Source organism: Haemaphysalis longicornis, unplaced genomic scaffold (genome assembly GCF_048455015.1).
Source record: "Haemaphysalis longicornis isolate Haplotype H1 unplaced genomic scaffold, Haemaphysalis longicornis Haplotype H1 scaffold_4, whole genome shotgun sequence".
Taxonomy (NCBI): Eukaryota; Metazoa; Arthropoda; class Arachnida; order Ixodida; family Ixodidae; genus Haemaphysalis; species Haemaphysalis longicornis.
Window position 1 is genome coordinate 111640050 of NW_027526361.1, and position 144179 is coordinate 111784228.

Genomic DNA, 144179 nt, shown 5'->3' on the forward strand with positions numbered 1-144179 from the left:
CCATCGGCGCGGAGACTGGCTGGTACGCTGTGTCGATAGGAAAGGGGAATAGGAACTAGGGCCCCTGTTCCCCGCTCCGTTAGAGAGACATGCGTGATCGCTTCCGTTGGTGGCACAATTTTTCTCGCGGTCCCCGCGATTTGGCCGTTCGGCGCACCGTACGCTGACAAGGCGTTTTCCCGCACTGGTCTGGGGCGGCAATTTACGGCTCTCCGGTGGTCATTATTGGGGCCAACCTATTGTCGCTACTGATACACATAGTCGGCCCCGCAGTACGCCCCGCAAGTAGCAAACCGAGGGCAAGTAGAATAATGCAATAAAAGCGCGAGCGTGTGCGCAAAAGCTTGTCTGCTCGCTTTCTACATAGTATACGGAGAGTCGTAAACGACGGATGGTTGACGTTCACGTCTGGTATCGGTTAGAAAAAAAAGCGAGAGGTAAAAAAAAATTGGTCGAGGGTAGGGAAATATTTGGACATGCGAACAGATTATCCCAAGGTTAAGGCAGTCAAAACGTGAGCCTAAACCATTAAGCTTTACCACTGGTTTTACAAAGGTGCTGTTTTTAACCACCTCAACTCGCTTTGGCAGGGAAGCCAAACAGTTTCGAAAATTTTTCAAAGAAATAATCTCCAGAAAAATTTTTCTCGAACATACTGACCAAAAAAAAAAAAAAAACGGCCACCCTCGCAGTTCAGATACGAAGCTGCGTATCGCAGGCTTTTTGTCTGCCCTCGGACACCTGTACGAATTGCAGTTGTGACATAAAATTGATTGATTGATTGATTGATTGATTGATTGATTGATTGATTGATTGATTGATTGATTGATTGATTGATTGATTGATTGATTGATTGATTGATTGATTGATTGATTGATTGATTGATTGATTGATTTAAGACCGAGAAAACAGCTGAGCTGGTGGTGTTCACTAACTTTAACTTAGCTTTTCTTAGGTCTGCCCCTTCTTGCGAGAAAGATGATTAAAACACGAAGCTTTCTCTATGCAAGCTGAGTTAAGCCAAAATCCACAATCCACCCTCCCAAACTTCGCAATCAAAATTGCCAAAGTCCAAAGCCACAGTCCACTTCAACTCAGCCAAACTCCAAAGCCAGCGCCTACGCTAAGAACCCAAAGGAAACGCTTTGTGTCCCTAAAACGTGGTTACATTCGAAGGAATTTTTGTACCATCGTCTGTGAAGTGTGGGTTGTGCATTCAACCTGAAACTGAGATCATGGTTTTGTTTCTCTGGAGACGCAGTGTTCTTCTGAGGCATTCTACAACGGAAGCTGGACGACGACATATCTGATTTCTTCCTGTGTACAGAGACAGTACATTTCTAAAGGATCTTTTCCTACTTATGGGGCTGTCCAGTTTGTGGAAGTGCCGCATGATTGATCTACATGCGGACCCTCGTTGTTTAAACAAATCAACCTTTCAGGAGCAATGTGCGTGGGTACGAGGCGTCTATGCTGCCCAAAGTGAGCTCCCACAATGGCTTACCCTGTTGATGCGTGTGTGCGCCTTGCGGACTTCTAGCGAGAACTTTTGACTTGTTCCCCTTCTTAAAGAGGCCAGGAGGGCAAAGTACAAGTTTGCTTTATTCGAAAGATTTTGTTTTATAGTGCTCCTAACGCTTGTCCGGGAGCAAATGATACTGTATCCACTGAGGAGGAAGAGGAATAAACATTTATTCAACTGTATGAGTTCCTTTGTGGGAGGCCTCCTTAGTCCAGGAAGCCTTGGTCCTTGGCTGCCCGGCGGGCCCTGTCCACCAGTCGTTGCTGGTCTTGAGGGCGTGAGCTAGTCAGCTGGTCCTCCCACTGCTCCAGTGTTCTGTTTGGTAGGGGGGTTAATGATGGCAATTGTCGGCACTCCCAGACCATATGGTAGAGAGTGTTGGGTATGGGGCAGTGTTGACAAGTTGTGTATGTTGTTGGGTAGATGGCATGGAGTAGTGTTCCGTGGGGGTAGGTGTTAATTTGCAGCTGTCTGAGGGTAATGCGTCCTCTCTGGTCATGTTGGGTTGTGGTGGGGGGTAAATACCGCGCTGCATTCGGTAATGTGTGAGTACACCCGTGTATCTTCTTGGAATGTCATCGCTGGGGGTCATCGATCCATCTGCAGACGTGGGGAAGGCCCGGAAGGTATGCTCGCGGGCAGCGGCGCGGGCCACTTTATTCCCCTCGAGGGATACGTGGCCTGGGGTCCAGACTATGTGGAGTTCGGGTTGGCTTTGTAGAGTAATCAGGATGCGGATGGCTTGACCAGAAACACGACCTAGTTGGTAGTTACGGCAGGTGGTTTTGGAGTCTGTGATGACAGTGATGTAGCCTGAGCCCGTGGTAGCAGCGAGGGCGATGACGATTTACTCTTCAGACTCTGTGTCCGGGATTGGGATTGTGGCCGACGTGAGTTAAATGCCATGGTTGTTGACAAGGCTGATGGCATGCGCAGACTTTCGAGGGTACCGGGCAGCATCTGTATAGCGGACCGCTGGTTTGTTGTCTCGGATAAGGCATTACATCAGGGGGGTATAGGCAAATACATGAATATAATTCATCACATGGGGAAAAAAAGACATGAGGATAAGTGACACAAATGAGCACAATAGCGCAATTTAGGTTAAAATTTTGATTCTCCCGCCAAATCGTGCGCTTCCAGGACGTCAGCAATGAAGTCACAAGCGCGCGTATACAAACGAACTTGCACCGAGTGATTCGGCTGCAGCGCTGCTTGCCGTCAGTCTTTCCAGATGGCGCTACCACACTAAAGCACGGACCGTTGACTGCCGTTGCTTTGTTTTTTGACCGTATTTGCAACTGGCTTGTGTTTGTTACTGTAGAAAGTAACGGAATGTCCTCGACAAAGGGTCACGTAAGACAACGTCACTTACGCCAAACGGCCAGTCTGTGTAGGGCAACTCGGAAGCGGCGAACTGCTGTGCAGCTAAAACAAGCATGGTGCGCGCAGTACCAGAGTCCTTCAATGCTTTAGCTTTCGTAACTTCCACTGTTTATCCCCCCTTCTTACTGCTATAAAAAGAATGTGCCCTAAATTTAAGCGCGAATACCCCATTCAGCAAGCTTATAAGCTCTGCCTAATTTTCGTTTGCTTTCGCCGGCCTGCGCCAATCGCAGAGCTGGCTGGTATGCCATCATAGGTTCTGTTGCGCGAAATGAGCTAGTGGGTCGCATGGCCATTGCCTTTTTTCCTAATTATATAGCTTATTTGAGTGAAGTGTGCGTTAAAAGTGGGGTTACTATGATTCAAACGACGCAGTTTTTCGAATAAACCAAGCTTGTCTTTTGTCTTCATGGCCCCTTTAATCTGCCAGTATTTTGGACTGCTTATAGAGTGCGCCTTTAGGCCCAGAAAATTTGGAATTATTACCATGTGCTAAAAAAAGAGAGAAAATATTGCGATTATAGCGCAATCGGATAGACGCTGGTTTTATAACTCGAAAGATTCAGGTTCCATTCCGACCACGGGGAGCGTTTTTTTTTTCTTGAAGTGCGTACTCGAAACACCTGCTCGTGGGCTCCTTACCTCCTGGCCACTTTCCCTCACGCTTATTGATTTAGTATTTCCCGCCTCTCCATTTCGCCGAGCAGAGTATTCAGTTAACGATCCACACGGATAGAGCACAAGCCTAAACAGATCCGCTAAGTTTTTAGCCGTATAATTTTGCCGTATAATTTAGCCGTATAAACTTCAAGAAGAAATGCGAACGGTGAGGTAGAAGACTTTCCCGCATAATTTATATTTGATTTAATTACCGAAAATGTGATCTAAGCTGAAACTGCAGAAGAAAAAAAACGAGAAACGTTCCCCGTTAGAGAGAGAGAGCAAGCAAAAGGAATAGCCCTGCGAATTTATTTGTCGTTTCTATGGGTTCCGGTTAGGGAGAATGGTTAGGAGAGGTCAGGCATACAACTGCCCGGAGACTGTTCTAGCTGCCTAAGAAACCATGTGACAGATTTTTACAGGGAACGGGACAAAAAATGGATGGGTACCAGAAGCGGTGCCAGGGCAGGGGAAAGGGCAATCGCACCGCTCCCGGAGGTTCTCAGCTCGTTAGTTTATTGCATATATACGAAGTGCAGTGTTTCAGCTTCGTGGCTTCACAAATTCACTCACTAACTCACTTACTCACTCAATCAATTACTCACGGCATTATTTTTCAACCTAACATTCACGTTTATCGGAAGAAAAGCCGTTACATTCTGCTTGAGTGAGTGAGTGAATGAGTGAATGAGTGAATGAGTGAGTGAGTGAGTGAGTGAGTGAGTGAGTGAGTGAGTGAGTGAGTGAGTGAGTGAGTGAGTGAGTGAGTGAGTGAGTGAGTGAGTGAGTGAGTGAGTGAGTGAGTGAGTGAGTGAGTGAGTGAGTGAGTGAGTGAGTGAGTGAGTGAGTGAGTGAGTGTTAGTAATTCTTGAGACACCCTGGCTGGCGGAATTCGTGGATAGTTTGTTCAGAAAGGTCTCTGCACTAATATATAACTTCAGAGGGCCGTTCTGTATGATCTTCAAATTAATTCCACGAAATCAACAGCTGCCCTTCCCTTGCTTCCTTTCTCCTTAATGACAAACCATGCCTTCGTTACCTATGATTCGTTGCCATTCCCAGTGGCGTGTCTCATAGCCTACGGGCAACGTTCGACAGCTAAAGGCCGACGTGAGATTTAAATATCCTTCGTGATAAAAAGAGCCCATATTAGCACGCGATAGGCATTTGATGAATATTTTTCGTGTGGGAGCGAACAATTACGTATAGAAAAATTAACGACATATAAAACAACGCCGTGTCATTCAGAGCAGCTATTGTTAGAGTCCCGACTACAAACCCTCTTCGAAGCCCAAAGTCGTTAAACACAGGCCCGCACGACTCTTCCCATACATTAGATGAGTAAGAAAATCCTAATCTCATCGGTGTCAGCGGGCTTCAGCAGAAAAAAAAAAGGCATACCAGAGGCGAAAAGAAAGCGTCACTGTAATCGAACTTCAAAGTTTGAAAAACGTTGTGACTATCGCATTTTTTTTTCTTTAGGGAATGAAAAGAAAGAAAAGCGCGAGCAGAGTTTCACTGTGATCTGAAGCCTAGCGATGAGCAACGGTGAGGAGGCATAAGTAAAAAAAAGAAGCAGCATACAGAAATCATATTGTCATCCGGAGGGGGGCCTTCCCGTCAGTTTCTAGTATCGTGGATGGTGCTCGTCAAAACTCGATGCCGTCTCTTGGCCCGCACCCATGCCGCGTGAGGAGGGTAGCAGAATTGCGATGAAGGCTTTCGGGCGCGTAATGGCGTCTAGCGTTCGGCAGGCGTCGTCAGGCGGGTCGTTGTCTGAATCAATCCAATACACTTAGCGTACACTCGGCCTTTCCTCCCTCTTCCCGTTTCTGTTTTCGTCTCGCCTGCAGCCTACTGGGTCCGCGTGTCTCAATGCGAACGTCACCCCATACTGAGCATAGCTTCTCCTTTTTCTGACTCCGCTCTCTCTATTCCTTTCTTTCCATTGCTCAGTGCATTATGGTAAGCGGAAGGGGAAGGCAAAAGGGAGGACGGGAGTGTTGAAGGAGACCAGGGAGGACGCGTTGACTGGTATGGAGAGGAAGCCATTCATCTGCGAAAAAGAACGGCGGGTCCGCTAGCTCCATTACGCGCTGGCCACCAGAACGGAAGAACGTGATTCTGCATGGCCGTCTCGTTGCCTCGCGGTGTCGCTGGAGAGTCCGAATAAAACAGCCTATGTGCAACATTGGCGCTGAGCCTGCATCGATAAAAACGGCGCCAGTTCTTATTCATTCTCCCGTTTCTCGGGAAAACGTTGCTTACCACGTGAACCTCTCCGCCAAACAAATGCCTCAATGCGACCAGAAACACCAGCCACTTCACTGAACTGTCAACAGTAACCTGACGACAACGTCATCCCCGCTCGTTGCACTTCTGTTGATAGCGCGGTCACTCCTTTTCATACTTTCACTGGGCATTATTCCAAGAGGCACCCTAATAGAATGTGATATCTGCTGAAGACAACGTAAATGACAGTTAGCGAATCCTAAAACAACCAATACAAGGTCGCGGAACAGACGGCCAGTTTTCATGGCTTGAGCGTCATGGCACTGAGCTCAAGGTCGCTGGCTGAATTCCCATTCCCGGCAACGTACAGGGCAAGACCAATGTGTTAACGGATTAGAAGCAAGCCTACAGAAGCTTCAAGTCTGGCTGGCTGTCCAACTTTACCCTTCGAGTGCTCAAAGACAAAAAGGCTCTGAAAGAAAAAAATACAACTAGTGTGGGTCCTGGCCTTTTCTGCGGTGGGAGGCGAAGAGTTGTCCCACCAGCAAGCCCCAGCGCTGACATACAGGGCCACGGCTGTTGAAGAGGCGAAAAGCCAACCGTCGCTCACCCACAGGGACATAACTATAATCTATTTACTACAGGGATGACAGGAGGTAGCTCCCAGCACCACACGCACAACTCACGAAGGAACAGCACACTCTATACCGGCAAATCAAGACAGAGTCCTTTCCCCACCACGGACTACTCAAATGCACGTTCCCAAAACAATTTGAAGAAGCCTGCCTACTCTGCAAAAAATCAGGCGCTCTCCAGCACACGAGAAGAGAGTGTAGGTTGCACCCGCCTTCCTTACCAATGCCTCACCGCCTCCATCACCCCCTCCCCCCGCCTTAACCTGTGACGAGCGATGAAGGATCTTGCTGTTCAGCCCCGCCCAGGAGGGTGTGCTACGGCTGGGCACCATGGGCCAGGCGTCGAGAGCACCATATGGATTCCCGTGAGGAGGAAACCACCTCTGTCCGGTGTGGATTTCGCCCTAAATTCCTCTTGAGTAGGGATTATTCTCTGGCCCGCCTTTTTTTCCTAGAGGCGAAATACGCAGGCGCGCCTGTGGTGGCTTATTTTGGCACACGTTAAAGATCTCGAGGATGTGAGGGCTTATGTCCACACACAGCACCGAGTGTTCGTCATGGCCTCGGTGTTACCTATGGCACGCAGTTCTGCACTTGTAGAAATGACGAAAAAAAAAATAACTATCGATTCCAACTAGAAGGCTGTTCTATTTATTTATTTTTTTTGGGGGGGAGGGGGGGGAGGAGGGAGGGTGTCTACTTCTTTAACGCACCTGGCATGCGGGCGTAGAACGGATTGCGAGAAAGGTGTTCGCACTCCAGTGCACGGTCCCTAAGATAACAAATGACGACAAAGAGCCAGACAGTACAAGAGTTTTATTATAAGGTATGACGTAACTATGACGATGCTTACTGCGCATTGTGCGCGCAGCGAGACAAAAACCAGTAGTCATTACTAGTTGACAAGCTTACCAGCTCCTAAACTGGCAAGCCTGTGTCTCCCTCATCCGATGACCTGTGTTGTAAAGATACCTGCAATAAGTGAGGTCGATACTACTTCCCAGTACTCCAGGACAAAAACGAAATCTAATTAGGGAACGTATTCTGTACGAGACTTGGTGTCACTTCGACCCTCTGGATATTTGCTGCGATGGTGAGCGATTACTTGAAATACTTATGCAGACTGAATATGCACAACTAGACCAGCTAGTAAAGATTGCGCATAAATACGGATGACGGGTAGAAGAATGAATTAGTAGTTGATATAGTTTTCCACGTAAAAGTTTTAATAAACAGAAGCACTTTTTTGGTCGCAGATGACTTAAATTTTATCGCCATCAGTGAATCACGCAGAACGGTAAAGAAGTAATGAGAGCAACGGAAGAGCCGAACCGTACGAAACTATATGTCATCCCAATCAACCTCCTTCTGCACGCTGACTTGCTTGCGCAAACCAAAAACACTGTTCTTCTCGTTTCGTTTCTTTTTAGCCGTTCGTGCAATGTGTTTTGCGTTTGTGCGCGGGGTATTACTTTTGTAGGTGTTTATAGGCTGCATTTTTTGTTTCTTTATTCACTCTTTAAGCACTTTCTCCGAAAGTTTCGGAGGAACTCGCGGATTGGCTCTTCCGGCTTTCGGAAGTGCGGTACTGGACAGTCCTGGGGATGGTTCCTTCAGCGGTAGTTCATTCGGCGCTAAAATAAAATGAAAAAGTAAACAGGCGACATGTGTTTCAATTTAAAGAAAAAAACAAGACTCAAAATCAATGGTCGTCCAGCATGCATGATGCAAACAGAAGGATACCCTGGTGTCGGCATTTCTGTGGCACGCTGCTGACCGGCGCCTTAAAGTGCGAAATAAATTCGATCTCGGGATTGAATTTATTCAACTGCATGATAGGATTTCGTGTCCTATGGTGATTTAAAACCTGAAGAAAAGAGGTTCAGAATTCAAATTTTAAGCCCACATTCGAGGTGTGTTCAGGTCCCGAGGTCCGAGGTTGACGCAGGAATAGCAGAAAAATGCACCTAAAGTAGCTTCGAATTTGTGGATTGATTTACGGACTCAGAAAGCGGCAACACACTTGACTTTTCTGTGGACCGCACATTCCTGGCACACTCATATAATCGCTCCAGTGCAAACTACACGTATTTCAATCATTTTAGTGGCCGCATTTCCTCGCAGCAGGAATCCATTCCCTCTGTTCTGCCCTCGGTCCAGCTTTCATCGGTGTTTCGCTTTACCTCCCATTTTGAGTTCTCGCCATTGTATTACTTCGCACGATGCAGATACACATGGTGTTAAAAATATCATGCCCCACATTTCAAAAACCAGCAGTGGCGCGATTGGAAGAAAACCTAGTGCATAATGTTTCCAGTACAGTGGCGTAGTCGCCAAAAAAAATTTCTTCCCGCTACTCCACTGTACTTTTGGAAACATAACACTACGTCTTCTTCGAGTAGCGTTGTTGCTCTTTTTTATTATCTTGGCCGATGATAGTTGCGACATCCTGTATATCGCGGTGGACAATTCACATTCTCGCCACGGCGTCGTTGTCGCGAGCGCCCGCAAAAAGAGAGAGGCCTGATGATTGTGCTATGTATAAGGGTCAAAGGACAAGCGCAGTGGTGGGATTGCTTATGACGCAACAATGGGAACTTTGGCCCGGAATGGGCTATAGAAGGCGCGATGGACACGGTGCAGTAAAGTTGCGTCAGCGTTAACTGAAGGGGGCTGAATAATTTACGGCGTTCTCGGAACTCACCATGCCCTCCCCGATGTTAGCCGGCCATTTTTTCCAGAGCATTGTTGGGCTTCCCGCATGCTTTTATCGCTGCGAGGAAAAAAAAAAGTGCAATTTCCTTTCTGTGTAAGGTCCTGTCGTTGTCATGACAATGCTTTTAAAATAATTATTTTGTTTCTTTCAGAATTTCTTTTTTTTTTCAGATATGACTCTTCGCTGCTATAGCACTTTTTTTTCAATTATTTTTCATAAAATTTCACTAACCGCTGCTTTTCAGAATACCCTGGGAGTGATCCGGGCCCGAGGTGACGCAGCGCTATGGGCCGGCATCTTGTAGTTAGACACTCAGGCAGAATGTGCTCGAACCACGAAACGGTGTTCGAAAAGTTGCTCAGCGTCTTCGGGCCGCTTGTTAAGCGGAGACGAAAAGGCCACTCGGAACTGAACAAGCCCTTGCGGTGTAAAAAATTGGCAGCCATACCGCTCTGCGAAAGTGGATGTTCAGCGAAGTTGTTGTAAACTACTTCACATGCTGAAACCTGACGCATGCGCTGGCCATTTCGGACGAGAGCTGCTCGGTTCTGCCTTCGACGCTGTTGAGCAAGGCGATTTCGCTCCCTTCGGCACTCATTGTACTCGCGCTACTCGGGGAGCCTTTCCTTTACGGGGTCTACCCGTCGCGGTGTTGGAATGACCTGAAATGAGTTGCTAGTTGCGCTTCACACGAGGGCTTCGAATGACGTCAACTGCCCTTTTCGAGAGCAGCCGCCAACCTAATCGTCACCAGGATCACATGTGGGGAAGAGCTGGTTCCGATTGTTCTAAAACGCCTCATCATCCATCGTGCGGTTTAGATGCTTGTTTTGTGATGTTTTGAACGAATTCTGGTCTCTATGGTGTATGCTTGATTACAAAAGTTTTCCTTGAAAGGTTTTTTGCTTACTACAGAGACACGAAATTTTCCTACCGACAACAGCCTAACAGCTTCGCAATAAAAGAGGGTAGGACAGGCTACCAATTTGTAAAAGAAGTAGGGATGCATCCCTAAAGGAAGTGTCTGCGATAAAAGATAAACGTGGGCGATGAAATATACACCAGCAAAGCGTACACGCAAACCCGGGAGTATGAGGAACGCGCATGCAGGCTTTTATAAACATAGACGCATTGACTGCCTGAACGCTGAGACAAGCTTTGAGGCGACGGAAGCAGTTCACACGCCACGACTACCCCGCATGCATCCATTCCACCCATCGCATCAGTATGCTCCGTTTCTTGTCGCGTCACGTACGCACGCAGACACACAGATATACGTGTAGATGAACGTCAACACGATGTCCAGGACAAATGCAGCAGGGGAGTGTTGCGTACGTGTGTCATTGCGAAATTCCGCCAAAGCCGCAAGAGCAGCAGAAAGAAGACGAACAAAATTATAAAAGAACAAAAAATCGCCAGCGCATTCCACTGATCTCCGTGACAGGCGTAATCTTTGGCCAGCCTGCACATTTACTGATGGGGCGATCCACGTAAGGAAAACTAGCGGAGACACGTGGTTAATACATTCAAGTCGGCTGTATTCTTATTCACATTCCCCTTACTCTATTTGGTTCCGGGCTCTTTACTACTGTCCGTGCCGTGCCTTCAGGTCTTGTTTTTACGTCCAGCTTTCCCGAGGGATGAAGACGTGACAAGCGCTCCTGGATGGCGCCAACGCGTCCACTTTCTGGCGTTGTCGCGTCGACGACACCCGGTAATTTGGTTTCGCCTGAAGCCGCTGTCAAGGATAGCGCAGTGGCCGCCAAGACGGCGGCCACTGAGCCTTTTTCTTTACCAATATTACATTTCTCCTCTTCTCACGCTATTTGTGCTGTCAGTTGTATGACCAATTCGCGGTTCTAGGATCGTCCATCCAAAGTTAACAAATACAAACAGGGTAAGACGAAGCTGGCGACTGTGCGCATAGTGAGGTATCTCTGAATGAGCAATGCTGGGTAAACCAATACTGACGAATATGCTGTTAGCACTTGAAGGTGTAACCCGCAGTGTCCATGTTAACGTGTCTCGGGGAATAGACAGCGATGCAAGGGAGGATCGGTAATTCTACTCTAGAAGTGATGTTGCAGAAGGAAATAATAGGTAGCAGCAAGTGGCAAAAAAAAAAAAAACGAACACAGCGCTTAAAATGGACCATCGCTCTTTTTGCCGTGCGCCGCTGTCAGACAGTGGAGTGCTCGTTTTTCCGAAAAGCTCTAGTTTCCCGCTGCCCAATTTACGTGCTCTGACGGAGGAATACGCTACCAATAGTTTCGCTGGCAATTCCCAGGGACGAGCCCCTACATCGCTCCTTGAATATGAAACCACCCGTCATGGACGCGCTAGAGAAGAAAAAAAAATTCACCGTGATGAGCAAACCACTGTTTCAGTCGGCCAGGCGGCAAATGGATATGAGGCGTGGTGTCAGTCGAGAGAGATAAATAGAGAGAGGGCCCGCAACGCCTCAAAGGAGAGCCTCGTGGTTCCGGAAGCACTAGGCCGTCCTTTCAGGCGTTGTAGGCACGTGCATTGCTAAGCTACGCCGCCCATATAACTCCCCTTCCTTCACATTTCGCTTCAGCACCGGAGAAACTCAAACAATAGTCAGCCCTATTCCAAAGTACCCCTCAGATCTACAACGCATCCAACCGATATCTGATACTCCCATCCTACGAAAGTTTATTGAACAAGTTATGAACAAAAGGATGCAACATCAAGGAGTAAATCGATTTAGCAATATAATCATCAATTATTAATTTTATTATTCGTATTAAACTGGTTATTAGTAAACAGCGTAAAAATAATTATTAGTTTAACTCATTAATGAACTAAATAATTTCTAAATCATATATATAACTCTAGTTACACAATAATAATATAAGTTTATTGATAGATTTTCACCTGGTTCCGAAACATATATTTTTATTGATGTGGAAAGGAAATAATGTTAATCAACCCGTATTACTCGTTTCCCACCGAAGTACATATGAAGGGTCGGAACCACAGAAGGAAGCACTTGTAGACGCAATCTGTAACGTTCTAATTATTGCTTCCCCCCTCTCAATCGGCTTTGGTACGAAATGGAGCACTAGTGACTGCTTCCGGCTGATTTCCGTGTCGACAGAAAGAAGCGCATCCTATTGCCACCGGACTACCTTATAACAGCTTATGTATGTAATGTCTTAGTAACGTCGACCAATTCGTTATCTTCGAAGAATCAGCGCGCAACATCCCTAGCGGGCCAGCGGAGAAGGGGCTTCCCTAATTTGACTTATGTACGTACCGGGAACGGCACAGCAGTACCTAATATACAACTAGAGGTGTACCCAAGGGCTTCATTCTTGGACGCGTGTGCTGATAAACATTATTGTGGTCAATACAGCCAGACAACTGCAGAAGGACTCACCCACGTGATTCCCCATTTATGCCGATGACGTCAAACTGTGACCTGAAACCGCCGACTACCACACTGCTTAAAAAAGGATCACTGAGCTCCAGGCAACATTTGCAGTCTTGGAACCAGTCATACTGTGCTAGGTCTCGCGCTGGCACCAACAAATCAATGTTTCAGGGCCTGCGCGATGACAACCATTTGCCCTTTACCTGTAACATCCCCCCCCCCCCCAACCCCCCGCACATAGAACTCCCATATTGTCGCAAAATGCCCACATCACGTTGAACACACAATACAAGGCGCCCCAAATTGTCATGGCGTAGCGGTGACCCGAGAACCCCAGCTTGCATGTCGGTCATACCTGTTACCGCGATCACTCCATAATACAGCGCGACGAACGCCTCAGTATTCTTGTAACACCCGAAAGCATCGCATAAGCCGATAACGCTGACGCATTATCTTCCGCTCACGGGTGGAGACAGTGTTGTACTAACAGCGGAGCTGTTTACCCAGCCGTAAGTTGTCCAATGCGAACAGGAAACCTACAATGGACCCTTTTCCAGTAGCGTAGCCCTCTTGCGGCGTCCTCGCAACCCGAACCACACTTGGGGGATTATAGACGAACACGGCCTCTTTTCTTCCGCCTGCTCTGCGCAGTTGAGGAAGCCGTCCCTAGGCACCACGAATGATTTTGGTGGCTGAGAAATGTTTAGGTGGCAGCCGTAACGCCAATCTGTTGGCCGTTTTCAGGGCAAAGATGCCGAAGAACCACTTAGCTGGCTCGGCGTTCGCAACTGGCTAATCCAACGTGGCGTCATTTTTTTTTACATTTTGCCCCCAGAGAATGGCGGGTCGGTCGCTGTTAGCGAGGGCAGCGCATGCGCAGAGCGCTACTCGAAAAAGGTTCATCGGAAAGGAAAACACGCGTTCCTCAGAGGGAATCGCAGCTGGGCCTCTCGCATTCTAATACCACCGTCTATCCTATTGAGTTATCATCGATTTTTTTGTTCTTATTATCTGTTTGTGATATTTCATTCAACATCACACAATGAAACAGCATTTACGGATAAAACATGTTAGTATGCCACTAAATTATATTTACTGATGACACGTAATGCGCCATTAGCCCCTTAGTGGGCCGGCTTTGTCACCGAAATTCCGAAAGTGTGGTCAGGAGTTCAACCCTTGGGAGGCACTCCGGAACGGGGTCTTTTGCTATCTGCACTTCAACAAACTTAGATTCGCTCTCTCCGAAGCAATGTCACGGCGGCCTCGCCCGCAATATAGTGGAGCCAGGCCATACGCGAACTCCAAATTCTATGGCGGCCAATCAACATTTGCACATCAAAGGTTACACTTTCATCATTTTCTAGAAACAACAACCTTATGCCATGTTGGTGTAGTAGCAGCATTTTACCGGATCGTTGTCAGGAGGACGCCCCAAAGAAAACCAGCGTCCAGCAAAGAAGAAATACGCGCTTGATGGTCTCAGGCTGTTTAAAAATAGAGCACTCTAACCTCCTCTAACCCTCTCTACAAATAGAGCACTCTAACGGGCAGCCTTCTTTCATGCATCCGTGTACTAACAGACAGTTTGCCTGTGTGCAACATACAAAAATGACATAATTCCAAGAGGTACTTCCACATGCTTCCCCAGCTTGCAGACATTATCGCCTCGGCCATTAGAATTTAATGATGGATACAAAGGTACTGGAAAGATAACATCGAAGACATCTTTATATGATTTTTTTATTGTCACAGTGGTCAAACCATCTGCAGAAAATCGCGCAGTTGAAAACTAGGTGGGTATAACAATATCCTTACGTATGCGCAAATGCCACCTGTCATGTTACTAGACGATACTACTAGTAAGGGCAATGCCCGAGCACGCAGCACCTGGAGCACAGTGCGTAGAAAAGGGTCACATTGCTCACGTAAAAACAGAAATCCGTTTACGAGCTGCCTCACGTTACAATGGGCAAGCCCTAAACCACCATCGCGAATTCTTCTAAAGAAATTTGTACAACTTCACCTTTCCCAGTTAAATGCGCAGACAAATACCAGGAATACTCCGTGAAATTTCTGTACTTTGGGTCTAGAACAATGTGGTACATGCATTACGTACCAGAGTTTTGCAAAGAAAAATAGATTACACGCTAGGGCCCTTAAAAAGACTGACACAATTGTCCCTTTCCTCTTATCCACCCTCTCCGTCATATTTTGCACTTGGCTTCGCCAGTAGGGTTTACTTTTCCGGTAGTACTCGAGTGGGGCACCCGAATGTTTCACCGGCGTGGTGACCCAGCTGACGTTCGCGAAAGTCGCAGGACTTGACGCCCATTCGCAACGCCACAATCCGTGGTATTTTGTCCAAAACACCACCCACACTGAAGCGTTTTGCGGTGTCAACTACCAATGCGATGCTTCCCTTGTTCGAAAGAATAAAAACAGCAGCGGCGTCGGCAAAAGTAAGCAATTGGGCTTCATGTAGTTTAATTCCTTCCACGACGTCATTCCAGATTATATTATGGCATAAAGCTGGAATATATGTACAAAGCAATGGGAGGCTGCGGGGGCAGCCCTACCGTACAGAACGATGCACATCGATGAGTGCTCCCAACAACTTATTTACGATCAGACGAGTAGTTCTATTCTGTGTGCACGCGCCACGCCCTGTTTTATAACATTACCTGCGTTTACATGTTCGAGCGCCCAAAACAGAACCTGGGGGACACACAGTCAACCACCTCTTCCAGGTCAAGCTGGATAACCGCCACTTCGGTGTTCACGGCGTCAGTACACTCCAGCAAACATCTTGGCGTGTGTACGATTGTCGCCTCTCATTACGCATGTTTGGTGCGGGCCGACTATTCGATCAATAACTCCTTGAAGACTGCTTGCAAGAACGTTCATACATATGTTGCGCTCTACATTGGTTAAAGAAATTGCCCGGCAGGACTTCAGATTCGTTAGCGTTTTCATTTCGTGCGTTTTGGGGATTAGAACTGCGTGCGAATCAGCGTATGACGGAGGCAGAGTTTTGATGTACATTTTTTTTATGTTTCGTTGTACATTCTGTAAAGAACTAAGGTTAGCTCGTATCTAAATATTTGTAAAAGGCTGTGCTCAATCAATCTGGTCCCGGTGACTTGCCTGTGTTTAATTTATCGCTTGCATCTTTCACTTCTTCTGCCGATATAGGCCTTTCTAGGTGTTCTTTCGTTTCATCATCCAGGCGAGGCAAAACGCAGACAAAGTTGCGTTTAAATCCCTCAGAGTGAACTGGTTTTAAATTAAAAAGTGCCTGATAGTATTCCCTACATGCGTTTACTATTTCGTCCCTGTTTGTGTTACCTTAAACCATTCCGTTATCTCTCTGATCAGGTTGCGCCGTGCCTGCTCCTTTTTGATTCCATTGATTTGATTGATTGCTATGTTTAACGCGCCGACTGAACGCAGGCAATGAGGCACGCCGTAGTGGAGGGCTCCGGATTAATTTTGAATACCTGGGGATGTTTAACGTTTGCCGAAATCTCGTACACACGGGCGTTTTTGCTTTTCGCCTCCGTCAGAAAAGCGGCCACCGTGGCCGGGAATTTTTTTGGATTCCAAGCGCCCCCTTTGTACGCCTTTCTCCTACAGCCCAGTGCTCGGTTCTCGCGCGAATGAGGGTACCTCAATCGCGCTCTTCAACGATAACTTCTAGTTTCTGCTTTATATTATTTAGGTCGGCTTTAAGACACCCGGGGCTTTGTTTTGTTGGCCTATTAGAATTACCAGGGTGCCTCTCAAACACTTTTTATTATTTATTTCTTGGCGCCTAATTGACCACAAGCATTAAGTGGTGTTGATTTTAATTTTTTGCTTAAATATATCGCAATTTTCTCAAATTTTGCTGCTTTCTATTTCATAGAGCCCTTGCATTTTACCCTCACCAAAATTCATAAACCATTCATATTTTAAAATATTGCAATTAAATTTCCACAAGTCCCACTAGAACTTTGACTTTCGCCGCCTTTTCACTAGGCACACTTTAACCAAAAAGTGGTCTTTAAAAATGGCTTTATGTAATACTCTTGGCACGGGTGTAGTAGATCTAAGGAAATATATATCCTGCCAAGTCGCGCATGACTACGTCGTTGGTAGTACGTGCCCGTAACCGACATTTCTATCTGCCTCAAAGCACTCCCTCACGCCCTCCATGTCAGGTCTGCCTGATGTTTCACCCAGCACATGTGTGCTTGAATCTCTGTACGTCTTGCGAGTTGACTTATCTCGGAATTGCAAAACGCAGGTAAAGGGGGCCTATAATAAAAGAAGTCTTTTTGTTTCAAAACATTGCTCGATGTTCTCGAAAAATAAAGTGCGTTCATTTACCGCATTGGGGTTGTACAAAAAGATAATGCAAGATTCAGTGTTCCAAATGTACAATCACACACTATCATACAAGCCATCATCTCATTACGGGCGCACTGCATTATTTCCTTTGGGGTTTTCGTAGCCTACGTTAGGAGTTCGCGTCAGCGTTCGTTCGCTCGTTCGTTCGTCCTCTAGTTCGCTCTTTCGTTCGTTCGTTCGAACGACGCAGGTGGTTAAAGGGGTACGGACACGAAATATTTGTGTTACGTTTTTTGTAGCGTAAACTACACTGGCCGAGGTTGAGCAGTTTCGCGTGTGCAGTGAAGGGCCGTTCTGCGCAAGCGCGAGGAACATTGGATTGGATTGGCTTGGCTTTGCTTGGATTGTATTGTATTGGATTGGATTTGGATTTGATTGGATTAAAGTGGATTGTGTTGGATTGTGTTGCGTCATAGCCACGGCAGACGCACTGGCACCGGCGCGTGCCCAGGTGTGTGCCTGAATTGCGCAGTAGCCAAGTCTGACGCTGCCCCGGAGCCGCTTGATAGCCGTTTCGCGTGGCTCGTGAAGAGCCGTGCTGAGCATGCGCGAGGAGCAGTGACTGGACAGGACTGGACTGAACTGGAATGGACTGTATTGGACTGGATTGCTGCTACGTATATCCTGGCATAGGAGAGCTAAGCCACTACTAATTTTTTTTTCGTGGCTATAGGTGCCCACGAGCCCACTAATCATAGAATGGCACGTTAGATTGTCGAACGCAGCATTGATAATTACTCATAGCTTCGCTTATTCGTGTCAGCTTCATTTGCGCTGAAGCGAACACCGAGGCAGCCGCCATGATGTAAGGCGCATTTGACGTCACTGTTCTTATCGTACCACAGCCGATGCCGGTCTGGGTGCCCCCGCGCACGCCAGAGTGGCCGACCGGCCGTAGTACCACGTGACGTCATTCCCCAAACCTGTGACGTGAAGCGCAAGGAGAAAAAGCGAGCGCCAACAGCACCGCGGCCGCCTTCGATACGTCACGGGAACCATGGTGTCAGCCGTTTTTGGTCGAAACGCAGAGGATGTCATGGGCTAGCTCGATGGCGCGGATGATCCCTCTTGTGAGCGCAAGGATTAAAATAGATTTAAAATATTTTCTGCTGAACGGTTACGGTTTAAACTTCCGATGGGGTATCTCCATTTACAAAGGAAGCTTTTTCCATTGTTATCTGAGCTTTGAAATTTTGTGTCAGTAGTACTCCTTAAACTTGAGCTTCGTGCGGTGATGTGGTGTCGTCCAAGCGTGCGCGTGGGCTTGTCTCTCGTGAGGAGCTAAAAAAAAAAGCCAAGAAAGCAGTCCACGTGTGTCCGCGCCTCAAATGGGGCGCACAGGACAGCTCGCGCTACAGATGCCGAGATGCCTCACTGGCAAAGCCGGTTGCTTCGGGCTGTAGCCTGTGCTAACGCGGTCCACTTCATGAGATACCCGCAGGGAAAACGATCCGGGCCTGCCAGTTATGGAGACGTTTCAGCGGCAACTTCGGAAATGCACGTAAGCTGCAACATATTGGTCTCGAACGAAGGGAGAGGGGCCCACAGTTCTGCTGTTTCTCCAGCCTTCTGCTACTAGTGGAAGTTTGCGCAATGTTCATTTTGATTAGAACCGCTGCCAACAGTTTAGCCATTAATAGTATCCCAATACGCAGGGCACGTACTCCGGACCTCTCAATGCAGCCAGGGAGTTTCTCCTTTCTGCACAGCTTCGGCTGATTGATGATGGTCCCACTAAATGAGCGCAGTGTAACCCTAATCCATAATTACATAATTAAACCACAAAATTAAGAGAGGAAACAACGTCCTGCCACTGTAACGTCCCGCCACTGTAACGTCCCCCTCCTCCCCTACCCCCCCCCCCCCTCCAGAAATTGCGTTACTGGGTGATCCACGAGAGGACGAACATGGTTGTGCATGCGCATTTTTCGTTTTGTGTCAACTTTTTGAGTTATGCGGAAGGCATAGAATAGGTCAGAAGTGCAATCCTTTTTCTTCCAGCGTAAGGTGGCGTGGGTGACCCGCGATTGCCGGCGGCTAAAGTTTTTTTCCAATTTCGGAGCTTTGCGCACGGAAGTGCCTGATCGTTCGGACTAAAATTTGTTTGAGTACAAAACTACACAAAAATGACGAATAGGTGCATAGAAATTTTAGGTGTTGCCGCCAACAAAAAATGAGAAAAGAAATGTGAAATCGGGCCACACTCTCGCTCACTTTTACGCACGCTATCGGCATGTCTACAAAATGTGAGCGCTTACTTGTGCACCTGTCAACTGCCCCACACCGTGCCCGTCCACCGGTGTGGTCAACCACTCACCTGTCCATAACCATTATAATCATCATTTGTACATAATCATCATCACAAGTCGCTTGGTTGTGGAATCGCGATCTGGAAAGTAAAGGACGCAGCCGTTCGCCCTGCTGCCTCCCTGAGAGAAACGTCCTGTCTCTTTACAATATATGAAAAAAAAGAATGACTGCTGTGCTTTTTCTAAAAATAAGTAACTTTAAAAATCAAAATAAAAAAAAATTGGCCGCGTATCTGCTCGTTTAGTTGCAATGTCGTCGAAAGACGAGAGTCGAATGGCGCCCCTGGCAAGTAAATGCCTGCGATCTCTTTCTCGCTCACCTGTCATGCTGTTCCTCTCCCGTCTCGTTTATCCCAAGATAACACGCTCGAAGTTTGCTCAAGTCAATTTAAATTTACCGCGTTCCACTATTCCAAGTCGGGTGCCTCGATGCCAGCGCTCCCGTACGGCGGAGACGCGCGTGAATCGAGGCACCCTACTACAGCGTCTATACAGCCACCCTGCCCTACTCCACGAGCGTTCCAAGCGGAATGTGACACCTATCAAGTGGAGCCTTTCGTTGCTGTTGCCGTTTGATTTTTTAATGCCTCCTGGTAGCGCCGGCAACAGCAGGCGACGGTTTTGTGCAGTTAACGAAGTATTTTCTTTGGTATCGCAAAAACCAAGCATCCGTCGATTTTTTTAATAAAGGAACAATGCGAATATCTTAGCAGAGTTTGGGTTTGGGCTAGTTGGTAGCGGTAATCCATGACTTCCTGCAGCGCAAAAAAACGACAGAGGACACAGGGAGGCGACGGGCACAAGCGCTACACGAAATCATGGAATGCAAATATCACTGATATATTAATTTTTTGCCTTATATTTGCGTAATGTCTCGTTCCTGTTGAACCATGTTGCCAAGTAGGAACATTAACACCGGACTTAGACGTTTAGATTTATTTGTGAGTATATAAGACAATTGCGCCGCATCTGTTTCACTTTGGCTGGCTGGCTGATTCGAGTCACAGGTAGACAAACAAACAGACGCACAGACAGACACGCAGACGTACAGACAGACCAAAAATTTCTGCTTTGAAGTCGCTCAAGAAAGACTATCATCTTTAAAAAAACCCGCTCTCGATTTTCTTCAAACCTGGGGAAACGACACTCCTCAAGAGGACCAACAATACTGCTGAAAAACATAGTGCATCATATTTTTGCCGTGTTTTGGGCTTAATGATCTGTATTTCGGACTTGATTGATTGATTGTGGGATTTAACGCGCCGACGCAACGCAGGCGATGAGGCGCGCCGTAGTGGAGGGCTCCGGATTAATTTTGACCACCTGGGGATCTTTATCGTGCGCCGAAATCTCGTACACACGGGCGTTTTTGCTTTTCGCCGTCATCAGAAAAGCGGCCGCCGCGGCCGGGAATCGAACCCGCGACCTCGTGCTCAGCAGCGCAACGCCTTAGCCACTGAGCCACCGCGGCGGGTATTTCGGACTTCGACTTTCGACTCTAAAGACATTGGCTTGCGAAGGGAGAATGGTTCTCGCTTCAACCATATTTCACTTCACACACGATCATCATCATCGTCAGAGAAACTTCGCTTTTCTGCAGTGCGTTCTCGCTTACGGTTGCCATGAGTGAGGCAATAAAATCTTCGCTTTAATAAAATTTGTATGCATGTTGCCACCATCGTCCATTTACCACGTCGCTTCTGTAGAAGTGTTAACACCCGTCAACACGGCAGGCAATCTTGACGGGCGTTGACATCCGCGTTCCCTTGCGCAGACACTTTCCCTCCGAATATGTAATCGCTACGTGGGATGCCTATGTATACACAGCAAGTTATGAAGGCAAAGAAATAGACGTGCCAGGCTGTCCCATAATACGGACGTCTTTTGGTTTCCGGCGTTGCGATAAGCTTACGTCCCGAAATGATTGATGAAGTGCCTTATGTACTGCTGCGTACACTTCGGAATCGGGTGATATCGCAAAGCTCCAGAGGTTGCCGGTAGTACTCTGACTGGTTTCCAGACGTAGGTGACATGTTGCTGCGCTGAACTAGAACCAGGGAAAAAAAGGAAACAGAGAGTGCGTAAATGAAGGCCCGCTCGCCAAGTATTTGCCCCAGCTAACACTATCACGCGATCGTGTGTGCTCGTTGGTGCTCCTAAGATGCTTTCTCACAAGAGTCGTAAAGAATGCACAGCTAAGCATTTGTTTTAATGTGCATGACACTGGGACGAAGGCTTTTTAACTGGGCGGCGTTGCAGTGGGTCACAGGTACTCTAAGCACTTCTTTCTGCGTTTGCTTTCGACGACAGAGAGATGGCTCACAGTGCTCAGCTCACATGCTGCGGTAGGGACGCTGCCCAAATATTTACGCTCTTTTGTGTTTTCTCCAACGCCTTCCGAGAATCCGCAGCATGATACGACCGCCCTGCCCAAGTTTTCTTCCCTAGCTCAGACGATGGCGAGGCTGGGGTTGAGATGTAACGGTTGTTTCTACCGCTACCCCTCTCTTGTACGTTTCGCGCTTCTACACCGAAGGCGAGTAAAAGAACTCGCGCAGTTTTTTTCCCAGAGGAAATTCTGAGAGGGTACGCGTGATGTGTAATTTTACACGAGGCATAGCTGGTAGCGTGGTCGGAGCGCAATTCTCGTACAGCAAAATGTTTTGACTTTGATTCTAAACAGATGGCGGTCCCGACACGTTAAAGAAGGCTCGAGCTTTGTGAGTGTGTTATTGGCGTCATGACCACCAATAAAATGGGACTTGCAAATTTTACGCAGTTAGAGCAGAGCTCACGGAGGAACCCCGTAGAACAAATGTAGAATAAAACAGACACTTCACAGGGCCCGCAGCGCGTGCACAGTTTACTGGCTTTCAAAAAGCGTGAAACATGATGGTAAGGATGGAAACGTTTAGAGCGCCACGTATCCGTTTAAAATCCCTTCCAAAACAAGTAGGACGACCCAGAAGAAAAACTGGCGGAAGAAAGGCAGTGCTCCCTTTTATAGCGAAGCTTTTAGTGATACGTCGGTCAGAGGTTCAAAGCGAACCTCTCTTTGGCTCTTCTCCCGCTTTTCCGGGGTGCCGCAGCTGCTTTTCTGGCACGGTATGCCGCTGGATTTTATGTTACACACCAGATAACGCTGGCCTCCACGTATCGCGCCTGCGGGGCCGGGAAAGCCGCTCTCGTGGGGCCCCCGGGGATGTTAAATCGCGTAACACTGGCCTCTCGATACCGAAAGTACGGCCATGGAAGTGACCGGCGGCACAGCGCCCGGGGTAACCCCAAATCCTGCGTGCATCAAGATCTCTGCGCTTGGCGCTGGTGGCCTCTTCGCCAGGCAGGGAAATTTAGGCATTGAACGTTTGCCGTTACGTCTCGTATTTCACGACGTACTCGCCACTGTTCGCCCTTCTGAAAAATCAGCAACAATGCCAAGTACAATAACACTGTAAAATGTTTTGAGTCCTGCACATTGCATGGAATTTACGTGACGCGAAGTTGTTATTATGTCGTATCTACGCTAAAATGAACTGGTGTGGTATTTCTTAGAAAATTATTCTGCTTGGTGTAATCACGGGTTTTTCGAAACGTCGAGCAGTGGTGAGCGTGTCTAGAAATACCAGACGTAAAAAGAAACATTGAACGCCTTAATTTCCCTGGCGAAGACACCACCTGTTGCAACACAGAGAACGGGATACACGCAGGGTCTGAGGATTGCTCATACGCTGTGCCGCCTATCGCTTTTCAGGCTAGACCATTTGGTGGTGTAAAGGGGCGCCGGCATTAGGGAGTTTTCGCTGACCATTTTTACCGCGTTACCGTTTTACCATGTGCAAAATAATCGGGGAAGGGGGCTTAGTTCCACTGATGGGCGGCCTCCGCTTCGCCGTGCCTAGCCGTGCCCGCTCATTTGTTCAGGTGAGGGTTGACCCTCTATGCCGTGCCCACCCGCGCATGCGCAGTCGGTTCCCGGTACCCACAGTACACACGGTAACACGGTACACACGGCACGCTAAAGCTATCTATTATCCCATGTAGTTTATCAAACTTCCACTGACCGTGAGCCGTTTTTTGCGGCCACACGGGTGTAACACGCGGAGGCCAGTATTATCTGGCGTAGGATAAAATTCTACGGCGCACCAGCGAAGAATGGCAGCAGCAGCTGCAGTCCCCCAGAATACCCGAAGAAGAGCCAAAGAAAGCTGCGCTTTAAAAATGACAGAAAACCTTCCTGACACTGCGTCTGTTCATTTCGCGTACTCGGTACAGGCAAACGCTCGGGAATTGGACGCTTTCCAAATGAACCCAAGCGGAAGCGGTTCCCGAGAGAGCGCACCGACGAGTGCACGATGTGACAAGAGAATGCGACGGGGACGAAAAGGCACAGAGAAGGCGGCCGCGTCGTTATACGGCGCTGCCAGCTCTAATAACGAAACACGCGCTGGTTTCATTTGCCAGAGATTTCAAACGTCAAGCGCTGCGTGGCAAGTGGAAGTAATATTGCAAACAACTTTGTCGTCGTCCTCTTGAATAACAACAAAAGCATTTGCCGTGCTGTTATAGACGGCACCTAAGGCATGTGGGAAAAAGTGAGCAATCTTGGCCAGAATTTTCAGCTTAATAAAATAAAGAAGCTGTATTCTTGAGAAACGTAAAGCTACCTAAAGCGCCGATAAAGATAATGAACAAAGCTGGACATCAGAACAGGAATGATAGTAGTGCGATTTTAGACTCTTCGCATGCTCATGCAATTTGATTTAACAAGCGCAGGGGTAGAACTCGTTGGAATGTCGCGATGTAACGGCCGTAATGAAGAAAGCAACGGCGTCGACAGTGACGATATTTTCATCGCAATCCCGTTTTCTGAACGTATTTTGATGGCACGTGACAAGTCATCGTCGTCGGAGAGCAATATTTTGACGCTTCCGCACCTACGCTTCAAGTTCCCACAGGGCGCCGTCACGGCAATACTTCAGAATGACAAATCGAAGTGGTCTAGCGTGCGGATTCGGTGAATGACGATGTCCAACAAATAATTTGACTAACAAATGCATGTGCGCAGGGACAACATGCAAGGGGAGCAAGGCGTTTTGCGTTGCGCAATGCCCCAACGCAGGTGCCCTTTTTCACTAAAATTGAATGCTCGGCCACGATATTCGCCGAATTTGCCCATTAGACCACTTCGGTTGATCATCCTGGTGCAGCGTGGTGAATTAGTCCTACGGGGACTTCTTCAAGTGTACTGCTGCCTTCCTTCGCGGACATGCTACCAGCGCGATGCGGGTAGTAAATAGGCCCAAGGTGTTCCCTAAATTGTAAACTTCGTGACAGAACCACAAAAGCTGACACCAACACAGGCAGTGGTGGAAGGTTTTTTTGTGCGTCCCCCGTGGAAAGCACTATTAAACAGCTTGTCCTCGTTGTCGTCTTAAGGGACCAGCGCTTCACGATACGACAACGGCGTATTTGCTGCGTCACCACTGTCAAACCATCTTACGGGTGGTAATATTTTCACGCGGGGGCCTGGTCACAGCTGTTACATGGGCGAAGGCATGAGTACGGGCCTCCGTCATGCCGAGGTAGCGTGGTGAGCGAGCGGCTCGCAGGGGAGTTGCCTTCATTTAAGCGATCAAGAGTCAGAAGCTAAACTTAACTGGTTTAGTGCATGGCGAGTACAGAACAGTGATGATACAGGCTACAGCACATTGGCGTGCTCACAACAACACAACTCGAACCGGCAGAGAAACATCCTCAGCGGAGGCCCAGGACGCACTACCACCTAAACTGAGAGAGGGCCTATTTATAGCCACCAATTCAACGGTAAAAATAAGCTTAGACACGTTGGGAGCAAGAAGAACATTCAAGTACAAAAGCTCTCGCAGGGTCGGAGAGGCGCTGACTGAGGCGCCGCGACCGTCAACAGCCGCTGCGGCAAGCCCGCGCAGTTTCAAGAGGGTTCTGGCCGCACCACATTCTCGAAGTCACATAAGCGCTGCAGCGTGTGCCTACCTGCATGGTTTAGTCCTACAAGTGGTACTCTTCTCCCATCACCGCTGTTAAGCGAAAAAGTACTGCGGTGCGTCGTCGAGTTGTAGCTGTAGATGCCTGCTCGCTGCGTCAACACACCACACTAGACTCGAAACACAGCGTGTCTAGCAACATACAAGCCACCATTTCACCCCTTTTATTGCGAGTTGCATGGAATCATTGTAAACCAAACTCACCAGAGTAAAATTTGTTTTCTTGCTGTGCCTGGCCCTCCTGATAAGTCTAATATGAACGCAGAACTGTTCTACACGTACGCAATTCCTTTTTTCATGCTTGCCTTGCAGCAATATATATGTGTGTACGTGAAAATTGAAAGCTGCTGTAAGCAAAATTTTTCCGGTCTATAATGCAACTCGGCCTCAGTTAATCGTCTGGCAAGCTTTGGCGCCGCGGTTATTAAAATGCGTCAACAACTAAGCTTTCCGTCCGCGCATTCTAAAAGCACAAAACTCGAAGCTGCATTCAGCGTCTTTCAACTGGACATTCACACTTTTTCGTTCGCAAGTGATAAAAAGTGCGGAGGTATTCTCGGAATACTTTCTGCGGAAATCAAAGCGCATCGACCGGAGGAACTCAGGGGATTATATTGAAATTCTAGAATTTATAGCGATGAAGAAATTAAAGCGACACTGAAGTGAATTTGTCAAGCTCCCGTTTTTGCTTGCACTGCGCAGACTGCCTCAAATTAGCACACTTTTCATCGTTTATCCGGTTGACAAATCGGTAATTATTTTACAAAACACGAAAGAAGAAAAACTACCATGCGCGGTTTGCGGCGGCCGCACCAACTAAGGCTGTGACGTTGGGAGGAGGGGCGCCGTGATTGGACGATGCCCAAGGTTAGCAATCACAGAAGTTTCGGTTTCGGTTTCGGTTCTATAAAACATAACCAATGGCGTTGTTGGATGGGCATTCTCAATATCTCAGTAATCATCGTACCGCGCTTCTACCATGTTGTCGGCTGTAAAATGCACAAGATAAGCCTCCCAGGACGGCTTGTAGTCGTAGCATTCACTAGCCGAGACCTACGCAGTGCATGAACGCCCTCCGCGTACCCGCAGACGCCCAAATGTCATGCGCTTTTCCCCCATATTTGGAGCTTGCCTCCCTCATGCCTGTATCGTAAAAAGCGTGTTCGCACCAGGCCAAGGGTCTGTTGATTCTGGCCTGTGCCCACTGCCTGCAAGCAGTCGGTGCTTATGGCTACACGCCAACGATAACTCGCTAGCGCGCCAGTGCCAGCCTGCGCGCGTTTTGTGAACTAGTTCGTGTAGCCATGAACGTTGCGGCCCAAAAAAAGGTGAACTCAATATAGAAAACATCGGCGGAAAACAAAAAAGTTAACTTACAAAAAAAAAAAAAAAAGCACGTACCCGCGGGGATTCGAACTCGTGACTTGCAAAACATTTGCGGTGACATACCCAGCGCCCCAGACCACCGAGCCACGGAGCGGGACGCAAAGACCTTCCTAATATAGGGTATATATTGTATAACCGGTTTACACTTTTATTTAGTTTTGGCATTTCAAGCAGCTTAGGTGACTATTTGTTGTACTGCGATCGTGCAGTAAGCGTCGCCCGAGTTTCCACAGTAGCTCACGTCTAGCAATTGCATTTCGTAGACGGAAAAGCGTTCGCAGATGCGTAGTCGTGCTGCTGACCGCTGTGCTTGTTCGCCCAGCGCAAAAAAAGTGCTTCCCGCGCCCTAGTTTTACGCTGTATGGTAAAAATATCAGTTGATTTTATTTCCTTAGTACCTATATTGACTTCGCTGACTCTTCTCCCGCCTTCAAGAGGCCTTATATTTTCCTACTGGCGTACCAGTCAGCGAAGCGTCGCATGTGCGCTTGTGCAGCGCTTGTGTGAAGCGACCTTGACTTGGAGCTAGATACAGTGTACAAACAAACCAAGTAAAGAAAGGCACATTCGTCCATTCACAAACGTGTCCTGGCTTCGTTTCAGCAAAGCGAACGAATTGCGACCAAGCAATTTTTTTTAACCTCCTTGATTGCGACGACCCGCCGGCGGCGGGCGGACGAAACTATGGGCCGACTGACTCTGTCGGCCGGGGAGCCGTGCAGTAGCGCAGCCGTGGCGCAGCCAATTGCCAGCTCATCCCCTCCTGACGTCACACGAAAACGCCACAGAAAATGGGCGAGCGTAAAGACAGGAGGACAGCATTTTCGAATTATTTTTTCTACCAAATAAAATCGCGTAAACGGGCCTAGAGTGGTCGAAACATGGCCTGGGGACTCCGGACTACAATTTGCGCTAGTAATCCCGCAATGTTTACATATCACTTCAGTGTCCCTTTAAGCAATGCTTAAAACTCACTTCAGTGCCTCATATATATATATATATATATGCAGCTTCAAGCCGAATTGGTAAGTCATTCGAGATCTAATCGAAAGGCGTGGGTTCGGTCCCCACTCTGGGCGCCTGTTTTTCTTTTTTTCTTTCTTTCTTTCTTCCGTATATATAAAAAAAATGTTAACGTCATTAACCGTAGTAAAAAAATGAGCCTAACCACACCCCTATGCCTCCTTTGGCGTTGTAGACTGCCGACCTATCTTTCTGTATATATATATATATATATATATATATATATATATTCTTTCACTACTGGCTGTTGTGTGTTCGGAAGCCCAGGAAGCTCTCTATTATTCCGAGTCGTGCCGAAAAATGCAGGTAAAGTGTTTACCTAAACTGAAACGTCCCGAAAGTGACCAGTCCGATTGCCAGCTTAGACGATAGGAGAGATTTTTACGGCCGGTGTGATAAAAAATGGATGCAGTTCCACTCAACGTGACAGTTGTCGGAGGTGCGGAGCAGTAACTGACAGAACTTGCTTCAGCTTTCTGGAGTTTAGCCGCAGGATTAGCCTTCCTTCGAGGTTGTTGAGCCTTGACTGCTGCCTGACGAAGATGGTGACCTCGGCGTCCTCGTCGACGCTTGGCTTCTGCTTCACCTTGCAGCACAGACGAATCGCGCGTCCGGCGTCGCTGTCTTCGACGCTGTCTTCCCCCGCTGCCGCTCGAACCATACCAACTGTTTGGCGTCCATGACGGGAAAGGCCAGCTCTTTGATCGCCGGGTCTATTCCGAGAGGCTGTGGCCCCCTCTCGTGACTAGTCTTGGTATCAGCCTGGGTGCGTGACGCCCAACGACATTCAACGGACGACATCCCGGGCCCTTAAAGTGCTCTACACTTAAAATGAGTGGTGGGGTGACAGTGGACGAAGGCAACGCTGCCCGAAAGGAAGTACAAAACAATTGCTACAGCGCAGAGGAAAACTGCGAAGGCACAACTGGCAACCACACGTCCAATCGCGTCTGCAGGAAAAGTGACATGGGCAGAGCATACGAGGTAAAAAAAGAAGCCGGCTCGACATTTCCTCAAAGTGAAACGGCGCCAACAGGCTAAAAGAACTGACTGCGTGGATGGAGCCGGAAAAAAGATGAAACTAATGTCTGTCGTAACGGCCTTTGTTGATGGTTCCCTTGAAACAAACGATGTTCATTTTTAGTGACACATGGGCCATCCCTGCTGGGCAGGTTGTCCACAGGCGTCAATTTTCCTCCCAGAAGGTTACGCCAGAATGAAAGGTCGGGGTAGCGGCGCTTCACTGCTTTACAAGAATTGAAACTTAACGTCGCTAATAAACCTTGGTTTATTCGCATTCGTATTAACGGAGACTGGGGTAGAGTTTGTCGCTTTTGAAAATAGAAACGCTCGTGCGTTCCTACGGTCGCCCAGGTCGTTTATGCATATACGTATTAGAATACGCTGCTTTGCAAGTTTGTTTTTAGGTAGTGGGAGTGAAATACAGTAGTAAATGGTGCGACGAAAGCAAAGAGCGCTGGGTAACACCTGATCTGCATATTTTTGTAAGTTCTGTAAAGGGTATAAGTGCTACGACTTCAGCTGCTATATATGTTCAGATGCTTGGGGTTTTTTAATAACAAGAGCGCTAGATGTGTCACTTATGAAAAACCGTCCAGTCTGTTAAACCAACCTAAGCTAAGGGGTGCTAAACCAGATAGAAGAAACAACGCGCGCATCCGTTGCTAAGTAACGCCTGAGTAAGGGCAGAGTGGCTCACTGGCTGACTAAAAGGAAACTGAGTTATGCAGGAGGGGCATTGTACGGCCAGGGAATCATATAGTAATTATACAAGTTACGTAGTACACATAACATGCATGGTATTGGTGTACAGGAGACAGCGTAACAGAACGGACCCAGATGGGTGCGGCGGCCTCCTGCGAAACTCGCTTGTCGGCAGTGCATGAATGATTTGACTGGTACGTTTTTTTGTGCCCAAATTTGGCTGGGACGCAACCCAGAGCGTGGCCACTTGCACGACACAAGCCATGCGCTCACGCAATAGTAAACAGAAACAGAAATAAGCGGCTTAACAGTACATCAGCTTATTTAGGTTACTGAGTGCTCTCGGAGCAGTGGTTTGATTTTATTTCGCTATTTAGCTGCCCAGTTGCCTTGGCTTCGATACTTCGGGGCGTTTTGACTGTGTAGAATGCAGTGCAAGCGAAACAAATTAGAAGTCGTAATAAGGCACAGCTGGTTTTCATGCACAAGCGAGACACAGCGCACTAAACCCATATAACGACTTAAGTAGAGCGAATCGAAAATAAACATTCCCAGATAGTAACAACACGTAACGACACAGAGGCGGCAAAAACATTCTGAAGGGAAACTATTTACCCTCGTCTGGTAGTGTTGTATCTAACATGCGTGCGCGTTCCGGCCCACAGGCAGAACATGCATACGCGCCGTAGCGGAAAAGAGCTCGAGCTCGGATAGATGGCGGGAGTGGTTCCAGCGCGAGCTCCGAGTTCTTCACTCTCCCCACGGTGCTCCTGACGTCATCTCCCGCCCTCTCTCTCTTCTGAACGGCTCGGCGGTCGCCTAGTGGCACCCGCGGCGTGAACGGCCGGCCGAGTGTATCCGATTCGGGGCGCGGCGCGCTCCTTCACTAGGCCGGAACGCAACGGACAGAGAGGAGCGCGCGTCGCCCTCGAAGTTCACGCTCATGACTTCAGCGCCTCGGAAGGCGTTGCTCTCGCTGCTCTTCGAGCTGCCTCCGCTGAAGCTCGATCGGTGCGCAAAGTAGCGTGCGCTATGCCGGCGGTGGTGGGATTGTAGTAGCTGTTGCGTAGCTTTCACCTAAGTTATCCGCCGGACTTATTTGGAGCCCGCACGCGGATTAACGACAAGCTCGCGAGGTAGAAAAAGCAGGTTAAGACCACTTTCAAGCAATATCTGAAGGACTTTCAAGACTCCAGGGCTAAGCTGTGAAAGTACTGCACTGTCGCAAAAGGAACATTATTCTTACTTTTCATTTTGGCTGAAGTCTCCTTTTGTACACCCGTGTGTCGCCTCTTACTTCACCAGATAATATTTTTATGCCCTTTCAGTTTGCTTTTTCGGCATTTTTCGGACTAAGGAAGTTGCGTGTGGATAACAAGGGAAGTGCATCAATGCTTCGACAGGATACCTTTGGAACTGTGTTGGTGCGTCGACGACTTGCCTGCTGGTAGGCGCCGCAGTTATCCAGGTGCCTTCATTGGCATGGGGCTTACAGGTTCTTAAAAGAGTGACGCCCGTACGCTAAAGCGTGTACAGACTCTACGGAGGACCGCCGCTGAACCCGAAGGATTATGTCGGTCTCAAGGACGATGTGGTGGCTACTCTTCTGGTACGTCGGCTGTCTCTCGCTCCAAGGTAAGCATTTGAGCATTTTTCAGTCAGGGAACGCATTCTGCGTTAAGAGGTGCCATGGGTTATGGATCTTCCCATTGAGAACTTCCAGCTGGTTAGTGGTTCAGGTGACTAAACCGTGCGAAAATTGTCAAGAATCTTAGTGAGTAAACAAAGTGGTTTCCCCACCACGAAAGACGTGTAGTTACAGACTCGGTCAAAATGGCATGATACAGTCATAAGTATTTAGGAAATAATGTGGACGAAACAATGGTTTTGTTATATAAGGTAGTGTAAGGTTTGGTGCATTAGGACATGATGTTTCTATGTGCGCTTCTTTTTGAGCGCCGGGCACGAGACGTAGGTCGTGTAACGCCACGAATACTAATCTGCGTTCTTGGTCATACTGAGCTAGAATGCATATTCTACAGAAAATCAGTAAGCCAACAAACCAAGCACCATTGGATACCGACATTTTTCCACCCCAGAAAGTCTAAATAATCGGTGGTTGTCGCGCTCTGTATTGCACTAAGAGTCAATGTTTTTTTTTTTTTCTTAAGCCGCTGCGGCGGAAGCCGCGTGAAGGGAACCTGTGTCTTATGTATATTTTGTACGTATAGCACTTAACACGTAAGGCATCACATGAACTCACGCTTCCGCTACGCTTTCTGTAAAACGCAGTCAGGGTTTTGAAAAAATAATAATAACGAAAGCATAATGAGCTTGGACTTAAATGGAACGTCCCAGCGTCAGTGCAGAGGTTGGACAGCGCTTGCTGTTCCGAGGGGACAAAGCGTTCGTTAAGATTTTTTTTTTCTCCTTGAATATTTGGACGGAATTAGGGAGACCCAATCGATGGAGGCTCCTATTCGTTTTCCCGGAATACTGATGAGCGCGCTCCAAATCCTTATTGAAACGCGGCTTGTAAGTCAGCCGCCGGACGGCGGCGAATATGCTGGCTCGGGCTTGCGCTAATGAGCTCCGAGTCCCACATTAATTACTGCGGGATGTGGACGGCCATTTCAATGAATTATCCCCAGTGGCCGCTAATAACCGCACAGACCGGCCGTTACATTCTGGAGGGTACAGTTGCAGTTTAGAGAGCCCGCACGCCACGCTTTCTTTTATGCCTGAGAAATTTGAGGGCAATATTGATTCCATGAAGGTCAGAAGTCCTTAATACAGCAATACAATCGTGGGCAATAAATCTTCACGAATGTTGAGCTCTGAAATAAAGCTTTTTGTTTATGGCGATTGTTTGCAGTTCAGCATAAGGGAAAAGTAAATGTACAGGTATACACTCGGGATTCCCGAAGGATTGGGAGCAGGGGGGCATTATGTGGACCTTGTAGCCACGCCATGAATTCTGTCGGACGTCCGGAGCGCGGACCATGTGCACAACGCGTAGGGTTTGCAGGGCAGGGCGACTCCACACCAGGTGCTCTGCTGTAGCCTGGTCAAAAGGAGCGGGGCCAAAGAAAACGCGGAGTCAAACGGGGCATGGTACTGAGGTGGCCAGGACCTCGTCACAGCCGGCGTAAGGACGACCCCCAGGCGAAGACGTTGGAGCAGGACCTCACCTTAGCGCGGCAACCCGCGGGGGTTATTAGAGCGCGCGCGGTGCGCCGTAGACGTTCTTTTGCATTGGCAAGGCGACCAGCGTATGATGAAGGTGCAAGAGAAGCTGAATACTGCACACGTACGGGGTGTGTGCTGGCATCTGCAGCCTGCATTGGGGGGTGGGTGTTGCGTTGCGTTGCCGCTATGACACGCGAACACGATTTTCTTCAACTTCTTTATTCGTTTGAGTAAAAGTGCGGTAATATTAGCTTGAAGTCAAAACCAAAAGAACGAGTTTACTTTTCGCCCGCAGGGGTGGCCTAACTGGCTGGGATGAGGAATTAGATATATAAGCAACAAATAAACCTGCTGAGTTAAAGCAGCTAGAAAACGGAAGAATATCTTTCTGAACGCGTGCTTTCATATGCATCAACTTGGTTATTCCATAAAGAGCCTTCTGGCTTATACTGAGGCGCAAAAAATGTTGAGCCCCAAGAACCTTACGTGGGCTTTTGGTATTTAGATGCATATTAAATTTATTATAAATTTACTTGTATGTTATTTGTATGGTATTTGTATGGTTTGTGCGGTAATTTTAAGCGTTCTTATGCAACGCCGATATTCACTTGCCATGCCGTGCACTCGACCACCGACCTCTACATGCCCTTAATGTCACTTTCGCCGGTCGCGTTCGCACTTTCCACAAGATTTGAGACCTTAAAATTTTAACAGCGATTGCCTGATGACCTCAACACTGATTGGTCAGTGATTTTAATACCAGACACGGATAAACGCTGAAAGAGAGAAAATTTAACCGCCACACCCATGACTGCCGAAACTTAAACTCACGGGAATTTGTCTGTATTTTGGCACGAAGAAATGTCAGGAAAGTGTTAAGGGAATTTGCTTGCGTGCTGTGAGTGTTGCACGCATGCGCCAACAGTCATCAGCAAATTATCATATTTTGTTGTCCATTGTTTCAGCAGCGTCATCCCGATTGTTTTGTTTATCAATTACTACATTCCTTGGCGCCCTTCGCCCTCTTGAGTTGATTTTTTAAAATAAATAAAGTCATGTAATTGAAAGCATGTTAACACTAAAACACACACCAACGGCTTGCTTTTGGAAATGATTGTGGAATGTTTTCAAGCTGAATTGACGTACATTCTTGTAAGGGCGCATCCGCTCTTACGGGAACGCCTTCTTTGTGCGCGTCATTTCTAATAATTAATATTCATCAAGAAGTGGAGACGTACGTTACATTAAAATGAATTTAAACATTTTGCTTGTTATCCGATCAGTTTTTCTGCAATGGGGCATATACGAAGCAGTCATGCGGTACAAAATTCAAAAGGGAAATCAAGAATCAACTTACAGAACATGACGTATGACTTGGACATTGTTTGAACACGGAATAAAAGCGATGCGCTGTACATGAAACTGGTTCCACAAATTTTATTGGCCGATATATACGGTGATGAATTTCGAACCATGTATACAAAAACGAGGCGCAAGATTGGGCGGCTAACATTCACAATACCGCATATTCGTTCCACAAGTCAACCCCAGTAAATCCGCATTCACAACACCACAAGGAGGTTTAGGTGTCTAAATTTTTTAACTAAAAATCTCATCGTATGAAGGACGAAACAAAGCCAGAGAAAGAAAGAAAAACCAAGAGAGAGAGAAAGCGATAAAGTGTGTTTTTATGCAGTCGGTACGTTACCTGCCAGCGAATGAAACGCAGCAAGAAAGCCATGACACACACACACTAGCGAGTTAAGCGAGAACTTTGGCCTTCTTCCTAGCCCGACATTAAAGCGGCCACGGGCGTTGCGTCTTCGCGGCGTCTCTCCACAAAGGAGGAGCTCTTTCGTTGCAGCTCCATCAGACCCACAGTTTTGAGCCGCTTCTCCAAGCAGGAAGCTCGATTCTTCGTAGCTGGGGGAATTCGAGCGACCAAAACACAGCAAGGCGCTTCCGCACCATCCCGCGTTCGCATAATTGCATTTTATTTTTCGGCGAGCGCGTGTGATTGGAGAAGCGTTAAAGATGAGTCGCTAGGTCGCGCGAGCACTTGGAAAGGGCGAAGAGCCTTTCACTTAGAAGTTAAGCGCTGAAGCGCGGTGCATCTTCGCTTCATCGTTTCCCTCAACTTCCCCCTCCTCGTGTTGCTTCCGTGCTCCGCGTTTTCCAATTATTCACCCGTCTCTAACAAAGAGCGCTCTCTCGGGTCGGCTCCTGCGAAGCGAGTGGCCGCATTCCGGGCGAGGAAGTTGAGCACCGGCTACGTCAACGTTTTTTTTTCTCTTGCACTCTGGTTCGGGTTATTTGGAGGTGTCTTTTCGCTTAGCGTTTTTTTTTATTATCCTGTGGACAATGGTGCACGTCCTCACACAACTGTTGTTTCAGTTTTTTAAATTATTCTGAAAGGGATTCTTCTGCTCATAACCCGTAAATTCAAGCGAAAATTGGGAGCAGAAGATAGTGTTGGGCTTCATTTGGAAAAGAATCCTAAGTTCCGGCAGCCGCTATATCTGACAGCTGACGCCAAAAAGTGAGCGATTCAGCAGGGGAAAACGGCCTGATTTTTGAGGAGACACAACCACGGGAGCGAAGTCTACGCCGGCTGTAGAAAGCGGGACCTGGTGCGATTGTTTTACCGGAATTAAAGTTGCAAAAACTTAAAGAAACTTCATCAAGAAATCTGGTAGTTCATATGTCTCAGGTAGGTTTCATTCTTTTTTTTTTTTGGCTGAACAAACCGGGGATTTGCTTTTCCAGGAGTACGGGTGTTGTCTGATCTTGCGGCAACGGTCTCGCGAACACCCACATGCTAAGGAGGTTCCTCCAAACTTCGAATAAGGCTGCGTTTTTAATGGATATTTGTACAGAAATTTGGCAGTTTCTATATATACAAAAGAATGTAGATGATGCAACGTTAGACCTAACGTTCTGCGAGGAACAGCCTCGCGGCATGTAGTGAAGCGACATACTCACCGTACGTCGCGCTGTGGGTAACAGCTGTCGTCGTTCACTTGAGACTGAGAGCATGACGTTAGGCCCATATTTGTAGCGCCGTCTCACCCCCGCCTTCCTCCCTTCCCTCCTCCCTCTGCTGCACATAAACCGTCAGCGGAGGAGGCCTAACGAAGCTGTCTGCAAGGTTCACAGGGAAGCGTTTTAATATTTCAACACTTCACCCACGATCACCATGATCATCTGAGAAAGTTGGCTTTCCTGAAGTGCGTTTGTCCTTACGCACAGCATTAGTGAGAGACTGAAAGGTTCGCTTTAAAAAACCGCCATCCTCTCGTGTTTTGCTGTCTAATAATAATAATAAAAAGATAAAAACGTCTTTCAAGGAGTGCACATTTGTTAAGTAAAAAAGAAAACCTTCCTTGGGGTGGGTGGTTTGGTGTGTCGCGCTTTTAAGAGCTGAATTGGGTTATGTATATATTTATTTATTATAAAGACCGCAGTCCTTAAAACTGTAATCTGAGAAAAGCATTTGTGTTGAGTTGCAAAGCTGACTTCAAAGGATTCGTTCATAGCGCTTATTCTCGATGGACGGGGTCGTACGGGGTACTCATCAAACGGCCGTAAGGCCTTTATACTTTGATATCAGACTGCTCGTACGGCTCCTATGCTCGTATGTGAGTATGACACCTTCCCACTAATACATGCGTGTTGTATTGACGACAACTTTAAAGTGGCTTGGTGTAAAGCACGACGGCCTAAGCACTCCCTGAACATTCTGCCATTCGGAGGTTTCTGAAACGTTGTTTTAGCAATAAGGTCATGTGGAAGAACGTCCAGGGATGCAAGGGAGGGGTCAATGGTGGATAAAAAGTCACTATATTTACACTATATAGGGAGAACTGTGTCCTAAGCAGCCATCTTTTCGCCTCGCCTAGTCGGCTTCTGTATATCCATGTACGCGTCTACCGGGTGTGTGCTTGTTTCGTGCTCGTCTCATCGAAAGTTGCATCATTGTTTTTATTATGGGTATGAATGAGCTGATGGGTATGAATGAGTATGAGTAATATGGGTATGAATGAGTGGATGGGTATGAATGAGCTGGCGACACGTAGCGTGCGAGTGTGTGAAGAATATTATGCAGTCTTCGATGTCGGTGGCTCCCTTTCGTTTCTGTCGCAGCCCCTACCGAAAACAAGCTGTTAAAGGTACGTTTTATGAGAGTGGGGGGGGGAGGGGGTGGAGCAGAAGGTTGGAGGCAGACATTGAAGAGAGTATGGAGGGGAAAGGGTCACCTAGCCTTCGAAATAAGTACGGTGGAGGGAGAGAAGGGCTGGTGGGAGAGACTACGAAAGAGGATACGGGAAAGATGTATAGAAGAAGGGGGGGGAGGAAATGGGGTAGATGAGGGATGAGATGTAGGCGAGGGGTGGAAGGGCGGGGGTGAAATGAGTTCAGATCCTAAACACAAAGCGGTCACAAACGTTCCTCTAGGAGCCTCATCCCTTCCAAAATTCTCCTCCCAACTACTATGTTCACCAGGCCCAGTTGGATGAGCTCCGAGTAGTCTGCTGGACGCCCTTATGTTCCCGACAGGCGTGAGGCTCGCGCCCACATACCGGAGCGACCGCGTAACACCATGCTCTCAGGAAGAGCCGCCCAGTTACCTTATAAGGGGGCGACATTTTTGGAGCAGAGTTCAGGAGATGAGCGAACAGCAGCGTACGGCTGAAGTGGCCCCGAATGGGGCAGTCCATTGGCGGTGGACCATTAGGGACCTTGTGCAGCGTCTGATTGATTGATTGATTGATTGATTGATTGATTGATTGATTGATTGATTGATTGATTGATTGATTGATTGATTGATTGATTGATCGATTGATTGATTGATTGATTGATTGATTGATTGATTGATTGATTGATTGATTGATTGATTGATTGATTGATTGATTGATTGATTGCGGGGTTTAATGGGCCTAAGCTAAGCTATGAGGCGCTCCATAGAGCAGGGCTCCGGAGTAAGTTTGACCACGTGAGGATCCTTAACGTGCGCCTAAATCCCGACACACAGGCGTTTTCGCTTTTCGCCTCCATCAGAAACGCAGCCACAGCGGCCGGATACGTGGGGCCTGCGACGGGCTTCAGTTATCTTGCGACGCCTCCTCTGATCCATGACTCCTGGCGTTAGGCTAGCGCGAGACCAAGAATTCTTCACGTAGCGTGCTCTCAAACGGAATTGCGGCTACCTTCATTTGTTTTTAAGTTGTTCTTTCCTACGGGCGCATGCATGCTGGCAGCGGCGAACAAAGATTCTGAGAGGTTCCACTAAAAGCAGGAAAAACAAGCATTTTGCGAACGCATCCAACAAGAGCATATTACAGTTAAAACATGTTTGGCACCTGCCCTCCGGAAGAAAAAATAATCCCGAGCCACCTCCGCTAACTTGAAACCTGGAGAAGGGCGATGCATACAGTGTGTAAGTGTATCCTGGGCGCCTTGGCGTTTTTGCCCAGGGAGATGAAACCGGCGGGGGTTGAGGTATACAGCTCTCCTGTCAGTCTCGTGTCTCTGCATGAAGCGTTCTAGCGTGACGAATTAGAAAATGAGTGTTACCGTGTGTTCTTTAATACAGCCGGTAAAAGGCTTGTCTATAACACAGCGTTCGTACTCTCAGCCCTATTCTGCCCCGCCGGAGCGGGATTTGAATAAAACTACCGCGGAATTCTGAAGTCTTAGCCCTTCGCTTTTGCCTCCGATATGTTTGGAACGAGTATGTTTCGGCAGTTTTCGGATGTAGCTGGTTGAAGTTGAAATCGCTGTTATAGACAAGCGTTTTACTGGCTGTACGTGTTTTTCCCACGGAGATGAAGCGTTGTAGTGCGAGGCATTGGAAACCGAGCGTCCCGATTTGTTAGTACCATGACTACATGATACTACGACGGCATGAGAGCACGACGACATAAGACGTCGACAGCCCGAGCCCCTAGGGGGCATGGCTCCTAAAAAACGGAAGGAGCAAACACGACAAATCTAGGAACACGGTGGAGTTCAATACAGGCGGCGCTAAGACACTTTTTTCTTGGAAGTTTTTTGTTCCTCCAGCAAACAATGTGGTCTCGTGCACTGAGCGCAAGGCCAGAGCTTTAGAGTAGGAACAAATGAAGTACAAGGATTGACGAAATCCATACCACATTTTCAAACGTGCTTTGTTATTCTTGTTTTGCAAAACATCTTGGCCTGCGTGATTTTCAATAATAACGCTGTAATATTCCGACTTATTTTGTTCCGATTCACCACGTTTTATCCTATTTGCTTGGAAACATCAGAAAGAAACGGGTGGGGAGCGGTTCATTTTTTTTTTCTTCAAGAGGGCAAATTTTCCCACTGCTTTACATACCCGAAGTGAAAAGATGCCTGCCTCAACTTTCTGGAGGAGGTGCAGTTGGATACATTGTGACGTCATGTGCTGACACAAATGCGAAATTTGTTTTAACACACAGTGTTGTTCTTCCCAATGCACATGAAACAAAGTTTAAGCTATAGAGATGACAGGTCGTTATATTTTCGTCGAACTGCTCCGCAAAGCTTAAATGATAGTCGTGCTTGCCAATCCTTTCTAAGAACGGTGAGAGCAACCACAACGTGAACAATCAAAGGCACATTTCTGACTTCTTTTCTCCCTTTCTCCGGTTCTTCGACAGGCCGCTTAAAAAACATCAGAGAAAGAATTATCACGCTTACCACATGTCACCCTTGTGCGGACTGCGGGCCCACGTAAAGGAGGAGGAGTAAGAGGAAAAAAAAGATCTAAAAGAAAATTAATGGGGCTACGCAAGAAGAGACACACGCAGAGGAATAGTGTGTTCTCAAATGGCGCGGCAAGGAGGAAGCCGGCAGAGAAAGAGTTAAAAATCGACAAGCAGGACGGGAAAACTGCAAAAACACTTAATTCTTCTCAGGGTTCAGCGACAAACGGCTCGCTGTGTTCTGAGCAAATTGCCCCGATTCTCGAGCTTGACAAGCCTGAGTGCGACTGCTGTCCGGTAGGCAGTGATTTTTTTTTTTTCAACCGGTTCCAAAAAATTATTGCAAACCCCACGAAAAAAGGATTGTAAAGACGGAGCTAAGCTAGGCAAAACTCATTGAAAGGATGGCAAAGATGGGATTAAAAAGGACGTAGAAGGAAGGAATTAAAGACGACATTAGTTTTTGGGCTTTCTTACCGGATAGGCAGCGAAACAAAACTGGTAGGGGCATAAACAACCTATACGAGCATTTTCCAGTTCGTTCCATAATCCCTGCATAAACACTCAGTCGCCCGACCAGAGAACCTTTTATTGAAGCCCTACCACGTAATCGTAGCTGCAGAAGAGTTGAAAACTTCACGCAGCTCCCAGTCCCCTTGCGTGCGAATACAGAATACACGGGTCGGCATGGTCGGCGCGCTGAAAGTCGCGCCGACCCTGAATGACTTTTTTCAACTTTTTTTCAAAACCATAGATGGTTTCAGAAGGTAGTCAACAAACACATCCAGTACTTAGAATAGGGGGTCTAACGATCATCATCATCACCAGGCTATCTACGCCCACTGCAGGGCGGAGGCCTCTCCCATTAATCTCCAATTACGCCGGTACTGCGCCAACTGCGACCGATTTATCCCCGGTCACAAAGATACCGCAGCCCAAACTTACTTCTCTATGCCTGCCACCCGCCGCGGTGGCTCAGTGGCTATGGCGTTGCGCTGCTGAGCGCGAGGACGCGGGTTCGATTCCCGGCCGCGGCGGCCGCTTTTCTGATGGAGGCGAAAAACGAAAACGCCCGTGTGTACGAGATTTCGGCGCACGTTAAAAATGCCCAGGTGGTCAAGATTAATCTGGAGCCCTCCAGTACGGCGCGCCTCATCTCCTGCGTTGCGTCGGCGCATTAAACCCTACAATCAATCAGTCATCAATCAGATAACTTAGCAAATGGATCAAAATATTTTCCTCTCTTTTTCCATCGACGTTCTCCGAGCGCTCCAATTACGCCCTTAACCATCGTGGTGGGTAAATGGCCAAGGGGTTGTGCTGCTGAGCACGAGGACACGGGTTCGATTCCCGGCCGCGGCGGCCGCTTTTCTGATGGAGGCGATAAGCAAGAACGCCCGTGTGTTCGAGATTTTGGCGCACGTAAATATCCCCAGGTGGTCAAAATATCTCCAGGTGGTCATCAAATATATCGGTCATCGAAAGACGCCTCCAAACCATCCGAAATACCTTTTCTGCATTCCTGTAGGGCGCTCTACCAATCTGTATATTTGGAAGGTATCGCTGGCGGTGCAACTAGAGTTTCCATAGTTTCGAGTCAAGGAACCACGCAGTAGGTAGAAACTATACCAAATAAACATGTTCTCCAAAGGCAGCTCACTCAAACTGTGAACGTACTTTGTGAGGACTAATTTACTTGTACAACTAGAAACACACAAAATGTAAACGGATGATTAATCCGTTAATACTGATGCTTTATTAAAGGAGCCACAAAATGCAAGTTGGATTTATTAGAAGGACTGCTTAGTCCCATTAATAATGATACCAATATCATCGCAATCTTCGAACAAATAACGGAGATATTAAAGAAAACGTTTGAAGCAGTCGCGACCCCCTAGTCAATTTCCCGCAACTTTTCGATGACGTCACTGAACCTTGTTTGTGCGATTGGCGGCCGCCTAACTGACCTGTCGCGACGACACATGACTGAACGTCTGTAATAGGGCCTCTAGTTCAGTTTGACCGCATCACTTGAAAGCTAACGTGCAGTTAACTCACTGAAAATTATGTTTTATTGTTGGCCCTTATGACGTCATTCTTGTTCATACACGTCACTGTGGCGCAAAATGTGAAAACTTTTAAATATTTCTTGGTTTTTTTCGTTAAAAATCATATTTTGTGGCTTTAATGGAGCTGAGTGAGATACTGAATCCTAGTTCTTTCAAATTAAAAGAAGTTGTCTTTTCCCTTCATGGCTCCTTTAAGCGAACAGTTCATTAGGGTCGTCCGAAATAAATGACAGGAATAAAAAAGACCGAAGAAACAAAATGGTAATGGAGGCGAGAGGCGGGAAGATTTGGTTCCTTGACTTTTTTATGAGCCTTGTGAGGAGCTGTTTTAAGCCGATTGCGTGAAGTGGGCTAAAACCATATTATGGATCTCGGTGTCAGTCTGTTCCTGATGACTGCCTCCAGCTTGGGTCGTTCTTTTAGGCTGACTTGGGTTTGCAACGTAACTTCGCAAAAGCTTAGTTTTTTTTTTTCGTTTCGTTTTCTTTCCGTACACTTCATATCCGAGATAAGAAAACTCTGCCATTCGTTTTTACGTGTGTCTTGCAATTTACGAACGCGGGAATAATTAGGTCCTCTAGGGCGAGGGAGAAGAGGAAAAGAGTGTTCCGAAAGCAGACAACTCTAATCGACAGTGTCTTGCGTTTTCAATTTTGTGCGCGTTGCTGCGGCCTCGAGACGTGACAGCTCATATTTCAACCACTCTGTTCGTGATCAAACTGAAAATGAAAAACCAAGCTCGGCTTTAATACCAACAACGTATAGAAGACATCTGAGCTGGCCGTTATAAGAAATTTATCCTCACAGTGATTTAGAACGGGAAAAGCTGAGTTGATGAGAAAGCTTTGCCGTCGTTTTCTCTCGCAGTGTTTATTTTTAACTTTTATTGTCGTTCTTCTTGGCCATATCTGTTGTGTCGCAACGTGCCTGCCAATAAGAAAGGTGCTATCTTCCCTCGGCGCTTGTCACCTTAATTGCGAGGCACCGCAGCTATAGTATTTAAAAAAAAGGCGGGTACGGGTGGTGGTGGTAGCAACTTCATTGTGCGCGCATAGGGAATTAGGAGGAAAAGGGCCAAGGAGAAGGTGGTCTTTTCATATCGTCTTCTTTCAACTTTCCTCAGTAGTTGGCCAGAGGTCCCTGAATTCAGAGGCGGAGCCAGTAATATCGCTGCTAGGGAGGCTGGGATTGCAGCTCCACCTCCTAGCGAAATCGCTATCACTGCTTGCAATTTTCGGTATTGTCTATTAAAAAAAAGAAATAGCGCTTAAAGAAATTTGGAAATGTCGAACGAATTTAAACGATTTTGCTTCACAAACATGGAAGTAAAAAGGATGGGACTAACGAACTAATTCATCTAAATCTTACGAAGCACGCAGCGGACGTTATAAACGTGAAAAGTACAGAGAAAGGAACAGCTTATGTTTGGATGTTTTATTTTATTGTCGCTCTGTCATCCAATATTTTTTTTTCCTTTTTGCACACATGCGACGGTTAAGCAAAAATCTTACCACCTCTGTCGTTTATACCAATACATGGCATAGGAGCAGCTTCTGAACCGTCGCGTACTGACGATAATTGCGCCAAAAGTAGTCACACACAAACAAATTAAAGTCATTCCACACAATGGGAAAGCTGTCGGAACTGCAGAGCAGTGATTCGCTGTAATAGGCTGTAGCGCCGTTATCCTCTCAGTGCTGCCACCCAATGCATTTCAAATTTCCCGCCACGGCAGTGCTCGCGCGCCCAGTACGTGAAACTGAGCCAGCGTGAGTTCTGTTCTTTTTGTGCACGGTTTTCCTCCCGCATGTGCGTGCCGGCGTTGCACTTCCACTTTTCTTGCTTACTGTCGTAATAACCAACCCGACGTGCGTTCCTAACTAAACGACCTCGGGCGCTGCCGGTTAATTACGTATATTTTGCTTCAAATGTACCTACAGTTTTCTTTGCGCTGAACAACGGGGAAATGTGTGACAAGCGCCAGTCGTTTACGAGTTTCGAACGCTTATGACTATATAAACCGCTTGACTTTCGAAGCCTCCGGGTTACACCGTGACGACGGAACGCCGTGTGGTTCTACTTGGGTCCACCGAGCAAGCTACGACGACAAGGCGAGCCCCTAAAGTGCTATGCACCGAAAAGGGCGCGTACGCGTGGTGGTGGTAGCAACTTTATTGTGCGTGAATAGGGAATTAGAAAGAAAAGGACCAAGGAGAAGGTGATACCTTCTACTCGTCTCCTTCCAACTTACCTCAGTCATTGGCTAGAGTTCCCTGGATTCAGGGGCGCAGCCAGACATTTTGCTGCGGGGAAGGGGGGAGGGGGGGGGGGGGGCTGGGATTGCACCTCGACGTTTTTCATATGATTTTTCAAGGTATTAAAAATATATGTAATAAATATGCAACTCTTAGGTAACAATGTAAATAACTATTACCTAAAACTAGGAACAGAAATTTATATCTAAAAAAATCATAACATAACTTTCAAGAAAAAGGAAAACAAAAGATTTACCAATAATATTACTCAGGTGTTCTGATACTTGTAGCACAATCGCTATCACTGCTTGCAATTTTCTGTTTTGTTTATGTAAACAGAAATTGCACTTAAAGAAACATGGAAATGCCTAACAGATAAACATGTATGCTTAGCAAACACGGAAGCAACAAGCATGGGAGTAAAGTATTCGTTCATCTAAAACTAACAAAGCACGGAGCAGACGTTAAAAGCGTGAATAATACAAAACAAACAACTTGTAGATGGATTTCGTATTTTATTGTCGTCTTGTCATGCAAGAATACTTTTCTTTTCATTTTTGCACACACATGACCATTAGGCAAAAATCTAACCATCTTTGTCGTTTATGCCCACACATTGCGTAGGGGCAGCTTTTCAACCGTCGCGTACTGAGGACAATGGCACCAAAATTAGCCACACAAAAAAATACGTCAAAACGTACAGTTGTGGTGGAAAAAGCGAGAATATATTTCGGTCAGGGCAACAAAGCGTCACTGGCAACAATGTTTACATTTATGCGTAAAGCCCGTTCGGCATGGTTGGAATTCCTGCTAATTCGCTGCTGCGGAGCCGGCAAAGCGATCTAGTTTTGTAGCTGTGGCAATAGGTCGTTTTGTCCCAAGAACGGCGTAGCAGCAGCAGTGAATTCACAGGGAAATTCACACCATGGAAAAGAGGGGGGCGGGGGGGGGGGGGAGGCGTTGAGTCGAACTTAGGAGTCGTTAGCTCACTGTGTTCCGGCGGCGGCCCCGGTTGCATGGAGGTACTACAGCAGCAGGCCTGCGGCTTCGCCCGCGAATCTTCCGTCGTTTGATCTGAGCAGCGGCCCTCCGCCGCGTCACGGTGCCCGAGTTGGCACAACACACCCGTAAATGAAGGCCTTGCATAGGAGTTAGGCGAGGCCGGAGGGAAACGGGCAACAAAGAGATAGTAAGTGCGCTTTCCGGACAGGATTCCTGGGGTTCGAGAGAGAATCATATGATGGTTCCTGGTGCAGGTGGCTGCCTTGCGTGACAGCGCGACAAAATTTCGAGGGAAGGTGTGGAAGGTGTGGAAGATTTCATGCAATATTCGCGGATTAGCGCCGCCGAACTGTGTTTCGTCCTTTTTTTCTCCATGGGGGAAGAAAGGTTGCAAACCTTACGTTTGACGGCTTTTCCCGGCTAAAGAAGTAGCTTCGCCGCAAGCAGAGTGAGGTTGAGGGAAAGGCAGCTTGCCGTTTCTGTAATGCCTCGTGGCGGCGTGAGAGGCTAAAGGCATCACCGTACTCATCACTTTTATTTAGTTTAAAGCCAAAACTGGCCACGCAGACAACGCACAAATTTGGTTCATTCGAAAGATCGCCTCGTTAGAATCATACGGACACCCCTTTTGACGTAGATTTTGCTAAGTTATCTATACAATCAGAAAAAAAGGGGTATGGCCATGCGACTCATCAGCTTAATTCCCGCCCTAGAACGTATTACGTAATATACACAGCTGTTTGATTGGCTGAGGCCTGAAAAAGAAAATGCAAGGTAGGCGGCGCTTATAACTATGAAGAACGAGATATTTTCGCTTTAATGTGATGTATGTTCATTTTATAGCATTAAGAATGGTGGGGTAAACGATGGAAGTTAGGAAAACGCACGAAAACATACGAGTCCCAGTGCGTACTGCCGTTGGAACTGCGCTACGGTGCTTTTTATAGCTGCACAGCAGTCCGGCGCTATGGGGTTGTCTTACATGACAGTGGCCGATTGACGTTAGCGACATTGTCACACGTGACCCTGTTTGTCGAGCGTACGTACTCTGTGTTTCACGAAACGATTGCTTTCTACCGTAACAAAAATAAGCAGAGTGAAAATACGATCAAAAACAAAGCAAAGGCGGTCAGCGGTCCGGCGCCGCATTGTAGCGCCATCTAGGCGGACTGACTGTAAACAAGCCCCCGAAGTTGATTGATTGATTGTGGGGTTTAACGCGCCGACGCAACGCAGGCGATGAGGCGCGCCGTAGTGGAGGGCTCCGGATTAATTTTGACCACCTGGGGATCTTTATCGTGTGCCGAAATCTCGTACACACGGGCGTTTTTGCTTTTCGCCTCCATCAGAAAAGTGGCCGCTGCGGCCGGGAATCGAACCCGCGACCTCGTGCTCAGCAGCGCAACGCCTTAGCCACTGAGCCACCGCGGCGGGTCAAGCCCCCGAAGTCCGCGAACCCTAACAGAGCACTAACTTTCCCTTGAAGACCTGCTCTGGTTACTTTATCGCTGACGTCATGACGCATGCAATTTGGCGGGAAAAGTCAAAACGTTAACATAGATTGATTAATTCCTCAGTGATTAAAGCATCGTTTACTGCCGGACAAGCGCTGAGGGCACTATAAAACTCCAAATATTACGAAAACACAGACTTGCCTCTTGTCTGTATGGCTCCTTTAAAGCCAACAGTGATCTAAATCTGATTTTGCCTCAAGTTCACTATTAAATTAAGCGGTCGTGCTCAAAAAATTAGGTTTTAATCACTCTTGTGCACTGATTAGATCCCCCCGAAATCTGAGCACACACACGCACATATGCACAGACGAACGCTCCCTCCCTCCCTCACTCACTCACTCACTCACTCACTCACTCACTCACTCACTCACTCACTCACTCACTCACTCACTCACTCACTCACTCACTCACTCACTCACTCACTCACTCACTCACTCACTCACTCACTCACTCACTCACTCACATGTTATCCCCGAATGCGCCGGGCTGCTACAATAAGCACACGACTGAGTATCCACATAAAATAAGAGCACGTTTTGAAAGTCTGTTTATAGTCACGCCAAACTTCATAAAAAAGCCCTGTCAGTAGTTGATGGACAACACCCCAACACCTTCATATATTGTGTAAAGCCACTAACGGCCGAAAGCCTACCTTCAGTTATCGTGCACAGCATTCGAGGCTCATCTTGCAGGCATGTAGCGGCTTTTAGTGGTCAAGAGCGACGAATCATTTTTCCGTGGAGCCAAGCCTGCCTTCTAGTTTTCGGTGGGATGTTGTCAGTGGACATGTGTTTAGCACTGGCTGCTACATGAAGAGTGACTTATGGCGAATTCCATTGGGCGAACAGGAGCAAGTGCAGCGAGCAGCCAGAGCAGCACACGGGAGTAACGGGTACGTGTGCTTTCGTTCCGCGAATGAAACATTCGCGCTGCTCCAGAAGCAGAGAAAAGAGAGTGAGGGCGTGATGTCAAGGGTCATGTGACCAAACTTTTCCCGCGCTTGCTTACCGAAGCATTTCGCGCGCTCGCGTTGTCCGCACGCAGTTATTCCGTCCGCGCCAGTTTTGTCAGATACGTGCCGGTGGTTTTGAGTCTGCCTTCCTCACGGCGACGAATGATAAAGTAGGCGACGAGTGTTAAAGTAGTAGCGATTCCTCGTCCAGACGGCGGCGCTTAGCTGCTGCCGTACGCACTGAACGACTATCGTGGCTGCTAGAGTCCGCCATTTTTCCTCCGCCACCCCGGGGATAAAACCAGAAGAATTGTAAAAGAGGTCGTGTGACTTCCTCGGCGTTCCCTGTTACTCCGCCATTGGCGACGGAGTACCGAGAACTGCTCTCGGCTGTTCTCGGCGCCAAAAAAGTGCTCCTCCTCGACCAATGAAACACAACGCCCCTGCTCCTGCCCGACCACTGGAAGACGCCAGACCTCGAGAGAGCACTTTGAGTGCAGTTAGTGGTGCTCTTGTTCGCCCAATGAAAAGCGCTATTAGAGCATCCGCGAGACGCCTGGCGTAAATTTTACTGCTCAGCACTTAAGCGCCCGCTCCTGTGTTTTCACGGCAGCGGCGTCCCTCGTTGTAACTGGACGTACGAAGGCGACACCGAAGACAAACGAGATAGAACGATGAGAAAATGGGAGAAGGAAAGAATGACGAAAGTGTGAAGGGGAGGGTGGTATGCCGAGACAGCTCGAGAAGTTCTTTCCAGCGGCGACGCGATACGTGATAACCAAGAGAACGAAGAGGCCACCCACCAAGGATAGAGCGAGAAGGAAAGCGGAAGAGGAAATTACGGCGAAAGGCGCGAGACATGGTGCCCCGCGGCGACGCGCTACGATTCCAGGCCAGATCATATCGCTCGCCTTCGTACTTTGGGCGATGCGGCGATCACATGGTGAGACGCAGAAGGTATGCGCTGTCATCCAAAAGAGGGCCGTTCGCCCTTGGCGAAATTTTGCATTAGGGGACATCGTAATTGTCAGACAAATTTTTGTCGTACGCCCATATCTGTCACGTTTTTCCTCGGCCGAATAAAATTACAAATTCGCACGCCGGAGAAAGAAATGAGCCTGGCAGTCTTATGGTATTGTGGCAGCACCCACAGCTCGCTGTACAAGACTCTCTCGCAGATGCCAAAGACGGAATTTCTCTTTCTTAAATTGCACCCACTTTTCAAGACGCGTGTCTGGTAGTTTGCTTGACGTTTTATTGAAATAGACAAATGTAATACGAAGGGAGCACAATGTATTTATTACTTCACCTTAATGGTTATTATTAATTGACAAGTAATGACAATACATGTCAAAAGTAAATACCATCACGCCACCACGATGTCTCAATATCAGCAATCTGTAACGCAATAAAAATAACCTTGATGGGTTTCAACAACGCCAATTAGTGGTGATTGAAATACTTCCTCAAAAGTAGACACAAGATTGGATGTTCGCGTAGATTTATTTTCCAGCGTGCGTGAAACATCGCTTGCACCAGGAGTGCTGCTAATAACCCGCGTTATTTCAGGTACTTTATACGGCAGCAGACATTGGTGACATGACTTTAAGCCGCTATGCCTTTGATAAGAGAGAGAGAGAGAGAGAGAGAAAGAGAGAGAGAGAGAGAGAGAGAGAGAGAGAGAGAGAGAGAGAGAGAGAGAGAGAGAGAGAGATCTCTTTAATGTGGGCTGGAGAGGTCAGCTCTGCTAGCGGACGTGCTTGATATGTAATATTGGCAAGATTACACCGCAGTAAGGTGTTTGTGAGAGATTTGGAACACAACAATGAGAGAAAAACAAATATGAATAATAAAGGACACACAATGAAATGCATGAAACAGCTCTTATAACAATGCGTAAAAAATTAGTGCCCTTCCTTTGCGTGAAGAGGGACGACCTGCGATGCCGGACGCAGAACATGGAGTGCACGAAACAAAACGCATTTGTTTATAGATTGCGATTGAGCATACTTCCTAGCCAAGTAGCTGAATGAAACTTGGATGGACCGGAGCTTTAGTCTCGCGGAAAACATGGAGTAGTCTGTTTTACTTCCACGTCGTAGGAATCTTACTGTTTGTGTAACACACCAACGCAATCCGCTCGACCACTGAAGGGACACCGGACCGGTCGCATTTGGCCGTTTGACGTCCACGTCTCAACCTTTCTCCAGCACGACGGACATCTAATCAGTAAGCGTATGAAACGTGTAACTTCGCCTGCACGCCCACCCTGCCCCCCAAGCCGTGCAAGCCGGCAACTGGTTATGTGCGCGTGCTAGAAGTGAATAAAACCGTCTAAAATGTCGCCCTGAAAGCCTGTTCAGCTGTTAAGTAATATTGGCCCACGTCGGCGTTCCAAGCGGGCTAGTTCCCGTTCATCCGGGAGGGATTCGCACCTACCCGTAGAGCTGGAACCTAAGGCGGCAACAGCGGCGGCAGTGGCTTTCGTTGTTTTCACGCCTGTTCGCACTTATGTTCGGGCGGACGCTTCTTGAATTCCCGCTCTTCCTCCAAGCGAACGACATGCGTCCGTCCCATAGCGAGTTACACGTGGAATGCCTCGAGCTTTATTCTAGCAGACGAACATGTGATTCTAGCAGACCAACAAACAGACGAACGCGGACCCGAACCACTCGATTACTGAAGACAGCTGACAGGTCGCATTAAGCCATAAGACTTCCACGTTTAAATATCCCACCAGCAAAACGTTCATGTCACCCGTAGGGGCATGAAGCCCAGCTGTGTGTTCACACTGCAGTCTTCCAGCCCCAGCCCTTCCACGCATAAACCGGCAACCAGTGATGGGCGCATACTTAGGCCTTAGATACACCGGCGAAAATGTCGCCGTGGAAGCCTTTCATGTTGAACCGAATCAGGGCGCACACCGGCGTTCCAACCGGACAAGTGGCTCTTCGACCGGGAGAGATTCGGACGAAGTGGACGAGATGGGATTTGAGGCTGCAGCGGCGGGGACGGATTCTGGTCGTTTTTGCGCCTGTTAGCGCTTCTGTGCATTCTTCGCAATCATCTCACAACGGCTCTACCGGCGTTGTAAGCCGATTATGCATGTTGTGAAAGAGGTATGGGCGGTGGCGAGCGGAATATTAACGGCGATCAGGGTTGCGAGGTCTGGCGATTTGCCGCAAAACTCGCGACTTTGCGAGAGTCGTGACGACAAAAATGTCGGTTGTGGCGACTTGGCTAGCTGTTGGCTCCTTGAGCGTTGGCAATTTTATATATTTTCGGGACCCTCTGACGCTCCACTTTCCACAAAAAGGGCCTTATAAGACCTTTAAGTGCAGTTCAGCCCTTTAGAAAAACTTAACAAATTGAACAGAACCAACTTTAAGGCAGATGACGACGATCTGGCAAAGTCTAGACAAATCGGTCCCTCAAACACGCCCTCGTACAGCGCTACTTAGCGGAACAAACCGAAATTTGCCTTTCTCTTTTCGATATCCGGCCCCTGTTGTGGTATGAATAGCGTCAAAGCCTTCAAGCAATGCCGTCGGGTAAAGTATAATGCTTCAGTAGCTTACGAGAGCTTGAGATTTCATGCAGAATGGTGGGAAGTGTGTATGACAATTTATAATAGGCACGGGAATGTAAACAGGCAGCTAAAGTGGAAAAACATGATGTGCAGAAAACGTCCGTTTTAAAAGTCCTGCTAACTCTTTGAAGGCCTATTTGCGCATTTTAGCTTTTTTTTCAGGCAGTAGTCAGCCACTGTCAGTTTCGCGCACCACAGCAAAAAAATAAAATTTTTATACGATTTCATACTACTCGTAATTTCTACATTTTCCCGCGAATGTGAATCAAAAGTATTTACTGGCATTGCTTGCTGAAAATGGCGACTTTTCTGGCTCCTTTTCAAACATCCACTTTATGGCGGCGGCCTTTCCGGCTACTTCCCGCAAATTCCCGGCGACTTTTTTTAAGTGCGAATGCACTTCTTAAGCGAGCCTGAAGCGTCCGACGCCGTCCGCATAGCAACAGCTGCGGGTGCGCGCGCTCCTCGTCTTCCTTGGCAACGGGGGGAGATGGGCGCGCGCTGCCTGGCCGCTGGCATGGCACATACCCACGTGGGGGATTGGCCAGGAATCTCCTCGTCTTCCTTGGCAACGGGGGGAGATGGGCGCGCGCTGCCTGGCCGCTGACATGGCACATACCCACGTGGGGGATTGGCCAGGAATCGGGCGTGAGAAGGGCTAATGCACCCGCTTAAAGGAGTACTGACACGAAATTTCAAAGCTGAGATCCGCTCTAGCAATCAAGTACAACGACAACACAAATAGGTGTCTGTGAATAAATGCATCTTTCTTTCTTTGTAGTTGTGTGTGTGTGTGTGTGTGATCTCTCTTTCGCGAACATTACCGAACCGCGCAAATTCAACTCGTGTATTCGCACTTTCACATTCTTCCTCTCGGGGAAATGCGGGGAATTTTTTCTGAGTACCTGGCAATTGCGATTGTTATAGGGGGCCAGCGGTGCACGGTGAGGAGGAGCTCCGGAGCGGCGCCGAGTAAGGCGTCTTCACCGGAATCAAAACTGGATAGGGGGGGGGGGGGGGGGGGGCGAGGTGTTGAACATATCCTGCATCGCAGTAAAATGTTGAGCAACTGGTGCCGAGGAAGCACAGAACGCCAAACAACAGAAGGGCGAAAAAACGCGTACACAACGACAAAAAACGCGTACGGATGTATTCATGCCCACAGTTCAAGAATTACAAACTTTTCTCTCGTCAAGAGTCCCGCAAAAACGCAGCAAAATGTTTGCTCGTGAAGATGAGTCTTTATTGTTTTTCCAAGGCCCAAGACAGCGACACAACTAAAACCTTGCCCCACGTCGTACGCGAAAGAGGCAGCTAGACGCTGTTACTCGCGCAGCGACAAATCGCGGGAATATACACAAAAAGTGCTCGGTAACTCCATCCGGCGGGAAGCATTCCGGCTCCTCCTGGCCTTCCTGGAGCAGACGAACCTCATACAACAGCTGTAGTCCTGTGCCTGCCGACCAGTCTTAAGCCCTCCTTATCTCTTTCTTTCTCTCTCTCCCTCTTTCTCTGTCCTGATTGGTTCTCACCTATCCCCGTTCATTCCCCTTCTCCCCTTCCCCCGGACTGGCTTGTATGCTGGTGAACTCCCAAATGAGTTCAAAATATCCCCAGTCCACTTCTTTGCCACTTTCTGTATCAACAAAGCACTCATTCACGTGCTCGTTATTTTCGCGCACAGCGCACGTGGGGCGCTGTGCGCGAGACTACCCTTTTTGGAACTTCAGTCTTCGGGTGTGCGCCACGTTGAAGCGCAGACGACGCAGTTATCCTTCAGACCGACATCGTTTCTTAATGGCTGGGAGAATATGAAGCAGCCCTTGAAAAGCCTTGTGGGGTACTAAAAGAAGAACATCCGGCAATAAGCATAATATGGCTGAGCAAAAAAATGTCACGAGTTATCGAACCCCCGTTTCTTTTATGGACTTGTCCAGTCGCGGTTTTCAAATCAACCAAAAAATGAAGGCTAGCAAAATTATGTGCAGCAAGGAAAATGGCAATGGTCTGTTGGGCGTATCTGCGGGGCATGGTTTTGCGGCGTGCGAAGGGAGGTCGCTCCGGCCTTTCGGGCCCCGAGCGGCAGAGACGAAAAGACAGAGGCGAAGCAGCGAGCTTCCCTTCCCGGAGCCAATATCTGAGCGCTCGCGTGGCCAGCCTCGTCATTCCAAGGCCCCGCAAAACAAAATATACCAAAGTCGATAGCCTCGATGGTGCGGGGTCGAGCTCGCGAGCTTCCGCCCAGTCGTCGCTTAGCGCGGAGGGCAGAGTGCTCCGCGCGAGGTTCCCGCCTCGAACAAAGGCCCGTCATCCCGGAGGCTGCGGCTTGGCACAAAAACAGCCGGGAGAGCCGGAGCACCGCGCGAAATGCCCAGAGGGATTTTCGGGATTCTGCGTCAGCAGAGAACAGAGGAGGGCAAGCGCCGGAGCGTGTAGTAGGGCGGCGAGGCCACCACGGTGGACAGGACGTCGACAAAGGAGAACAAATTGAGTTAATTCTGAAGCGGGCTGAACAAAGCCGTTCGAGAAGCTTTCGAGCATTGGGCACTGCGTTAGCATAAAGATGTCGTGCGCGCTAAAGCAAAAAAAAAAAAAACAATAATAAAATTCCGGGAAGAAAGACATCTTGAAAGAAGATATGCAAGGAGGCCACATATGCAGCCGTGTGAGGAGAGCCAGAGTTCCTTAAAAGTCACTCTCAGTTTTTCTGGTAGCAAGCGATGCCTACAATCATTCTTTGCAAAAAAAAAAAAAAAAAATAGGCCGCGTATCTGCTCCTTTTGTTGTAAATGTCGACAAAAGACGATAGTCTTTCTCGACATTTGCCAAGTAAGTGCCACCTTAACTTTGATGATGGTTTGATTTTATTGGCGCAAGGCCGACATGGGCAAAGAGCGCCAAACACAAAGTGATTTGATGAGGAGAGAACAAGAAATAAAATCAGTTAAAAGCCACCTTAACTTTCCCGCTCACCTCTCATGTTCCTCTTGCATCGCGCTCCTCCCAAGGTAAACACACCAAACGTTTGCTCAAGTCAATTTAAATCTACCGCGTTCCACCGCTCCAGGCCGGGGGCCTCGATGCTAGCGCTGCCGTACGGCGGAGACGCGCGTGAATCTGGGCGCCCTACTTCAACGTTTATACAACCGCGTTTCCCTAGTCCGCGTGCGTTCCAAGCAGAACGTGGAACCTATTTAGTGGAACCTTTCGTAACTGTTGCCGCTTGATTTCTTAAAATGCCTCCAGAAGCTATAGTGGCGCGGGCTACAGGAGGCGACAGTGTTAATTTTTTTCTGCAGCCGTTTTATAGTATTTCATTTCGTAAAAATCAAGCATCCATGAATGATTTTTTAAAGGAACTCTGTAAATATCCCTTGTGTATTAATTTTCTGTTTTATATTTGCTTAATGTCTGGTTCTTGCTCAACAATATTGACAAGTATGAACATATAATCCAGACTTATACGTTTAGATTTCGCTGTGAGTATATAAGACTTGCGCAGAATTTATTTCACTTTGGCCGGGTGGCTGAATCGAGTCACAGACAGACAGACAGACAGACATACAGACAGACCAAAATTTCTGGGTTTAAGTAGCCAAAGAAAGACTATCGTCTTTTTGAAAAAAAGGTTATCGACCATGGCCGCTCATTTGCTAAAGCACTGCGCTGCTGTGTCCAAGGGGGCGGGTAACACCGCTTCTGTGGCGGCCGTTCTCTTGAAGCAGAAGGAAACCGCATGTCAACGATGCCGAATCGGCCTAAATTCACCCGGAGCCATCCGTTACGGCATGCCTCCTGTTTTGGTCGTAAAATCTCCACTCTAAAAAAATAACCATCACGGTGTACTTACACGATTTCTTTGCTAAAACATGGCCGCCCTTGGGGATCAAATGCTGTTTTTCAGGTAAGTCTACAGTTTGTGTTCAAGACAGAAAATGCCGCGCAGATGAAACGAACATCAAAATAGAGAGGCCGGGCCAGCTGGTACCGCGATCTGGTATCGCGTGATAAGGAAAGATGCAAGGAATCGAGCTTATACGTCAGTTAGCAGTGAAATGCGAGAATCGTTTAATATCAGCTTAGGGCGTGTTCTCTGGAAATAGGTCCGCTCTAGGGCGTCTGCTTATTGAAACGCGAAATAGTAAGCAACGCAATGTGGCACAGCAATAAGCTGGCAGCACAGGCCGTCCTACAGAGGTTTGTCAATTTCTGTCAGGTTCACCAGCCACCGGTTGAAGGTAGGGTCAGGCGTGTGATGGCGGTGGGCGAAGCAGCAGGCAAGAAATTACGGAGCCTTGGACCTTTCTCTTAACATGTGAAAATGCGTGAACATAGCCGTCGTTGAGAGGGGGAACAGTATGTACGGGTGGGCGGAAGGGGGGGGGGGGTACGTTGACCGCGCCATTAAGGGGGATTAGTAAATCGTCCATGAACCTCGACGAGCTGCTGTCATCGTCACTGTCTGATCCCCCTGAGCGGGTGAGGGAGAATTTTTTATAGCGTTGGTTGGTTGGTTGGTACCAAAAATCAATGGTGCGTACCCACTCTGGGGGATTGTCCAAGTAATATTTCGCAAAAAGGTTAAGAAATCAAACTAAGGCTAAAATAGAGATGTAAAGAATGTGAGGGTGGTGATGCTAACAATTTTGAGAACCCAAGAAAATCAAAATAACTATAACATACTGAAGCAAAAACCGATACTACAAGTACCAGAAAAAAAAAGTATGAGATATGTTTTAACAGGGTAGACGACCTGAATGTGAAATAAAAGCGTAAAGCGCGCGACAAACATCCCCGTGGCAGAAACCTAAACCCGATGCCCCAAATGACAGTAAATGCGAAGCAGACAAGGAAAGACCCAGGCGCCGGAGGGGAACCTCCAGAAATCGATTTCGGAGTAAGGTATTTTGCCACAGGACATAGATAAGGAAGTATGAGGAGCTGATGATGACAGTTGATTAAATGAACATGAAAATGTTCGCTACGTGGATGAAGTATAGGAGGGAATGATGACGGGGCCCATGTATCCACGCAGTGTATGCGGTCGCGTCGTCTGCGCGGAGGCCCATTGCCGCGAGATGTCGCGTCCTCGTCAGACGCAAACAGGCAGGACCACACCAAGTGGTGGATGTCGGCTATTACATGGCTGCGGTGGCAAACTGGGTGACCTGGGTTTTCAAAAGAATCTCGAAAGTGGGGCCATTGTCGGGTCACGGGGCAGTTAGGCCATCCCCATCCCAATCCTCCTGCGTGCAACCTCCTCGGCATGGGTGAGACCCGGGGGGAGGGTGGCCGCACACCGTGGAATGAGAGCACGTGTGCGGCGCCGGGGGTGTTCTTTTAAATGGAGAGCATCTCAGTAACTCACGATGTCACCCGCGTTGACGTCTGTAGTCCGCACCGCACCCCTCCCTACTATATAAAAAAAATACTATCCGGCGCCCGGTTTCGATCCCTCGACCCAGCGGGCGGAACGCAATGTACATGACGCTCAGGAGCCTCGAGAAGTGCCTACAACTACAGCCCGGCTACCAGCCTACGTTCCATCTCCGACTTCCCAGTTAGAGCCTACGTCATGTACTGCGTCATGTACTGCGCCACAAAGCCGACACAGATTGGGACGCTACGAACGCGCCTTATAACGTTGACTCATTCAAATTACTGCTGATGAGCGCTCTCTCGTCAGCAGTTGCCACAAGTGCAACAGCATTAACGTAACGCAAACTGCATAACATCGTGCGCCCCCGGAAATGCTCTGCATTTGATCGTGCCCCTCGCGAGGGGGATGTTTCACTGCGTCTTCTCTCGGTCGCGGGACCCGTGGCGCCATCTGGCGGAGGCGCGGCACAACTCGTAGCACTTTCTTTGAAAAAGCGCCACGAAAGCGCGGCAAATATGAAATAGGGATGACGCGCTTTCGAGGCTATCCGCCGAAGCGTCTGCTTTGTGTACAGACTCGGCGGCGAGCGTCCCGGGATTCTGGTGGCGACCGAACCCCATTTGTAGGTCGATCCCGTTTTTTTCCTCCACCTCAGCCATCTCTATCCCGATCCTTGGCGGTCATATATCGGCAGCTCCAGACCGGCTCCTTCCCCACCCCTGCCATCATGTCAGCGATCTTTCCCGACACCTACATAGACGAATGTCCATATTCTCGTCAGAAGGAGAATGGCATCACCCAGCTCTAACTGGGAAGTCGGAGATGGAACGTAGGCTGGTAGCCGGGCTGTAGTTGTAGGCACTTCTCGAGGCTCCTCTTCGTCATGATCAGCTGCATCGTCTACAGCTCTCTCAACTATGTAGGCGTCAGACAGCATTCCAGTAGCGGGAACCTTGCCGTTAGCGACCGTGTTCGGCGCGTAGTGGGAGCTCAGGGTTAAAACGGAGACCGTATCAGCTGTCTGTAGCAGACCTTGCCTTGTGTCCTCTATGCCAGTTTTTCAAGATATCCCGGGTTTCCAAAAAAAAATGGATCGAGATAAAGTGCGGCAAAACATGGCGCTCACGGTAGGACACTGCACGGCGAAAAAAATTTCCAGCTTAACCAATAGTTTGAGATACCCGATTTTGAATTAACAAATATTACTCTACCATCAGGTAATATTGCGTGAAATTTTTTTACCGACTTCCCCAAAGCGGAAAGTGGAATGCCTTGTAGACAAATAGAAGGCATTCAATCGTTATGATAGTGCAAATAGAAAAGCCAAGAGGAACGAAACACAAATCTCCTGATTTGATGTTGATAGTGAAATAAGGCAACCCTCGCCGGTCTATAGGAACAGAAAAAGAAAAAGAAAAGAAACGATAAAACTAAAGAAACTAAAAAATGCACTAATGAATTTGCAAAATTCACGCAAAGTACCGCCCTTACGCGATTAAGTAAACAACAAAAATATGTGCTGACAATAGGCTGGAAATTCAGCAACCAAATCACAAAGGTGTAATTATTCAGTCGCCCTCGTCTGATTAAATCAGTTTTAAATATATAATAAAGTGAAAATTAGCCATGAAATCACAAAGGTTAATCTAGCAGCGTGCTAACGCGGTCAGTTGAGACAAAAGAAAAAGAGAACTAAGAAGACACTCTGTCTCAGCTGACGTACTTCTACAAGGCCACCAATAAAACGTAATCTTGGCGTAATGCAGAAACGGCGTAAGCACAATTGCGCATTAGAAGGCTGTGCTAAGGATTTTTGTACTTTTTGACCTCGAATTGCCCACGCATGATCGATGAACAAGCTAAGCATTGACAAAATGGACAAGTGTCCAGTAGCCCTACGTTTGGAGTTCCCCTCTTGTGGCGAGTTCACCTAGACCCAGCAGAGAAGCGGGCACCTTAAAGGTGCGCTCTAAAAGATGTGTTAAAATTGGAGATGCGTGCTTGTTTCGTATTACCGAGGTCCCTCTGTTCGGATCTTTTTCGGATCCACAGTTTCCCAATTTTTTTCAACTCTATTCAGTGAATTAGTTTACACGATCTGCTCTGAGAAATTTTGTGCCGCTGTGAGCATTGATGGATCTTTTTTCCTTTGATCCATGGGCTATTCTGTGTGCTGTCTGTGTGCGAGGACAGGAAATTTTTGACCAAGCGGATTACGATATCGCGTCATCAATAACAATAGTACTCCTCAATTCCAATCCTTATGCAGCACATAAAAACTCAATTATAGTTGACACTTGTATAGTTTCACGTTACGAGTTAATGTGGGAAACTACGCAATGCACACTACTAGATATCTTGCTTGGACGAAGTCCAAGTCTGATGTTTTGGTCTATGAATGAATAAGCCTAAACATTGGCTACGAAAAATGGAAATACAATTGCGACCTTCACACAGACAGTAATGAAGTAATGTTTAAATACAAATCATGTTACGATGCATCGTTACGTGCATTAAGATGTTGCACATTTGTACACCGTCGTAACCCGAAGTTGTAATGTTTTGATGCTGGTAATATTGTGATGCTGGCGGGTGCTTAATAAGCACCTCGCTATAGCCTTTTCCGCTGCAGTTAGACTGTCCGATAGACACAAACTGATGTACTTGAAATTTGTTATTTTTTGTATCTTATGTGTGTTCCACGGTATTAGTTGAGATGGAGTCGTCTGGAATCAGCCAAAAACGAAACCACGTCACAAGTGCCCGCCTAAAAAAGTTAATCTTACAAGCAAAAGCGCCACATCGACTCCGCAGTAACTTGGAATTCTTATCAAAAACTGTAAATGACATCGCATATGACGGGCTCACCAGCATGACAGCTTAATTACTCCAGTCACCTTTTCAGCGTTTTGTATGGTGGCTAAACCACAGTCTCGCCCGCACGCACTCATAAGCACAAGGACGCACACGTGAGCACTCACACAGACACAGCCACGCACTCACGTGCGCGCGCACACATACATACGGACACGCAAGTGTTTTTCCTTCAATGCTTATAAGTAAACATTTAAAAACATAGCGCCAGTAAATTTCAGGAGTCCTCCTCATCCAGGAGCGCGCCGCCGTGTCTCGTGGCAAACAGGACGAGGCAAACCGACGTCCAAACTACACTTAATGTACAGGAATCTCTGCGGGTTATATACAGGGTAACGCAACTAGCTCGCAATGGGGCTTAGAAAGTGAGTGCCGGGGTCTAGCCGGTCCCGCGTTTTATCTTAGTTAAAGACTCCCTTCCACTCGGAGAGTGCAACATAAATACCCTCGGTGAGGGAAGGGGAAACGTTAAAGAAAAACAGAAAACGGCGCGGAATGCATTGCGCACTAGCTGAGTTCAGTGACATATACTTGCGGGGGCTACGTCACCCAATGTGGTGAAAGCAAGCCGCATCCCTTTGTCCCCGACAGGGCGCAGTCCTGATCGCTTCCGCGGGCCCTCTGCATCCAGGTAGCCAAATTTTCAGCGGCCCCTTTTGGGGTATAACCAGGTCCCCGATCGCTGCCGCGGGGGGCGCAGGCAGTGCGGCGGCGTCCACGCCAGGACCTTACAGCGCGCTTACCAATAATGGAGCTCTGAACAAATAAAACCTACTGATAGTGGAATTTATTTTATTCAACTTCACCTTTATTTGGTAAAAACTCCACAAATTTTGCCCATTTTGGCGATCGTTGCTTGGCGCTCGTCCTTGTCCCGTCTCTTCTGCCCTTGCTTTCGTATCGGCTACGTGTGGCCAACACGCCGGAATTGCCACCGTAGTTATTGTCTGTGCTTGCAAAGAAACCTGCAGCACATAAGTTACCCACAAGCAGCAGTCGTTTGACTGCCTACCCCATTATTTATTGCCACAGTTGCGTCAAGGCCGTTGTTTATCCGGTCAGATTACAGGCCGCCTTTATGTTTCGGGACCCCAGAAGAGTGGTCCGCCCACGATGGGGGTGATCCCTTGAGCCGCCGACACAGTGCCGATATCTCCGATCAGGTTCTATCGACGTTAGGGTGGGGGTGGACAGTGGTTTACAAACTGTACGGCTAAGATGTTTACTAAGGAAGCACAGAAGAAGATAAGGATCGACGGGATAAAATGACGGGACATGGACAGGGGATGCATTGGGCGATTGAAAGAAAAATGTGCGGAATCGCTTTCTGTTCGCAACGCTGCCGGACAGCGATCAATCGTGGCCGCGAGTAAGCTATTCGGCCGCGGTGCGCTTCACTCTTTTCGCTTGATTTTACGCTTTTGTGACTTCGGTGCCCGCAGTCCCGTTATTCTCGCTTCGATTCTCCGGGGTTAAATTTAGCGGTGAAGAGGAAGACGACGAGGATAAAAAGAAAGGAACGGCGATGAGGAAAAGGGGGTTAAAAAGTGGGGTGCGCTTTTATAGTTTCCGGATCAGCGCGGGGTTTGGCGGCGTGGATCGACTACGGGGCAGTAAGCTTCGAATGGTAGGCGTGAGGGTGCGTTTATCAGGGGTTCTTATCTGTACTCCTGGGCAACGTCGACTGACAGGAACAACGAGTGAAAGTTCAGGAAGCGGAACTCAGCAATCAGCACGGTGGAAACCGAAGAGTTGGCGCCCCTCAAGCTTGTAGCTTTGAGTTACTAGCATCCTTTTTTGGAACAGGCGAAGAGCTCGAAGAAAACTCCTCCGCTTGCCTACCTCATTTTTCCTTGCTATCCCGTTCCGGGTGATGTCCGCCGCTCCTCTCTTTCTTATCGCCAAAAAAAAAAAAAAAAAGAGAGAGAGAGCAAGAGTGGGGAAAGGCGGGCTGTTGGTTCGACGCGGCTGAAGCGGGCGGAGCGATCGACGCGGGCTCCAACGTGCTTGACGTGCCGATTTTTGCGAAAAAATTATTTCTCTTCTCTGGCTCGCTGTTCCGGGTGTGTGTTCTTGAGATAAACCTTTCACGCACATATTGTTCCCCAGAACAACGACAGAGCGCGCGGAATACGTTAAGACGTGGGCGTGCATCGATGCCAGCAAGCAGAGAAACCAAGAGGCCTTCTTCGGTATGTCTTCGTCTGACTTCCAGCACATTCATCTGGCGTTGTCGCAAATGTTCGCCCCACACCAACTTATGAAGCCCATTTTCGCTTTCGTTCCAAAAAGCTTTGCTGTGGATCGGCTTTTCAGTGTACGACTTGTTTTGAGGGAGCAAAGCTGAGGAGATTTTCTTTCGACAAGTGTTAGCATCAGCGTAGCGTTGAAATCTCAGTCAGTGCTTTAAGCTGAACACTCGGAGTGATTAACGGCCACGAGAAAGAAGTCGGAGCCAGGGGCGTATAGGAGAGCTTCGCATGCAAGTATTATTATTGCGCAGTGGCCAATAACAGTGCATTTACGGCCTGTATCACGTGTAGAATTGTTTAGGGATGTCCGATTTTCAGCTGGCGTGTACCACATCAAAAGATTTAATGATAGCTGCACCGCATTTCGATCGAGATAAGCGAACAGATTTCAGCCGGCATTTCTTGGTGGTCCGCCGTACCTTGTCAGTGCGGCGGCGTGCAAAGACTACGTCATACAACACATGGCCGTCCAGCAAGTGTCGGACGCCCTCGAGCTTCAACGCCCGAAAGTGTCACCCCCACCCGGGGGTAGGCATGAGTAGGTGACGGAAGCCGAGTGGCCGGATGACACGACGTGAGGCCGCGTCGCGTTTGCAGGACAAATAAAGATGTTTTCTCTCTCTCTCTCTCTTGGTGGTCTAAGTCGCCTAAAACGCAGAAGAAAAAGAGATGTAAACTACCGACTGTGTTTGGTTCAGTGGTGCCGTGCCGATATCGTAAGGTCCCCTTTTATGATCATCCTGGTCCGCCTTTGCTCGTTTCTGGCGCGAGGGTGAAGTGGCGCGACGGTCTAGCGGTGTAATGACCTTCACACACATACACGCAAAGTTGATGAGTAATTATACTCAAACGGAAAGTGTACAACTTTACTTGACAATTCCTACTTTTCGCGTGTCCCCGTTCCAGTGGCAATGTCCGAAGGTAGTCTTTTCTATATAAACTATACGTGGAACATTATTGCGCCACCACAAACCTGAATATTTGCTTTCTTGCATTCCGGTTGATATTTTCACGTCCGCCTTCCACTAGTTCACGGTTTTACGTATTCCTACATACACCATCTCGCCGAGAGACAGAAAAACGCAACAAAAAAGTAATACGGCACCTAAGACGGTGGCTACGCTTAACGTTCTGCCTCTTTGAACAGTTAAGTTCACATATCTCCATTAAGACACCATCGGCACAGCACAGGTGCTGCGCCAATAGTGTCCACCCCACTTTACGCGCGATGTTTGAATTCGGGGCAACTGTGGTGAAGGCTGTCTGTTTAAAGTTAAGTGCTTCCGTAGGCTTCTGATCGCATTGACGCCTTTAAAGTCACTCACTTTCGGCAGCGGACGGAGTATTGGGCCAGTGTATGATGTCCCCACTTGTTCGCTGTCTCGTCGCCGCATATTTACATAATTAATTGCGGCTGCGTTTAACGATCCGAATGGACTGTGGTACGTGTGTGAACGAGGGTCTTCGGAAACTCCGCCAATACGCGCTGCACTCTCGGACCGTCTTCTATCATTGATTTGTATACAAAGAAGTTCGGCGAGCCTCGCTGATGAGCGTAATCGTTTGTTTATAAAAGCGCAGACGCACATAAAGGCCGTGCCGCAGTGAAAGACTGGCGACGCTGAGTCTCGTGATGTGCGACGGTGAACCACTCACGCTAACGCTGGTTGCGATTGCATTGGAACTTCACCCCCGCACATTCTGAAACGGGGGTGCACAGAATTCTAATGAATGCGGCTCTTCCGGGGCCACAGACGCGCTCCTTTTTCGCGCTCAGCATCTACCCGTCGCCCGTCGTGGGCGCAGGAGCTCTGATGTGGAAGATGGTCTAAATGGGGACGTCGGGCCGACGCGTTATTGACAGCTTTCGAAAATCCGACGCCGAGAAACTACGTCCCTCGCACATTGAAAGAACTCAATGCTTTCAGTTTGTCTTCCCGGACGCTGACTCCGAAATGCACGGCGTCAGGAGGCGGTTCTGAGACTGAGGGGATCGAAGCTTGGGTGGCGGGTTTTTATGGCTACAAAATATATCGAATTTCGGAAATGCTTGGTGCATTGGGTTGATATAGCAGCCCTCCTTCAACCCAGGATTATCCGCTGCGAATGTTGGCCCGGAAGCTGCGTGGTAGGAAGCAATTGGAGATGGCATAACGCAAGTGCTGCTGCCACCCCGACGGAGAGGGCATGGTGAATAGTGTGGCAGGAAGGATGGGTAGATCAGATTGGACCTCTTTCCGGTGGCGATGCGAATAGAGATCGGGTGCCTTAGCTTATCTTTATTGATTTTCTGCGTTCGCATGGTTTCCCTAGCATAGGGGCTTCCTGCGATGTAAAGAGGGAATAGATGGGCAGGGGAGATAGGAAATCATGGAGCGCAATTATGTTCAATGTATATGTTTAAATAATTATACTAAAAAGCAGAACGGTGGCATCTGCATCGACCACGCTTAGGGTCGGCGCAGATATATTTAGGTCGATGCAGATGCAGATTTACGGACAATCTATTTTACCTCTACAGAACATTGAGTAGTATCCGCGTTTCAGCAAAAAGATTTCGGGGTGGATGGTTGTTTCTTAAACTCGTACTTTGCATTAATAACAATCCGATAAGAAAGACAGGCCTCGGCCTAAATTAGCGGGACGAAGGTTTCAGGAGTGGCGACAATTAAATGCTCACCTACGAAGGTCTGGTAGATTATCTGTGCATAGATAGAAGGAAGAATGTTCGCTGAGCCGAGATCGCGCAGTGGACAGCCGTCGAGGTGCTGGCGCCATCTGTCGGCTTAGCGCGTAACCTTCGCCTGATGTCACGGGTATAAACGGACATTTCGAGCCCATAAACCGCTCCGCTGCCAATAGGTAGTGGAAAGGGCAGAGTGGAGGGCGTCAAAACGAAATGAATGCCGCGTAGGCGGCTCCCTGGAGCATCGTACTGGAACCTAGCATTGGAGCAAGAACCACAGCGACATCTGTTGATTGAGTTAAGGATGTTGCATGGTGTCACTCTACGTACGGTTAACTGTACCTCCTAGTTGGGCAGCGAAAACCTCCTAATATAAGCGAAGGTAGCACAAATCGGCTCGGCTTCAAGGCAAAGCAATGTCAAAGTTAAGTATGGTATTTTACTGGGAAGTTCCACGCCATTTCAACCATGTGCAGTTCATTCGAAGGTGTTTCTGATCGGAAGGGATGCATTTGCAAGCTCGTCACGCTGCCAAAACATTCTGGGGAAAAATAGAAAAGCGGTTCCGTTCCTGACATAGCTGCGCTTACTGCGATGAGCAGTAAACAATAAAAAGTAAATCCGTTATCGCTGTTATCTATATAGTCGTTGTCATATTGCTATTTACGTAATCTTTTACTCACGCATATCTTTGCTGTTCTTAACTCCTTGTTTCATTGGTATGTTTTAGCCTTCGTTAAAGTTGTTTTGTATCGTGATGGCCTCATTCATTTGCAGGTCGCCTCCTCTTTGCCCGCATGTATACTGTGCATGTGAACTAAGACAATGAAGCCTGGACAACTTAAGATGTGTGTCAAGTGCGCTTAGCTCGCTCATGTTTGTTTGATTTTTGTTTACGTTCAGAGAGATGAAGTAGCCGGAGTTGTGAAGCGCACTGAGATTATCTATTGAACATAAATGAAATGCATGAGAATGAGTTCTCAACGGGATTAGTAAGAGCTCGGCGAGCAGCAAAATCCGGCGCCGACCTGCACAGTTACCCGCCGGTATAAGCAATACAGGTACCCAAAGCCAGGACGCATACATTTCGCTCGAGGGCCAAATAGGGGCCCCGACAGGCGCGGCCACTCTGGCCTCGAGCCCTTACCGACCCTTCCAGCGCCTGTTATTTATCCTCTTCTCCCTCCTCCTTTGTTCCACAGAGTTCTCTTTTTTTCCGCATGAAAGGAAACGTGCGTAGTGCTGAGGCCATGGCCGACGCTTTTGGGATGCTTTTATTCGTCATGACAGCCAGCCGCCATTCTGGAACGGGACTTGTACCACGGTCTCAAGAGAGTCTTCAGAAGCCCAGAGGCCGGCAGAAATTGCTCCTGTCCTCCAAAACGGAAGAGAAAAGGAGACACAAAGTAGAGAGGAAGAAAATGCACGAGAGAAGAGGAACTATGGTTTCGCTTGTGGAGCTAGGCTCGAGTTGGGCCGAGATTGGAATGGCTCCTCGTATTGCTCAGAAATTGACTTTGCGTTGGAGGAAAGTTTGCGTTTGGGTGGAGGGTATCCGGCTGAGCGCTCTCATTTCCCGTCCCTATCGTTCTTAAGTCTTGCGCTCTCTTACTGCCCACGCATCTATTTGTCTCCCGCGAATTGTTTGTTTTATAGTCGGCGATACCGTGCGCATGCATGAACGCATTTGCTTTGACTCGTCTTTTTTGGTGTGTCTGCGCATATCCTCGCGTCTCCATTGGCCTCTTCAAAAGCTTCGGTACTTGGCACGCATCGCATTTTTTCTTGGCAATCGGGCCTTTATCTCCTGATCTCAATGTGTCGAAATAGCGTGCGGAAAGAAGGTGGCAAACGCGGACACCGAAATACAGGTGAGTGGTGCTTAACTACGGGTGAGGGTGACAGGCTTAGCATTTAAGTGTTGCGTTCTGTCCATTTGTTGTCGTTCTTAATGGCGTCAAGTAACTCGCCGCCAATAGGTCTTCCGATGCTTTCGTGACGATTTGAACAAAATTAGGCTCGCTGGACCTTCCTTAAAACCTAAAAGGTCAGTTATTCTTAAGAAAAGAAGAAAAAAAATACTCATTCACAGAGAATTTCTGCTGAGACTTGGCTTATCTTTCTGCTTGATTTCGAGCTAGATTCATTTACTTGAAAAAAATGAAGGAAGCTCACACTAACGCTTAAGATTTGAAGGTATCGGAGCTGCACGCAACCTTCACGGCCATCTCGAAGGTTTAAGTCCACGATTGCAGCCGATATGTTTCTTCTTCGCTGCCGCAATGATTTTTACTCCATAATTGTTGCTATAAGTATGAGCTTCTTTCATTATTTTGGAAGTGATAATTATTGGACATAACCTTGGAGGGGCGTACGCTATGCCGTGTCTTTCTCGTTCCGAGCAAGTGTTGCCACCATTACGGCGAACGATGGAGTCTTCATAGTTCCGAGCAAGCTAGTGTCTAAGCGATTACGGTGAACGCTGGAGTTTTTATCCAATCTTGGCCAATCTCCCTAAGTTGGTATTCTTGGCTTGACAAACGCGCGTCGGGGACGCTGGGCGGTCGCAGCGAGGCACGCACACACGAGCGCCAGGCATTTTCTTCGTTTTTTAACTGCCAGGCGGTCGCCGCAATCTTGGCCAATCCCCTTAAGTGGGCATGCTTTGCTGCAGAAAAATGCGCAGGGGACGCTGGGCGGTCAGCGCGAGGTACGCATACACGTGCGCTCGGAGTATTCTTGGTTTTTTGAACTGCCAGTCGGTCGCCTGGATCTTGGCCAATCTCCGTAAGTGGCTTGATGAACGTGCGCAGGGTACGCTGGCGGTCACCGCGAGGCACGCACACGCGATCGCTAGCATTTTCTTGGCTTTGTTAACTGCCAGGAGGTCACCTCGAGGCCTGCGCTCTCGTGCGCGCCCTGGGAAATTTCTTGGTATTTCTCACTACGCACACGACAAATAACGACTTGCTACCTGTTATAAACAATGGTCAACAAATGTTTTGGACGCCTTTATTAGTAAATAGTTGCTAGCGTAGATGTAGGGTTCTTTAATTAGTCGCTGCGTTTTCTAGCAGCGGGGAATATCATTGGGCTACTCTTGCTACGTTACCAATGCTCGTTACCAGTTCCAATTTTCTTCCTTTCCGGTCGTGTTCCGCCTTCTTCTTCCCGCTCTGCTATTCTCCTCCCTCTTCCATACCTCCCTCTCTTCCCCTCATTTCCTGCTTTTTTTTTTGTCTCCCCTCGTCACAAGCGGAAATGCGTTCTCTCTATTGCGCACTTTTCACTTAGTTATACCGAATCCCGCACCTTAAGCTCTCCATTCCCTTATTTTTCCTCCTTTTCCTGCCGCAGCCCCGTTCAGATGCGTACTTTAAATCCCCTTCTCTCTCTCTCCTTTGTCTCTTACTGTTCCTCTATACCTAAAGGGGCTATTTGGGCTTGTTGATTGAACATGACAGAGGACCACAGCGCAGCTTGCACACGGACACAACGGAGAACTAGACGCACACGAGCGCTGGGACACCGAGCGCTCGTGTGAGTCTAGTTGTCCCTTGTGTCCGTGCGAAAGATGCGCTGTAGTCCCCTGTCAACCTCTATACCTCTCTACCTCTCCGCCTCCTCTACCCCGGACACGCTCCCCAGTCTTTCACCTGTTCCCTCGTCTCATTCCCTTCATGATCGCCCATTCCTCCTCCCTTACCTCCTCCCATTCCCAACATATTCCCCCAATACGAAGGAGCTCCCCAACCTCCACTTCACAATTCAACTCCCACTCCTTCAATCCGAGTCCCCCTATCGCTACACTAATGTTGGCATATTCTTTCCCTTCCTCTACTGCCCTTGTTTTCTGTCTCCACGCTTTCCCTCCGACCCTTCCCCAGCCACACCCCCTTCTCCTTACTAATGTCCATCGGCCAATTTGCAGTGGGCCAGAAACCACTGGTGAGCAGGGTCAATAGTAACGTTTCTGGCTGATTCGAGTTGTAGACAGACAGACAGACAGACAGACAGACAGACAGACAGACAGACAGACAGACAGACAGACCAATGTTTTTATCGTTGTTGCAGTTTAAGAAGGCCTATCGTCATCAAAAGTTACTAGATGAGCATTACAGTTATGGCTATGAAGTTTTGAGTGAGTGAGTGAGTCTTCGCGGCAAAAAAAAAAATCAAGCAAGTTCGTGATTGGCTCTCGTAAAGTATATTTAGCAACTTTAATAAGGGAACCAGAACAGCTTGATATTTGTGCGCACAGCTTAGGTTAACTGCTGACACGAATAATATATAACCCGGCGCGGTATATGCATGGATATGCAAATAATTTAGGTGAAAAGTATTGATAATGTTTTTATTTTTCTTGATTGCTAACTCGAGGAATGCAAAAAAAAAACTTACATACGTGAACACATTTTTATTCTCTTTACTGATGATTAAAATGGTGCTTACTAATAATTAATCTGCATTCCAGGGGTCATGCTGTAAGCTCAGGACTATGGGCTCTTTCATCTTTTTGATCTTGAAAATATTGTTACAGAACAAAGGAGTGGGCAGTGGCGCACTCCACCATTGAACCCCACCTGAAGATGACGACATTGTCAATGCAGCGTAGCCCTGGTTTGCGCTGTTTCCGTCATGAAGCTCATTAAATCATCGCTTCATCTACAATGGCTCGTGCTTTTCGTCCTGCCGCCTCGTAAAAATAATCTAAGTGATTGTTGACCAAATAAAGTTGTTCCTCCTCCTCCTCGTAACAATATTCCTCATTTTCAACTAATATATTCGGGATGCATATCCCACTGACCAGACGTATAAGCTTGAGGTCAAAGCAATGTTTCGAATGGCGTGTTACTTTTGTGGCTTTCTAACGACTCGCTCTTTACTTGAGTAGTTGTCGAATGACTTGCAATATAGAACACATCGTGCTTGGAAGGCGCATGAAGCCTGAGTAGTTTTTTTTTCGGTCATGAAAAATGCGTAAAACTCCAGCCATATAAGCATCGCCTAAAATGAAAATATCGCAATGTTTCAACCCGTACGTTAAAAATCACGAGTCTGGATTACATCTGATGAATTTGAAGAAACATTTATTTTAACCAACAAAAATAAAATGAAAGAAAGGTGGGTGGCATCATGCGTTTTTGTTTAAAAAGCGGCGAGCAACCCCTGCTACAGTATCCAAGGAGCTCAGGCGTTCATGATCCGATGAGAGGCGCAGAAAAACATTTCTCAGAGTGCCTTCCTAAGTAAAAGTGGCTAACTGGGGAACATCTGCTCTATAAATGCTGGCATTACGAACAAGTCAAGTGAGTTACTTAACCGGAGTAAGCGCTTTCTCCCCCCTCTTTCTAATAATATTTATCCGGTTCCAACAACAACACCAAAAAAAAAAAAAGCGAGTTGGACGACAACCAATACACCACCGGACAGAAACGCAGTTCTTTCGCAACGATGTTCTCAGTGTTCCCTACAACAGATTACTTTCGTCCAACCTTGTTTCGTCGTCTCTTAGATGAACTCCACTTTTTTATTACGGCTTCGTTCGCGGTGAAGCATTTGGGAGCGGTAATAAATTGGCTTCCTTGTTACCCGTGTACGGCCTAGATCTCGCATTACGCAACGATTCTGGGGCGCCACAGGAGCTGTTTTGTAAGTCGCACCGCACGGAACCTTCGATCCTTCGACGGGCATGCGTAAGCACTTAGCGAGGAGAACATGCGGTAGGAGAACCGAAGGATGTACATCGCGCACATAGAGAAAAGGAGAAAACAGTAATGAAGATTTGATGATACCGCTTGCGATTCGCACTAACCGAACGGAAGCTTCGCGTGACTAAGAGAGAGAGAGGAATTTTATTGAAATGAAAAAAACACAGAAAGGTCGGCCTGATGGTAGTGTATCTGGCCTAAGAGCAGCAGCAGAAAGGGTACATGTAGGACATTTACTCCACCAGTGTCGCACCGCTTTCTTCTATTTAGTTTTGAGGGGAAGAAAATACATTGAGTGTTGCGTAAGTTTTCTTTCGTAAGACTGGCGCTCTTGCGTGGCTTAAGAAAGCGAGATCTCAGCGATTTTTTTTACGTGAAAGCCTGAACACCCTTTGAGGGGAAATAGGAAAAGACAGAAAATAGCGTTTACATTTATTGCTGAATCTTCACCTCTCCTGCGCTCCTGCCTCCTTCAAGCTTCCTCCCCCTCAAGTCTTCCCCTCGTTCTGATGATGATGATTGATGATTTCTATTGGTTTCCCCTTTGTATCGGGGTGATGATATGTAATCTTACCAAAAAGGACAAATATACGTATGTTTTACACTCTTGGTTTAATACTAGCGCTGCTTAGGGCAGGCACAAAAATCTTATTAGGCACAAAATACTTTTTTCCTCTCACCCCTCCCCTCTTGTGCCCTCCCCTCTTCCCTCACCATCTCCCGTTGCACTTCCTCCTGCCGCCTCCCTGCTTCCTTTCCACGTCCCATATCTATCGTCCCGATCCTCCCTATCAGCCGCATCTTTCAATCTTCGCTTCAATTTCCCTACCTTTTATAATGTGCAGTTGCCCATGCCTGCCTTTCCAACTCCATGCCCCCATTCGCTCTCACTCCCCCTTCCCGACACCTGCCTCTGCACCGTGTTCACCCACTTCTCCCTCCTGTCTCCGCGATCTCCCAAACCGACTCTCCCTCCTCGCGTACCTTGTCCTCTCTTTGCCTGTACAATCACCTTCGTGTCTTCCCTTCTCATCCCTTTTCCCACAGCCCCCCCCCCTTCCCGTTACTCTCATTTCACCTTCTTATATCCTCTCTTCCCCTGTGAAGATGTATTTAATACAACATACCATAATATGCAACTTAAATAATACCTTTTACGGGATTTCAACCCCCCTGCGACATGCATTAGGATGTAGGCGTCAGAAAAATTTGTGAGTGCGTGTTTATGATTTTGGGAACCTAATTTCCCCGTAAAACCACAAAGAAGTCGATCTCATAAGTAGTTAATGAATTGGGTCATTGTCTTAATCGGAAACACGCCATCGTAAACGTGACCACCGTCTACTAACTCTTGCTAAAATAGAAAACGTGTACACATTATTGTGATCTCTACCCCGCGTATATTATAGTAACAGCGTCAGTGTTGGTTGAATGAACGTTCTAACTAGACAGCAAAGGTAACACCAAGAGCACCTACTTCACGCGCCGTAAAACGCCGAGGCCTTCATTAATTTTGCTCTCTTGTTTTGTAAAGCACTGGTGGATGGTAAAGGCGCGGCATTCACGAGACGGCAGTAAATGCGAATGGTGGCTGAATGGTCCAAGTGAGGATCACGATCATTGTAACACACAAAAATGCTCTTAAAAGTTGCGTGCACAATTGTACACGCCTTGCCGCAAAAGGGTAATAAAAACGCCATTTCAGTTCATTTCTCTAACGCAAAATGCACTCCCGTAGCGATCATTCGCGCCCGTGACCGTTGAATGCCTCATCTGACCTAATTAATGGCAGGAGAAGGACTGATTTTATTGCAGAAAGAGAATTTGCCTTCTTCGTGTACGAGCGAGGAGGGATTTGCCTTGTACGGGTAGCCCTGGGCGTGGGTAGCCCCCTAAGCCCGGCGCACCGGTTATTGATGGTCACCAGGTTGCGAGCTATCCAGTGTTCTGTCAGAGGGCTCCTCCGAAAGATTGCGAGGATACTCGCCATCAGTGAAAGTTTGTCGCGTTCGACATAAAGGGATTGTGTATTCTGCGAGATATAAGACCGAATCTACGCGAGCCTAAACTTACGTCAATGAATAAATAAACTAAGCAAAAGCGGAAGCATGTGCAAACAGAGAACAGTCAGCCGCGGAGACTGGACCAGAGATTTGCGGAGGCAGCATCTAACCGTTATTGCTCGCGGTGCTGTGTTCCGCGTGGTCGAAAAGCTGGACGTTACCGTTGGGCGCTGTTTTCTAAAATATCGTGCTTTGCGTTTGGCGGCCTACTCTGTTTTTTATAAGCTATAGTGCAACCTAAAAGAAACCATGTCCTCGCGAAATGGCCACTGTGCATATACCTGAACGGCGAAGCACATGCTGGACAATTATCATTTTGCTATCGTTAAAAAATCTAGACTTCCACTGTGAAGGGCATCGTCATTTTGTAACAAGTGGGGCAACAAAACGCAAATACGTCGATAACGCTGTCAGAAACTACTTAAGTAGAATGTAAGTAAGTAGAATGGACGGTTTCTCGGTTGGCATCAAATTGTTGCGGATTGTCATAAAATGCAGCTGTGGGATGACAAACCAACTAATTTAGGATCATCGCGTCGTCAAGGTGCCCGTGTAGCCAGAAACAATTCTTGACGCTTAGGGCAAAGGGCAAATACCTGTACGAGGTGTTTTTCGTTGATCCGACCGTTTTGCATACTCTTAGTAATGCGGTGTGAAGAATTTGAAACTATACTTCCACACACACACACAGAAAACGAAACCTCTAAGATAATCACAATCATTCCTCTAACAAATGCAACAGTCTTTCATCCGTGTCGATTTAATATTTCCCTCCTGGTTTTCTTCGTGGTCGGCCTTCCTCATCTGTCTGGATTTAACAATTCGCCGCTTACAGGCTCCCACATATACTTCTGCGATGGAGGACCATAGCTCAGGAACGGATCTTCGAAACGCAAACCTTCCTTTCGCCTACGATTGCTTCTGGTCTTGGGCACTCATTTCCTTCGGCGGGCTGACTTCTTGCCGTCGCTGCAACAGCGCGGTTCGCGCGAGCCCCGAAATATATTTCCGGTCACGGACGAGCAGTTGCCCCATACACACTCGAGGCTCAACAGCGGGGGCGTACTGTTCAAAATGCGGACCTCGTTCTCACATGGTAATAGCGGGCCATCGCCCATTCTTTGAAGCTGGGCAAAAGCCAAACAAAAATACAACGGAAAAGCCGGAGAAAGATGACCGTGCCGTACATAGGATAGATGGCTGACTCGTCTCGGCTATGGTGTAACCCGAGCCAGCCACTTCGTTTTGGCGGTGTCTACACTGCTAGTAATAATAATATTGCCCCTTCATCTTTATGATTTCTGTAGTTTATGTGGAATGCATAGCGCCTAGTTTCATGGGACATTCGTGGTTGCTCGGATTCTTCTCTATATTTTCAGGTTAGTGAGAGATTTAGTAAAAAATGAGTTTCACAAGGCGGGATTGCTGGGGTTTGTGGTATCTCTGGCTGTGCTGAAACTCTGACGACTTGTCGTGGAGGGTTAACAGACAAATTTTTCTACGGTGTCGATATTACCACGGAGGCGATATTACTTTTAATTTCATGTTTTATCCGTGGTGTGCCTGAATGGTGGCAGTGTTAAAATGGCGTCAGCAGATGAATTTATTTATTACTGTGGGGGCAAGGTAACTTTCATTAAATTCTGACAAGCTTTGCGTGCCTGCTTGTAGTTGATGATTCCGAAGCAGACTCTGACAAGAAATTCAGGGAAGCTTGCCCTCACTCGCAACTCTTGCATGGGGAAGCTTTTGTAGGTTTCAGTATCATTGTTTATATGCATAGTTTAGGTGCTATTGATCGTCGTCATACGTATCGAAGAGGTCCTCCTTTTCTTCGCGGCGAGTGGTGGATGCAAAGTCATCCTCAGCACTGCAGACTTCCACCAGCTCTTCGTCATCGACGCGAGGCAGCGGTGGCGGGATTTGCAAGTGGTTTCGATAAGGAGTAGCCATGTCTCCAATTATCCGTAATGGCTTCTAGAGAATCTGGTGGCTGCGGCGACCTCTCCCAAGCAGTGTGTCGTTGCAGCTGTAGCATAAACGCTGGAGTTGTTTTTACATGCGCGGGAGCGCTTGAAAAGTCTGCATGTTTTTTTGTTTCTAAAGCCACTGCACGAGCCGGGTTCTCGGCGGTCTCCGCGTGGCACGCAGCCACGAGCGCTGGGCATTTTCTTGCACCTCGGGGTTTTTGACAGCTGTTTTTTTTTTTGCTAAATCCGCTGCGCTAGCCGGGTACTCGGTGGTCGCCGTGGGTCACGTGTTCATGAGCGAGCAGAACTTTTTGGTATTTTGTACTGCAACGACGAACCTACGGCTTGAAAACAGCTCTGCTGCTAAAATTTGAAAGGGAGTTCTCAACGCGCCTTTGCTCTGAGGTTGCGACAGGGACATGGACAGTATATATAAAATTAAAATTATGAAACCCTAACTCTCTTAGTTACATATAAACGTGCAACACAATTTCTAAAGTTTGGGGATCCTACCGGCTCTTTTATTTTCTTTGACTGTAAGCATTTAAAATTTTAACTTTTTCTAGTTAATAAAACAAGTGGATTCTAGTTGCTGCAAGTTGATTATATTAACCTCATCTCATGCCATCATTTTTTGCCTAAGAACGACCTAATTTTTGTTCTAGCCCTTACTTCCTGCCTCTAGATTTATTGACTTGGAATAGAGCAAAAACTCTCCCATGCTCTGCCAAGTGATCGATCGTACTTTCATTATCCCCACACATTGTATTCCTCACCACAGCAAAACAAAAACACCCACAAAACGATGTTCCAAATCGTGGCAGCTATGGAACTTTTTTTTTTTTGCTCTGAAAGCGAATTTATATCTTACTCTGCGCGCATAGCGGTTTGCGTTTCCGAGACACCCACAGCTCCAGCGATGAAGTGAGGAGTGGGCGCTCAATCAATCCTTTTTTACCGCTTTCATTTTCTCTCCGGCTGACCGCCTGGCGTCGGAACCATGAACGTGCCGATGACGTGTGATCGATGCCCGGCCGGCACAGCTCACTCAAGTTCGCACGCTATACCTTTTTTTTTTGACAATACGAACTTTTTGTACAATGAAAGACAAACTTTGCCTAATGAAACTTCGCTGAAAGGCGTTGACCATCTACGAGCATACAAAGCTCCAAATGCTTTGACGTGGTTCTTATTACTTTGCATTCACACATTCCTCATAGACACGCTCAGTTCATAAGGCTGAGCTGATGCTCCCCAACAAAAAAGTTGGCTCCAATCCACGCTGTGAAGGTGGTTGGAAAGCAAAGCTGTAACCGACACCCACAACAATTGCTCATGCCACGTCACTTAAATTCACACCTGTGGTTCTACAAAGAGTGAAACCAGAGATTCTGCCTACGGTTACCTAGAATTCGCAGAGGCGGCGTCCAGAACGCAGAAGCGTCGGTCACCGCCGGGCTAGAGCGGCGAATGCCTCCGCTGTAGCCCGGACGTGCGTCGGCAGAAAGAAAACGGTAAGGATGGTCATTCGAAGGGAGAGACAGCGCAACCTAGCCATCTTTATGTGCTAGCTCGGGGCTGCATCCACGCGCGACACAAGCGCAGACACCGAAACGATGCGGGATGTGAGCTTAGTGATTCCCATTTATACCGATTTAAACTATAGTTTAGTACGTCTGAGAATTGCGAGATAGCAAAGGAGCAGAACCAGTTGCCCCTTTCGCCTTTTGTAATACCTGTTAAAACACAACCGAATTGTTATTCACCAATTAAGAAAACGGAGTCCCATTCGTGGCAAGCAGAGCGGAAAAGGTACTGTTTGTTTAGGGGTCAGATGTCTGTATGTGGTGTCTACATTTCGTTTTCGTGCCCTTCAAACCAATCTTTACGTATCTTTGCAGTACGACAATTTAATTCCGTCGTGTCCGTGTTACCGAAGAGGTGCTGTCGAACAATTTAATCAAGCAGTGCGAAGGAAGCGCGCAATAGACGCGAAGATGCGTCTAAACGGGCCAAAAACGGTCGTCTCTAAAGCAGGCGACAAAGCCGGGTCGCGCTGATGTGCCCGCTGGCGTGAATGCGAGGGGAACGCTGGGCGCCATCTACACTGTGCTCCATGTGCGAATACCGCCCTTTCCTCCGCAGCCGCGTCGGGAGTTTCTTGTTCCGCCCGCCAAGAAAGAACCGTTGGCTGTTAGAGGTAGAAAGTTTTGCTTTAAAAAAGACAACTGACAACAATGGGAATTTGAGCAGACTTTCATTTTCTGTAAAGTCGTTGAGGCCCCGCACAACAAAAATCAGTGACGATCCCGTGGTTGGCTTCCACAGGGCAATGAACAAACAAGCGAAATAACGCGCGCGGCTCCAACTCGGCCTCATCAAGGCAAGTAAAGATGTCCCCATTTATTAAAGGGGGCGTGTGCAGTCCGCACATATTAGCCGCCCATATACCCTGGCCTAAAACCAGGTCACTGAAACTTCCTACTCAGCCACCTCCCTGCTTTTTGACTGCTTTATTGGAGGTCATTTAGGCAGGATTTCCCGGAAACAATGAAGAATGAGTTCCCGAAAAAGTGTTGCAATGCCTTAGAAACAGATCTTATAGATATTTCACTGCCCCTGAACAGTACACGCTTTACGGACATCGCAAGGCGCTTTTTCCGGTGGCCGCAGTCAAGAATGAACAAGCTCTGCTTCGTTTTTGTGGCTCCGGGTTGTTCATTAAGAATGTCCATACTTTCAAAGTGATTGTATGAGGCGCATACTTATAAAAACAATCCGCAGATCATTTGAAGTTCGAATCAATTCAGACGTATGCCACGGCTCTGTAAAATAAAGCAAAAGAGAACACAGGCGACTTGTGATTCTACCAAACCTGAAGCAGGCAGTGGAATGGGCAACAAACGAGTGATTGCGGCAACGGTCGATGAGCGGCTGATTGAGCCCCCACAACCAATTGCAAATACTTCCTATCTGCCCCAGCTTTGCGTCCGAGTGAAGCTCCTACAGGCCATCGTCAAGAGCAGATTGCTGTTCCCAAGAAGCCAGGCGCTATTGGCTTCCACTTCATTACCAGCGCAAGGTAATTTCTGCCAATTGTCCTGGCCTGCTGGCCGTTCCCGGGGGCTCCGTCGATAAAGGCCGATCGAAGACAGCTGGTCGAAAAACACGGCCGTCTCCGCAGTGCACGTCTTCCTTATTGCGGTCGGCAGGCGGCATTTCGCTGGTCTGCATCATTACGGCGTCGCCTCGTTCCTTTCATTCGCCCGCTTCGCCATATGGGCCCGGCTGGCACCCCACCGCCCTTTCCTCTGCTTTGAAAGCGTTCCTATTTATGGAAACGTGCACGCGCTTTGAAGGAAATCAAGGGTTTACTTCAACCAGCTGGAAGCTGGGGGAAGTTCTGGGGGAAGGAGCCATACGCTGCAGAGACTCGATAGTGAAATATCGGAATGACCTGCAAATGCAGGAGTCGTGGGGAAGCACGCCTCATCACCTTGTAAGACCTGTGTGGTAGTGTGCCTTCATGCATGGTACGTACGCACTCATGTGGCTCGTGCGATGTCACCGGCATCAGCTTGACTTACTACTTTGTTCACGGCAAGCGCCAGATACTGTGATGATGGAACGGCGAGCAAAAGCTCTTACTTGTCTTGGAGGTTGGCCTCTCGATGAAGCAGCGGTGACCGTGGCAATACACATGCACGAGCGTACGCTCGTGTGTACACACGCTCAAGCAGGCGCACAACCCTGCTGTTTCTGGGTGGTCCAGCATTTTATCAGCCCTCCGCATTACATGTCAATCAATCAATCAATCAATCAATCAATCAATCAATCAATCAATCAATCAATCAATCAATCAATCAATCAATCAATCAATCAATCAATCAATCAATCAATCAATCAATCAATCAATCAATCAATCAATCAATCAATCCACATAGTCAACGAATAACAAATTCAGTTTTGTTAAGCCGAACATAACGGACGCGGAAGGTGTCGAAGGGGGGGCAAGAGAAATCTCATGTGAGAGAAAGGCTAGGTGAACGACCGGTGTAGCCTCCCTTTGGATCCATTTTGAGCCATTCCGATGCAGAATGGCAATAAAGACTATGTTGCCGAAGGGCTGATGCGCCGAGCCGGTATAGAATGCCGACTGAACGAGGGTAAATAATGGAGGCGGCGCGGAGAGTGACCCAACGACGGCGGCGGGGAGCTTTGGGGAATTGAATGATTGTACCACTCCTCGATGGAATGATGATGCACATAAGCTGTTGTTACCTCAGGCTTACTTCTTATTGCGAGAATATTCCCCGCAACGTTAATCCTGCTCATGGGAATAGCGAAAGTGTGTATGAAATGGAGAGTAAAACTTATTTCTCCCAGTCACCGCCCTTTGTGATTGTGGTTACCCGGGATAAGACAGGAAGGTGGTTCTTCAATTAATTACTCTTCGGTCGAAACGAGCAGCAGGACTATGCCGGTAGAATTTTCGAGTGCGGGCATGATTCCCTTTCACTTGACCTACAAGGGGCTGGTTTATTATTTTTTGGGAATAACGATTCGAGACATTTGAAGACGTTTTTTAAAGGAGCCATGAACAGAAGATACAATGTCGTTTGATTTGAAAGAACTAGGATTCAGGATCTCACTCAGCTCCATTACAGCCACAAAAGATGTTTTTTTAACGAAAAAAAGCAAGAACCATATAAAAACTTTCAAATTTTGCGCCACAGTGACGTGTTATAAGCAAGAATGACGTCATACGGGTCAACAATAAAATATAATTTTCAGTGCGTTAACTGCATGTTAGCATTTAAGTGATGCGGTCAAATGGAACTAGAGGCCCCATTACACACGTCCAGAAATGTGTCGTCGCGACAGGTCAGTTAGGCGGCCGCCAATCGTACAAACAAGGTTCCGTGACGTCATAGAAAAGTTGCGGGAAATTGGCTAGGGGGTCGCGACTGCTTCACACGTTTTCTTCAATGTCTCCGTTATTTGTTCGAAGATTGCGATGCAATTGGTATCATTGTTATCGGGACTAAGCAGCCTTTCTAATAAACCGAACTTGTATTTTGTCTTCATGGCTCCTTTAATGATGTAAGGTAAAACGTTTTGGTTGACCACTTCTTTCAACTGAACCAAGTTTAGAAGCTGCTAACTATACGTTATATTAGGTCGATGTTCCTTGTTAATAGACGAATATAACGACAGGTTGACTACGTGAGTCCCTGACATTGTTTTATGCGGTGCACGTGTCATGCTGCAACTCCCGTAAATGTAAACTGTGGTTTCAGGCACCCTATGAGAAGCACACGGGAAATGTTGCGCGTTTCCTTAAAATGGCCTAGTCTGGGCGAAAGGCTCTGACTTAAACTTGTCGTGAGTACCTGGTATGGTGTTCAGTAAAAGGGGTATGTAGAGAGACATGCCGGTGCGGCTAGACTGATCAATTGTTTTGGGAATTGCGGGTTAGTTTAATCTGGGTGGACCAGCAATGAGGTTTTCCCCACATCAGCTGATACTCCTTTAGGTGTTTTAGAACAGACAATACAAACACAACCAATTAGGTGTTTTGTTCTAAACGCCCATGCAAGAACCATTACAGGCCACTAAAAGCACTTTTAAGGAAAATCGGAGGCCAGAATTGTTGCTCACACCTGGTAGTCACAATGCAGCCTGGTACACTGCGCTGTTTGAAAGAAGTGTTTAGTGCGATGCTTTATCTAAATTGAAATGAATCTAAGCAACTTGTTTTCCCCACAACTAAATACATTCTCTTCGCGCAGCAATAATTGTGGGGAAGCTAGGGGAACATTGAAAGGCCCCCTCAAAAAGATGCCGCCAATTTCAGCGTACGGTGAAGTGGTTATTGAAAGAAGTTATTGGTTGATTCACACTGGTTGATTGATGGAATATACTTGCTTGGTTGTAGCATAATTATTCATTTAAATTATATTGAAACGGGAATATGCTTTTCCAGGTCATTGTTTCGACGGACTGTTTGATCAAGTAGTTACTTATCCCTCTCCTATATATGTTAATCCATGCATGTAAACATAAGTGGGATATAAAAGTGGAACTTGATCATGCATAATTGTGATGCATCTGAACGCTAGAAGCCAGGAAAGAGCATCCCCGGCGCTGAGAGCTGGCGATCGAAAAATTAGGGCTACGGCAACTTGATACAGGAAACCTTCTGCAAAGAGACGTTCTTAAAGGTTCGGCAGGACCAGAGTTTTCAAGTCAATTCAGAACTGCGCACGCATTGTTGCATTTCCGCTATGACAAGTTGCGCTCATCAAAAGCTGCACCCACCTTCGCAGGTGTACGTTATGTGTAGACCGTTGCCACTCAGGAAAACGAGAACAAAGGGACACTCATATTGTTGGGTTATGCTGGAAACAGGACCAGGCAGTTTGAGGCGTGTGTCTGTCCAGTTGTACAAGCCTTGCCCCTTACCCAAAAAAGGAACAGCAGTAAACAAATGGAGGAGGATTTGGCCTTCTGTCAGCGCTGTGACAAACAACCACATCCATAAGCGATGTCTCCGTCCCATCCCTGGAGCGTGCGATTATTTATAATTACATACATACATACATACATACATACATACATACATACATACATACGTACATACATACATACATACATACATACATACATACATACATACATACATACATACATACATACATACATACATACATACATACATACATACATACATACATACATACATACATACATACATACATAGGTCACAGCGATGATGTCAAAGAACCATAAATGTAGAGAAAAGTACACCAAAAGAGTAATAGGAAAATACCACGAAAGGGAACGGGGATATGAACGATGCCATGTATTGTGCGTTTTATCGGTGCGCTATGCTGCATTTTTAGTAGTTTCCTGTAAATGTGTAAAGGACACTTCTACGCATTTGTCAATGTGAAGGCGGTGGTGAATATTGACTTGTGGTTCGCTGCTGGATTTCACAATCATTCTCGGCGCTGCCACTAGCTGCGTTACAGCCTTCGCCACTGTCAGTAAGGCAAAGACCCTGGGAGAGCTACACATATAGAATTACAAAATACCGGGAAGCCAGGGGAAGTCATAACCAGCATTCAATCGTTTCGTCGGTGTTTGTCATGTAGACAATCGCGGGGCTCTCTGTACCTATATGATTTCTCCGGGTCCGTGTTTGCGGAGTCCGTGCCATTACCAACATTCTCTCAAATGGAACCGTGGCACGTATGTATGGCTCTCGGATGCTTCTCATTTCATTTTCGGAGGGAAGGATTGGCGATGGTGTGTTTTTAAGCCTCTGAATTTCATTGTGTTCTTTTTACTAAAAAGAGCTCCACTCCATTCAATGCGAGATAAAAAAGTAGCATTATTCTTAACCACACGCCGAAGGAATTGTCTGCAACTTGTTTGTACAAGGTTTCCTTTAATTAGGGAACGCAGTGTTTTTTTTTTTTCGCGTGTGGCCATTGTAGTTGTCTCTGAGAACAAAACTAATTGTCCCGCTGGGTTTTATTAGCTCTTGGTAATTGGGATAATTCTGTGACTTGATCTTCTGTTCTTATTACGTGCCGCAAGATAAAAGAAATGTCCCCAGGGCGAAATAAAGCCGACAAGGAGAGGAACGGAAGGCCTGATCTTGCTGAAATAATTACAACTTCGCTTACGTATGCAAAGAAGTCTGTCAATTCGATTTTCGACACAACCTGGACCCAAATGATGCAGAGGAACCACGTCATGAATATACTCGGCGTAATTAGCACATCGCTTCTTGTTTGCAAGCAGTGCTGCTTTGGGGGCGAACGATACATTAAAAATTCAAAGGCAGAAAAGCTGCTTGTTCCTGCTAGCGGTATGAAAATGCTCTTGTAATCACAGTCGTGGATGTTGTATCCAGCAGTTGAAAATATCGGCTTGTTCGGATGCTTGCACATTTCACTGTATCTACTTTGCATGCTTGTTTCCACGGGCGCTGTATTTTTCACTTCAGGAGTTACACAAAGTTCTTGAGGTAAATTCACTTCGCTTTAACGGCTGAGGTGTTGTACAAGCCGTACGTTTGCTGCTGCAGAAAAAAAAGTACGCTAAAAATGGCGAGGCCCCGTGAACGCGTATTTTGCAGCGAGCACCTAACATCCCGCCTTGCACAGTGGCTATAGAAAAAAATAAAAAAAGAGCTGGCAAAAACTCCGAAGAGTCGGGAAATAGGGATCGCTCCTGAGCGCGGGCCACGCGGCGACCGCTGATGCCTCGGCTCGCGCAGTGTATTAAGCCAAAAAGAAAAAAGAAAAACCATCTGCACTTTGTGCAGCAGCAGCGCCGACCTACACCACATGATATGGTCCTGCCATGAGCTCCAAAAAAATAAGACCGTCTATAATAGCAAATTCAATGTAAATACACTTAGAAGATACAAAATAAGACTGCAGAACAATGGGAGACTGTTCTGCTCAGCTCCACACCGGAGGAACAACTGACAGCAGTCCGGATGGACGAAGCCGCCGCGAGCATCCAAAGAAACCTGGCTGACGGCTGAGGGAGGGAGACCGTATAAGTCGTCTGCCCTTCAGAACCCATCTCGGACATCACAAATAAAGGCATCTATATATCTCTCTCCAGCGCTGTCGTCAAGCAGTCCCGCCTATGTAAAAAAAAAAAAAAAACTCCAGCGCTAATGTTAAAGACGAAACGACACCATGCTTGGGGGAGGTCACCACGGCAGCCACATTCTCTAGAAGCCATTATGGATAATTGGAGACATGGCTACGAATGTGCCACTGTTTTCCGACACGACTAACAGATCCCGTCTGCGCTGCTTCGAGTTGAGGACGAAGAGAGGGTGGAAGTCTACAATGCTGAGGGTGAAATTGCACCCATCAATCTCTGTGAAGACGACTACGTCTTCGATGCATATGACGACGATTACTAGCACCTCAACTATGCAAATTAACAATGCTAATTCAACTGTGTGTCCGGCAATGCTCACCTTCAACAGCTTCGTATTTCAAGTCTTGCGCATATGTGCAAACTTCCCTCAATTTTTTTATTTGAAAAGGAGGGGGAAGGAATTAAGTGTCGGCCTTAATGTTTCATTGTGCACTATGTGCGGTGGAAAAGGCAGCAAGATGTTTGCACACGAAAGCCATACTCCAGCAAGTTTATTTACGCGAACGAGGAAAATCAAAACATGCCAAAAAAGTGCCGATAAAGTGTCGTTTTCGGGCCAGACAAGTCTTTCCATCATCTCTGAAACTACACTTGGTTACGAAATGTCTCAGTCAGGTGTGTGTGGCTATCAATGAAGAATTGACGTGAAGCCCTGTTCGTTTTCCCTGCTTTTAATACGTCTTTTGTTTCTGGGCCACTCTGGGTGTTTCCGTCATGACTGTTCCTTTAAGTAATAAGTGTTTAATGTGCTCCGTAATCCCATTTCATAGTATTTGCGATGAGTATCACTGAGTGAGCTTATAAACACCAACAAGTGCCTCCCAACGTTGGGACTAAGCCGAGATCTAACTCAGCCCAGTTTTCCATTCTACCAATTGCTAACAAAGTACGGTTTTAGATAAGCGGCGAGCATTTAAGGCAGGGAGCCGTGGTGGCTCTAAAGATCATTTAAAACTTTGTAGCCTGTCTTTTTTACGTTCAGATGGATGGCGTTTGGCCCAAAGAAGCCGCCAAGGTGTCAAGAGGGTGCATATATATATATATATATATATATATATATATATATATATATATATATATATATATATATATATATATATATATATATATATATATATATATATATATATATATATATATTGTGAGGACTTTGGCGACGGGCGCCTGCCTTCGCGAAGAGGGAGGAAATAGTGTGAGGACAGATTGAGTCAGGCGGCTGCTTCGCTCGGAGGGACGAACTAGTGTGTTGGCTAATCCCCTCACAAGGGCGCATTTCTATGCATCACCTGTAAATCACCATCATCACGCAGTGGCCTCCGCCGCTTCCTCATTTTGTAGATTAACATCATCATCCTGTGATCTGGTGTTCTTCGGCCGCGATCGCCTGAATAAAAGGCTGCCTCGAATCTTCGCCTCTCAATATATATATATATATATATATATATATATATATATATATATATATATACATATATATATATATATATATATATATATATATATATATATATATATATATATATATATATATATATATATATATATATATATATATATACATATATATATATATAAATACATATATATATTGATAGTACATACACATACACGCCCGAAGCGCGGAGTGAACATTTTCAACGTTATTTTTTATTTAAACTGTCTGCAAAGCTATGTATAAGATGCCTCGGTTGTCACTATGATAGGATAAAAAACTAGCGCTGGGCATGTTTATTGGGCTTTTATCTCAACCGCTTCTGCAGCATAACATCATAATCCACACGGCAGCACGTAGGAATTACTCTCGTATCTCTAACAAAGCCGTCTTTTTCCTGTCTTCTAAATTTCGTTAGCCAGACGTTCGAAAATTCTATCTTAAACATTCGCGCAAACTTACTTCCGACTGTTCTTCTGACGCACGCGACGAATTTGTAGCTGTGCACGTAGCTCGTTACTGCGTCTTCTTATTCGCTTCTCATTTGCAATGGGAATAGCGTTGATAGGATTTAAACGAATGTGCAATTACGAACCCGAATGGGAGCGAAGCTCTTTGGTAATTGGGGGTAACACCAGAAGAAGGAGGAACGAATATTGCGTGTTTAATTTTTTTTTTCCTCTGCTGCAATGGGAATGGCAGGTTCAACGCGCTCCGTGCGTTCGCCTCTTACAGCCCATCTGTCAATCCTGTCCTAGCGGTGGCTGCCGTAGCGTGTTTGCAGCGTGCCGTTCCGAAAGGGGCAGCAACGTGGCGATGGCTTTTAAATTAGTGCCAAGTGGAACCCTCCCGCCCTGTGACACGTGGGCACGGGCGCTTTAATTAATCCCAACAGCGCGTCGTTTGTTCCCCAGGGCTGGGGACGAAATACTTCCTCTTCCCTACCAGTCTTCCTAAACCGAATTACTGGCTTTCATTCCCTGTCACTCATTCACAGTCCAATGGCTCTCTAACGAGGGCGTGTGAGTCAGAACGAAGATTTGTTCGGAGCGAACACATTCCAGACATCAACGCCTAAAAAGTTTGCTCCGTGCACATTTTATTCATTTTTGTTAAGTCTGTTGTATCGTTCGACAGGTTATTGTTTTTTTTAAGTCTGTTGTATCTTTCAACGGGTTATTGTTACTTGGGCCGAATGCATTGGCCAATGCTGAATGGACGCCATACATGTGAAGTTTCCTTTTAACGGTCGTGTTAGAGTTGTGTCCGAAGTTATTGCGGGTGAACGTCCCTACGCCTCTGACGCCGCACTCACATGTAGTAGTACTGTGTAAAGGGGGTCATGGCCGCTGCACTGGCGTTCCACCCGCGTTGCCTAAAAAAATACAAGAAAAAATTAACCGCGTTAGAACTAAATTTAAATATAAGTGAAAATAAAACAGCGGACATTGTTTCCTACGCTCTGTAGAGGACTGAGATCAAATACTACTGAACTTCAGCAGCTCACAACTCCTCCTCGTGCCTTCATGATTTGTGTATAAGAGAGAAACTACGACGTGCCGATAAAAATGTTGTGCGTGATGATTTGAACTTTCTAAGAATGTGAAGGCGAAAGCCTACAGTTACACGTTCTTTGATCTGCGGTTGAACTTGGTGTTGAACATTCAGCCGTAACCGTCGTCACCATTTCACCAACCCACTGGACAGCACCTTCCGAAGCTCGTTCGGCAAGCTCGCCATCGCCAGAATCCGGCGTCAGTAACTTTACCCGTCAAGGCGCTCATTTGTACGTGCTGCGGCAGCGGCTTATCCTTCCCCCGAGCTAGCGTTTACCCTTCCCGGTGCGCTCTCCGGTTCGCTCTCACCGGCAGGAGCTCGCTTCTACTCCAATACAAACTTTTTTTGCCCTTCGGAATTTCTGTACCTAACAATTCGATGCCTGAGATATAGACATAGAAAGTTTTGTCGTTAAAAAAAATTGTGCAACCTTCGCAATAGAGATGCGAAGATGAGAAAACAGCTATGCTGGTGGTCTCCAGGAGCTTTAAGTTGGCTTTTCTTAGGCCTGTCCATCTTACCGGTTCATCGGACACTATTTCCGCCGAGCGCACGCCGACTCTCTCAACTAGAAAAGCACCTGCACGTTAGAGCTTACGCCATCAGTGTGCGCAGGCAATCCCTGATGTGCGCCTAGCCACGCGAACACCTGTTCACTTCAACTCAAAGTCCAGAGCCAACTCCCGCGCTACGAACCCAAATTAAACGAAGAGTGCCTCGAATGCCATGGTAGTACAATCGGATAGACGCTGGTTTTATAGCGTGAAGGACCCAGGTTCGGTTCCGACCACTGCAAGAGTTTCTTTTTTAAGGCGTGCTCTGATCACACCTGCTCGTCGCCTTTAGGCGACGAGCACGTGTGATAGTAGCAGGCGCGGCCGCTCCCGCTGATTTAGCAGACGACACGAAGCCCCGCATCGGAGGCCCTGTGTGCCTGCGCCGCTTAGCTTCGATGCGCAGCCGCGGCTTGTGCGCGAGCGCTGCGCTGAGCACGACCACGGTGCGCCGTGTTTGCACCAAGAGTGGATGACCCTGTACGTTCTTACCTCATTCAAATACCGCATGCTTTCCGCTATGGCAGCCCTTTGCTGTTCAGGGTGACGTTGAGGAGACTTATTGGTGGTTTGTACATTCAAACAAAAGCGATAGTATATTTCAGTATTAGAACTTCGCTACTTAAGACTTGACAGGAAATAAAAAAAGGAAACGTGGGTCGTACGAAGAATCACGTTCGTTAGGTCCTTGCGTTCTTCCAGGGGATTTATTTGTTGATAAACATGATCATCGCATCAATGTGTTTGGATACCTACTATATGGACAATATTTGCAGACAATGGACTAAATTTAAATCCCGAGAAATAGTCTTGCGGGTTGTCTCAAAAAGCAGCATTCGCTGTCGACTCGCGTATATTGCTTTGCGTATCTGGCTCTTTGGTCCTCCTAGTCTTTCGTATAGACAGTATATATGGTTACTATAGTAACTTCTCTTCAAATCTGTGATGCCGATTAAACAAAACACCTTTTAATAAATACCCATTTCTTTCTAGCCATCCGAATATGTATCTCCGTACCCTTTATTTTTTCAACATTGTAAACACAGTTTTATTTCAATCTCCAATTGCGGCCAGGCCAGCCAGTCACGGACATTTTCCGTGACCTAAACAACGACGAGCCTCTGTGAAAAAAAAAATAAGCCGTTGGCACTAGCATTGAAAAAGTTGCATCGAAAACTGGCTTGCGCGATAAGTAACTGTAAAATGCACGTCAACCGTTAATGCAACGGCACACAATAAAAAGACGATATTGTTAAGTAAGAATCAATATTTTCTGGCATGGCAGCAGAAAAAGTACGATAAAGAAGGGAAAATCGGGGGGAAGTATGGAGGCTTTCGTTACCACGAACGGACACAAAGCAGTCATCCGCGACGGGAAGCTACCACCGTCGCGTTAGGAAAAATGGACACGAATGGTTTGCAGTAGAGCTATAGAAATAAAAAGCACGTGCAGAAGTTTGTTAAATGTCAGCAAGGTGTTGTGTACAAAATTCCCCTTCCGGGCGGCAAGTCATACATCGGCCAGACTGGTGGCTGCCTTAATGAACGGCTTCGGGAGCACAAGTATGCGTGCTCGTTGATAATTGCGCCGAGCAACTTGGCACAGCATTGTGCAAGGTCTGGATGCACGCCTCAGTACCGTAGAACGTCAGTGCTCCTGAGGTCCAGAAACAAGATGCAGTGCGAGAAGGGAAATACGTCAGCGCACCATCTATCACATTATCAAAAAGAGAAATAGACTTCTTCCCGCGCTAAGAACTCAGCATGCGCTCCTTGTAACACCATGTGCAGTTGTAATCTTTTTGTATCTTATTTGTATCTCTCTTTTATACAAGCACGTGTATATATATGTTCATCCCCGTTAATAAATCAGTTGTTAGTTTGCGCTTCGTCCTGTGTTGCAGTCTTTCTCGTCCTTGTTTACTGGTCAAAGTTTAAGCGCTCTCCATTCAAGCTAAATAAAATGAAGACGGTGAAAATGTCTCAGAGACAGGAACTTGCAAATCACAGCGCAGCGTGCCGATACGTGCACCATTCCCGGCATCATTCACCAAAAAACAAAAATATCTAATCGGGGCTATACAAGCGAAGCGGCCTGATTTAGGAAAACTCAGTAACCTGAACGAGGACAATAACAGGAAATGTTTGTCAAATCAGGAAGCGGGAAAAAGTTCCACGTGATAGAATAAATTGGGGACAGAAAGAGAACAGAACCCCCAGCCGTCGGGAAGCGAGGGTGGGGGACCGCAATGAGGGGGAAAAATGATGGCGAGAAGAATACGCGCTGCTGCGCCGAGAAGTGTAAGGAAGGCATTTCAAGATATGAATTCCGGCAGTTCTCGGCAGTTTCACTCGAATATTTCACTGAACATTTATTCTTGCCTTCCTTATTATTTCTGCTGCTCTTATCCACGCACCTTGTAATTAAAGTGTACACCCCACACCCTCGCATAATTCGCCAGAGTGCTGGGTTCCAGGCTAATACAAGCTTTGTTTTTTGTTTTTTTGTCATCTGTCACTCTGGGGGGAATAATGGGATCCAGAAGAGGGAGCCAGGCAGGGAACAAAATGAGGGGCGAAGGGTTGCGACGTCAGCCGAGGCGGCTGTGTAAAGGGGGCGCTGTTCGCTTAACGACCCGACCGGGGTTCCCTCGCTTCAGTGCCACGTTGACGGCGTTCGTTGCCGCCTGAACCTGGACTCCTCTGAGCGTAGTATTTGGAGAAACGCGCACCCAAACTTTCTCGTTTGCTGCCGTGCATTGTGTACGTATGACACCGCAGTATCTGTTCGAGACTGCGGGGTCAAGTCTTACCTAGGCTCTTTAGACTATCCACAGCCACCCACGGAATTTCGCAAAAGGGGAGCAAGAACTTATATAACCGCGCACATTCTCCCTCTTCCTTGCTTTTTTTTCCACCAGAAATGGTATGCCAGGCTGTTTACGCTTCTGATAGGGTTATTCATCAAACCATTTTGGTTCTACACTCACGTCGAAGTACCCGTAGGGTCGTTGGTGGCGCCCGCCCTGTAAGTAAACGGCGGCACGCTGCTTGAGAGCCAGTGATGATGACTTTGCTGGAGCATTGGATTAGGGCAGAGGCAACGGGGGAGTTCTTTGGCGTCTCGAAGGGAGGTCGTCCGGATGGACGCGCATGCAAATAAATCGTTTCGGGGTGTAGTGACTGCAACCATGCCTTTGCTCTCAGCGTAGAGGGCCGCACGGCAGAGCGATTGCCGTATAAGCATTAGCGGGATTAGCCGCGGGCGGTCCTGCGCTTTGGATGAAGGCCGGGGTTTGTATTCTTCAGGAGGGGTCTTACCGAAAGATGTTTCCGCCACTCGTCTGACAGAGGGGCTAGGTGGGTTTGTTCTGCACAGGGCCAGTTGATGCGTCGAAGAAGAAAACGGCCTGCTTGAGTGTGTGTCAGACGGAAGCGCTGTCTTGCTAGATGACCACCAATGAGTTCCTCGATGGTGTTGTCGTTGTAGAAGCTTGGTTGTCGAGGTACTCATGGGGAACAAATTTTTTTCGGATGATCTGTGAAGTGTTTTACCGTCAGATTTGCTCAGGGCCATGTGCGGGGCGATATCGGTGAGCCGAAATATGACAAAAGCTTGAATTAATCTCATTTTGTCCCTTTCTTTCATTCCTCGATGCCGGTTAGTGACCCGCCCAATCATATGTAAGACTTAATCAGACATATTACGTAGTTACAACATGGTAAGGTCGTTCCCGGTATTGGCTTGTATGGTAAGGCGTAATATCTGGAGTCATTGGCTCGGTTTTATGGAATGACCATCAAGGGATATTTTGATCGGCTCGAAGCGGGTGAACAACCTCCGGGCGACGGCCCCAAATGTGTTCATTGCAGTCTGCACCATACCGGAGGTGAGAAAGCAGGGCGTGCACACCGAACGGGCAGTACTCGCTGCTAACAGCGAGATTGTGAGGCGCAGCAGGGAACTTGGGCTTGAAGTGATAGACGTGAACGGGGCAGTGGGCAGCATTGGACATATGTCACTTCAACCCCAGGCTAGGAAACAAGGTCGGGTGGCGCTTAAGTGGGAGAGCGGTAGCTTTTTTAGGGGGCCCCGTGCAGCTAAGGAAGGCAAACTAGGAGACAACGGGGAAGCGACGGACACATGCACACTCAACGCTGGGAGGCAACGAGGCCTGGGGCTAACCAGAGAACCCACAGACATAACTGAGAACGTAGACATAAGCGATTTAAGTAAAAAAAAAAAACATAGAGCGAGCAATTTTGTAAAAGGCAAAAATAAAACCCGTAAGCGGAAAGGGCAAAACAAATGCAATAAATATTTATTCGGCTACATAAACATGCAGGGAGGCAGAAAGCCTGATGAGTGGGTAGAAATTCAAAGCCAACTTGAACGGGAAGAAAGAAACGTGTACGATTTAGCCGAGACTCACCTCCAAGACCTAGAAGCCCCAGCTGTCACAGGCAATTATGTCTGGGAACGTTGCAACAGGACCACAGGAATTAAGAGAAGGGGAGGTGTTGGCATGCTCATTAAACAAGGGAACGACTCGCAGAGAGTGCATGAAAGCTGTAAAGAGCATCTATGGGTTAGAGGCACATGGTTAGGGTTAGGGGTTGTATATCTGTGGACCGGAAGTAGTGTTAGGGAGGTAAATTAGGAAAGGTTAAACTGTTTGAGAAGACATATATACGAGTTCAAATATTCGGGTGAAATTCAAAAATTCGGGTGAACCGGAGGTAGTGAAGAAAAAATAAGATATCTACCGGGGAATAAACTGCAGTGCAGAATAAAGTGCAGAAAATGGTACGAGCAAAGATCAAACAGAAAAGGGAACAATAGATGGCAGAAATACGGAAGAAGGACAAAAGCGCATCCAAAAAGTTTTGGAACCATATAAAATTACTAAGCTCAAAAATCGATATTCATCAAAAATTCTTGATTGATGAGGTGGCGAAACATTTAGAAGGAGAGCACGCGTTGGCGCATATTCATCAAGTGATTAGTGAGAAGTTTGGGGCAATAGTGGTAGGGGAGCCTGCACCGATAACATCAGCGCCACAGAAGACTCCGGAAAGCGAAACAAGTCTGAGCAACCTTGATTGGAAAAAAGCAGAGCGAAAGGTTTCCCCCAGACAGCAGTGGGCCCGGACGAAAAACCAATGCAACTGATAAACCTGCTTGAACCTAAAAGTAAGGCATCGTTTATGAGGCAATAGATAAGGTGACACAAACCAAAGAAATACCGGAGGACGGGCTAGAAAGTAGGATGAATTTAATATATAAAGGCAGAGGCAACAAAGCCAGTATTGATTCATACAGATCACTCAAAGTAACGTCAGTTGTGTATAGATTGGTAATGCAGGCGATAAATCAAAATTTAACAATGGATGGACGAAAATGTAATCCTTGGTGAACTGCAGATTGGATGTAGACAAGACAGGAGATTGGATGATAATTTGCTCGTGATAACGCAATGCATTGAAAGTGCGAAAGCGCAGAATAGACCATTATGAATTAAGTTCTTGGTCATTAAAGGAGCATATCACAACGTAAACAGAGAACTGATGTGGAGAAGGCTGAAAATCAAGGGATTAGACAACGAGTTAATACAGTTCCTTATAGCAATCTATAAAGATAATAGAGTGCACCTTGCATGGGAAGGACAGAAATGCGCCCAGCAGGTCAGCACCCGTAGGGGACTTAAACAGGGATGCCCATTGAGCCCAATACTGTTTATGCTTCACATGGCAGGGTTAGAAAACAAACTGGAAGAAAGTGGAGTATAGTTAAATTTAACGAATATGCTGCAAGTGAAATGGTACGATAGCGTATTCCGGGAATGTTATACGCAAACGACATTGTTCTTTTAGCTGATAACCAGACGGATAGGCAACGGCTCATTAATATTAGCGGCAAGGAAACCGCCGACCTCGGGTTAAATGTGAGCGCAGAAAAATCGGGAATGATGGTTTTCAATGACACTACCACTGGCGCAGTGTCTATCCAGCGTGGCGAATTGCCCAGAGTGAAGGGATATAAATATTTGGGAGTGTGGATAAACGAAGGGGATAACTACTTAAGAACTCACGAGGAGAAACTTAAGGGTAAGGGAATGTGAAACGCAGCTATAATGAAGCATAGAGATCTGTGGGGTATAACAAATATGAAGTAGTGAGAGGAACGTGGAAAGGAACAATGGTTCCGGGTCTCACATTTGCGAATGCGGTACTCTCTTAAAATCAGACGTTGTATCAGGCCTTGAAGTCAACCAGAGAACGGTAGGCCGTTTGGCCTTAGGCGCGCATGGAAAAACAACGAACGAAGCAGTGCAGGGAGATATGGGCTGGCCGTCGTTTGAAGTTCGAGAAGCGCAGAGTAAAATAGGTTTTCCAGAGGAGGTTGAGCGCACTGGGGCAACATAGGTGGGCAGCTAAGGTTTTTAGGTACCTATACTTGAAAAGCGTGGACACGCAGTGGTTAAGAAAGACTAGAAGGCTAACGATGAAATACGGAAAGAACAGTGGAGAATCCAAAACAGCCAAGGTAATTGAAAAAGAGGCAAGGCAGATAGAAACAAATAAATGGAGAGAAAAAATGGAAGCTAAAACGTCGGTACAGATTTACAGAGTTGATAAATTGGGCATCGGAAAGGGAAATTTCAACGATAATTCCCAGGGCAGTGCTTTGCTTTTGGAGGCTAGAGCAGGTTCCTTGCGAACTAAGAGCTTTGCGGGGAAGTATTCACAAAATGATGGGGTGTGCGTGGTATGCGGAAAAGAAAGAGAAACTATGCGGCACATACTGTTAGAATGCGAGGGTATCCATACAAATCTACATGAGGGAAATATTTGGCTTCCAGTAGCCCTAGGATTTAAGGGTAGCAAAAAGGAAGCTAACTTCAAGGCTGTCAAGCGACAAAAAGAAGATTAGAGTGCTGGTGTACGAAAATCAGAGAGGGGAATATTGCCTAGCACAGTTACCACCTGTAACAGGAAAAAAAAGTGTTTTGTGCCTAATAAGTTTTTTGTGCCGGCCCTAAGCAGTGCTAGTATTAAACCAAGGGTATAAAACATAGGTATATTAGTCCTTTTGGTAAGATGGCACGTCATCACCCCGATGCAAAGGGGATACCAATAGCTATCATCAATCATCATCCTTATCGTGATGTCGGGGGGGGGGGGAGGAGGAGTTTCCGAATGATGGTGAGCTCTGATTTCTGCGGTGAACAATGTGAGCCACAAGCCTGGTCGTAATGACTGACTGCTGCGGCGGCAAGCTGCAGTGTGTCCTGCAGCCCTACGAGAGAGTCGGTGTCAGTGGAAAGGGTTGGCGCTGCTGAGCACGAGGTCGCGGGTTCAAATCCCGGCAGCGGCCGCTTTTCTGATGGAGGCTAAAAGCAAAAACACCCGTGTGTACGACATTTCGGAGCACGTTAAAGATCCACAGGTGACCAAAAATAATTCGGAGCCCTCCTGTACGGCGCGGCTCATCGCCTGCGTTGTGTAGGCGCGTGAAACCCTACAATCAAATCAAATCGGCCAAGAGGGTGATGTCGTCTGCATACAGTGTGTCGTGAAGATTTGGTGTCTGCTCTAGCTGTCCTGGTAGACACAGAAAGCGATATTGAGGAAGAGGGGGGCAATACCGAGCCTTGGGGTGTACCGGGACTGCCAAGAGAGATTGGTTTGGATTTTATATCTCCAATTCTGAGTACAGTGAGCTGCCTGGGAGGAAGTCGGAAATGTAGAAAAAAATGCGGTTGCCACAGCCAGTCCTATTCTGGCAGGAGAGAATAGCTGCGGGCGCCTCGTTGTCGAATGCTCCTTTTAAGTTGAAGGCCAGAATGGCTCAAGGAGAGTGGCGAGGGGGAGTTGCAATTGCCTCGTCTTTGAGACGCTACCTAATAACCTGGATACTTAAATGCTGCCGAAAGCCGAACATTGTATTGGGCATTTGGTTGGTGTCTTCTAGGTATGGTTGCAGCTTTTCGGGTATAATGCGTTCCAGTGGCTTTCCAACACAAGATATAAGGCAAGTGGTCCGGAGATTGTCTGTGTGGGGATCGACCCGCTTTAGGAATGAACCGGACTCCTTGGAAACAGTCTTTTCAGGACAGGAAATTCAGATAAATTTACTCAGTAAGCCGCTAAGATGAGCCGGCGGAGATAATACTGAAAAAAGAGCACTGAAGAATGGCCCGTTTTCACTGGATGCTACTCGTGCAGTGTGTTCCAAACAAGTTTCTTTTCAGGCGTCATATCTCGTGTTTCCTCGCTGGTAACGCGCACAGTCCCGATGTCGACCTCTTTTCGGATAATTTGCAATATATTAGCGTTAAAAACCACTTTGTCTTTTGAATGCCGCCATATACACCGATTGCAGGAGCCCTCCATGACTGCAGGAAGAGCCACCCACGTGCTCACACACAGGCGCAAAAAATAAAAACGTATAACTCTTCCCCTGCTAGTGCGTAATTGTTGCGTGCCCTCGCTCACACGGTTCGCTCTGCATAGAAGAAGGGCGCCCTGGGTGCGACACGTGCGCTGACACGGAATAAGGGCTTATGTGCGATCGCTGGCCTGAATAGTGTCGCAAAGGGCCCGTTGTGTTCAAGGCTGCGTTCGGGCGTACAGGCAAATGCTTTTAAAGCTCTCCCCTGCCTGTTCGAATTTTTCTTCTGGGGTTCTAGGAAATCGTCGCACTAAAGCACCCGGCAGCTCCCAATTAGGGTGGTACGGCTGGCGTTCCCGTACATGGGGAGGAAGTTCACGTGAGCACCTCAGACTGCAGAAACAACGGCACTGAGAATTGTGTTTGCGCGGACGTGTCTTCCTCCAGGTAACTCTCCTAACGAGGAGCTTAGCCTGACGGCTTTTACGAGTCCATCTGAGTTTTTAACGAACGCGCGCACACACAAAAATAGAGGAGGGTTCTTGGTGTGTCCGGAGCTTCATAGCACGGAAGCCAGAGATGCCGAATGCAGCACCATTAGGAACATGAAGCAGGACGTTCATTTCACAAGGCGAACTGTTTAGCCGACTGGTTGCACGCGCGTACAGCGTTTGCCATATTTGAAATGCGAATTATCGCATTGTAAGTGGTTTTTCTTTGTCTAACTGCACCAAACTAGCTGGGCAAAAGACCTGAATTTTAGTTTTACATTGTGTTCTGCTGTTTTTTTTTCACCTGTTTACTTGGCGATCTCTAGACAACGGGGACATGGACATTACAAGGAGAATTTTGAGCTCTCGGAGGTAGGCGAATTGGCTCTGCACCTACCGCAGCGGTTTAGTGGGTAAAGTTTCTCGCTCTGGAGCACGATATTTTGAAGGCATCTAAGTCGCGGATGGGTGTTTATTAGTTAGAGAGAGATAAGGAGAAAGTGTGGGTGAGAGAAAGAGCGTAAACTAATTTTGTTACGTTGGCCGAAGCGTACAAACGTTTCTCAGCGCTTGAGTAAACGAGATAAAAAATAAACATCTATCCTCCCAAAAGAGGGATTCGAATTGATTTGTACACATACCGCTTACATATACTGGCTATCACCAGGCGCACCATTATCAGAAAGCAAATCAAAACAATCGACCGTCTATATGCACACGACAACACTTGGGATCGTTATGTTTGCAGAGCTGTGGTAGCGGGAACGCATCGCGGAAGTCATGAACTGACATTTTCTTGGAAATTATTCATGCACACATTAGGAACAGTAAACAGCAATCACATCTTACGAGAATGTTATTATGCAAATACAGCCACTCCATGTGCCTATGCAGTGCTTGCCGACAAGGATGATGCGAATTACACTGAAAAAAGGAAACCGACGCTATAGTGCTTTTTTTCTCATCTAGCCTTGAACGAAAGCAGTTAAGGCATTCTATTACACAGGTGAGCACGTGCCGTGCTCTATGCATCTAGGTACTCAGCCTTCCATTTGGCTCACGAATCTTCCGTTAAGCGACGTCGGCATCTTGGGCTCCCAGTTTATTTGCATTCTTTCCTATTCGCGGTAGCATAGGGATAGTGCTCGTCTCCGGCAGAGCGATGGCATTGCCATACACAGGCCACGCAGGGCATATCGTATTTCCGTACTCATTCTGCCTGCCTTGCATGCCCGGGAGTCCGGGAAGGATTGTACGTCATACAAAATTTAAGCAATATGCAAGACTTTGCTCACATGCTTTCTCCGCTATGGACCGGCTTTACAACTCGGCGAACATCGTGCGAAGTTATAATTTGATTTTTTATAACTTGGTTTCTTATTTACATTTATATGGTCGGTAATACGATCGTAACCTCCCATGATAAATTCATGGTTACATTTTAAAATACAACATAACGAGCTCGCACCATCCCTCCCGCATCATCATACACGGAAGTATCAGAGTGGTCACACAAACAAGCCGCGGAATGTGACGCCACGCAGACGCGAATGCAGGCTTTAGCTGAAAAAAATCGGGTGATTTCATTGTGGACGGCATATCGGTATTTTTTTCATTACTTCGCCATGTGTTTCGGAGTTTGAATATGTGCACATTGAGCTCTAACGTACACAAATTTAGTTGCGGTACCTTAACCCTGGCGAGACAAGAGGATAATAAAAGAAAACTGAAAAAGCAAACATGGCTGGTGGGGCGCGCCGCGTAGCCGTCACGGTAAACCACCCAGAAGCTGCAATGAACCTTTTATACGGCGTTTTTCAACGTATGCGTCTGGAGGCGCTTCCATTATTTTCTTGGCTCTCTCTATGTGAGTGGTCGCTTAGGTCAAGGGCGATGAACAAGCCCGGTCAAACTTCATATTCTAGCTGGCATTCCGCGGCCGCTCGCAATGCGATGATTAATCGAACGGCCAATTTGCCGCATTCGGGAAAGCCGGGACACAACACCACACCGTCCGAAATCCTTGCGTTAGGCTTCTCAAGAAAGTTGCACCGCAACACGTTACTTGCACACTAAAAATTTGCAATATCTCGATCGTTAGCAACCAAACCCTGTCGCACACCGCACAACTGAACCCAAAATTTCTGTCCAGAAAGCCCCTCTGAAGTTTTTCATACAGCGCCCTGTGCTCATGCAAATTTAATTCAGTGTGTCCTATTTGGAGCACGCCGATTGCGGGCAGCCTCTCGGGCGCGACATTTGCTGCTACTCGGCTGCGACCGCTGGTATCACACTGGCATTTACGTTTGCGGTGTCTGGCTTCGGGAGTCGCCAGCTGTTTCTTAAAATCAGCTGAATCTGTGCGAGCGCACCGAGCGCGGAACTCTATGTAGTGTAGGCGGTTTCCTATCTTTTCTCTTGCTACGCCGGGTGTCAGCGCATGGCTTACCAGGTAGCTTTGCTCCCTCATAGAGTGCGCTGAAAGGTCTTGCCCACAGAGAGAAAAAATCCACGTGAAGCGAGACATGTACATCTCCGCCGAAAATTTAGGAACGGCGACGAAGTGTCATGGAACCTCCTTATGAATGCGGATGTGAAACGTGCTGCATTACGACTTATATGGTGTAGACCATGTGTATAAATGAGCTAGTGAGCCGGCATACATCGATCCGCTCTCCACACAGGCGGCTTCTTTTGAAAGTGGTATCAGAGAGGAGTCCATAGCAGCGGAGCCTGGCAATACAAAACAAAGAGTTCTTACCTTTTGCTGTTTTTCAAGCTTGATGCTCAGTGCATTGCTTATCTACCCGAAAAAGATTCATGGCACCTTTTTTTACCCTGTACTGCAGGTGCCTGGTGCGTGACCATCTGGAAGCTGTCCGTTCCCCGTTGGGTGCAGAACGGCACGGAGGAGCCCGTCCTGCTCGATTGCGAGTACTTGTACAACGAGCAGGACGTCCGGCTCGTGGTCAAGTGGTTCTTCAACGACCTCCTTGAGCCAGTGTACCAGTGGATACCAGAGCTGAACTCGCGCCAGACCAGCGGCATCCTGACGGGCCGCCTGGACGACTCGTTCATGGTGGGCGGACCTAAGGACTCGCACTACAGGGCACTGCGAATCATTCGGCCCACAACCGAGCTGAGCGGCCGGTACACGTGCGTCGTGTCCTCCATGGCCGGTCTGGACTCGCGGAATCAGTACATGATGGTGTACGGTGAGTGCACTCGATGCCTTTGCCTTCAGGAATCCCAAAGTTTCGGCTCATATTGAGTCTCGAAAAAGAACGCAACATAAGGCAGGGGAACGGCTTTTGGGAATCCGACTACTGGCCTACGTACTGCGAACGCGAAAAGTACAGAGCGATCTCGCGTGAGCCCATATGCCCCCCGGTAGGCGTACCTACAGAAGTGAACATCCGGTCAGACATTACAAGGGGTGCCTCACGGTTAGTTGACCCTAACTGTTGTGTTCAGTATGAACTGTATTATGCGGCAAATAACTATATAATCATGTTAGGTTCATTGTAGTGTTAGGAATGTACGCTATATTTTTGCAAAGAAGAAAAAGCATCTTTTGAAGTTTATTGATTTAACTAATGTAATATAACAGGTGGTGCTTTCAATAAATGTTATAGTGACTTTTAGGGTCACGAAGGGAAAGCGATCATTTATCAATCTAACGCCGGCTTTGATCGGAATTTGCTGGCCAGCGATTGTGTTGCGCTGGTTCTATTTTTCGAACAGGATAACGGACTTGTTGACAAGTGTCTACTTCTAATTCCCATTTTCACTACATTTAAGTACTCAACCTATCAAAAATAACCAGAAGTCTCACATCAGTCGTTGATTTGTAATTTTCCGTACGAGGCGCATTTAATCAAATAATCATTCCATGTTGAAACACACCCCACTTGAGCGATTAAACTCTTGAGAAAAGACGCAGGAATGTTGTGTCACTCAACGTTTAATATTAGTTTCGTACCTCGCTCGATTCGCTGGTATGACTGCAACCTCATTGTTGTGCTCCACTCTAAACTATTCTTCACCATTTCGTCCTTAACCGCCTACAAAGGTTTCTTAAAACTACGGATAAAATGTCTCACTCGATGTTGGGGTTCCGCCTGCCCCTCTCAGCTCAGGACGTACTACTGCAGCTGAAGAGAGACGTAGTTGAGGCACCCAGACGCACCACACCAAAAGCGATCATGGCTTTAGACATGAAGGGGGCATTCGATAATGTAACACATGAAGCAATCCTCACAAATCTTGGCGTCCTGTGTTGCGGCGAAAAGATGTTTTCCTGCGTCAACAATTTTCTGTCAGATAGAACAGCCATCATTAAACTTTGCGACATCCAGTCTTCCGCCATACAATGCGGCAGTCATGGCACACCACAAGGGACAGTGCTATCGCCCCTACTTTTCAACATAACCATGATGGGCCTTCCCAGACAATTAGACAAAATCCCCAACATTAAGCCCGCTTTGTATACGGACGATATAACGATCTGAATTGCCAAGGACTCTCCCGGCGTCAAGCAGGACAGCCTACAAGCGGCAGCGGACGTCATCCACACCCATGCCAGCCGATGTTGTGTAGCTTGTAGTCTTCAAAAGTCAGAACTCACCATTGTACAAAAATGCCGCCGGAACTCTTCCGATAGCACCAAAATATGTCTTGTGTCGGGACACCCATAAAACTGACATCCTCAATCAAGATATTAGGAATGACGTACCAGGCAAACTGCAAAAACACCCTGCTTTTCAATAGGCTTCACGAAACCACGGCTCAAATTGTTCGGATGCTTCGCAGGATAGCGAACAGAAGCAATGGATGGGAAAAATAAACGGCATGGTTCGCCTTGTGCAGGCTTTCGTCGTCTCCAGAATCGTTTACGTGGCTCCGTATGCGGTTCTGGGGGAATCGGAGCGCCAAAAGCTAGACGCGCTTCTTATAAAGGCATACAAGCAGGCCCTGACACTTCCTACGAGCACCTCTGCGGTTCGCCTCACGGCTTTGGGCCTGCACAACACCATTGAAAAACTCATAGAAGCCCACCTAACGGCGGAGAAAGCGAGATTTGGAGCAAGCCAAACGGGAAGGGAAACGCTAAGTAAGCTTGGGTACACTGCACTGCACATCACGGAACACGCAGTGGACATCCCGCCTGACATAAGGACCAGAATTCTTGTCCGACCAATACCCGAGAATATGTCCCCTCAACATCACAAGATAAGACCCATGCCAAGAGATACTGTTACAAAAACAGTATGGAAGCCAAGACCACGTCGTCTATACAGGCGCTGCGGAATACGTTAGGTACGGGGTAAGATCGTTGGTTGTTAACTCCGGAACCGACCTTATTTCAAATCTGACGCTTCAGTCGTCAAACACCCAGCAGCCTGAAGAGGCGGCTATCGCCCTTGCCCTATCCCAGACAAACGCTAAATTAATTATTACGGACAGTCCAGCCGCCTGCCGAGCATACCAAGCAGATAGGATTTCGAGACAAGAGTTTTGAGTTCTCCTCCCACGCTCCCCTTCCCCCCCCCCCTCCTCGTCCCCCAAAAGCGGGTCAAAATCATATGGACCACGGCCCACTGTGCTCTTCGCGGCAACCAGACAGCACAGGTCCTGGCCCGAGCACTCGCTCCCCGGGCACCGCAAGAAGAGTCGGAGCAGGCCTGGCAACTACTCCTCACATACGCCGACATTACTCACCATTACTGACTAGCGAGATATCTGTATCCACAAGTCACCGATCAGGTCACGCTATAGCTGGAAGTCATGTTGAGACAACTGCAGACTAATATGTACCCACACCCAACAAGACTACACGCCATCCATCCTACTCTTTAAGATCGCCTATGTGCTCATTTCTAAGCCCCAGGCTCAGTGTACCATATTGTCTGGGAATGTAAACTATTCCCTCCCCCTCCACAACCGCTCACGCGAGCAGGGCGAGAGTACAGGGGGGATTAAAAGAAACGCGAACAGCGGAGCGCATAGCCTTGGACGCATGCCGCACCGTCTGGCTGCACTGTCAGTAAACTGAGCGCATGCGTAGTTCACACAAACACACGCACACACGCACACACACTCACACACGCACGCACGCACGCACACACACGCACATTTGCCAAATGAAAATGATCCAGTGGTTGACGCATGCTAACCATGTGTCGATTTTTAGAGAGCTTAACCTACTACAGGCCCACTACAGGCAAGCACGACGAAGGCACGATAATGGAGAGATATTGACGTGCCGAAGGAATAATAGGACCGAGAAAACTATCAAAGAGAGGACGAAAAGAACACTCAGACGGGAGAAGACGACTTCGGCAATAAAAAGGCTTAGCGCTTTCTACGCTGCGTCAAATTGATGCGGCCATTCGTTACACAGCGTACTATTTACACTATTTACGTGTCTCGCGCTTCGAATGGATAAAAATGAACATTAAGGCGGGAAAGCAATCAGACTGGAATTGTGCTGGTCAATTCGTGCAGACGTATTGAAAAAAATGCGTACAATGTCTAGCTTTCTTCGGGAGTGCAAAAAAAACTCCAGAACCATATCTTCACGGGCGAAATTTCAAACAGCGAGGCGTGCGCAAACAGTTATACGCACGTAGGACAGAGAAACGACGGAAAGAACGAAGATTGAAGCTGAAAGATAACGGTATGGAAGATTCCATGAATTGCTTTATACAGATGCGCAGAAAGAATGGTCGCTGAAGAAATAAGCAAACTGAGGGCAAAAAAATAATACAGATCTCGGAAGTAATAGAAAAAAAAATAAATGCGCCAGAAAATGGGATTCAGTGGCAGCGACGAATGAGAGTGCCAGAAGTAGTTGGAGGCAACTCGTCGAAATATAACCTACAGAAAAGCGACGAAAAAAAGGCGTTTCTGGCGGCGCAACGGCGATAAGCCTACGCCCCTGTGATCACAGGGGCCCCTTGCTCGGTTTAACAAGCGGGAGTTTCCTCAGTGGAATTCCAAATTCGTAGCTGGCGTCGGCATATTGGCGTGCATGAAGTGGGCCTATTGTTGAAACAGTAAGTATTTTGGTTTCTGAAACAGTTGAAGCCATTTAACTGGTTTGTATAAACAGCAGCGCAGTTTAGGCTTTAGCTTGGACCATTGTCGACCGAAAAAAAAAATTACCACGAAAGGAAACTCCCCCGACGCGAGGCGCAGTCGACCTTCTCCCAGCATCGCAGGCGGAGCAAACCTGGCCTAGCCATGATATCATCGCACGCGCCGGCAGTGCTCGAACATCAAGAACACTATCCAGCGCTCATGGCATGACCTCTCACGTTCTCATCTCCTCACCAGTTCACGTGCGTTCCCGCCTCAAGTGGTAAGCAGAGAACAGCTCGCGCAACAGACGCTGAATTCGCGAAGCCGGTTGTCGCCGGTTCGAGCGGGCGCTAAGGCAGTCTACTCTCGGAGAGATGTAAATGCCTGCGGCCGAAGCGATCTAGGCTTGCCAGTCATAGAGAACTTTCAGCGGCAAGTTTGCAAATCAATGTGAGGTGCAACATCGGGGTCTCCGACGAAGGCAAACGGTCCGCCAGCTCTGCTGTTTCTCCAGCCTTTAATCACTAGTGGAAGCTGCGTCAATTCTTAAAGTGGAGAGCACTTTAGGGGTACAGTTTGTCGTCGCGGCTCGTCCGATGTCACACTACCTACCTAGCGGCCACAGTCACACGGCTTCACCCACCCAAACAGAGTCCCGAGGCGTTACGCACCCAGATGCTTTAAAATGACACCGTTTACTAGAAAACGTTTATGTTACAATAGACACAAAACAGTACACTATGAACACACGACACAGAACCTTCATAAGCAATGCCTGCAGGTACATACAGACACTGAAAATGATCAGCACAATCACGTAAGATAGCTGTAGGGGGGAGATATGGTATGGTACAACTACGCAACCACATATATAGTTATATACAAAAGGAAATAGAGTACGCGTTACACGGAGAATCACCTATGCCACACAGATTTGAATAAGGGCTACTCGCCCTCCCTTAGCCCTACTCGGTACGGCTAGGGGATAGCTAATAGCCCTACTCGGGCTTCCAGTGTGCTAAAACGCGTACTTGAAAATCGCAAGAAAGCAACGGTTCTAAATAAGACAACACACGCATCGATCATGAAAAAGTATATTAGTTTGCTGTGGTTGAGGCTTCACAAGTTGATGCATAATTACTAAGAGGGGAATAGTGCAAAATGGACTATACGCAGGACGAAGAAGAATGACAACCACAAGCGCTTACTTACAACTGATTTTGAATTTCTTGTACAAAGAAGTATCAATTTTTTGCATATGAAGTTTCACCTTTCGCACAATTACATGTGCTGGGCGTATGAAAAACGAGCCAACATACCACCTCTACCTTTTGATTCCCATAATTCTAAGCGTGTGAAAAGGTCTAGCCTAATGACGCGTTTTAAAAGTGTCCTCAACAATGGCTATTTTCACTTGATGCAAGATAACTTTTGTAAACAGGTGGCCGGCTTCAGTTAGCCTGGTACCCTAAGCAGCTGTAAGAAACCGTCGCGGAATCGATATTACCGAGGATAAAAACAAACGTACAGGACAGCCAAGCAGCTTTAAAACGCAGCAAAAGTGATAACACAACTGTTATCTTTTAAATGGATCGGATTGCCCGCAACTTGAAAAGGATAGGAAGACGAGCTAGTGTGAGAGGCGTATTTTCTGCGCACATAAAACTGTCCGCCATGTGTTTGAAAATAATAAAACAAAAGGAACGTCACTTTCATGCTCTTTAAAGCACAAAAATCGTTCTGTAAACTGCGTTAAACACATCGTATATTAGGTCCCGATGTCGTGCGGGAAACATTATGTACGCCAAACGGGAAGGCGTCTTAATAAAAGATTTAAAAAACATCACTTTAATGTATACACAAAATGATTAGTTGCCATTGAGGTCTCCGCTGTCGGGATTGCTGTGTGTGCTCTCCTATCTTACACGAAACAAAGGTAAATGCAAGTCACAAAAATAAAATAACTAGAAAAATCATTGAGGCCGCCCAGATAGACCGTCAAAAAGAATATTTTATCAGAAAAAAATTGTACCAGTAAGCCATCGTTAACCTTCTCCCAAAAAGCGATTCATTTTCTGGCCTACAGATAGTTCTGTGCGTGTTTGTGGCGCATGACGATGGCGTAGTGTGGCAATCGCATATGTTATGTATACCAATTAGGTTGAGCTGTTTTAGGTGCGGAGTACCCTATGACTGCACAATGTCCGTCCACGTCCCTGCACACAGAATTTACACTCGCAAAAAATCACACAGGCACCGGCAGGATTAGAGCCTGTGTGTGGTAGTAAACACAGAGTTAGTCTCAGTCGCCTTACCCATTGGGCTACAATTGTGAGTTAGTACCCGAGAGTCAAACGGCTTACTCCCTCGCCTGTAACGGTGCGGAGTACCTTAGGACCTGCCAATGTCCGTCCGCGTCCATCCATGCGAACACCACCATCAAGCGAAAATCAAGCGAAATTCGATTTGAGCCGTGAGTTGCAGTTTTGATTTAGGGAATAATCAAGGAGCAACACACGGCTCAAATCGAATCACGGTCGGGGCACACATCGGATGTCACTCGTGGTGCAACTTCGATGCCATTTCGAGTTCACGAACTCCGCACCTTCGCCATCATCCACGTAGTGGATATGCTGCCATTTTTCTAACATTTTTTGGCTCTCAACGTATCTCCATGACCCACCGAAAAATAAAAATTAGTTTACGCCAGCGCCTGTGGTTGTCTTTTTTGTCGTCTTCTGTGTCGTCAGTTTTGCGCTGTTGCCCTCTTTGTTAAGAACAATAGTATACCTTTATCCCATAAACCACCAATAGGTGTACATTTAGTTCGTTCGTAAATGCGTTTACATATCACGCGAAAATTCGTAGCATGGGTTCTGCCTTCGTTTCTGATTTGGGTCTTTGAATTTGGGACGATCTATTGGACGCAGTTTCAGCAAAGGTTAGACAAACTTTTAGCTTTTGCGCTTCTCTTTCCTTTCTTTAGAAGCGATGATAAATTTTTGAGTCTTCGTCGTCTTGCCACTTGGGACTATTTGCTTCGCGACCCACTCACGCCTTATGCTTCTGAATGGCTTAAATCTTTCTCCTGCCCGTTCTGTCGCTGCTCGTTCCCGCCGCCATATTGGTACAGTTGGCGAATATGACTGATCTCGCTGCCTGTGTGTTCTCTCGCTTTGCTGCGTTCTTACGCTCCCTTACTTCATATCCGGCATAATGGCACTAACGCCCATCTTTCGCTTCTGCCGAGATCAAACACGTGCTATGGAAGAACTCGCGCCATGGAACTTCTCATGCTTCAAAGGCACGTGCACCTTGGGAGTATTTGTGTAAGGGAAGGAATATTTGACAAGAGTTGATATTCACTGAAACGTTAGCGAAGCCGGCAATTTCTTCGCTTGCTAACACCAAAAGCCGCCATGACGTTGCCCGCTGTGCCTGCCCATGCGCTTCGCGCCCGCGTGTCGCAAAGAAAAGAAAAAAAAACACCAGCGTGGTTCGTCGGCCGCGTTTCAACCCGCTTCTCGGCGGTGGCGTCACCAGATATAATAATAATCTTCTGGCACTCTACCTGCTCTCGAGCACTTCGCATCCCCGAAGAATGAAACCGCGGCTGCGAACGAAAGCGAGAGGGCTAGGACGAGATTGATGCTCCAGTTGCCTACGACCACAGATGTCACCACATGTGCCCTCTGAAGCGTGATTGAGTACAAAAGCCAAATAATGGTTTTTAAAGAAATATTCCGCGCGTACGCCTATTTAGATACAATGGTAGTGAACAACTAGTGCATTCAAGCGCGTCTCCCGAGCCGTGCCATGCTCGCAATGGCCATTTGGCACAAGCGCTGGCGAACTACAAGCGACCTTTGAACAAATCACTGAAGTTTGGCTTCCGCGTGGCAGAATTTTCGGCAACAATGTTTCGTTTGTTGTCCTTGAATAGGAGAGAAGTGGCAATCGGCTTTCACTTGCATACGCACGTGATTCGGTCCAGCACGACGCTACCACGCAGTTGCGCGCATACGTAGGCTCCGAAGATTTTACCATTCTACACAGTCATGCGACTGTTTCAACCCTGTCTGGCGATAAGTAGATTGTATGGAGCTGCACGTAAACAACGTAAGAGTATTTGGCGTCGAGGTGTTACTTCGCGTTCGGTGGGGCAAGTTTGGGACCTAAACAGCTGGCTGTAGTTATGTGCTCTGCTTTTTCTGGTACCAACACGGACAAGTACTGCCATCTCGTGGAGCCCGACGTAACCAGTGCGGCGTCGCCTTAGCAACACAGACGCTTGGGAAAACGCATGGCGGTGCACACGTATTGTCGCCCGCATATGTGCCACGTCAGTAAAAAGAACCTATACCCTAGTCGGACACGCATTCACTGACAGCAGCGCCAAGCGTTGCAAAAACCATTTTGCCATCTACAGTCGCAAGAACACCAACTATGTTTTGGAAAGCCCTTTTCTGGGTGCCAAGCACTGGTATCACAATTCACGCGTCAACATTTTTGAGCGCATCACAAATTTGAAACATACCGCAGATAAATCTCAATTATATATATGACAAGAGCAGTGTTCCTCTATGAACCATAAGTTTAGATGAGTTCGCAAATATTCTGATTATAAGGACTTGGGTGCCTCAAATTTTGAGAAAGCGTTGTCATACCAACTTTTGCTGTTTTATTTTCATGCGGGGGCACCCGGTAATATAACACTTCGACGTGTCACATTTGCGCGGTCGAAACATCCGTGTTCTTGCCGCGTGCTATCTTTTCCCTCCACCCCTCTGCAGTTCCGGCCAAGAACTTCACCTTAACCTATACCACAATGTCGGAGTCTACGGCGCCACCCGCAGCAGCAGCATCTTTGCGGACCGCCGCCCACGCCCACGTAGGCGCTCCTGCCGACGGCAGTTCGGGCGGATTGAGTTCGAGTAGCAGCCCCAGTGTAACGGGCGGGCACAGCGGCTCCGTGGTGGAGGTCCGGTGCAGCGCCTTTGGTCTGCAACCACGTCCCACGCTGAGGCTCTTCAGCATCACGCCGGACATGCGGCGAAGCGAGGTGCAGCGCGGAAGGCCGCGCATGCGCAAAGTGAACGGCACCTACGACATCGAGCTGTCCCGGTCATTCGGCAGCCAACAGTTAACGCCGGACGTGACTTTCGAGTGCGTGCTTGAGATCCCGGGCACGGACTACGAAGTGCGGCGCCGCACGGTCTACAGTCCAGGTGGGTAATGTGGGGCGGCCGTGTTCATGTGCTGACTTAGGCTCATACCAGAGGGGTCGACAAAACGTAAGGCGCAAGAAGAGAAAAGATATCTAGTCTAAGTGTAGACATGGGTCACTGTGCAGTGGGACGTTCAGCAGCAGAACAACCGGATAATTAACAATATAGTATATAAAATTAAAATGAATTATTCCCGGCAGCCAAACACGATAAAAAATTGTGGGTGATTCCTCTGTCATATGAATCGGTAAAACACGAAAGTGAAATGTGCTGCGAAATCTGCAGCTGAACATGATTTGCGGGCCGGCGGCTGTCGTGTGGGTGTGCTTGGCGAGCGTCGTCCTGCTGGCGAGTCGCTTCGGCAAAGTTTTACTGGCGTAATTTTCGTGACGGCTATGACGTCAGTGAAATCGTGGTGTATTCCGGCATAAAACAATTTCCTGTTAAACTGTAAACCATGAAAACAAACAGCCCTAAGTATAACGTACTCTTTAGAACTAAAGGTTGCTGCCCCACAAGAAGACGCTGTGTGCAGGGGTGCACCCTTTACAGGCCGCTTGCTTCGTTGTGCTGGCGTTATTTCCGTGACCGATATGACGTCAATGAAATATTTGTGTAGCCAGGAAGAAAACACTTTCGTGTTAAAAACGCCCTCAACCGTGAGCAGGCTCACAAATATTCACAGCCGTTGTAAGACTTGGCTGGAATCGTGGAAGTTGCTGCCATACGGATGGAAATGTTGTGCTATATTTCTCAATAAAATTTGCCATTTCTGTACTTTTTGGCCAATATGTTATCTCTCGCTCGCAGTGACGACTGTTTGTACTCCAAAGGAAGCTTGGATTTTTATAACTCTGCACCTAAGTTAAAGGGGCACTGACACAAAAATTTTGCATCTTGTTTTTTTTTGTTGCGATAAATAGCTAGTGACCTACTTATAACCTGTAGAAACCTCATTTGCTTCAGCGTGCGACGGTTATTTAATTAGAGACATTTTCAATGCGGCCAGTCGCAGTTTCGGTTTCAGCGAGTGCCGGGAAACGATGGATTTTGTGTGAACAAAGCTGACCACGTGACTGTCGGAGGGATATCACAGAGCAGAGCCGCCGTAGCACTGTCGAATCCGCATCGACGGCAGTTTCTGCGAATGCCCCCACGTACTGATCTCGTGAGGCGCTTAATTAAAAAGCGACCATGGATGTTACGCAGGCGCTGCGAGTGCAAATGCTACCGCGGCTAAAGAACGACGCGCGACGCTCGAGACGGTGGGTGGCAAGACGCGCGCTGGGAGCAGCCGGCCGGTCTGCCTACAGGTCCGCCTACAGATGTGTTCGGCTTAGCACTGCGGCTGATATTCGAGTGCCGCTCTCGTAAGCGGCGCAGGTGACAATTTTCAATGCAACCCGCCATCGCATCATTAACTCCTTTCTCATGTAAGCCACCATGGTCGGGACTTGGGGACAATTTCGTGCAGCGGTAACAAGCTATCACTCGAGCTACCTGCGCCGGCCTGGGCCACTTCGCGGCCGTGGCCGCCGCCTGCACAGCGACCGTGCGGCTCGCTCAGTGGGCTTTTCGTGTCTCCGCCGCGTTTTCGCGTCCAAGGTAAATAAAAAGTAATAGAAACAGAGTGCCTGGAATCGCTGTAGAACTTTGGTCGCGGCCAGCTGCCCGATGAGGTGACGAAATCACGGCGCCTCTGCCGCCAACGATCGTGTCGTTCGTTCTCGAGAGCAGAAGCTCCGCCCTCCGGCCCTCCGATTGGAGCGGCGAGCCGGGCGAGCCGGCGAAAAACCCCGGCAGTGCGGAAGCGGCATACACAAACTCGTGACGTGTTTGGATGTTGTTTATTTACACAATCTCCTCGGGATGTCGATTGCGCGTGGTCCTCTGCTGGCTGCTCGGTTGTGTTTCGCCCACTTTAAAATTGATTTTAAATATGTTCTAGGCTGTATTCGCCGCTGATATTTTGCAGATGATGTATATGTGTTCCCACTAATCTATCTCCGAAGTTACCTCGCCTTAAAATTTTGTGTCAGTGCCCCTTTAAGAAATTACAGGGCTGATGGAGGCTAAGGACCCGTGCGGTAGAAATGCATTATTCAACATCCTGCCATGCCGTCCATTCTATGCACCGTTTGGCACAGCATTAGGAATGTGGAAATAAGACATTAAACACAAAATTTCTATTTCCAAAACATCTTCAGCATAAGAGATCCATATATATTTCCTATGCGCATACTTATAAACGTCATATGTGAGACGCTCAATATCAGCATGCATGTAACCCTTCTGGGTTTATCTGCCAAAGTGCCAAGACAGCGCTGCACGGTTCATGGCCAAAGAAAACACCAATTTTCATAGTTCGTTTCGCAAGGTAATAAACCGAAGTTGCGAACAATTTACGCCAGAATTGAAGTAAGTGATAACAGTCCGAATGACAAAAACCCTTTGTTTCCAATTTTAAGGCGATGTGCTTATTGCAGGGTGTGCAGAAGATGAGATGCAATGGGTAGAGTCTGAATGTGCTTTAAAAGAATATAATTATGCGTTAGCTTGTTCCTCACTCGTTACTTCTTAATCCAAGACAGATTTATGATCGTTCTGCAACTGTTTTTTTTTCTTTTCAGGCTATCTTTACCTGAAAGGTACGTATACAATAAACATACTTCTGTTCTACCCCGGCCAAAAAAAAAATGGTTGTTCAAGCAGAAATCTGTAGATAGCGTAATGTTTACCTCAACAAATCTCGTATTGGTCCTGCTGCTGGACAAAAACTAGACGGCTGACGCAAGCCGGATGCCGGTTGCTGGATGAGGCAAGCCTAAATGTTTTGAAACAGTTTTCAGAACAACAGGGCTTCTCTCAGCGGATAAAGAATGGCACAATTAGCGTAATTTATGCATGTAAAAATAAATTAAGTTCGAACACATAACTTAATGAACCGTTATTCCAATTATGTTGCTTAAAACAACAACAGCTTTATTATGAACGATAACAAAAATCTGGGGGCGTAAACGTGATTTCGCTTGCTCCGAGATAACCGGAATAGAACCCTTGTAATATTATTGTCACATTCTTACTGGCATTCTCTCGCGTAGTTTTACACCAATAGTTTAGCGTGCGATATCGCAACAATGAAAGGCTGACGACCGACTCTGGTGAAACCTAGCAGTGTAACTAATGGCTGAATGTCACTGCTGAACGGCAACCGCTGGTACCTGACGCAAACGTGTTAGTGTTAAACTGCCTATAGCCCGTGTATACGATTCTCCTGCAAGGTACTTGGTTTCAGCTGGTGTTATTGTCGCCGCGATACCAAAGACATAGTATACGCGTCGAGACTATTTCGTTCCAGGTGTACCACTCATGTACACACACACACACACACACACACACACACACACACACACACACACACACACACACACACACACACACACACACACACACACACACGCACACGCACACGCACACGCACACGCACACGCACACGCACACGCACACGCACACACACACACGCACACACACATGCACATATATCCACATACACATAACATACCCACCTACCAAGCACAGGCGCGCACACGCACCCATGCAGGAGGCAAGAAGGACGTGAAAGCGGTCGGCTTGTTCAAAATTAATAATAAGGCTTATATAACGAAAATAAGGACAAGTTGTAAAATTTGGGCATGGGAAAACGTCTATAAAGAGTTAGAGATTGCTGATAGGGTGGATTGGGTTCCAAATGAAACTTGTAAAATTCAGCAGTCAACCAACAGATATGATTGATTTCTAATCGGCTTATGTTTGCGTAGAGTGCATTTTAGACTTTTTACATACGGTCGTAGCACATTGTCTTATTCCAATCTTATTATTTCAGGTGCCTCGACGGTAATCACCACTCCAAAGAGCTTACTGATCCTTCTGGTGGGCCTTACGCTATTAGAGAATCCCTATTCCACGGAAAGGTGAAGACTAATTGCAGGTAAGACATCCAACGTGACACTTTGGTCTAACTTTTCGTTAAGCTGAGTGTAAAAACAAACAGGTTTCAAACGCCGTCCCAAAATGTGCTTCAAGACTGTCACTTGCTAGACTAAATAATATGCGAAATGGCCTAACTTGCCCACATAACTAATATTATTGCCAAATCAAGTCACATTAAAAGAACTAACCCATGAACGAAATGGTGATTGAGTTGTATCTGGGGTGTGTAGAATTTGTACGCGAAATATAATTACTGACATTATTGGTTTTACATTCGTCCGCGTGTATTATATTTGCAAGTAAATTGCACCTAGGGACTGCTTATTTGCGTATTAAGAAGTCCGTTTGTGGCTATTTTGCGGAATTACCCCCACCTATTTTTAGATGTCAAGATTTAGTTTATCGTATTGGAATTTTTTTTTTCAAAACATACGTACGAACCATAGGTCCCCCCTACAATTATGAAAAGTAATTATAGGTAAGGAAAACTAAAACATATACAGGCAGACGAACTTTAAATGCTTTTCTAGGGGGCCTCGGAATTCTTGTATTTTATAGCTGTCAACTCCTACTGGCAGCGTCGAGGCTTCAAAGAGGCTTGGAAACGTAGATTAACAGCCTCAATAGCGGGACGCATTTTTTTTGAAATAACGATGACTCCCCTAGACATTCACACTGAGGATGTGCTTCTTCAGGAATATTTTGTTGTCACTTTTTAAGACCTCGTATGTAAAAACACGCCGCGAGATACCGAATAAGCAGGTAAGGCTACGCCTCCCCGGAACACTTTGTGGTGTGCAAGAAGACACGTTTCCGAACGCTCGTGGCTTGTGCAGACCCAACAGCGCAGTTCTAAGTCGCCACGCATGGCTGCCAGCGGCAACACCACCAGCGTCACTGCATAGCCTAACGCTGTCCTCTGGAAACTGTTGCAGCCAGTCTGACCCGCCGGCAGAGCGATGGTTCAACAATATCAGAATGAGCGGGGAGTCAGTGAAAACACACCCCAGAACGCCGTTTCCTGGTTCCCGGCGGCGCTCCTACGCAGCGCAGCGATACAATTTGGCCACTGCTCCCTTGCTCCGTTTCCTTCTGCATGGACCTGTGCATACATGCAATGCGAGGAAGTGACGTGCGGGATTTTCGCCGCAGCCTGCCATTGTTTTCTTGTGTCGTGGCGCATAAAACCGTTGCTGATACTATCAGCTTACATTGAGCGCTCGTAGAGCATGGATCGCGTCTGCAGTAGCTCCGTTCCAAAACGCTCCCTCGAGGACGAAGTTATGCCATCGCGTCCAACGTATTAAGATTTTAATGTACACGTCCTAGTTCTTGCAGTGCCAAACGAAACCACCATGCTTTAACTGCATTCGAGAAAAATCTCTCGTAGTCGACGTAATGTCATCAAAACCGAAAACATATAAAAAATTACTGTAGCACTGAAAACCATGTATTACTACTTCTAAGGACCAAAGTTGGCGGGGATACGAAGGCTGAACTATTTTTTTTTTTGCGTGTGGGTTGAGAAAGTGTTTTCCAGATAGCGGTACACCTGGATCGCTAAGTATGGCTTGTTAACGTCTCACAGCATCTGCTTTCTTATTTTGCCTTTTTTCAGTGTCAGGTGAAGAAGACTGACGGACGCTTCAAGCAGTGGCGTCACCTGTGAGGAGGCTTTTTAACGCAAGCCCAAGGGCACGGCGGTGGGGACCAGTCTGGGCTGTGTTAACCTGGACAACTGCGCTCCTGTATTCTTCTCTGCCTTCAGTTACCAGTGCACAGACTGTAAACAGAATCCTCGTGGAAGCGGCTGTCCAGGTTTATGACAGAGGTGCCTCGTATGCTCGAGAGTGAACTGCGTGAAGTCACTGACGCCACAGGCGAGAAGGGTTGAAAGCACGAGCTTGTCTGTCGCTTTTCCCCGCAGACATGCAACTGGAAGAGTGACAGTGTAACCTGGTGGCGAGAATATTTTTCTAATGAGGCTTGCCGTGATGCTAGTTCCCTCTATGTGTGCCCTTTTATGTTACACCTAATTTATTCGCCTTTGTTTTCCCGTAAATGTGTTATCTATGTCCTCCACATTAAATCAGTTTAGTTATTTTTACCTTAGAAAAAAATTACAGATAGTGTTCGTGGAAAACTGACTTTTAATCTTGCTTTGAGGTTTGCGAGAAATAAAGATAGCACAGGAATAGCAGTTTCTTCGACTTCATATTCTTGTTGATTTTAAGACGAAATAAAGAATGTTGCTTTTTACATCTGGTTTGTTCACATCTGGTCTGGATCGTGGGCATGATGATGAGACTTCTGCAAGCTGAATATGAGCAGCCAGATTTACCCCATAAACCATCCCTACAAAAAGTTTCATAAAGTTCGTTCACGTAACCAAGAAACTTGACTGAAGTTAGAATACCGCGAGCAATGGTTCTGAAACATTTATGTGCATACGACATCTCTACCCGCAAATATTATGGGGCGCACTGGCTTGAATGCTATCACCTTGCATGGCCTGCGTTAACTCTACTTAAATGGGCCAAGTGTGTCCGCCTACATTACTTGCACATTTATGTGCAAATATATTGATTAAAAGATCATGTATTGCCATTTTCTCACAAAACTAACACAAGTGACCTAACTATCGCATAATAAAAGCACTGGGCCAATGGTGGTTTTATTATGCGATAATGCGATCGCATATTTTAATTATACCAAACTAAAACTTGTAGTGAATATGTCGTGAGTTTGTTGGTGTGAATGATCGGCAGTTAGGTCACAGCCTCGGCCTTGTGCATTGCTTAAAGCGTCAAGTATTTTGTGCAGCTTTATTAAAACTACTTAGCTTCCTGGTGTGAACGACCACCAAGCTGTCACGCGGTGAGTTTGTGCCATGGACCCCTTTGTGTCCAACATGGCTACGTGATGGTGATTCGCCATCACTTATGATGTAGGGCGGGACGAAATAGGCGCTTGCCTAATCCTTCTTACATCGTCGATGCGGCATGATGCTTGGTGCACGCATCAGGGCACGCGCCACCTCATCAGAGCACTCGCCACCCGGCCCTCATCTCTCTGCAGCAATCGGCGTCAATCGGCAGCAAAATTGCTCACCGGACACCGTGGTTAGGCCTGTATTATAGATTTCGCCATTACAAAAGCCCCTATGCGATCATGTATGAAGCCCACATCGGTGGACTACGAGCTCGGTCATAGTCGCAACCGACTTGAACTGTGTGACTCGGCTTCTCTTTAGAACCCAATGTGTTGCTTTTGGCTCGTATGACTTATCGATGCATTGATACTCAACCTTTTTAAGGGCTTTCGCAGTTGGGCAGAAAGGAATGCCAAACTCGAGGCGAACAGACGTCACTTTCCTCGGTGATTTGTCGAGGGCAGTGAACATTTGCCTAGCTGTTCCGGATCCCTTATTAAAGTTGTCGCCACACTACGCATACCCGCGGCTGTTCTGTCACCGTAGCTGTTTCGGTTAGCCATTTTCTTGCAGAATTTGTACCGCCTCTTATTGGAACTGCCAATACGTGCTGCTCGAAGTCATAAATTTCTACGGCTGATTGGGAACCATCGAGCGTAGTTTACGTTACGCAGAAGCGCTCGCCCAGGTGATTCGTACTTACCCGTAAGTGCTGAGACGTAATTAAACGCACGTACTGGACAAGCCGTGCAGCCGAGTAGGCACAGAAACGAACGGAGAGCACGCTCAGCTGACGTTCTTACTAAACAAACCCTCCGCAACTTTAACCTTCGTCGAGTTGCTGCCACAGAGACCACCGAGCGGCGGTCGGTCCAGGACTCTCATCGGAAAGAACTGCAACGTGAGTAACTCAGTCGATGTGGCGGTGGCAAGCTACGGACAAGGGGTTGGGGTGTGCTGATGTTGAGAATCAGTTTGCGCTGTCATACGAGTTGAAATTGCGTACGAGGTAGTCCGATGTCCTGGCACGAAGTTCAGGCGCAAATGCTCGGCTCTGGAAAGGATAAAACACCAATGAAGATATTTTGCTCGGTTTGGGGTCAAACAGAACCCTTCGGTAGGTTTTACACCATTAGGACACTGGCAGAGATAGTGGAGACAGCGCCCAGCACTGGTAATATGCGATGCTTTACAAAATCCGGGAAACATTGTCGTCAAGGTTCCTGTATATGTATCAGGACCCCGACCCAACAACTCTCCGTGACACCGAATGGCTGTAGTTAGGTGCATGTCGGCAGAGTTTTCACAGCACCATGTTTAGTTTCGTACTGCTCTGTATTAAGGGGGAGAGATACAGGATTGACACACCGAGTGAAGATAACTTGAGGAGGTTCCTCAGAAGGCTGGTGCCGTTGCTGTAAGCACAATTAAAAGCGACCAGCAGCTGCTCCCGCTGCATCGACAGGTCATGCGATTCCCGAAATCGCTTGTACACGTTTCAACTTCTGAGCCAGTGTTGAGAGCAAACGGCAAGGGACAAACCGGAAAAATTGGGTCACAAAGCATCATACTGTCACTCGAGACCATAACAGTCATACTGCTCTGTTTGCCGCCCGGTGGGCCATGGCGTGAAGTCTTGCCATGAACTAGTCAGCACCAAAGAAACGACGTCGTCTTGTGAGTCATCAAGTGAACACAGACGCGTTTCTTCAGAAGACAGGACGGGGGGACCTCCCTGCGATTCTTCCTATTCTCAGAGGGAGCAAGGAGCAGCATTTAGGGAGAATGACGTCGACGAAATGTGGATTTATTGTAGAATTTAACGCTCCGAAACTACACCTGGGCTTTCAGCCGCGCCGTAGTGCACGGCTCCGAAATAACGCTGACCATCTGGGGATCTTGAACCTGCGGTAAAATCCCAACACATGGGAGTTCTTGCTTTTCGCCGCTATCAGCAAAGTAGCCGCCGCGACTGCGGTTGAACCGGCTTCCTTGGGCTACGCAACACAACGCGAAAGCAACTGAGCCGCCACAGCAGGCCTAAAGGTGAATACTGCGGGGCAGCAATAGGAGCGCATGGAACCCAATGCCGCTGACAAAGCGAGCAATCGTGGCCACTGAGATGCTTGGAACGCTAATCCGGGTTGGCGTAGTGTACGAGAGACTGGCGAGAAACGTCGCGTCGCGGATTCCTGACGCCGGTGTAAAGCCGGCGCTGGGTTCACGCTTTCCGTTCGCGAGGGAGAGGGGCGAATCGATCCCACGTTCTTAAGAATCCACCTATCAATCTTCAAATAATATTTTTCTGCGCTTCTTCTCACCTCATCCATGCAAGAGCCCCTGTGGTACCATCTGGGAAAGATACCGCATAATAACGTTACTATGACGCCTGGACGCCTTCTTGCATCATTTAGGCACCCTGCTTACCTTGTGGTTAGTTGTGGACCTGCCATTCCCTGTGGCGTCCATGCAGGTAAAGGAAGCAATGCTGTGAATAAGGCCGCCTAACGAAACCACGTTCACTTATCACTCTGTTAACGATTCTAGAAAGAAGGCGAGAAGGCCTTGAGCGAATTGACCTGCGAATGTTGCCCGGAGCTCCAGACGGTGCTCGAGACATCTTCCTTACAGCAATATAAAATCATCCCTTTCCACCAGCATTGCTTTCGCGTACGACATACTGGTCTCAGTTTACCAGTTGCATTGAATTAGAGTTTGGGAAAAAGTTAGATGTAGATACACCAGGTTCGGCGACGTTCTCAGCTAATGTAGGGTCCAAGTATGAAAACAAGAGAAGTTGAATGGGAAACTAGGGAGAACAATTAGACGGGGAGCTTTTTTGGCTACACAAAAGGGGAAAAGCAATGAGTTGATTGAGGAGAAGCGGGAAGAATTAGGAGGCTGGGCTGTAGGTAGGTTGTCCCATTAAGCCCTTAGCAGGTGGTGCAAACGAACGGACCGATTGGCAGTTATTCATTAACTGACGTGCCCTTACTATCGCGCTCTGTAAGAGTGATGGTAGGAATCAAGTGCTAACAACGCCTCCAATATAAACAACTGATTATCCAACCGGCTTAGCTCAAGAAAGATCTGTCGTGTGCCAAGTATAGACTACCAAAAAATAAATAAACGCTTTCACCGTACTTTTTAGCACCCAGACGTGCCAGCGGCTGCTATTGGTTAGTCCGAAAAAGGACTAACCAATAGCCAAACCAACCAAATTATTTTTTGAAAGTTTTCAAGTTATCCGATGAGCATAGAGTGGTAATTTTGGCAGGGGCACTTTGAGACCCGCTATTCTAAGTACTGGGTGTGCTTGTTGAATACGTTCTGCAAGCATTTGGAATTTCAAAAAAAAAAGCTGAAAAAGTTTTGCAGGGCCCTTTAAACTGACTTTTAGAAAAGGCAAGAGCTCAAAAAGGAAAGTGGAAAAATTGGACATTTGAGAAAAGGAGGCCCGAGTGACAGAGAAGGGGAACGTTGGTGACTGTGAGCACCCAAGCCGCCAGCGATCCTCGAAATAAATGGGAGGTACCGGACGGCGCTGTCCCCTTGTATCCAAGTGGCCCGTGCCATCGCCACAACAGAATCCCACCGACAGTTGCAGCACTTTATGACTGCCCTGCTTACCGCGAGGCAATAGCACCAAGCCTTCTACCGACCGGCTCCCGGTGGGGGTACTCGCTTCACGGGGGACCGCGTTAATGTCTTATTCATCGACAGAACCAGCCCGCCTCGTTTCCAGGACTCTGTGATCAGAAGGACGCTCCGTACACGCTGAAGGCTGACCCATGCAGCTTTCTGGATGGGGGTCATGCTTTGCTTCCCAACCTCAAGTACATCTCCTCCTCTGTCTTGCATAACAAAAGTAAAAGAAGGACACCATCTCATTTTGCAAGAAGGAGACGCGAGCAATGGGCAAATGTGCAGCTACAGGAAAGGGTCTCTGCTTGTTCTTCCACTCTCACGATCTCTACCGCAGAAGTTTGCCGGAAGTTTGGTTCCCGGCGGAGACATTGCGCTGTCACGTTTTATTCCTTCCGTCACCATTTTACACCCGGAGTCTCTAGGACTATTCCCTGAGGGTCTCAAACGTATGCACTAATGATAGCGGAAACCACGAACAGCACCCACATCCACATAAAAGTGCAGATTGACGTATACTTATCGCAAGGTGTTTGCTGGCGTGAAATTAGAAACCTGAGTGCAGACCTACGGGATGTTATGTACAGTTCAGCGCAAAAGTAGACAGCGACTAGAAAAGACACGACACAAAAGCGCCACTACAACTGTCTGTTGTGGTAGCGCTCAGTTGTATCAGTTGTAGTAGCACTCTTGTGTTGCGCCTTTTCTAGTACCTGTCTATTTTTGCGCATAACTGCACATAATGGAATACCAACTACTCCAGTTAATTACGTTACTAGGTAATGTCATTAAGCTCCGCTCAACTCCGCAACTCAAGATCTGGTTGTTCCAAAATCTATTGTTATAATGGTCTGTGCTCGCACATCAACGATTGAACTTTTCAGCCTCAGCCTTTTAACGAACGCCTGCTTTTAACGAGGAAGGAACAGCTTCTTTTAAAATGAACAAAACTGACACAAGTGCGGTCGCTCAGAATGAACGCGAGCGGGGGCTGGAAATCCACAGGCCGAGAACAGTTAGTTATTCATGGTCACCTAAACTTAACAGCAATGACTTTCCGCTCTCTCTTCAATTCAGGAATCTCTTAAAGTCAGGGTTGATCAGCTGAACCATCCAGTGGGTATTGCTGGGTTGAACAACGAATGATCGGCGTTTACGGGTGATTAACCATTTCGTCATGTTGTGTTGGGCGAGCTGTCGTTGATACTCTTAACACCTGGATATTTTTAATTGTTTTTGATTCATGCAGCCACTAACATTTAGGAGAGCGAACAAAACTTTATTCAGAGCATCGTAATGTGGTGTGGGGTCCTCGCTCCAGGACTCCATTGAAGACCTCTGCTGACACATTTTATACGTAGCATCATTTGCATAGTGCCCAGCAAGCCCATCCGTGTAAAGCTTAAGTCAGCACGGAATTGCGTAATGGGTGTAGTTACAACTATAAAGTTTATTATAGAAAAATGAAGATAGTCGCTGGAACAACATTTTAAAAACGAAATACTAAGATAAAAAAATAAATATTTTTTGAGGGTGAACTAAATAAATCAGAAATATGCATCTAAAGCACCCTCCGGCAAAAACGAAGACCGAACTAAGACCGGAAAAGAATAACGGAAACCGCAAGCAAAAATCGCGAAAATGGAACAGCCCTGTAGTTCCCTGCATTCGCACAAAAAATGTGTAATTCATGAAGTTTACACATAAGATAATTTATACTAGCGAGAAAAGAAATATCATTGGTCGAACAAAATTTTGAAAACCAGAACAAAAATACAAAGAACCGAAACACTGCGATAGTTGCAAATCAAAGGAAATATAAAACTTGTACTTGAAATGCCGTCTATTAAAAAACAAACTCGAAATTAAAAATAATCACGGGAAAGAGCGACGGCACCACGTCTAAACAACCGCAAAAACGGGCCCTCCCTGTAACGCCCTGTATGTGCATAAAAATGCGTAATTTGCGAAGCTAAGGCTGCTAACCGATGTAATACTGTAACTGCATATGATGAATAAAAGAAGCAGCAAAAACCATAAAGAAACAAAGTAACCCCACGCAGTTGCCTAACCATAGCTAAATCTTGCTATAAAACTATCACGCTTAGTCAAAGAGGCTAAGAAATGCAGCGAATCCGTGGATAATTCTCGTAATTTCTGCACATTTTCTTAACGTCTGACGGCAGCATCTGTTGTCCTATGATGACCCCACGGGCGGGTACGCAAGGACTAAGGAGGCAATGATAAGTGGCCGCCTCTTCACCAACTCCACTGTAAGGTCCACTGATGAGATCAGGGGCCAAGCGCCCGGGCGGCGCGTGAGAACCCGCCACTCTGTCTGGTGGCCCAGCACTGTAGACTCTACGCTGCAGCCGTCGCCAATTCGTTATGGCGCGCACGGGAGACGGATTGTCTGGCCCACCGTATACCACGGGGATAATCCCCCATTGAGAAAGCAGACGGCGCCGCCGGATTCCGGGAACCGTCGACGTGACGAGCGGAGGTGGTGGGATTACCAGCGCCGAAGCGCGCGCCGCGCGAGACCCCATTGTTAACGCGCCCCGGCCGGCACAGTGCACTGTCGCCGCCTTTCGATCTCACCCCGCGGGGTCGCACGCACCTGCTCGTCTGCGAGCGTGCCGTTGACCTAAAGATGGCGGCGCCTCATTGAATATTCCGTAGCGTGCTGAGTGACAGCTGTCTGCGTGAATTTGGGCACTCCCTTACGCGTGTACGAACGCTGCAGGGGCGTTCCCGAGAGAGGGTGATCTCGAGGTTTTATTAGGCCGAACCTGGCCGTTAGAAATCGTTCTTGTCTGAGCGCCGAGCAGGGCCGTTCCCGGCTTGACAAGGAGTCTCGACCGTTAAAGCTAGGTTGGGATTTGTGAGCCCCCTAGACTAGAGGTTAAGATCGCGTCGGAGGTTTAGGGCACAGCGCCGTACCGGGCAACTAGACGGATCTTGCGGCGAGACAGAGTCTCGGCCGTCGTTTCTCTAGCGGATTGTGTACGCTCCGAGGGTAGGAGAGTTAGACGAAGTTGAGAAGCTCAAGTGATTTGTGCGCAGTTGGAGCTGCGTCTAGCGGAAGTTTGAAGTTTTTCTTTCTGTTACTCATGTACCCAGTTTTCCTACTGTAAATAGGTGTATATAAATTCTACGTTTCACTTAATCAACCCCAACGCCTCGAGTTCGTCAATTCGACCGCCGTCTCCAAGAACTTCAACACCATCGCCCTGCCAGCCTCCTGCCAAATCAACCGGAGCCCGGGCGATTGGGTTCCTGATCGACACCGTACTTCGGGGAAACGAACCACACCCACCTTTACTTCCACACTAGTTTGACGTTTAGCTATATGGGCATTGACCATCTTGAACAACGCATTTTAATGACCGTCATTGACGCTAGGAAGAAGGACGTTGACGCCTGCTCAGTATGTTCTTCCCGTTAAAAAGAGTGGCTGAATGGGCCGTCAGTCACTTTTAGGAGCTAATAACAACTGCTTCAATGTGTGCATGCATGTTCGTGGAGGGATTTGTTTTCTTAGCAGAAAGCGACAGAGTCCCGAAAGACACCGGCAGGAATGTTCTTTTTATATTGATTTATATGCATGACCTGACGGCGCGGGGGCATTACAAAGGGGGGGGGGGGTTAGATTGCACTAAGTCTCGCAAGGCTTGAATGTAGCGAAGCTGCAGGATTTATTTGTATGTCCACTGCAATACGCGCTCCGTAGGTAAGCCATCGACGCTGTCGATCTCGATTAGCAGCACGGCGCGCCTCTCGGCCGCCCCATGTGGAGAACTGGCACGCCGCCGTCACCGCACGGGCTCTTCTACGAAATGGAACGCATGAGCGGTAGCGCTTGCCGACAGCTGGGGCGCAGCGGCGGCGCGTACGTGCATGACGCATGCGTTCTTGGAACCGCGTCGAGTTTCCGCAGAGCAGTTGTTGCATCAGCTGTGGCGTTTCTGGTTGCTAGGTAACGCAAGGCGCTTCTCTTCGCTTTCACGTTACGCGCCACACATTACGGCCAGCTACAACAGCTTCGCTGTTAGAAAACTCTTCTTCACTGCAAGGCTGTGAGAAATAGGCCATATGAATACGATGAACAACATTAAAAAAAAGAAGAAATTTAACATATTATGCGAGCGTAGAAACAGCAAACATGATGATGATGATGATTGTAGGGTTTAACGCGACGACGCAACGCAGGCGATGAGGCGCGCCGTAGTGGAGGGCTCCGGGTTCATTTTGGCCACTTGGGGATCTTTAACGTGCGCCGAAATCTCGCGCACACGGGTGTTTTTGCTTTTCGCCTCCATCAGAAAAGCGGCCGCAGCGGCCGGGAATCGAATCCGCAACCTCGTGCACAGCAGCGCAACGCCTTCGCCACTGAGCCACCGCGGCGGGTTAGAAACAGCAAACATACACAAACAAGAAACCGCTATACATCAATAAGAATAACAAAAGTTCACTTCGCAGTGAGGCTAAAACACAACCTCGGTGAAAAATAATGGCTGTCGGCCCCCAAATTCTGTCTACCCGCCGCGGTGGCTCAGTGGCTAAGGCGTTGTGCTGCTGAGCCCGAGGTCACGGGTTCGATTCCCGGCCGCGGCGGCCGCTATTCTGATGGAGGTGGAAAGCAAAAACGCCCGTGTGTACGAGATTTCGGCGCACGTTAAAGATCCCCAGGTGGTCAAAAGTAATCCCGAGCCCTCCACTACGGCGCCCCTCATCGCCTGCGTTGCGTCGGCGCGTTAAACCCTACAATCAATCAAATTCTGTCTCCACCCGTCTACAATTGGAACTAAAATGTAACATGCAGTGAAGGCTCACTACGAGCGAGTATGGTCAAGAGGCTTCGTGGAACCGAATAGTTTCAGCCTCTGTCATTTACTGGCTAAAGTATGCGCGATGTGGGTGCCACAGAATACTTTGTCTTCGTAGGGGAACTTCCTTTTAATTCACAACGAAGGCGAAAAAAGTTTTTGCACTTTGTGGAAGCAACAGAAGAAAAATTTCGGCTCACCAGAATGCCTAAAAAGGGCGCTGGGTTACTTTGAGCGGGTAGGAGCAAATTACAGATGTCATGTGCACTGTTCAGCACGTAAATTTAGGAAGCCGAAAGGGGAGAGCTTCTATGCAACGCACGTTGAAAAATGAGAATGCTAGGGATAACCCTCAGGGACAAGAAAACAGCAGCGTGGATTCGGGAGCAAACCAGTTTAGGTGATGTTGTCGTCCACATTAAGCGAGAGGAGTGGGCTTGATAGGTCATGTTGTACGGCGAATGGTGGACAATCCGCTGACGGAATTGTTAGAGAAAAAAGGCACACGAAATAGGGGAAGGCTGAAACGTCGATAGACGGATCAGCTAGGAAAATTTCAGGGTTAAGAAAGGGCTGGACCAACTCAGAATGGAAGGATCTGCAAATCTTTGCGAGAAGCCTTTGCTCTGCCGTTAACGGATCGAGGCTTACGATGATGATCCTGACTCCACCTTTATTGTATTAGCGCGAAGTTCATTTTGTCTGCCATCTTTCGACAACGACGACGCAGAATAGCGGATGTAAACCCATTGGAGCACATAATTCTTCGAAATTAAGAAAGCTAAGCTAAGAAAACTGACAAGGCTTGCCCTTAGTAACGCAAGGCTTGAGCCATAGCGTACTGCATGATTTCTTTCTACGTGGGCACTGAAGGACACATCACCACGCATTTGTACAAAATTTTAAATTGTTTATTTACATGTTTCATCGTTCCTTTGCCCTGTACTAGTAGTAGTCATCGCCATAAGCATCGATATCGTCATGTTCCTCATGCCAAGCATTACTTGCGCGGGAACGCTTGACGACAACTGGGGCGCAGCGGTGGCGTTGACGTGCACGACGCATGCGCGGCGTTTTTGGAGTCGCGTCGAGCTTCCGTGGAGCAGGTGTTCCGCCAGCTGTGGCGCTGCTGATTGCTAGGCAATGCGAGGCGCTCGTGAGGGTTCTCGCCAGGTTTTCTTTTTGTTTGCTAAAGCCACAGCGCGTGCCGGGGACGCTCGGCGGTCTCCACAAGGCACGCGCTCACGAGAGCTAACCCTTTTGTTGTTTTTTAACGCGTTGCGCGCTACACATTACGAAGAGCTAGAACAGCTCTGCTGTTAAAAAAAAAACTTTAGTACAGCCAGTCAGCATACTCATAAACCAATTCATTTGCTGCCGTGTACTCCAGATGGATATTTTATCGCAACTATTTTATGAAACGTAGCTCCATGCAGCCGTGCGCAATCAATGTGGGCTCAAATTAATTACCCAACACTTTGGCCTCGCCTTTTATTCTAACTAGCCGACAGAGCTTCCAGGTTCAAGAGCAAACAATTAACCTATAGCAAAGCATAGAAAAAGAAGTAAAAGCAGCCACCTCAACAATGTTCGTTCGCGGGCGCCAAGTCGAGACTTCATTACCGAAATTCGGCTGGTGTACCGTGCTCGCGTTATGCTAAAAGGCCGTCGTGTGCGAGAATAGGATCGTTGTCATTCTTGTGTTTGCACAATTTGTCTTGCATGCTAATCCCTGAGTCACTTTTGGTGAGTTGTCCCACATCGGTAACGAGCTCAGAATTGCAGGGAGAACGAGCCAAGCTTGGGCGTACAGGGATTCGGATGCGGGAATGCTCATCCGTGACCGATAATGCCTTTCGTAGTTCGTTGGAAACGTCCTTGGTTCAGCGCAACTTAAGGACGACGCGGGGAGGAAGACACCGTCCAGGCTGAGAAAAAATAAAGTGAGCTCACACTAACGCGTAAGACGTAAATGTAGCGAAGCTGTAAGCAACCTTCGCGACCTTCACGACGGTTTAAGTCCACGATTACAGTGGATTTGCTTCCTCTTCTTTGCCGCGACGACATTTACTCCATCATTGTTTTTGTAGGTGTTAGCTTCCTTCATTTTTTGAATTAATAACCACTGAACGTCCCCTTGGAGAGGCGTATGCTATGACGTGTGTTTCTCGCTCCGAGCAAGTGTTGCCGCGATTACGGCGTACGCTAAAGGTTTCCTTTTTTGCTACTCTTGTCCAATCTGCTTAATTGGGTATGTTTGGTTTGACAAACCTGCGCAGTGGATGCTGGGCGGTCCCAGTGAGGCACGCGCACACGTGCGCTGGCATTTTGTTGGTTTTGTTAACTGCCGGGCTGCCGGCACTAGGCCCGCGCTCACATGCCCGCGCTCGGATAGTTCTTGGTATTTTTAACTGCGGCCACTAGAAATCACGACTGGCTTAAGAGCTTCGCTCTTAAAAAAATGAAGGAAGCTCACACTAACGCGCAAGACTTCGAGGACGCGGAGCCGTACGCTACCTTCATGACCATCGCGAGGGTTTAAGTCCATGATTGCAGCCGATTCGGTTCTTCTGCGCTGCCGCAACCACCTTTAGTCCATCATAGTTGCTATAAGTGTAAGCTTCCTCCATTTTTTTTGGAAGTGATAAACATCGGACGTTACCTTGGAAGGGCGTTCGCTATGACGTGTATTTCTTGTTCCCAGCAAACGTTGCAAAAATTACGGCAAACGCTAGCGATTTTTTGTATGTCTTGGCCCCCCAATGGTTTCATCTCTGTAAGCAAAATCACCAAGGCGCGAAGAATACACTTATACACTGCATGCTTCATCCCTCCTAAGGTTTCACATTAGTGGAGGTAGCCCAGAATTTTTTTAGGCATATAGAAGCAGGTTTCCTTTCTGCGATTAAAGCTGTTATGTTAGAAAGGGGTTGACCAGCCATTGGCTTTGGAACACACGCACGCGCAACCAAGTAAAAAGGTAGCCAAAGAGGAAGAAGAAGAATGGGAACAGAAACGGCCCAACCTCTGCCGCTGACGAGCTCCCGTCCTTCCCAACTTATTGCCATGTTTCGACGGGTGAGGTACGTAGTATTTTGCTTCCATAACTAAACGCGTTTTAGGTTATCAACTGCCCCAATTGAAATTGAAGCTGAAGCGGCTACAGGGGCATGAACCGTGCCGTAGTGGAAGGCTCTTAATCTTGGATGCTTGCAGACATCTTGTACCGCAGAGTTGTTTTATTCTTTTTCTATTGTACCACCAATGGACATGGAAGCAGTGACCTGGTTCTTATTTAAAGCCGTACATGCCAGAGGCTGCCGCCTTGCGAATGTTCTCAGCTATTCGTACCACTAATTCGTGGCAGAGCAATTGCCGGCTGTTTTGACGCCCGTCGCATGGGTATTTAAAGAGAAGTCAGGGAGTGTCACTGTTTAGGCGCTCAGGTATATCCCGATCTGTGTGCCTGGCAACATGTACTTGAACGACGTATTTATCTCTAATTACTCGGATTACCTTGTGCAGTTCTCTGCGTGTCTAGCCGTTTGAAATTAACGTCCCCGCCTACTACACGCGATAGCATGTTAATAACTTCAATTTGCCGAAACTTGCGGCTTATGCTACATGATTCAGTGTTTGCTGTCATTCGTAACGCACCCATCCACCGGTCCCGCATAATTCGCGTCAACAACGCCAAATCCCCCCCTAGTGGCACGTGGCATCTCAAGAACGTTGCAGTAATCGTCATGGCAAGGAGTGGCGAGGGGAGAAAAGAGGTTGGTGACTTCGCGGGGACTGCTGGCGTGATTTTTCCGTGGCAGCCGCGCGCCGGCCGGCGCAACTGACGCTCGCCAAACTTTTGCGCCTGCCGCCGGTCGCTGCCTCATGGGCCGCTCGGGAACGGCAGCAGGCGCGAAAGTTTGACGAGCCATAGCGTTTCATACTAATATATACTAGAGGGAAATCTGGTGCCACTGTCAGGGGAGACGCGCTGCAGCGAGCGTTCCGTCACGTACCGGTCAGGCCCGTTCCACTTGTCCTTGGCATGGCTCATGAACAGGCTGAAAAGTTGGATCTAGCTGCAAAAAACCAACCATATCACTGTAGAAGGTTCGTGAAATTTGTTTTGTTATTATAAAATTGAACCTCCAAAAAGGTTGATTTATCTGTATTATTTAGAAGCCTCATGTACGATGAACAAGAAAAAAAATGTTGCCTTTTTCTGTTGATTTTGGCTTCGAGACAAAAAAGAAGCCATATGGCTCGCTAAGCCAAGTAGGCGAGGAGCGTCGCTAGCGGCAATGGCATCGCCCACGGCGGTCCGCGACTGCAGAGACAGATTTCTCGGTAGTACGGCGCAACACAGGCGATGAGGCGCGCCGTAGTGGAGGACTCCAGATAATTTTGACCACCTGGGATTCTTTACGTGCGCCGAAATCTCGTACACACGGGCGTTTTTGCTTTTCGCCTCTATCAGAAAAGCGGCCGCCACGGCCGGGATTGAACCCGCGACCTTGTGCTCAGCAGCGCAACGCCTTAGCCACTGAGCCACCGCGGCGGGTTCAGAGACAGATTTCCCTGTAGTATATATTAGTATGAAACTCTATTGGGGGATCGGCGACCGATACCTCGGAATGGCCGCCGCCCGTCGTTTGGTATGTGTGTGCAGTGACGTGATTACCGTACTTACCCGATTCTAACGCGCCCCCGATTCTAACGCGCACCCGATTTTCCAGGCAAAAAACCGAAAAAACTTGCACCTCCGATTGTAACACGCACGGAACTTTGTAAAAAAAACGAATGCCAGAAAAACGGGTGATTTATTTCCCGAAGTAATCTCACGCATCTCACTCCTCGTCACTCTCCGAGAGCTCCTTGTCGCCTTCCGCTGACCGCGACATCTCGTCCTCGGTGCCATCAAGCGCGTTCGCGATGCCACACTTCTGAACGAACGTTCAACCATGGTCGATGGGATCGTGGCCCACGCCTCGCACGCCCATTCCGCGAGCTTCTCCAGAGGCGAACGCTTCAGCGAACCGCTCGTTGTGAACGTGTGGGAGCCGCTCGTAATCCGTGGAAGCGACGAACTTTCGTTGCCGCTGCTCCCATTGCTGTTATCAAGCACGCAAGTGGAATAATTTGACGATTTGTGTGAACTCCGATAGAAAAGCCTGGGCGCCTACATCCGAAAAATTGTTGCTAAGCTTTGGCGCCATCTTGAGATGGCGATTGCGATGGGTGGGACGCAATTTCAGCTGTTTCGGCAGTTTAGGTTCCGTATCTGATTCTAACGCGCATGCGATTTTTCGGCCTGTTTTTCCGGAAAAAAAGTGCGCGTTAGAATCGGGTAATTACGGTGATAAATGAACGAAGAAAACATGCAGGTAATAGTGCGTTTTCTGGTGTCGAATTGTTGCCTTTGTCACGGTATTAATTGGAGCGTTACACAAACATTCTTTTTGCTTTTCTTTTATTCAAAATTGATATGAGGACGTCTTTGATTCGAAGGCATTAAGACACATGTACAACACTCACATATTGCATATACATTTAATATGCACACTATTTCCCTCTAAGCAAAAATATGACATGGAAATTTAGGCACACAATATTGCACAAAAAGGAAAAAGGTGCTACCTATACAATTAAGTACACAATTAATAATTACGAATGTAAAATTTTGAAAGTTCTAGTGACTGCACAGATTTTTTTATCGCGCACGCCTGGGCGCAAGAAGCGTATAATTGTGCGGAACTTGAAAGTTCCGCACTTGAAAGAAAAGTATACATTGAATGAAAACATTGAAATGAACTTGAAAGAAAAGTATACATTGAGCGGAGCTTGAAAGTTCCACTCAATGTATACTTTTTTCTCGAGCACGCCTAGAGCTAGGAAGCTGTTCTTTAGACGTTCAAAAAGTTCCTTTCAGTTCAGAGGCACTATAATCGAGAACCTATATTTATAAAAAAGCATGCTGAGGTATGTTTTTGAAGGCTTGGGACAATTTACACAAACTCTGAAACAAAGCGTTGATTCTACCATTAACCTGCATACGTTACGAGAAACCAAGTTCACACCAACAAAATGCAGCTATAAAAAAAGCGTTGCATCACAATATCCTCCCGATTGACCACTGATTGCTGGATTCTATCTACGTTCAAAAATAATGCCCAACCAAGTCGCATTTTCGCAGAACACAAATCCAACGAACCCGCCTTTTTTAATAACGCGTTAACAGTCTACTAACCTAGGGGTGGGGTGGGGGGGGGGTTGGGGAGGAAGCGGAGGAAACGCGCAGAAAAAAAATCGGCCGCATATCTGCTCCATTGGTTGCAAATGTTGGCGCAGGACGATAGTCGATTGGGGCCCCTGGCAATGGAATGCTTCCCTTCTCTTTCCAGCTCACCTCTCATGCTGTTCGTCTCCCGTCTCGCTCCTTCCAAGATAACACACTAGTGGTTTTCTCAAGATAATTTAAATTTACCGCATTCCACTGCGCCAAATCGAATGTCTCGATGCCAGCGCTGCCGTACGGCGGAGGCGCGCGTGAATCGAGGCGCCCTACTACAACGTTTACAGTACCACGTTGCCCTATTACTCGAGCGTTCCAAGCATAGAGTTTCTTAGTAAGTACTAAGAAACTCTATGGAGCAGCCCACGCTACGCTGCTCTGATAGTCAGGGTTACCAGATGCTCCAACCAAAAACCACACAATCGTCAAGTAAAACCCGCCCAAATCGCGCCTAATGCAAAAATAATCCCGCGAAATTTTAGCAAAAACTTTTTTATGTTTGGAACACATTAAAAATGACAGGCTATCAACATTTGCTTGCAGAATGGGATATTCAGACTCGAGCGCTGGAATGGGTGCAGCAGGTAATGGCCCACTGCAGGGAATGGCACACGCATTTCACCAGGAGGTGGCGTGAGCTGACTTCTTTCAATCTCGTGTACAGGCGGTTGTTTTGCCCGAACATAACTTTTGCTTTGTCTGTTCCAATATATCTACGCGGAATCGGTTCACAAAATACCAGTAGAGACTCCTCGAACGCGAACAGGAATCTTACTTGCGCTTGAAAAATGGCTACATTGGTGCACGTTCCCCAAACTAAAACTCACCCAAAACTCGCCCGACCGCCAAAAGCTTTTTTTCAAGCCATACGGAAGTGAAAGTCGCCCAATTTGGCGCTTTCTCGAAAAAATCTGGTAACCATGCTGATAGTATTGGCGGCCACGCGCTCGCGTGTAACGCCTAAGCGAGCTCATCACTGTATCTACAAAGCTAATTTGATTACATTTTATTATGCGCAGGACTGGTGACGCTCCTTCGTCCGCGGCCCCACGTTTAAAATGCCTTCGAATATATTTTATAATGCAGTGAAACTTTCAGCCCGCGGAGACGTTTGGGCAACTCGCGCAACTCTTCGCACGCCGGCTCACTCGCGCACGCACCGAACGATGGGTGCACGCCCAGAAAACGAAAAAAAAATAAATCACAGCCGTGAGCTGTTGCGCATGCGTCAGGAGGACAGAAGCATAGACAGACGGTGTGGAAAGAAAGAAACGCCGAGGGAAAGAGAAACGAGGGCTACGCCGCAGCACCATGCCGCTAGGATCGCCCCAATTTTGGAAAACGAAACCAGCCAAAGTCACCGACCAGTGACGCTCCTGCGAGTTGAGATGCGCGTACAGATGTTTCTTAAGTTAATGAAAGGTAACAAACAGTTCAGAAGTATCCTGTCTTAAGTGGGGATAAAAAGTAGCATTTTCGGACAGTCATTCATTATAGAAGACCTTGCGTATTTTACTGTGATAATATGGTCGCTATAAAGGTGCGGGTTAAAGCATACACGTACTACTGTGTAGGAACATGAACCGTTTTTTGGGTGCTTGTAGGGACGATATCTTTATACCGCTATTGTCGGAAAATTAGTGTTCTCTGTTTAATCATTCCCAAAAGGCCCCATGGATCACGCGGCGCTTCGTTTTGGGAGCGGATGGCATGTTTTGATCGTATAATGCAAGTGTGCTGAGATCATACTGTGGCGCCAGGGGCAGAAGCAAACCACGTGCCAAGCTAAGAACCTTCGTCCAAAAATGCCATACGTTCATTTAAGTTGGAGTTATTTCTCACAGCGTTGTGGGTGTTCTAACGTGGAAATGTTTCTAAGAGAACGTGCGTCCATCTTACGCAGACACATGTCGTGTACTAGAACGTTCCTCGAGAACCTGGTAGGGGTGGCTTGTTACGTATGAAATCATTTATGGTTCTCGAATTAAGTAACGAAGTTCAGATGCGAGTGCAACAACTCAAGCATTTCCTTAGAGGGGAGTCCTTCAGTTGATTATTCACAGAATACAGAGCCAGTCGGCCAATAGTGTGGCTGTATTACAGTCTGTTGCTTACACTGACGCCCTAGTGCTTGCGAGCAACGGCGTTAGCACTTCGAAGTAGGCAGGGACGGCCGCAATATCGGCTTTACGTGCGAGAGAATTCCCCTTTTCAGTGCCCAACAAGTGTCGACTACTCCTATGGCTTCTTATCGCCGTTAAGCGCGATATATAAACTACTGTTGCATGCATAGTATCTATCTCACTACACAGATTTCCATCACACATCAATACCCCCCACCCCTTCTAAAGTCTCATTCTTGCTTTCTGATATGCTCTAACTCAATTTCGTTAATTTAAATCCCCAGAGCTACCGCACTTCAGAAAACGTTGCGCCAATTCTAACCAGAATTTTCATTTCTTCACGCTCTATTTTTATCTTGGCAGCCAAGTATTATCGTAAGAACAATCCTCACTATTTGATCTCTTATTCCGGATGCCAGAAGTCTGAGGTTCCTACGCCCTTCCCCTGCGGCCGTATGGTGGCTGTCCGGGCTGTCCGTGGCGTCCATGGCCGTGATAGGGTTCGTGCCCTGGGACCGAGCCCCGCAGCCGGCCTTTCCCCACTACCCGCTCTCCCTGTGCGCCCACCGCGCCACCCGTGTCGTACTCGCCATCCGCTCCGCTCCGGACCGCCTGGAGCTGCGGAACAGCATGCGACGCACCATCGCCAGTAAAGCAGTGCGCGCCGTACTGCCGGGGTGGCAGTTTCTCTTCTACATGGGCTTCGTCAACGGCACGGCCACGTGAGTGCTGTTTAGCATTTACGGCTGGTGGAAAGCCCGCAACAGCGCTCGTTTGACGAAACTACTTGAAGAATCATTTGTAGATCATTAAGAAGGCATGGTAATCTCGTTGTTTCTTCTCTGGTATTTACGCACGCCCTGCTCCGGCCTGAGAAGTCTGCAGTAATGCGTTTCTCGCAGGCCACACGCGCACATGGTAGGAACTGTGCTTGGCGTTAAAACCATCCGAGTGGTCACGCTTGCTCGCTTCAGCAAAGAAATTGCCTGCTCTTTGCTCTTTATTGTCCACCAAGGTCAGCATTTTGACGCCGTCAGTTCCGTTTTACCCTCTTCTGCCGCCAATTCGACCTGTGCTCGCTGCTGCGCACTTGATTTGACAACGCAGACAAGGGGTGGTTGAACGCGCAGAGACGTTGGGCTAAGTGCGCATGAGGCGGGAAAGGAGGTTAGCGGAACTTCGACGTCACGCCTCCGTAACAACTAGGTCTACAGAAGTCCGCGTCACAGCAGCAATGCCGATTCCGAATGAACTAGCGCTAGAAAAATACATTCTCCGCTCCAATGGAGTTTTTATTGAAGAAAACCGATGCTGTACAGTTTCCTGAGAATCAATTTCTTCGGTTTCCGCGGATTTTTAGCGATGTCTTTAAAAAACATCAATCAGAAATGTTGTAAGTGTAGTGCTTCTATTTTCCTCTGCAGCATGAACTCTGTTCTCGGCGAGATCTCCAAGCACGGTGATGTGCTTGTGACCAGCATTGAAGCCACATTGGGAAACTCCGCGTTGATTACGCTGGACGTGGTGCGGTGGGTCCTGGACCGGTGCAGCAAAAGGAAACCACTGCGACTGTTCGTCCACACAAATGACACCATGTTCGTCGACCCAGTGGCATTTCAAGAATTCTCGGTAAGCTAACGCATCAATGTTTTTAGTGTTTTGTGCCCTTGTGCAGTTTCTCCGTAGCGACAAACAGTATTTTGGATCCTGGTAAACTTCGAAGCTCTGGCCCATGGTATTAGCAGGAACGTACACAACAGAGCGATGAAATAAAAATAAGAGGCAACGAAGGGGCTAGAAAATCGCAAAACAAGAATTATTTGGAAAATAGGGAAAGGGAGTTCGTCCTGCAGTTGATACAGTCAGGCAGATGGTCATGATGATCACGATGGTTTCCGATCATCGCATTGAAGGATAACCAAGAGAGAGGAAACTTAGATACAAGTAATCGGAGCATCATCATAGTAGAAAGGAATACATGTCTAAAGCACCGATTTTTTTTAGAAGTTTGGAGGCGTACAGGTAAGCAAATAAACCAGTTTTGTTCTCTATACAAAGCAGTAACTCTCCTTCGGGATCCCCAGAAACTTCATATCCCTACACAATCAACAGGAGACAATGTGTCAAACGTGACAAACGCCGTGCAACATTTGGCATCACTATCTTATCACTGCTAAGAAGTAGCTCAACATACTCCAACTAATTAATTAAATGTGTGTCCTTCATTTGGAAGTATGGTCTCTATGGTGTGTGTACACAGTAAGGGAAATGTAACTGTAGGACCTTTATCGTCATCAGCGTCACATCGGCAACAACACAAATATTTATGACTTTAACCAATCCGTTAGCAGCATACAAAAGAACAGCGTCTTATCACTCGACATTATATATTCGGACTGCACGGCTTCTCCTCGTGAAGCTCCTCTCGTTCTAAGAGGTTACGCACCGTCACACACTGGTGTCGAAGCCCCGGGATACAGGGGCACCGAGCAGACGCGCCTTACTACTTTGAGTGACAGGGCATGCTTTATTTCCCAAGAACTGGCAACCCAAAAATGCGGAGCATACAAGACAGCCCTCATTTTCTTACGCGCTCTCGGTCAAGGTCGCTCGTTTGTTTCTCGCCGAGGGTGGCCAGAGGCCAGTAACAATGATTACGACTGGAAACACCCAATTCTCATAACAAGGCCGATTATGCATAGCTTCTTGTTCTAGGCGCATACAAGAAGCTTGGAAACGACGGCCCTCGCTACACACGTTAAGCTTCGCGATCGTTACTAGAGTATTGGAAAAGGATCATTTATTAAGAAGTGAATAAGCAACTGCATAATGTCGAATGCTTCCCCTCAAGGCTACTTACTCAGGCTAAAGCGCTGCTCCCACAAGACCACACAACAGCAAAGTCTTTGTTATTTGAGGCGCAAACTTATCTGGCCCCTAGCTACGGACACTTAGCTGGCCCCCAGATAAGCCATATATGTGCACCGCGGGAAATGTTGCTAATTTGCCTTCTTTTTATATATCTTGACTAGAGCGGTTCATCTTGAGTTGGTAGAAGGTATGGCCGCGAACAGTTTCATATGGGCCACGCGTTGCTCTGTCTTACGCCATGGATCGTGCAAGACTATGTACACTGGCAATGCGCGTGCATTCAAGAGGACCTGCAGGTGGCTCGGTGAAAATCTCATAATTCTTTGACACCAGGGTGCGCAAGTGTACCGCTTTCGGCATTTTCTAGAATTTGTTTTGACAAACTGCGCAATTATGTAGGTCGTTTTATGAGAGGCTTATGTGCTCCTGCAAAAACCCGCTAAAGGAGATGCTGGGTTGACAACTGGTTGAAGGGATGGAGCTGTTTGCAGTCCTACGGTAGTTGAGGCAATCAATGAGCGCCCGCTGACGACTATATTCCACCATCTGATAGAACCTCACCCCCTAACATCACCCTGCTTCCTCGCCGGCAAGTTGTGATAGCAGTGGATCCTTCGCTACCTACAAAGTGGCAGTTTGATGGATGTCACTAGACTCAGACTAATGTACCCGAACCTAGAATCCCTCGTTCATTCTTGCTTCGGTTTTGTCCCATGTTCGTCGCGCCACATCAGATTGCACGTTCAAGGTGCTTCTTACGCACAATAGTTTACTCTAATTTATCCGGTAGCACCAAATAACTCTCTAACGCACGACTTCCTATCAATGCAACGATACCGCTGTGATATGTCACAGCCTTGCAACAACCAGTGCGCTGTTTTAGGATGATTTTCGTTCGCAGGTAGCGCGGACTTCGCCCATGACAGAACGTTATGAAGGCCTGACCACGTTTTAGGCAAGAATCGCATGCGGCTAACTAAATACTGTAGGGGCCTGAGAGTTTGTTGGGGTTTTCATATTCAGAGGAGACTGTTCACTAGAAAATTCAGTTTTCATGGTGAGCGGTTCATCAGAAAGTCAAGCGAGGCACCAGCGGGCACATGCCAAAATGATGAGCATTTAGAGAGATGAGGACGACGTGCTCGCGCGTCAGCTAAGGACAATGGTATTGTACAGTTAAAGAGGGGGCATTGTTAGCAGTCCAGAGTTATCACAGCGAGAGCTCTAACGATTTTCACCGGTGGAATGACTAAAGAGCGCGAGACATATGGACGACTGGTGCATGCGATTCGCATGCGACTGATCATTACGACTGATCGTTAGGACCGGTTTTAGCGCCATTCGCTGTTCGGAGGAGGCTCACGATGTGCGACTGGCAAGCCAGATGCAGTCGTGCTATCGTTGCGATCGTCGTGCGGCCATAGCCAATGAGAGCCCAAATATGTCATCGCTGAAAAGTTTCTTTCAAAGCCCCGAGGAGGCGCCAGTGGCAATTCCGAGTATTTTGTGAGGAGCGACTCTCCACTGGCGCTGCCGCCGACCCGTGCGCTCTTTCCCACCTGGTAGATACATGCTGCCAGCGGTACCTACAGCATGGACGAGCGGAATCATGGGTGATAAATGTTCCCACACCGCTGTACTGCACACATAAAAATGCACTGCATAACGTAATGGCACTATTCATTTTCACTTCAAGTTGATAAATGTTTTCTTTTCCTGCTCAGATTTCTTTTGCACATATCTAAATCGACCTGAGCGCACCTAAACAGGGAGGCAACCATAGAGCAAAAAGAGTGGGCGGAGCGGCGCTGACGACGCATCGCACGCTCGCATCGGACCAGGTGTCTCAAATCCACGGGTACGACTAGTCGTGGCGACGGTCGTACCGATTAGTCGCATGCGAATACCATGCATTAGTCGTCCATGTGTTTCGCGCTTAATGCCGCCCACAACATTTCATTATCAGAATGATGGGCGCCTAAGGTTGAGTCTAGGCAGTTTGACGATGGCACCGTCTTATGCAAGCTAAAACTGCGTTGCGCCTGCCTGGCGCATCGGCGTATACCTTAACCCTGCATTTCAATACATTTGTAGCCACAAGGTACCGTGTAAAACGAATCCAAACAAAAAAAATTATAGTACTTAAAATTGACATGAACGCTCGCATGCTGTATGGGAATTTCCAGCAATCTCGGCTCGGGATTGTGGACGGAACCATCAAATGTACCGAACATTTTTTAAATCGCCTCAGCTGACCTGATGCACATAATGATATTATTACTTCTCGCATCTTTCCATGTGGCGTTTATTTGCAGTTAAGGTATAAATTTAGAAGAGAGTGACCAATATTGTTTGCGGGTACCTAACGTTGTTGCTACCACGAAGGTAAAACTGAATGAAAAAAGTTACACAGGAGCCTCATCGGGAGCATTAAATGTGCAACGTAGAAACGCAAAAAGCTACCGCGCGCTTCAATTGCTGTAAATAAGTGAATGTCCAATCCTACTATTGGTTTGGCTGATTCTACAATTGCCATTTGCAGTGCAGGTCGTACGCAACAACAAAGGCGCAAATAATTTCAATAAATGCTTACTGTATTAAGCGGGAACAAAATAAAACAACATCAACAAAATAATTTTTTTTTTCGGCCACGCGCAGCGCAAGATGAAGAAGACAAAACGACCTACGGTCCACTGTCAACGGGCCCCTGCAGGCGCCGTCAAGGACGACGCGAACACTGTCACTTCCGTGCCGCGCTATGTCTTCTGGCCCTTGAGCATCCCGCCGGCCTGCGAGGGAGACGCCTTCTTCGTTCAGGGTTCCCACCTCGCCTGGCTGTACGCCACCTCCCTGCGATGGCTGCACTACGCGCTCCTCCTGCAGCGCCTCAACTCTGTCCTGATGTTTTCGCCTATGCACATTGGCTTCTACAACATCTCGCGACTAATAGGCGAGGCCGAAAGTCCGAAAAACTCAACCCAATCCTCCAATATCACGCTGCCTTCAGAGACGAAGCTCTTCCTAGCGGGAGGGTTGAATGACACTTGGGACGAACTGGGGTTGGAAGCTCTCCTCCACGGCGCAACAAAAACCGTGCTCAACAACGGTACAACAAATCACAGCACAACAATTAGCCCCGGCCAGGGTAAATAATTCGGCCGTTTGACATAATGCCTCGTTTGTATGAAGTTCATCCTATATAGATAGCGTTGCTTGTAGTTAGTATTTAAAAAATATTATTCTTTTCTTCGCTGAAACTTGTCTTTCGTTCTTGTATGTTCTTACTACGAGATACAAACGAATCAGCAGAGCATTGTTTGCTCGGCGATGCGCCTTAAGCGCTAATGTCTCCTAAAGGGGAACGACTAGTAGACGTCACTTGCGAAATGCTGCATTGCGACAGTTCGATTTCATACACGTTTTATAGGGAAAGGTAACACCAGATCTTTTATCATTCCATAAAGAAGTATAGGGGCCGCAACTTGTTCGCTGCATCGGTATCTAAGTGGAAGTCAAATGCTTTGAGATATCGATACTGAAACAAAACAACGTCCCACAGGTTACTGTGCGGCAGCGTGCCGAAAGTGTGTTCAATATATCAGCAAATACGTTGAACAAAAGCTGACAATATTTTTATATCGTGTGCAAGTTTTGACGATCGCGCTTAGAAGTTTGATAACCAATCAATCAATCAATCACTCATTCACAAATCCCACTGTAGTGAACTGTAAATGTTTTTTGATCATTAAAGCAGCCATGGACACAAAACACGTTTGAGTCATTCGAAATATTGCCTCATTAGAATCATACCTACACCACTTTTGACGCACACTTCGCTCAAATAAGCTGTATAATTACGAAAAAAGGAAATGGCCATGCGACCCTCTAGGTAATTTCACGCAACAGAATCTATGATGTCATATGAGCCGAGCTGTGTGATTGGTTGAAGCCGACAAAAGCAAACGCAATTTAGACAGAGCTCATAAGCTTGTCGAACGAGCTATTTGCTCCTAAATGCAATGCATATCCATTTTACAGCAGTAAGAATGGTGCGGGTAACTACAAAAGTAACGAAATTACACGTAAACATACAAGTACCGATGCGCACTGCTGTTGGTGCTGGGCGCACTATGCTGGTTTTAGCTGCACAGCAGTCCGGCGCTTTGGAGTTACCTTATACGATGCTCGCCTATTGGCGTAAGCGGCGTTGCCTTACGTGACCCTGTTTGTCAAGCATACCCCATGTTAACCGAAGCTATTACTTTCTACCTTAACAAAAGCAAGCCAGGTGTAATTACGGTCAAAAACAAACCAGCGGTGGAGTGCTGAGTATGCTAGCGCCACTTGGGAGGTTTAACGGCAAGCAAGGCTGGAGGGCCAAATGGCGCAGTGGAAGTTTAATTTTTACCTAGATTAATCTTTCAGTGAATACGGCATCATTTGCTGCCTCGCAAGCGCTGGGGACGCTATAAAACACAAAATCTTTCGAATAAAACCAACTTGTATTTTGTCATCATGGCTCCTTTAAGGTGTACTGAGAGATTTACGCAGAATTTTTCTCCTTATATAAAACTAAACGTATAGAACACTCAACTTCACTGCCGGAATTCTGGAAGGCGCGACAGTTTAAAACACCGAGGTGAAAGCAGTACCAAGTTTGAGTTGAGGTATCTTTTATTTCATTTTGTCGTCAGTACATCACATGGCCGACGATAAACGCTGCATAGAAGCAGCTTGACAAGCCCGCCAGCGCGATTTAAACGTCAAGCAGCAGACGGCAATATGCACGCTGTACAGCTACTACAGCAATCAACACAAAACACACCAAAGCATCGCAATTCAATTGCGATAACAAAAACATGCAAAAAAACAAAATTTATGCACTCTAACAGCTAAACAAAGCTACGATATTGCATTCTAAAAATGTGAGAACGCTACATGAAAAAACATATTTTTGCTGAGGAAAAAAATGACGAGGCACATACTGAAACACACAAAATACAAATACTGTCAGTCTACAAAGATGCACTGGTAAACAAAAAGTGATGATAAAAGAGTATAAGTATTAACTATTGTATACAAAAATTCATTCTGGGCGCTGTAACCCTGCTTGAGTTTCTTTTTCCCTGGGGAAACAGTGGAAGACCAGGAATAAAATTATACGATAAATTTCAACACCATCTAGAATCTAAAATCGACCAAACAAAAGCAGCATGTGACAGTAATTTGGTTAAAGTTCTAGTAGCATTACTGCGGCTCACTGAGAGAAAAACGTGGAGTAGGGACAATTTCTTTGGATGTTAGCTCGACGGGAAAGCAAACAGCGAGATAGTTCAATGAATGTGCTCTTCCCCGGTTTTGTGTGGATTTTGCTTGATACTAACGCTTGTAATATTCTTAGGAGACCCTCATAAAAATGTAAATTCGCTAATTACAAGTGTGCACTTAAACAAAATGTCACCTTCTCAGCTTCATCTGCTTGCACACAAATCCGACATGCATGTGAATATTGCTGGCTGAAAAAAAACATGGTCTCATGTGAAACATTATGCAGGCTAGCAAGCGTAACTTCTTACTTTTCATATTCAGATAAATTCGCTTCTTACTTTTCATATTCAGATAGCTTTGCACGATACAAATCAGATTAGCAATGAAGTTTCCCAGCTAGGCAGGAATATGCTTTCAATCAAGTTTTCCACCTATTTAGTAGTTCTTAATTGAAAGAATATCGCTCGCAATTAAAACTAACCAGGCTAAGGCTAATGATCTAGACAAGGTAATGGTCCCGGTAATCTACCCGAGGTAATGATCCAGATCATTGCAACAGAAATCCAGAGCCAGTCATGCAGGACGGCCCCATTAGAATTTTCGCCCTAGATACGCACTGCTACCACTCTAAGGCTTGACCTACAAGTCTTCACAGCTGAACTAATGCGAAAATGAGGGTGAAAGAAACGTTTTTGTTTTTCGTGATGGAAGCGACACTTTACAGCGTAGGCAAAAAAAAACAAAAAAAAAACAAGAGGCTCGTAGAATGTTAGTGTAAGTATGCTTCATTTTATGTAGGCTGCTTCGCTCGCATACAAGCACGTTAAAAACTCTCTAATGACAGAAGTCAGGCTGCGTCAGTGATCTAATAGTGGATGACTCCAAAACAGATAAAAAGTATATCTGTCAGTACAAGTTGGAAGACTTTGGGCTAGTGGAGGCAGTAATTCATTGCTATGTGAGTAAAGTATTTACTCTTTCTTGGCCCACACACCCCAGGAGTATGTTTCATGAAAACCACTTTTACTAGAGCTGGCCTCCTACATTCCTGTCCTGTTGCGTATGGCCTTTATAAATTCTTAGCGATCCCCACAAGTGCATCCCGTTTCATGCATGAAGATCAAGCACTGTGCTGGTCATAGTTTTCATTGACGCAGACACCATACAAAAAATCGCGCATTTCTCGGCCTATACAGGAGTACTTTAAAAATGAGGCATATTTAGAGAACTTTCCTAGATATCATTATATTCGAGTGACTATACAGCTTCTTTTGTGCTGGGATTACAAGCGAGTTGATAACTAAGCAATAAAACAGGTCATGGGTCTGCGAAGGACAGAGACACAACATTACCAGCAAATGATCAAAGATAAACAGATTATTGTCAACTTGTACCACCGCTAAAGGCGCAAGTATAAGCAACCACATGCTACCCGAGAACAAAAACTTAAGATTTAATGAAGCGGCACTTAGAACGAGAACAAATCTATCACGAAAATGACGCCAAAACTCCAACGCAAACATTCAGCTTGAAGTTTGAGCGCCCAAGATTGCTCCTGAGGGGCATAATTACCGATATTTTCAGGCTGTTAAAAATTTAGAGCTGTTGGCGAAAGCCAAATTAAGATATTCCTGTCAGCTCATCTTGAGGCGCTGTCCTCTGCCTAACATTGGCTTTCTTTTTAGAAGGCCACAGATATGGTTTCCAACGCAATTACCAAGACGGTCACTGCTTTTTCTTCTCTGTATCTGTAATCCAGGAAAAGTTCATTTTGGCGTTGTGAAGCTCTGGACACTCTTTTTTGTTTCAGTTTTATAATTTACGACAGCAGCCATAATTACATCGTGCTCTCTGACGACGGAAGAAAAGTTAAGGGCATTAGGGGTATATTTTTTGTCAAGTTTCCACGCCTTTTTTTTATCTGAGTTTTGCGCCTTGGTTGAGAGAAAGGCTGGTCGTCTGCAATTTACATTGCCAGTTGAAGTGAACATAAACGTGAGTATTTTTTGGTACAGCAGAAGAAAGTATTATAACCCCTCCCCCACTATCTTGGATTATAGTTCAACAATTATTTCATTAGAACATCAGGCATCGTGGACATAATGAACGCTCTTCTTTTTCCTGAAACTTTACTCCGTTTTTAACCGTTTTTGTTTACCTTAACCTTTATACCTTTACAAATTCCGCTTATCTGGAAAACAGATATTCAATACAGCTTTTCTCTCTCCCTGTGGCTGTCGACTGATGCCGTAAGGTTCACCATAAAATGTTACCCAAGAAGCTCTTATAGTTTTTACTTATTTTATTTATTGTTGTCAACCATGCCCTAGTTCATGTTGCGCGTTCGCAGAAGACTCATGCTGGAGTAAAGGTATTGACTGATGACATTGTTTTTTTAGCAGGGCTTGTCGACACCATGTTAAAGGAAGCTAATATTTTCAATGTTACTGTTATAATTTTCTGCTTTAGTCTGACCGACGCAATAACCGCCGAAATATTCCGCTTTCTCCAAGCAAACGCACTTGTTCGATACAATTCAATGGCATTATGCTCTAGTGCGATAACTTAAAGAACAAGGACTCCCAAACACTTTATATTGATGCAGTGGTTGCGAACGCATAAGTCTATGCGTCCTCTCATTGTTATCATCGTCGTCTTGCCTTCGCGTCTTTTAAGAGCGGGGCTGTTGAGCCAATCATAAGTTTCTGTGTCTGCAGTTAAAAATACCAAGAAAAAAATTCAGAGCCCTTCCACTCCGTGAAGAAGGATGGCCATTTTATTTGATAATGGGGTTTACCGCGCCGACGCTACACAGGTGATGAGGCGCGCCGTAGTGAAGGGCTCCGGATTAATTTTGAAAATATGGGGATTTTTAACGTGCCATGAAATCATCATTACCTATCGGTTTGCACTTGAAAAACTTGAATAGTCCACCAAATGTCCCGCAGCCTTTAGATTAGCAGCCCAGTTCTGTTCTCCTGCCGTTTAATTGTAGCAATACCATGTTTTACGGATATAAATTTGTTCCCGGTTCAGTGGGACTTCTTAAACCATATTCATATTCGTACATTGCGTGTACTACACGGCGTTGTTTTTAGAAAAAGGGCTTGACTTTGCCTTGGTCCCCATCGGGCAAACTTGCACGGTGCACTGAAAACAACATTAACATTAAGCCTCTGTGGAACCTTCTTGAAGTTGTGAGATACCCTTTGCCAAAAAAGTATCCCCTGCACACTCTTCCTGTCCAGACGTTTTTCTTTGTTCATGTGTGTTCATGTGAGGAATGTGGTTTATGAAATCCCACTGAACTGCAAAAGAGTTTACATCTCGTAAACTGGCTATTGCTTCAATGAATGAGAGCAAGTTAACAGCTGGGCTTTTGATTAACAATAATTCTGGGGGACATTTGGCGGACCTTTGCATGCATTTCAAGGGACAAGCAATTAATAATAAAAAGTTTCTTGCACCTCAGTGATAAGCTTGAAAGGGAGATATTGGAAGCGTTTCATATCTCGAAAGTCGCTGACAAGTGCATTAGCTCCCCGTCTGTGGCGCTTGCCGATAAGGAGGTAGCCTTTTTGAGGCAATAGGAAAATCATCATGGCCCGACTGCAGCCAGTGTGTTTCCCTCTCCCATGTATAAGAACCTTTGTTGCTTCAAATAAAATTTTGTTGGACGTTAGCGCTCGTCTGTTGTACTGTAGTCCTTCGTCCCGTCTTTTGCGCTATTGTTTCTTTAGTATGTTCCATCAATTACCCCAGATGAAGCTCCTGCAACCTCCGACAAAAATTACTGCTGTATGCCCATCAGAAAGCGTGTACACGTGCCTAAAATAATTTTCTCCTTTTCTAGGTCTGAACATTCTTCGCCACCTGATCGATGTCCCTCGATCTATACAGCGGCTGTACGCTGGTGTCTTGCCAGATTCAGCAATAGACGCACTCGATACCGAATTAAAAGGGTGCAACAACAGAAGCAAAGCAGGCACTGGAAGGCGTATCTTCTCGCCAACGAAATCACGCAGTGTCGCGCAGTGCTGGTGATAACCACAGTGTCGAAACTTTCGTATCATCGCTGCTGAGCCGATACGTCATCATCATCGGTGCCAATCATTAAGCGGTATGCTCCCTCAAACTGCTTCGTCATTCTCATAATCGCCATTAAAGCTTGCAATCTCCAATGTCGCCCCTCTCTGCATGCAGGTCATTGTCGCTTGGGCTTAGATTCCCACACATAGCTTTCTCAGTGGTTTTGAGGTACGAATGAAACTGCGAAAACGTTCATCAGAAATGCTGCATGAAACCTTTCAGCAAGCAAAACCCTGCAGACAGCTGATTTCGAACTTATGCCAGCCTTGCTTTTTCCCGGGTTCTTGAACTCCACAGATTTGAAGCGCTATGTGCAGGACCCCGCTGCAAAATATGCGTAGCATTCTTTAATAAGTAACCTGAAGTATTGGTGGTTCGGACAAATGTTTTTTTTTTGTTTTCTCCCGTGTAAAAGGCCGCTACTGGCTTCAGTGTGCCTTCCTTAAAGGGACCCTGCAACACTTTTGATAAGCGCTTTCACTCTTTCCTTCGCGCCTGGAACCCCTCAGAAACCTACAGTTATTGCCAGCACAGAGCGGCACTGCGTGATTTGCTCGTCGCACCAGATACGCCTTCCTTTTCTGCTTTGTTGTTGCTTTTTTTAAAGTTGCTATTGAAAAGCGTTCATTGCTGCAACTGAAGGAAAACCGGCCAACAGCCGCTACATGGCCGTAGTGACGTAATTCGAGCCGTCGAAGAACGTCAAGACCGGGAAAGAGGGAAAAATCTTTTGAGTGAGTTTACAAGTTATCTGATGCGCATAGAGCAGTAAATTTTGGCTGCGGTACTTTGCGACCCCCTAATCTAAGTACTGGGTATGTTGAGTGACTACGTTTTGCAAGCATTTAGGACTTCAAAAAAAGTTGAAAAAAGTGTCGCTGGGTCCTTTTATTAGCGGGCATAGAAACGAAGTATGTATATGAAAAACATTTACAAACTATTACCATTCTGGGCATTGTTCGTATTAATCAACATTGTTTGACACACACGTAACCTAAGTACATGTAACCTAAGGTGTTGTGCTACTGAGCACGAGGTCGCGAGTTCAATTCACTGCCGTGGCGGCCGCATTTTTGCTGGAGGCAAA

General features: G+C 47.2%; 1 protein-coding gene across 1 annotated transcript; it reads left to right on the forward strand.

Annotated features, from left to right (window-relative positions):
• Positions 1–30241: 30241 nt before the first annotated feature.
• LOC144180497 (uncharacterized) lies at positions 30242–113301 on the forward strand. The gene is made up of 6 exons (XM_077708830.1): positions 30242–31041; positions 97592–97957; positions 106619–107053; positions 109684–109701; positions 110937–111041; positions 112662–113301. Exons 1-5 carry the CDS (start codon positions 30978–30980, stop codon positions 111026–111028), a joined length of 975 nt encoding a protein of 324 aa, XP_077564956.1. The 5' UTR covers positions 30242–30977; the 3' UTR covers positions 111029–111041; positions 112662–113301.
• Positions 113302–144179: the final 30878 nt, after the last annotated feature.

What these genes read in the sequence shown, in the direction of transcription:
- LOC144180497 (XM_077708830.1), top strand. Translation starts at nt 30,978, where the DNA reads ATGTCGGTCTCAAGGACGATGTGGTGGCTACTCTTCTGGTACGTCGGC. An exon ending in CGGCTGTCTCTCGCTCCAAG is followed by an intron (nt 31,042 to 97,591) that starts GTAAGCATTTGA and finishes CCTGTACTGCAG; the next exon opens with GTGCCTGGTGCGTGACCATC. An exon ending in TCAGTACATGATGGTGTACG is followed by an intron (nt 97,958 to 106,618) that starts GTGAGTGCACTC and finishes ACCCCTCTGCAG; the next exon opens with TTCCGGCCAAGAACTTCACC.